This window comes from Geotrypetes seraphini, chromosome 10, assembly GCF_902459505.1.
Source record: "Geotrypetes seraphini chromosome 10, aGeoSer1.1, whole genome shotgun sequence".
Lineage (NCBI taxonomy): Eukaryota > Metazoa > Chordata > Amphibia > Gymnophiona > Dermophiidae > Geotrypetes > Geotrypetes seraphini.
The window spans coordinates 11,986,938-12,131,116 of NC_047093.1; positions in this window are offsets into that span (position 1 = coordinate 11,986,938).

Genomic DNA, 144,179 nt, shown 5'->3' on the forward strand with positions numbered 1-144,179 from the left:
GGAAGACAGGGAAACCCAATTTTCTTCTCTTGATTGAGTGTGAAATCAGGACGGCTGCTTCTGCTGAAAGATGTTATATTTTTTAGGAGTAAAACAGAAACAAAACCACATAAATCTCTCCGAACCCCATACTGAAAAATTTATAACGGGTGGCAAACCAGGCAGAACCGCCAACTCGTGCGTGCAATGATTCATTCCCCACAGCACCCCCCCGCTGACATGTATACTCAGCAACCAAAACCGTGCAAGGACCGTGGCAGCAGGTCGCACTGAGGATTGCATTGAAATAAACACAGGGCACGCTGAAGGCTTCTCGAAGCATCATGCGGACCACTCTCTGCGGGACAGGAGGAGGTGGTTAACCAAATGGTCCTACTTAATCAAAAGGAAAGTCTTCGCAGTGCACTGAAGCCGTCGCAGGCGCCGAACACTGCCTGGGGGAGGCCAGGCCTAGAATGCAAAGCTGCATCGAGGAATGTGTGAGCGGTGCGGCTGCATGGGGCACAAAAATGGGGTGCAAAATTGCCTTCCAGCCTGCCATCTCCTCTTCCTGGCAATGACAAAGTGGGTAGGATGTCTGTGGGAGAGTCCCATTGGGCACAGCTATAGTTTGCTACAGTCCAAGAAGAATCGATCCAGTATACAGAGGCCCAGACTTATCCTTTCTTGGGGTTGTTTTTTGTTTTGTTTTTTTTGCACTTATGGGGCATTTACTTAAGAAAGAAAATGGTTTCCTTAAAGGCAGATGTTTAAAAATACAAAGTAGACCACATATAACGTGGCTTTTGACATCATGCTGGATCACTTATAACACCAACAAAGGTCGGACTATGTATTGTTTTTTTAAAAAAGTATTAGACCTGATATACTATGGATACGCTTTTAGGGCCAGATTCAGTAAATGTAGGGTTACCAGATGTTCCATTTGGAAAATCCAGACCCCTAGACCCACCACCAGGCCATCCCTGCCCATGCCGGTGCTCTGGTGTAAACAAAATAAACAAAAAAAGACTTTTCCTCTCTCTGTTCGATCCTAGGTCATACTTGCTGCCTAACATCAGCTCTGGCAGGATATACATTTCAAATATGACATACTGTAATCACATAATTAAAAAAAAATTAATAAAAATTTCTACCTTTTGTTGTCTGGTCATTTTATTATTCAAATCATGTTGGTCCCAGGCTCTGTTTTCTTTTTGTCTTCTGTTAACTCCCTCGCCAGGGTCTCCTGCCCATTTGACGTTTTCTTCTTGCTCCGGGCTCACCATCCATCTTCCATCTCTGTATCTGTCCTTCCACTGCAATATTCAACATTTCTGTTTCTTTCCCACTGTCTTCCATATGTCTCTCTCCCTACTCTCTATTCTCCTTCATATAGCATCTCTCCCTTCTTCCTCTCTATTATCATATGCAACATTTGTTTCTCTCTCCCCATGCACCATCTCTCCCTGCCCTCCACCTTATGTCCAACATTTCTCCATGCATGCCTCCCTCCCCTCCATCATATGCAGGATTTCTACTTCTCACCCCTTTCTATCTCTTTGTTGCATCAACCTTCCTCTTCTGCAGCCTTTGTCCAATAATTTTTTCTTTCTTTCTCCTCTCCCCCCCCCTCATATGCAGCAGCTTTTCATCCCTCCTTCCAATCCCCGTGTAATATTTTTCCATCCCTCCTTCCCAACTGTGCAGTACTTCTGGACCCGACCGACACCCCCACTGTGAGATTTGACATTCCTTTGGGCCTCCAATGGCGGCAGCAGCGGTGGCGGTGGCTGACTATTAGAAGCAGCGCCAAACGGGCTGTTTGTGGCCTGCTCTGCAAGGGCTTCTCTCTTTCGTGTCATCAATGATGCAGCAGAGGGAAGGCCCAGGCGGCTAGGCCACAAGAAGCCTGTTCAGAATTCTGCCTCCAATGGCCGGCCACCGCAGCTGCTGCTTTAAAGAAGGCGGGCCTGGAGGCATGTGAGTTCACTCTTTGTCAGCAGCCTTAACTCGCTGCTCTGCCGGTGTCGGGACTTCCTCTCTGCAGGTCCCGCCTACTTCCTGCTTCCTAGAAGGCAGGACCCGTCAAAGAAGAAAGCCCGACACTGGCAGAGCAGCGAAGTTCCTGGACCATGACGCTGATCCCAGGAGCACCCCTTCATGGTCTGCAACCAGGGCGGACCCCCACCCCCCACTCCCCGGTACGCTATTGACAAGAACTAAGGATTTGCTGAACTGGATGTGAGAACTTGTTAACTGCCTAAAGAGTAAAGGCTGCTGAACTAAAGTGAGATATAGAATTTAAGAGCTTAATTTGCCTTAATTTGCTCAGGTCTATGAATGAATAAAGACTTTTCATTATACCTTACCAGAGTGTTCAATAGGTGTGTATGCCAGGTTTCACCCCAGGAACCTGTCTAGTCTCCTACAGCCAGCTAAAACCTGATATAAATCATAATCCCAGTATTCTATAAGTCTGCACCTATTCTCCAACCACAAAGGGTCTTTCTTACACATTATTCCTTATACGGAAAAATGACCTTCAGGCTATTATTTTTGCCATGTGGGCAGTGGGCAGCATCTGACAATGCGAGGTTGTGTAGGAACCTTCCGGTCTGCCTTGGCTGCCAAAGAAAGCCCATGGAAGCCTTAGTCTGAGTCACAGACGTGCCCCAGGCTACTCTGAACGCAGGGCTGCCGATCTGGGGGGATTTTCCACACTTTGCCAGGCCTTCGAAAGGGCCACTGCTGCGTCTGCCGATCCAGTTTGTCGCCAGATACTGAGAAACTCCTGGTCAGCAGGGGCATTAAACCACAAGGAAATGTTTATAGCGGATGTTGGTGAGTTTGCGGCTCTCGCGTGAGATTTCTGAATGATCTCTCTCTGTAAATACTGGCATTTCATCAAGATATTGAGGCTGCTACTGCTGAGTTATTTAGAAGGACACGGTTGAAAGTGGCTTTTTCGTGGACATTAGCAGATGGTGGAAGATACTCTTAAACATTCTTTTGCATCCAAAGCTCAGGAAATTGATGGATAGGTCTAAGAAATTACTGAAGGTAATTAAAATCCTGGAGCACCCATGGGGTTTGCTCATTAAGGGCTTCCTCCAGCAATACATCAAATCCAATCAGCAAAATCTTAAAGGACATATGTGTTGTCTTGTTCCACTATTTCCTGCAAGACTTTTTTTTTTCTCTTTTCTACCTACTTTGTCCAACTCTACATAAATAAACTCCGGCATGTTTTGTTTAAGATATAAACTAAACTAAATCTATGATACCAGATTAGAAGACAAATAAACTCATTTTATCTGGAAAAAAAAAAAAAAGAGGCCCTGGCCCCCTAAACAATGCGGTTTCTATGCAAGGGCCAGGCAATAATGTGAGTTTCCTGGGGATAGTCTAAACAGGTTCCAGTGGAGCTGAAGCAGGAACGGCAGAATACATGTGGTATATACAGTAAACCATTTCCTCTAAACCGGAGCGCCAGTTTGCTGCATCTCAGCAACTGTCTAGAAAAAGCAGCCCTTGCTTGTCAGCTGAATAATCTTTTCCACATTCCAGAGGATTTATCAGTGAGAATATATAGTGTTCTCATGTGCGCAAAATCATATACTTAAAAAACAACAACAACCACAAAACAATCAAAATAAAGTCTATCGGAATAGGTAAGAGCGTAGACGCTGAATAGCTCAGTATGAGTTATAACATAAGAATAGCCTTACTGGGTCAGACCAAAGGTCCATCAAGCCCAGTAGCCCATTCTCACGGTGGCCAATCCAGGTCACCAGTACCAGGCCAAAATCCAAAGAGTAGCAACATTCCATACAGAATCTCAAAGAATAGCAAGATTCCGGAATCCCAGAGAGTAACAAGATTCTAGAATCCCAAGGAGTAGCAACATTCCATACAGAATCTCAAAGAATAGCAAGATTCTGGAATCCCAGAGAGTAACAAGAGTTTAGAATCCCAAAGAGTAGCAACATTCCATACAGAATCACAAAGAATAGCAAGATTCCGGAATCCCAGAGAGTAACAAGATTCTAGAATCCCAAAGAGTAGCAACATTCCATGCAGAATCTCAAAGAATAGCAAGATTATGGAATCCCAGAGAGTAACAAGAGTTTAGAATCCCAAAGAGTAGCAACATTCCATACAGAATCTCAAAGAATAGCAAGATTCTGGAATCCCAGAGAGTAACAAGATTCTAGAATCCCAGAGTAGCAACATTCCACACAGAATCACCAAAGAATAGCAAGATTATGGAATCCCAGAGAGTAACAAGATTCTAGAACCCCAAAGAATAGCAACATTCCATACAGAATCTCAAAGAATAGCAAGATTATGGAGTCCCAGAGAGTAACAAGAGTTTAGAATCCCAAAGAGTAGCAACATTCCATACAGAATCTCAAAGAATAGCAAGATTCCGGAATCCCAGAGAGTAACAAGATTCTAGAATCCCAAAGAGTAGCAACATTCCATACAGAATCTCAAAGAATAGCAAGATTCCGGAATCCCAGAGAGTAACAAGATTCTAGAATCCCAAAGAGTAGCAACATTCCAGGCTACCGATCCAGTTGCCATGGATGTTTTTTGTTACTGGGCAACACTAAAGCAGATTTAGTGCGCTAATTGCTAACGCGTCCATAGCATAACATGCACACATTAGCGTGTAACGTGTGTTTAGCGTGTGCTAATATTTAGCATGCGTTAAAAAGCTTAGCGCACCTTTGTAATAGAGGGGGGTAAGCTGGACAGTTCACTCAGTGTGCATTCCAAATGCTAGCACACTTGCAAAATTGGTGCACTCAAAATTGACGACATGTTAAGCTAGTCAAGATTTTACAGCTGGTTGCTGGGATTTAGCCTACCAGGAAAGACGTGAAGGGAAAATGGCAGGGCAAATATAGGTTTTCAGCTATCTATCCTATCATATAGAGTCAAACCTTGGTTTGCGAGCATAATTTGTTCCAGAAGCATGCTTGTAATCCAAAGCACTTGTATATCAAAGTGAATTTCCCAATAGGAAATAATGGAAGCTCAGATGATTCATTTCATAACCCAAAAACTTTAATACTTAAAACTTTTTGATTCCTCTCTTTCCTTTAAGGCCCAAATAAATTCCTTGGTCAAGAAATGCTTCTTTAGCTTGCGAATGCTGAGGAAGGTTAGACATCTTTTTCATCACCCTCATTTTTCTATCTTAGTTCAATCAATTCTATTATCTCGTCTTGATTACTGTAACGCTATCTACCTCGGCATTACAAAAATTTGTCTTCATAGATTACAATTAATTCAGAATACTGCTGCGAAGCTGATCTTTGGAAAACGTAAATTTGACCATGTGACCCCTTTGCTTCAGAGTCTTCATTGGCTCCCGGTTTATTTTAGAATTCAATTGAAATGCGCTCGTATTTCTTTTAAAATTCTAATCCTCTTATTCCTTTATTTTGGAATGTTTACCGATTCTCCTTTGCAAAAGGTATCCAACAATTTAAACTCTCCCTTCCTTCAAAAAAGGGATTAAAGGAGTCAAGATCTTCAGTCAATCTTTAGTCTTTAAATTCTCTCAACTCTGGAATGATCTCCACTTTTTTTGAGGAGTTCCAGTTCATTTCAATTTTTCCGTAAATCTTTAAAAACGACTCTATTTGCCAAACATTTTGAAAATTAATTATTTTGCAATTTTGCTATTATCTTCTATTTATCATTTGTAAAGCATTCCCTGTTTATTTAATTGCTATAAACCGAGTCGAGCCTTATCAGAATGATAACTTGGTATACAAAGTTAAGCTTTAGTTTAGTTTTAGTTTACTAAATACTATACCTACTCATATTGCAAGACCTCGCTCATTTAGAACAGTCACTACACTCCTGCAGCGCCAGAGAGAAGAACCATCGGCTCAGTTGTGATGCGTGTATACTGTATGTACTTGTATTGCAAGACATTGCTTGTATATCAAGTTAAAATTTAATCAAATGTTTTGCTTGTCTTGCAAACCAAGTTTTTACTGTACTTGTACATGCCCTTGCCAGAAACAATTTCAGCATAAATATTTCCAGTTAATATACTATAGAAAGTTTCTTTAAAATGTATTTGAACGACATCTTAGAGAAATTCCTTCTTTCTATGTGATCCATCTTGATGAATTCAGGAATTCCATCTTTTATGTAAAAGGACCTCAGCTTTGGAATCAGCTTCCAGAGTAGATCTCACAATGTCTGTTCCTTTATACATTTTTTAGATTTTTATACATTGTTTTGATTTAAGACGATTTCTATAAGATCTGCTTATTTTATTTTTATTATACTGATGTTATCTTTAGAGAAGGAAGGGCGTGAGCGCGGCATGGGGGCCCAGAAGGTGTGAAGGGGATGTTGGCGCAGAAGGAGCGCTGGGAGTGGCGAGGAGGGCGTGAGAGGTACCACCACCCTGAATACCGCCTACCCTCGCTATGCCACTGAATGGAATACACTTCTCCCTCCGTATTCGCGGTGGATACGGACGAAACATAGCCGCGAATATGGAAAAAACGCAAATAACATTTCAACAGTTATTCGCTGTTTTTCTGTAAAAAGCCCGAAATAAAGACACAAAACCCCAAATAAAATTACCTGTGCCTGTTAAGAAAGTGCTTTGATTTCCTTTGTACGTCGCTGGGAGGATTGATTTTCTCTGTGCATCGCTGGGAGCTTCCTTTGACGTCAATTTGGGGGCGGAGCCTGCGCACGAAAAACCGCGGACAACGAAACCGCGAATACGGAGGGAGAAGTGTCTATGTTTATTAAAATTTGGTGGCCTGCAATTTACAACAGATCCCCAACAAAAGTCTTGTTAAATTTGCAGCTATCTCAAGCCACGGTTTAGCGAAGTGGTCCCCAGGCGTGCAAAGGAGAAATGGCTCTTAGCCCTGCTGATCCAACTCCCAGAGTTTTCTTCTAATCTTTTTATTTAGTCTATATAGACTCCTGACCACTACCATCAGAATGTCTTGGTTAAGCCCAGAAGGTAAATCATAATAGGACCTGACCTGCCTTTTTTTTTTTTATTATTCTCTAAGTGATGCCTAACTTCTGTGCATAAAAGAATATTTTGGTCTCCTGTTCTGTTATTCTAGCCTTTCCTCTCATTAAAAGTTTGTCTTGAATTCTGATTGGTAGAAATAGGGTCATTGACTGCCAAGAATAACCTAATATTATTTAAAAAACATTACTACTGGGGCTGACCCAGGGCAATCCGTGCTGTGAGCTGAGCTGACTAGAAATTGGAACATTCTACATTGTGGAATCAAGACGTGCGTTGATTATGTTTGTGAGGAGGGGATGGGCAAAGGCAAATGAATTTAGTTTACATTTGTTTGGGTTTTGGTTGGTTTTTTTTCAGAATTATTACTAATTTTCATGTGCTCTTTTTATGTTTGTTTCGTCCATTCATTTGAATGGCAGTTTTTAAGCGTGCAGTGTTGCATTTTAATGCTTATAAAGTCATCAGTTAGCGCACTTTAAATCAACAGCTTGCACTAAAATGTTTAAGGCACACTGAAGTAATTTACACCCACCCACCTTTTGCAAAACTGTAACGTGTTTTTTAGCGCCAGCCGTGGTGGTAGCAGCTCTAATGCTCAGAATTCTATGAGCGTCAGAGCTGTTACCACTTTGGCTAAAATCCACGCTACAGTTTTGAAAAAGGGGGAGGGGTTAGTTTGTGATGACATATTCCATACTAGGCGAAGGTGTTTTCTGTGTTCTGTGTGTTCAAAAGGCATGGCTTTCTGTTAGGATTGATCCGTACTAGTCTGGCTTGTTTAGGTTTACAATGGGTGTATTGATGTTGTACTGCTCACTGCAGTATGTAAGATGCTGCCTTTTCCTAGGTACTCATGTGTGACATGTGGCTTGTTACTAAAAATAATGTTTTTCGTACAGATGGGGGGGGGTGTCAAAAAATGATGGGCCCGGGGTGTCACACATGCCAGGTACGCCACTGGCAACATTCCATGCTATCAATCCAGGGCAAGCAGTGGCTTCTCCCATTTCTTTCTCAATAACAGACCATGGACTTTTCCTCCAGGAACTTGTCCAAACCCTTCTTAAAACCAGCTGCACTATCGCTCTTACCACAACTTCTGGCAACGTGTTCCAGAGCTTAACTATTCTCTGAGTGAAAAAAATTTCCTTCTATTTGTTTTAAAAGTATTTCCCTGTAGCTTCATCGAGTGTCCCCTAGTCTTTGCAATTTTCGACGGGGTGAAAAATCAATTTACTTGTACCCGTTCTACTCCACTCAGGATTTTGTAGATTTCAATCCTATCTCCCCTCAGCCGTTTCTTTTCCAAGCTGAAGAGCCCTAACCGTTTTAGTCTTTCCTCATACGAGAGGAGTTCCATCCCTTTTATCATCTTGGTCGCTCTTCTTTGAACCTTTTCTAATGCCGATATATCTTTCTTGAGATAAGGAGACCAGAATTGAACGCAATACTCCAGATGAGGTCGCACCATGGAGCGATACAGAGGCATTATGACATTCTTAGTCTTGTTAACCATCCCTTTTTAAATAATTCCTAGCATCTTGTTTGCTTTTTTGGCTGCCACCGCACAATGGGCGGAAAGTTTCATCGTATTGTCTACGACAGGGGTAGGGAACTCCAGTCCTCAAGAGCCATATTCCAGTCGGATTTTCAAGATTTCCCCTATGAATATGCATTGAAAGCAGTGCATACAAATAGATCTCGTGTATATTAATTGGGGAAATCCTGAAAACCCGACTAGAATACAGCTCTCGACGACCGGAGTTCCCTACCCCTGGTCTACGATGATACCCAAATCCTTTTCTTGGGCGCTAACCCCCCAAGGTGGACCCTAGCATCCGGTCACTGTGATTCAGGTTCTTCTTCCCAATGTGCATCACTTTGCATTTGTCCACATTAAATTTCATCTGCCACTTGGACGCCCAGTCTTCCAATTTCCTAAGGTCCGCCTGCAATTTTTCACAATCCGCATGCACATCGGAGCTGTTACTACCACAGCCGGTGCTAAAAACTGTGCTAAAGTTTTGTAAAAAGGGGAGGAGGGGGGTTAATCTAATCTACTTCACAATTTATGAATCGCACTGTACCAAAAAAGGTTCCAGGCAATTTACATCCAAAGAAGCCGTAAAATCTACAGGAAAATACAAAAACAATTGATTCTTAAAATATCATCATACAATAAATATTAAACCATCTATAATAATATAATGCTAAGCACGCATGTTCGCTCTTACCGCGTGTTCCCTGATCTGTAGGTCAGTGGTCGGCAGGAGTGCGCATGCGCGACATCAGGACTCCTCGTCCCGAGCCCCAGACACGCTGACCGCCTTTGGTCCCATGGGCCTCTCAAGCAGCGGCGGTGGCAGGGATGGCGTAAATGTTACTGAGGCGGCTGTCGGCTTCAGCCGCACACGGCAGCTGTCTGCGCCTGCAGGTCGCGGCGACTTGAGGTGGCTGTCGGCGGATGGCAGACGTGAATAGAGGTAAGGGGTGCTGCTGGACAGGGGAAGAGGTGCTGATGGACAGGGAGGGCAGAAAAAGGAAGGGAGGCGTACTGCTGGACATGGGGAGCAGGAAAGAGGTGATGATGGACAGGGGAAGAGGTGCTGATGGACGGGGGAGGGGGTGGTAGAAAAAGGAAGGGAGGCGTACTGCTGGGCAGGGAAAGCAGGAAAAAGGTGATGATGGACAGGGGAAGAGGTGCTGATGGATGGGGGGTGGGGCAGAAAAAGGAAGGGAGGCGTACTGCTGGACAGGGGGAGCAGGAACGAGGTGATGATGGACACGGGAAGAGGTGCTGATGGACAGGGGGCAGAAAAAGGAAGGGAGGCCTACTGCTGGACAGGGGAAGCAGGAAAGAGGTGCTGATGGACAGGGGGGCAGAAAAAGGAAGGGAGGCCTACTGCTAGACAGGGGGAGCAGGAAAGAGGTGCTGCTGGACAGGGGAAGAGGTGCTGATGGACAGGGGTGGCAGAAAAAGGAAGGGAGGCCTATTGCTGGACAGGGGAAGCAAGAAAGAGGTGCTGCTGGACAGGGGGGGAGGTAAAACAAAGGGAGAAGGGCTGATGCTGGATAAGGGGAGCAGTGAAGGGTAGTGGTGGACACAGGGGAGGTAAAAGGAAGGGAGAATAGACAGGGGGAGCAGACAAGAGGTGGTGGTGGTGGACAGCTGAGGAAAAAGAAAGACAGAAATACAGAAAGCAGCTAAGAATTGCTTTTCCTCTCTCTTTGAGGTCCTAGTTCACGCCTGCTGTCCAACACCAGCTCTGGCAGGATACACATTTCAAATCAGTCATATTGGAATCACAAAACAGAAAATAATTTTTTTTTTCTACCTTTTGTTGTCTGGTCATTATTCAAATCATGTTGTGATCTCAGGCTCTGTTTGTCTTCTCATAACTCGCATGCCAGGGTCTCCTTCTTTCTTCTTCCCTTCCCTCCCTTTCCTTTTGGCTTGAGATTTGGCCCTCTGTTCCTTCCCTCCCTCCATCCCGGCTTCCTGGTCTCACATTAAAGCAGCCTGCAGAGGATCGCCGGTCAGCTGTAGCGATCCTAGCAGGCTGCCGTTGCCCTCCGCAGCACGTTCCCTCTGTTTCGGTCCCGCCCCTCCTCTGAGTTATGGGACCGCGGCAGAAGGAATGTGCTGCTGAGGCTATGGCAGCCTGCTAGGATCGCTACAGCTGACCGGCGATCCTCTGCAGGCTGCTTTAATGTGAGACTGGGAAGCCGTGTCTGATCTAGGTGAAGAATAATGCAAATGAGAAAAAAGCAAAACCAGATTATCTGAAGAATCAGTTTGTAATATACGATAATCTATGCAAGCTGATTTAAACTTAGGGATCCTTTCAATAAAGCGCGCTAGTGCGTCTTAGCACGTGATAAATGCTAACATGTCCATTATATCCTATGGACGCATTAGCATTTATTGCGTACTAATTTTTAACGCATGCTAAGACGCACTAGCATGCCTTAGTAAAAGGACCCCTTAATTCGCCTCTCAACCGATAAGCCGTGAAGATTTTTACACTGCAATTATGCAAAGAAAATGGGGAAGATGACATTGATGGGCTATTTCTAAAATTATATTTGAAATGCTGTAACGTGAGAACGCCCGTTGCAGGTAAGTTCTTGGTCGTTCAGAACTGCTTGACTGCATGAAAAACTTCATTTCCCCCCCCCCCTCTTTGCACCTAAAGTCTTTGCCCAGGGTACAACGGTGACAAGTCAAATGCGCGCAAGACAAATGCGCGTGGACAATTGCGTGCATACAACTGAGCACAAGACAATTCAGCGCAAGAAAATTCAGCACAAGACAAGTGAGCGCAAGATAAGTGAGCGCAAGAAAATTCAGCATAAAGACAATTCAGCGTAAAGACAATTCAGCGCAATGACAATTCAGCGCAAGACAATTCAGCGCAAGAAAATTCAGCGTAAAGACAATTCAGCGCATGACAATTCAGCGCACAGTGCACAAGTGCATGGAGCGCGCCACAAAATATTAACAGCACAATCACGCGTACGTTCACGTAAAGATGTCATTATCATCATACGTGACGGTGTTTAGCAAGTGCATTTTGATCACTATGGTTACCTAGCCTCTTTGTGCTTTGAATAGAAGTCACGTGAGCGCATTTTCGTTACTATGGTTACGTTGGCTCCTTTTATATGTGCTGAGAACAGCCCGCCTTCCTTTCGCTGCCTGGCTGTGTCCGTTATAGGTAAAGGTCTTGTCTTGCACGGATTTCACTCGCCTTTGGTGAGAGCGACACTACTTCCAAACTTCTTCATTTGCAGGTATGTTCATATTTTCATTTCCTTACTTTAGTCCATGGTTTAGAGTTGAAAGCTATATAAGATGCGCTTGTCTGCGTGCTTTTGTCTTGCGCGCATTTGAATATGAACCTACTGAAAGCAGAATAAGGACCTACTATGCCCATTTACCTTACGCTATAAGATCCTACGCGCCATTGTCTTGCTAACACAATCACGCGCAAGACATTGACGTAAGGATGTAATGTACGTCTTTGTCATACGTGACTGTGTTTTGCAAGTGCATTTGTAATCACTACGGTTACCTAGCCTCTTGTCTTACGCGCTTGTCATGATATAAAGTCCTGCGCGCTATTGTCTTGCTCGTGCATTTAACTATGACCATTCGCGCTCAGTTGTCTTGCGCTCACTTGTCTTTGCGCATTTGGCCGCGTGCATTTGTCTTGCGTGCATTTGACAATGAATCGAGTACAACACAGGAGAGAGGGTGGGGGCGAAGAGTTCGGAAGGTTTGTAGTGCCGATGAAAGGAAAGCAGGTTTCCTATTTCAGCCAAAAATCAAACCTGTCTTTAGCAACTTTTGGCAACTCCACAAAGAATTATGATCTGGGAAAATCATCAGTTCATTATCCCTCTCGTTCCGTAATGCACCACCTAAAATTAAGCACTTTTACATAATATTGGCGCTTACATGTAAGATCATTAAAGTTATGCGCATAAGTGTTAGCTGCACAGTCAGCAGTATCTTATAAGTCTAATTTATGCCTGCAACAAGTCTAGCATGAAAATGCAATTCATTCCTTAATTAATTAACTCAATTAATGCAAATCAAAACAAATTGCTCCTCATCATGACAGGAGTAGCCATGTGATTGATAATGAAAATCTGGAAAAGTTGGGATAACTTAAATTATAGTTTCTGGTGGGAATCCCTAGGCCAGATTTATAAGTTTGAAAATATTAACTCTTTACAGTTGGGGCATCATAATAAATTTACGGGAATTTGGAGCCCGTTAACAAAATATTGTAAGATATGAATATTACATTACATTAGTGACTTTTATTCCGCCTGTACCTTGCAGTTCTAGGTGGATTACAAAAGAGCTAACTGGACATTTCCAGGAAAGTTACAATTTTGGGTTACAAAAGAGATGAGGTAGCTGGATATTTCCAGGAGATATTGCAAATTAGATAACAGGTACGACAACTGGGCATTTCTAGGCAATATTACAAATAAAATAACAGATAAGGTAACAAATAAGATAGCTGGACATTTCCAGGAGCATTACATTATAGGGTACTGTATTCTTGGTTGATATTTTGGAGTGGAAAAGAATACCAGAGGAGCGGTGGAATTGAGAGGAGTTTTATCAGGGAGGGGAGGGAAGATGGGTGGGGTTAAGGCGACCGGATAAATTTTTTGAATAGCAGGGTTTTGATTTCTTTTCGAAATGTTTTGAGGTCGCACGTCGCTGTCAGCAGGTTGGAGATGGAGTGGTTGAGTTTCGCTGCTTGCGTCGCAAGTAGGTTGCCAAACATCTTCTTGCGTTGAGTACCTTTGAGTGGAGGGTAGGTAAATGGGGGTCAGAAATCTTGGTCTAGTGGTACGGATCTGATTTAGGCAGTTGCTTAGGTAGGAGGGGGCAGAGCCATTTAATGCTTTGAATTATTTCCTTTTGTTTGATGAATGAACATCATACATATCCAGGTAGGAGGGGGGGGGGGGTTAGGGTGGGAAGGGGGGATAAAACAGTTTTATATTTTATTGTTGGAATAGAAACATAGAAATTGACGGCAGAAAAGGGCCACAGCCCATCGAGTCTGCCCATACCAATGACCTACTTCCTGACTTTTACTCCCCTATAGATCCCACGTGAATATCCCATTTTCTCTTAAAATCTGATACGCTGTTGGCCTCAATCACCTGCTGGGGCAGCTCGTTCCAATGATCGACCACCCTTTTGGTGAAGAAGTACTTCCTAGCATCACCCCGAAATTTCCCTCCCCTGATTTTCAGTGAGTGTCCTCTGGTTACCGAGGGTCCTGTAAGACTGAAGATATCATCTTTCACCTCTATACGCCCCGTGATATACTTAAAGGTCTCAATCATGTCTCCCCTCTCTCTTCGCTCCTCCAGTGAGTACATCCGCAGTTTTTTTAGCCTTTCTTCATACGTGAGATCCCTGAGCCCCAAGACCATCCTGGTAGCCATTCGCAATATGGTACGCTACTTGAATGTTCATGTGTTTGCACTTTGTGTTTGATATCAAAAATGAATAAAGATTTTTTTTAAAAAAAGAAAATACAAGAGGCATATACATGGGCGTGGCTTGGGTGGGTCCCACTTTTACCACGCCTCCCACCCTTTTAAAAAAGCATAGCGTGGATTTTAGGAATTCTATGAGCGTCAGAGCTCTTACTGCTGCAGCCCGCGCTAGAAACCTCTAGTGCCGTTCAGAAAAACCCGAATATTAACAAAACCCGAAAAATGGGAGCTGAGATAGACTGAAAACAAAGAAATCTCCCAAGCCCCAAGAAGGAAACTGAGATCAGGGGGAGAGACTGCCTGTAGTGACAAGGAAGAAACCACTTCACCTGGATTATATTTGTGAATTTTTTTAGAGAGCCCTCAGTCACACAGCCCTCCTCCGGACCCCCAGAGGTAACGGCTGCCACTGGCTTACACCCAGAAAGATGTCAACTGTGAAACATCCCCGGGCTCTCTGTGAATTTTAGTGCTAAATAACACAAAAGTGCTAAAGAGTGCAAACAAAATCCAAACACACTCGCTACAGGTAGTCTCTACCCCTGATCCAGGGGGGCTAACAAGAAAGTTCAAGTGTCCAATTTCGACCAAATAATGCCAAAAGAAGGTACTTAGCTTCTCTAAAAAATGCAGTCAGCAAGTCACTAAACGTCCTAAGGGACTCCGTTTCGGGGGAGCACTCCCCCTTCTTCAGGAACGACTGACGCTGAGCAGAAGCCTCGGAATCATCAGGCTACAGCAGTTTGGCAATAGTAGAAACCCAACATTAAGTTGGCTGAAGGTTATCTAGGAGTTTAAGGAAAAATATTGCTTCCTTGCCGTCAACCTCCCTTCTGCATTAGAAGATGGCTCTTGCAAGTTTATTGTGTATTCGGAGCTTCTATACCGCTCTTAATGACTGGGGAGTCAATTCAGAGCGATTTACATGAGCTTCTGTAATGGTGCTACAATCCAGAGTTAGCGTTTTCCGAAATGGAATTCAATACAGAGACATTTATACCATAATCAATCATTCTACGTATACAGTGCTCCCCCCGTGAATTCGGGGTCCGCGGTATGCAGTCCCGGTCATTCGCGGTATTTTCCGACCGCGAAGGGGAGGCAGGAGAGGGAAGCCGGAGCGCCGGCGAGTGAAAGAAATCACTCGCTGTATGCGCCAACTGCCTCTTCCTGTACCAAAGTCAGGCCTCACCAATCAGGAGCTGCGTGTCAAAGCAGCTCCTGATTGGTGAGGCCCGACTTTAGTACAGGAAGAGGTGGTCAGAGCATACAGCGAGTTATTTTCTTCACTCACCAGCACTCCGGCTGCCCTCTCCTGCCTAAAAACCATATTCGCGGTTTTTCGACATTCGTGGGGGTTCCTGGAAGGGAACCCCCCGCGAATATCGGGGGAGTATCGTGTTCTATGCTCATCTTAGATTTGCATACATCATGATAATTCAAGTTTTCCGTGCTTTGTTTATCCTATCCTCAGCAATTCTGGGTCTCTCTATCGTGTTTCTAGTGGAGACTAGCCAACTATCTCCTCTGTGTTGCATTATTCAGGTGTAGGTAAACATTTTTTTTTTTTTTTTAATCACCTGTTGTTTATTAACTTGATATTAGCAGATAGGGGATGATAGCTAGAAGTGAAAAAATTGTGCTCGGAGGGGAAAAAAAAAATCCTCTGTCATTCTTCCAATCTGGTATCTTGGCATAATTTTCTGGTAATTCTGACCTGAGTGGTTCTGGAAAAAAAATAAACATGATTAATTTCAACCTTTTGTAGAGACACAAGTGTGTTTAATAAGCTTTAATATGTTTATAACAAGGGGCATAGAGCTCTACATTAAAACTGCGTTTAAGACCCACTTTCAAATCTCAAGTTTCCTTAGCTGCTTCTTGATTTCTTTTAAGGCTCATGTATTTATTTATTTAAAACTAGTATTTTAGCCCATTACATTAACGGGTGCTAGAAGTCTGTCCGGCTCCCTTAGTCCCTTGCACCCCCCCCCTCTCCTTCCCTTCCCGCAGTCCCGACAAACCTGCCGACTCTAGTAGCGTCTGCAGCACTCTACACACGCTGCTTCGTGGCCTTCTACTGTCCTGATTTACTCTGGCAAGTCCCTGATGACATCATCAGAGACGCGGCAGAGCAAATCAGGGCAGTAGAAGGCCCCTAAGCAGCATGTGTAGAGTGCTGCAGACAGGTTTGGAGTCTGGACCACGAGAAGGGAAGGGGGGGGGGGGCGGCGGTCAGACGTCAGGAAGGGATGGGAGGGTCAGACCGCGAAAAACTTACTGTTTTTTTGCCGCGAGAGAGCATTCATATTCATAACTCTTCTTCACTTTTAAAATCAATTTTAAATTTATGTTAAAATGTATTTTGGACCCGTTAGAGATTATAGATCAACGTCAGATATTCCCCAAAGCTCTTCAACGTAAAAGAGAAAAACTCAGGTCCAGACATTTGTCTCTAGGTCTGGAGGCAATTTGAAAGTTCAGTTGAGCTTGAAATACACTTATGTGAATTTGTATTTGAAACTGAATGGTTGTTCATTCCTACCGGTGATGCAATTCCAGTTGTAAATTGTCTGTACCAGATTTTAAGGCTGTAGTTAGTTATATAGTACAAGAAGTGAATAGGAAACCAGCATCCTTACATACCCTGGTCCATTCGCTTATAATTTCGAAATTAAATCATTGTACTCATTGGCTACCGATGGGAGCACGCATAAAGTTTAAATTCGCCTGCTTCTGCTTTAAAGCGCTAAACAGACCTTTTCTCCTTCTCAGCCAACAGACAGAAGAGAAGCTCTCATTACTACTTCATTTCCCCCCCCCCCCCCGTTAGAGGTTGTAAACTGAAAAAACACCATGAACACCTTCTTTCACATCAAGCAGCATTGTGGGGTAAAGACCTAGATCAACTGCTTTCGCCCACTACTTATGAGGAATCCAGAAAACGTCTAAAAACTCAACTGTTCCTAAAGTATCGAGACAACTGACCCACTCATCGTCTTTCTCCTCCATAGCGATTCCTCTGTCCTATTAATCTCTTTAACTCTCCTCTTCCCCCCTCTTAAATTCAATCAATTTGTACCTCGCTTAATCTATTGTAAACCGCATAGAACTTAACGGTATTGCGGTATATAAACTGTTATTATTATTATTATAGAAGGGCATTGCACAGAAAGAATTAAGAAGGCTACAAATGATCGAAAACACGGCAATCAAAATCATCACAAAATCAAAAAAGGTTGATCACGTTGCGCCTCTTTTGAAAAGTGCACACTGGCTCCCAATCGCCTACAGAGTTACGTATTAAATTCTTCTAATAATCTTTAAACTTAGATCATCAAAATTGCCCGTATCTCTGGATAGGCTTCTCATCCCCTACACTCCATCCAGGAATTTGAGATCATATGAGCAACATTTTCTATCCATCCCAACCCTGAAGGTCATCAACACACGGCGTGCCGACATCTTTTCCGTTACCGCCCCCCAACTCCGGAACTCCTTACCTATCCACCTCAGGGAGGAAACAGTATTGGATAGGTTTAAAGACTCCCTGAAAAGTTTTCTCTGTAAGGATGCTTTTGAAATCTCATTACACTGCGCGAGCAGTTTCTAGCGCGGGGAGCTGTGCTGAATTGCGTCAGGAGCATTTAATAGAAGAGAGGTAAGTTTTAGGAACAGGCAATATTACAAGCTTTCTTACTCCGATACTCAGAATCTCTAACTTTTAGCTATATTCCCAGTTTTTCTTTTACCCCTCTTCCGGAGTCTGTCGTAGGGGAAAACACCCTCCAGGGATTCAAGACAATGTTGGACAAGTTCCTGCACAGCTGGAAAGTACACAGGTGAGGCTGGACTCATTTAGAGCACTGGTCTTTGACCTAGGGGCTGCTTCGTGAGCAGACTGCATGGCACGATGGACCACTGGTCTCACCCAGCAGCGGCAATTCTTATGTTCTTATGTTTGTCCATACCAGGGTACAAACTTTACAGGAGAGACAGGACACATAAAAAGGGTGGAGGAATAGCGCTGTACATAAAAGACTCCATCCCCTCAGCCAGGATGGAAACAACAGTACGGGTGGATGGCTTGGAATCACTATGGGTTAAGCTACAGGGAGGAACTAGGGCAGACATTAAATTGGGTCTGTACTACCGCCCACCTGGACAACCGGAAGAAATCGACCAGGACATGGAGGCTGAACTGAGGCAGGTATGCAGAAGCGGAAATGTGGTGGTGATGGGGGACTTCAACTATCCTGGGATAGACTGGAGTATCGGACACTCAAACTGCGCAAAGGAGACCAAATTCCTAGAGGTCAGGAGAGACTGTTTCATGGAGCAACTGGTCACGGAACCAACACGGGGCGATGCCACTCTTGACCTAATCTTCAACGGACTAGGGGGGCCAGCAAAGGAGGTGGCGGTATTAGCCCCGCTAGGTAACAGCGATCACAACACGATCAAGTGCAAACTAGAAATTGGATCATCAAAGGGGAAAAGAACCACAACGACGGCACTCAACTTCAAAAAAGGAAATTATGATGCCATAAGGAAAATGGTGGGAAAGAAACTCCAAGGCAACATAGGGAAGATGGAATCCGTAGAAAAAGCCTGGACCTTACTCAAGGGGACTGTGCACGAAGCGCAAAACCTGTACATCCTCAAGTTCAGGAAAGGGTGCAAAAAAAATAGAACAAAAAACCCAGTGTGGATAACAAATGCAGTGAAGAAGGCGATAAGCGACAAGAAAGCATCATTCAGAAAATGGAAAAAAGACCAAACAGAGGAGAACCAAAAAGTGCACAAAGAACACCAGAAGGAGTGTCACCGAGTGGTTAGAAAAGCAAAAAGGGAATACGAAGAGAGACTGGCAGAGGAAGCAACAAACTTCAAGTCTTTCTTCAGATACGTCAAGGGGAAGCAACCGGCAAGAGAAGAAGTGGGACCATTGGATGATGGAGATAGAAAGGGAGTAGTAAAAGAAGAGAAAGAGATAGCTGACAAGTTAAATGAGTTCTTCACGTCAGTCTTCACGAGGGAGAATACAACCAACATTCCGGAACCCGAGGAAATCGTAATAGGAGACCAAAATGATAAGCTGGTCAATTTAGAGGTAAGCAGATAGACAGACTAAAGAGCGACAAATCGCCAGGTCTGGACGGCATTCACCCAAGAGTACTCAAGGAACTAAAAAACGAAATAGCAGAGCCACTTCGACAAATATGCAACCTATCCCTAAAAACCAGAGAGATCCCGGAGGACTGGAAAATAGCAAATGTCACGCCCATCTTCAAGAAGGGCTCAAGGGGCGACCCAGGAAACTACAGGCCGGTGAGCCTGACCTCAGTCCCGGGAAAGATGATGGAGGCACTGATTAAGGACAGCATCTGTGAACACATCGAAAACAATGGGCAGCTAAAACCGAGTCAGCATGGCTTCTGCAAGGGTAGGTCATGCCTCACAAACTTATTGTACTTCTTTGAGGGAGTGAACAGCCAGGTGGATAAAGGGGAATCTATAGATATCATATACCTCGACTTCCAAAAAGCCTTCGACAAGGTACCACATGAGAGATTACTCAAAAAGATATGGAACTACGGGGTGCAAGGGGAGATCCATCGATGGATCAAAAACTGGCTGGCAAACAGGAAACAGAGGGTTGGCATAAAGGGCCATTACTCGGACTGGAAGGGGGTTACGAGCGGAGTTCCGCAGGGGTCGGTGCTGGGACCGCTCCTGTTCAATATCTACATAAACGACCTGGAAGTGGGAACCAAGTGTGAGGTCATTAAATTTGCAGATGACACCAAACTATACAGCAGGGCTCAAACGAGGGAAGATTGCGAAGATCTCCAAAAGGATCTAACGCAGCTGGAAAAGTGGGCCGAAAAATGGCAAATGAGCTTCAACATAGGGAAATGGAAGGTCATGCACGTGGGGAAAAAGAACCCGATGTTCACTTACAAAATGGGGGGAACACCACTAGGGGTCAGTAACCTGGAGAGAGACCTGGGAGTGATGGTAGACGCAACACTGAAGGCATCGGCGCAGTGCGCCACGGCCTCAAGGAAAGCAAACAGAATGTTGGGTATCATTAAGAAGGGTATCACGACCAGGACGAGGGAAGTCATCATGCCGCTATATCGTGCAATGGTGAGGCCGCATCTGGAGTACTGTGTCCAGTACTGGTCGCCGTACCTCAAGAAGGACATGGCGGTACTTGAGGGAGTACAGAGAAGAGCAACTAAACTGATAAAGGGAATGGAAAATCTCCCATATACCGACAGATTAAAGCAGCTAGGACTTTTCTCCCTGGAAAAGCGGAGACTTAGAGGAGACATGATAGAGACCTTCAAGATCCTGAAGGGCATAGAAAAAGTTGACAGGGACAGATTTTTCAAATTATAGGGCACCACGAGCACAAGGGGGCACTCGGAAAAATTGAAAGGGGACAGGTTTAGAACAAACGCTAGGAAGTTCTTTTTCACTCAGAGGGTGGTGGATACATGGAACGCGCTTCCAGAGGCTGTGGTAGACAGGAACACATTAAATGGTTTCAAAGAAGGTTTGGATAGATTCCTAGAAGAAAAAGGGATTGAGGGGAGATAGATATAGACCACTACTCAGGCAATGGGCTTGATGGGACACCGCGGGAGCGGACTGCTGAGCAGGATGGACCTATGGTCTGCCTCAGCGGAAGCAACTTCTTATGTTCTTATGTTTGTCCATACCTTACTCGTTCTCCTGGCCTATAATTATTCTAATTCTCCCCTCTCTCCCTGTGTTTCTGCGTTAGTCTAGTTTTGTTCGTTTATAGGAGTCCGACAACATATGTCACTATTCCCTATTTTTAATATTGTACATCGCTTAGAAATTTTAATATAAGCGACTGAATCAAATTTTAAATAAAACTTCAAACTGGATTTTTTGTTGGTTGGTTTAGTTAGGCCAGGCCCACCAGTGGACCTGCAAAGCTGCTCCTGCCTTTCTGAAAAAGTGTTGTGTGTTCATACCTCCAAAGGCAGCTCATCTTCTATAGCAGCAAATTTACTGTGGTTAAGCTAAAGAGAAAAAAAAAAAAAACTCCAGTAAACACGCCCCGAAACTGATAGCAGTATATTAGAAGTTAAGGAAATGCAGTGAACTAATAGAAACTGTCTTTGAAGTCTTCCGGAGAGATAATTGCAAGTTTCAATTCAGATCAGTGCCAGGGAATTTGTCTTTCTGGTGTCGTACGTGGGTTTCACTGAACTAACTATAAGGCACAGCTCCATGCTGCAAAGCTCAGACCTGCTACAATCTTTTCCCCGAGGCTTCCACTGCTCTAAAGAGGGGACAAAGACAGACAGTAACGCTGGCCTTGACAAACAGGAGCAGGTCGCAGCTCTTCTGACTTTGGGCTAGATTCACTAACCTTCTTTGCGTGCCCGATCCGTGCAGGCCTGACGAATTTACAAAACAAAAAAATTTAAATGAGGGCGATCGGAGGAGAACGTCTAGAGCTGTGAATTTTATTTTTTTACTTTTACTAGCCCAGCGAGCCCGTGGTTTTAACCCGCTTTAAACCCACAGGTTAAAACCACGGGCTCGCAGTGCGGGGAAGGGCAGGAGAGTCGGGGCGGCAGCAGAAATTCAGGGCAAGAGCAGGGCAGTGAGTCAGGGCGGCAGGCAGGAGAAATTCAGGGCAGAGCACGAGATCAGGGCAGGCAGGAGACAGCGGGAGATCGGGGCTAAGTAGCAGATCAAGGCAGGCAGGAGATCGGGGCAGAGAAGCAGGGCAGAGAGCAGGGCGGCAGAAGCCAGGGCTGTGGGAAAGGACCTCAGCGACTGGTCCTCGGTGACTGCCCTCGCTTCTTGTGCTGATCGGCCAGCCCAGTCGGTTTGCACGATTTCTGTAGTGAATCGCGTCCCTGCCTACTTTGCATGCCGTTCCCCTCATTTGCATGCACGGAGCGGAATCGGATCGGAGGAGAGGTAAGTGAATCGGGCAAGAGTAAAATCGAGTCGCAAAGGGGTCGCTAACCGATCGTTACATGATCAGTTTCCTTAGTGAATCTAGCCCTTTGGTTTTTTTCTTTTTAATATTGCTTACAAAAGAATTATGAAATACATCTGTGAACTCTTTCAAAGGCTCTGCTCCCTTCACCTGGATGGGCTAAAGCAGGGATCTCAAAGTCCCTCCTCGAGGGCCGCAATCCAGTTGGGTTTTCAGGATTTCCCCCATGAATATGCATTGAAAGCAGGGCATGCACATAGATCTCATGCATATTCATGGGGGAAATCCTGAAAACCCGACTGGATTCAGCCCTCGAGGAGGGACTTTGGGGACCCCTGATGTATAGGTTACGTCTCTTACATGTTCTAAATCAGGGATCTCAAAGTCCCTCCTCAAGGGCCGCAATCCAGTCGGGTTTTCAGGATTTCCCCAATGAATATACATGAGATCTATGTGCATGCACTGCTTTCAATGCATATTCATTGGGGAAATCCTGAAAACCCGACTGGATTGCAGCCCTCAAGGAGGGACTTTGAGACCCCTGGGCTAAGGATTATGATGCCTGAGTAAAAAGTATAAATTGCAGGTGGCATTCAAAAATGTGGGTTTGTTTTCAAAACTGCAAAGGGTCAGGAAGAGAAAGGCTTGGAATACCACCGTTTGACAACAGAGGCCAAGAACTTAACATTAAAGCCGATGTCAAATGCACCTTAATGCAGGTTTGAGCTACGTATCTTCCCTTTCTGCTTGTATTTATTTATTTGCAGACTGTTATAGGCCCTGATTCTATAAACTCCGCCTAAAGTTAAGCTCCAATATCGGCGCCTAACAATTGAACAATAAACTTGATTGCTGCCGATATTGGCACTCAACACCTCACAATCAGCTTTAATTACACTTAATTAGAACATAAGAATAGCCTTACTGGGTCAGACCAGTGGTCCATCAAGCCTAGTTGCCCGTTCTCATGGTGGCCAATCCAAGTCCCCAGTACCTGGCCAAAACCCAGGAGTAGCAACATTCCATACAGAATCTCAAAGAATAGCAAGTTTCCGGAATCCCAGAGAGTAACAAGATTCTAGAATTCCAAAGAGTAGCAACATTCCATACAGAAACTAAAAGAATAGCAAGATTCCGGAATCCCAGAGTAACAAAATTATAGAATTCCAAAGAGTAGCAACCTTCCAAACAGAAACTAAAAGAATAGCAAGATTCCGGAATCCCAGAGTAACAAAATTATAGAATTCCAAAGAGTAGCAACCTTCCATACAGAATCTCAAAGAATAGCAAGATTCCGGAATCCCAGAGAGTATAAAGATTCTAGAATCCCAAAGAGTAGCAACCTTCCATACAAAATCTCAAAGAATAGCAAGTTTCCGGAATCCCAGAGAGTAACAAGATTCTAGAATTCCAAAGAGTAGCAACATTCCATACAGAAACTAAAAGAATAGCAAGATTCCGGAATCCCAGAGTAACAAAATTATAGAATTCCAAAGAGTAGCAACCTTCCATACAGAAACTAAAAGAATAGCAAGATTCCGGAATCCCAGAGTAACAAAATTATAGAATTCCAAAGAGTAGCAACCTTCCATACAGAATCTCATAGACTAGCAAGATTCCGGAATCCCAGAGAGTATAAAGATTCTAGAATCCCAAAGAGTAGCAACATTCCACACAGAATCTCAAAGAATAGCAAGTTTCCGGAATCCCAGAGAGTAACAAGATTCTAGAATTCCAAAGAGTAGCAACATTCCATACAGAAACTAAAAGAATAGCAAGATTCCGGAATCCCAGAGTAACAAAATTATAGAATTCCAAAGAGTAGCAACCTTCCATACAGAAACTAAAAGAATAGCAAGATTCCGGAATCCCAGAGTAACAAAATTATAGAATTCCAAAGAGTAGCAACCTTCCATACAGAATCTCAAAGAATAGCAAGATTCCGGAATCCCAGAGAGTATAAAGATTCTAGAATCCCAAAGAGTAGCAACATTCCACACAGAATCTCAAAGAATAGCAAGTTTCCGAAATCCCAGAGAGTAACAAGATTCTAGAATTCCAAAGAGTAGCAACCTTCCATACAAAATCTCAAAGAATAGCAAGTTTCCGGAATCCCAGAGAGTAACAAGATTCTAGAATTCCAAAGAGTAGCAACATTCCATACAGAAACTAAAAGAATAGCAAGATTCCGGAATCCCAGAGTAACAAAATTATAGAATTCCAAAGAGTAGCAACCTTCCATACAGAAACTAAAAGAATAGCAAGATTCCGGAATCCCAGAGTAACAAAATTATAGAATTCCAAAGAGTAGCAACCTTCCATACAGAATCTCAAAGACTAGCAAGATTCCGGAATCCCAGAGAGTATAAAGATTCTAGAATCCCAAAGAGTAGTAACATTCCACACAGAATCTCAAAGAATAGCAAGTTTCCGGAATCCCAGAGAGTAACAAGATTCTAGAATTCCAAAGAGTAGCAACATTCCATACAGAAACTAAAAGAATAGCAAGATTCCGGAATCCCAGAGTAACAAAATTATAGAATTCCAAAGAGTAGCAACCTTCCATACAGAAACTAAAAGAATAGCAAGATTCCGGAATCCCAGAGTAACAAAATTATAGAATTCCAAAGAGTAGCACCCTTCCATACAGAATCTCAAAGAATAGCAAGATTCCGGAATCCCAGAGAGTATAAAGATTCTAGAATCCCAAAGAGTAGCAACATTCCACACAGAATCTCAAAGAATAGCAAGTTTCCGAAATCCCAGAGAGTAACAAGATTCTAGAATTCCAAAGAGTAGCAACCTTCCATACAAAATCTCAAAGAATAGCAAGTTTCCGGAATCCCAGAGAGTAACAAGATTCTAGAATTCCAAAGAGTAGCAACATTCCATACAGAAACTAAAAGAATAGCAAGATTCCGGAATCCCAGAGTAACAAAATTATAGAATTCCAAAGAGTAGCAACCTTCCATACAGAAACTAAAAGAATAGCAAGATTCCGGAATCCCAGAGTAACAAAATTATAGAATTCCAAAGAGTAGCAACCTTCCATACAGAATCTCAAAGAATAGCAAGATTCCGGAATCCCAGAGAGTATAAAGATTCTAGAATCCCAAAGAGTAGCAACATTCCACACAGAATCTCAAAGAATAGCAAGTTTCCGGAATCCCAGAGAGTAACAAGATTCTAGAATTCCAAAGAGTAGCAATATTCCATACAGAAACTAAAAGAATAGCAAGATTCCGGAATCCCAGAGAGTAACAAAATTATAGAATTCCAAAAAGTAGCAATCTTCCATACAGAATCTCAAAGAATAGCAAGTTTCCGGAATCCCAGAGAGTAACAAGATTCTAGAATCTCAAAGAGTAGCAATATTCCATACAGAATCTCAAAGAATAGCAAGATTCCAGAATCCCAGAGAGTAACAAGATTCTAGAATCCCAAAAAGTAGCAACATTCCATGCTACCGATCCAGGGCAAGCAATGCTTCCCTCATGTCTCTCTCAATAACATACTATGGACTTTTCCTCCAGGAAATTGTCCAAACTTTTAAAACCAATTGCAGGAAATTTTTTTTCCACTCAGAATAGTTAATCTCTGGAACGTGTTGCCAGAGGATGTGGTAAGAGCGGACAGAGTAGCTGGTTTTAAGATAAGTTTAGACAAGTTCCTGGAGGAAAAGTCCATACTCTGTTATTGAGAAAGACACGGGGAAAGCCCTGGATCACTAGCATGGAATATTGTTACACCATGGGTTTTGGCCAGGTACTGGCGACCTGGATTGGCCACCGTGGGAACGGGCTACTGGGCTTGATGGACCATTGGTCTGAATCAGTGAGGCTATTCTTGTGTTCTTATGTTAAACCTCCAGGACATTTCATCCAGGAAATTGTCCAAACTTATCTTTCTAATACGGCTGAAAGTATGCACCTTTTGAATACTATGTCACAATAGGGATGTTCCTCTGGCAGTATTTTGAGTGCTTTGGCTTCATTTTAGAATTTTCAGACTGGAGGCATTTTCTTTCTTCTTCCCTACCCCCTTTTTTTTTTTTTTTTTTAACAAAGCCACAGAAGCAGTTTATTGCATAGGTCAGCATGCTGAATACTCAGCCCTGATCCCTACACTCATAACTCTATGAGTTTTAGGAACAGCGCAGAGCATTCAGTGCGCCAGCCTGCGCTAAAAAACCGCTTATGCGGTTTTGTAAAAAAAAGAAATGTCTTGTGCTATTACACAGCAAAGCTCATCTCTATCTTACAGCTCCTGTGAGGAGGCGATTTTCAGACAGACCAATTTACCAATGTAAGTTGCAGTTCCAAAGTCGTGCATTCATGAGATCACAGATTTCCTGCCTTAGATGTGGAATTTGTATTTGGACGATGGATATGCTGACAATGACCAGTGGTTCTGGATTTTTAGGGCTGTCGTCCCGTTGCAAAAGATTTCCTTGTCATAGAGTGACCCTATGGCTCCAGAAAAAGGAGGACGGATTGAGACATCCGGGTTTTACTTCCATTGCTTTCATAAGAACATAAGAAGTTGCCTCCGCTGAGGCAGACCAGAGGTCCATCCCGCCCAGTGGTCCGCTCCCGCGGCGGCCCAGCAGGCCCACTGCCTGAGCAGTGGTTCCAGACTTTCCCTAAACCTACCTCTACTCCTATCTGTACCCCTCAATTCCTTTATCCTCTAGGAACCTATCCAAACCTTCTTTGAAGCCTTGTAACGTGCTCCGGCCTATCACAGCCTCCGGAAGCGCATTCCATGTATCCACCACCCTCTGGGTGAAAAAGAACTTTCTGGCATTTGTTCTAAACCTGTCCCCTTTTAATTTCTCCGAGTGCCCCCTTGTACTTGTGGTTCCCCATAATCTGAAAAATCTGTCCCTGTCTACCCTTTCTACACCCTTCAGGATCTTGAAGGTTTCTATCATGTCTCCTCTAAGTCTCTTTCAATGGAAGTAAAACCCGGATGTCTCAATCCGTCCTCCTTTATCTGCATCCATATGGTCAGTGGCACAGCGAAGATGAGAGGCGCCCCTCCCCCACCCTCTTCTCCAGGAAATTGTCCAAACCTTTCTTAAAACCAGCTACGCTATCTGCTCTTACCACAACCTCTGGGTTTTAACCCATCAGCAGTGATTTTCAGACTGCCAAACTGGGAAATGCCGGGAATTCCCCTGACTGGATTCACAGTTGCATGCTTAATGCGAGGGGGGGGGGGGACTGTTGAATCTCTGTGGGTATTATTGACTCTTCGTTTATTGACTCTCACACGCAGTGCCCCAGTAGCTGCTTAAGGGCTGAATATCGTACTTAAGTGGCTATGATGTAGACAGAGCCTAAACATTGCCCTGCATCAAATTTCCGGGCACAACGGTGGTGGTGATCAGCAAAACGCTGAATACTGTCGGTTGACTATTGATCCCATTCTTATTATTAACCCTTTAAATTAAGTAAGTTAAGTAGAAAACTTAGGGCTCCTCTTACAAAGGTGCGCTTGGGCCTTAACACGCGCGTTTCCTGAGTGCGCTAGCCACTACCGACTCCTTTTTAGGAGGCGGTAGATTTTTGGCTACCGCGCACTTTAGCGCACGGTAATTTTGTGCGTGCGCTAAAAACCCTAGCGCACCTTCGTAAAAGGAGCCCTTGGGAAACAAGTAAGGAAGTACCAGTCAGTATGCTGTATTAAAAAAAAAAGATCACAGTCCCAACGTTTTCACTGTTCGACTGACTTGGCACTAGAGATGTGAATGGAGGCATGATCTGGTCCTCAACCCTACCCCAGCCAATTCTTTTCTACCTCCACCCCATCCTCGGCATAAATGGATCGTTTGTCACCATGATTGCGCGTTCTTGTGGATTTCCCATGGTCCCCATTCCTGTGCACACCTCTAAATTGGAAGGGAGCAAAATCCTGCAACTTTTCCCCCACCAGAATCGAGACCAAAAAAGCGTGGCATGAACATAGAGGATCGCTGATCAGAATATGAATGGTCTAACTTTCACGGTCGAAATCCCACAAATGAGATGGTTTGGAAAGGCTGGAGTGAGCTTCAACGGCAACTCCAGAAGCTGGAAACTAAGGCCATTACTAGGTAGACTTCTAAGGTGTATAACCCAGAAATAACAAAGAATAAAGACATTTTAATTTAATCATGAAATTGAGATTACAGGGCAGACTGCATGGACCATTCAGGTCTTCATCTCCCAAGAAAGAGGCTTGGGAGTTCTGATCGACAAGTCGAGGAAGCCGTCCATGCAATGTGCGGTGGCGGTGAAAAGGGTGAACAGAATGCTAGCAATGATAAAGAAGGGGATCACGAACAGATCGGAGAAGGTTATCATGCTGCTGTACCGGGCCATGGTGCGCCCTCACCTGGAGAACTGTGTCCAGCACTGGTCGCCGTACATGAAGAAGGACACGGTACTACTCAAAAGAGTCCAGAGAAGAGCGACTAAAATGGTTAAGGGGCTGGAGGAGTTGCCATACTGCGAGAGATTAGAGAAACTGGGCCTCTTCTCCCTTGAAAAGAGGAGACTAAGGGGACATGATCGAAATATTCAAGATAATGAAGGGAATAGACTTAGTAGATAAAGGCAGGTTGTTCACCCTCTCCAAGGAAGGGAGAACGAGAGGGCACTCTCTAAAATTGAAAGGGGATAGATTCCGTATGAATGTAAGGAGGTTCTTCTTCACCCAGAGAGTGGTGGAAAACTGGAACGCTCTTCTGGAGTCTGTCGTAGGGGAAATCACCCTCCAGGGATTCAAGACAAAGTTGGACAAGTTCCTGCTCAACTGGAAAGTACGCAGGTGAGGCTGGGCTCATTTAGAGCACTGGGCTTTGACCTAGGGGCCACCACGTGAGCGGACTGCTGGGCACGATGGACCACTGGTCTGACCCATTAGCGGCAATTCTTATGTTCTTATTATTTACTATGTTACTATGACAGGAGGTTATTGTATCCCATGGATCAGGGACACTTATTCACAATTGGGGATTATTCCTGAAAATTGGGGACATCATGTACCCTTGAATTTTCAGGACCCTATATTACACCTAATTCCATTAATTTCATTAATTTTAGATCTTTCTGCATTTCAAAACCCACCAAAGAATTTGTTTGTAACAAACTCTTAAAATCAGTCTTTTTAAGCAGGAAAACGAACCGAGCAGAAGATGGGGGAAAAATAAAATCTATAGTTCTTAAAAACTGTTTCTAAGAAATTCTTGAAAATTGATGACTGCTCCATAAGCATTAGGATCCCGGGCCAAGTCCACTCATCAAAATCCAAAATATGTCCAGTGGAGCAGGGGGTGAGAAGTGGATGCAGTTGGTTGAAAGAGTTCACAGCAGACACATTTTTTGGCCAACAACATAGCATGGTACCTGGCAAAACCCTGAAGCAGAACTGTTATACAAAATCAAGTGAACTTTCCCAATCGCACACATTTTTTAAATAAAATCGTGTTGTTCTAAAGGAATTGATTCACTAGGATTTACAGCACTCCAGTGCATCTACTTGTGAAAATAACTAAACTAAACCTTAGTTACTATACTATACCGCGCCATCTCCACAAGCGTAGAGCTCGGCACGGTTTACAGGGTTAGGTTGAAACGGAGCTACAATGAAGGGTTATAGGAAAGGAGCTAGGAAGATAAAGAACCAAAGAGCGGGAGGTGTTAGATTTTTGAAAAGAGCCAAGTTTTCAGGTGTTTGCGGAAGGATTGGAGGGAACTTGAAACTCTGAGTGGGGAGGTGAGGTCATTCCAGAGTTCTGTGGTTCTAAAGGGGAGGGATGCTCCTAGTTTTCCTACGCGGGATATACCTTTTGCAGAGGGGAATGATAGTTTCAGTTTTTGGGAGGATCTAGTGGAATTAGGGTTAGAGGAGTTCCAGAAGAGTGGGATAACGGGAGGGAGGATGCCATGTAGGATCTTGAAAGCTAAACAGGCACATTTAAGAGGACTCTGGAGTGAACTGGGAGCCAGTGAAGTTTGGACAGGAGTGGGGAGACGTGGTCGAACTTGCCTTTTGCGAAAATAAGCTTGGCCGCGGCGTACCAAGAACACAACACATCCATTCAAACTGTTTCTCCTTAAAGAAGAATTGCACTGGACACAAACATAGTGAGCGGACGGAAGTATGACAGGGAAGAGATGAAAGCGGTGTGAGCGGACCGAAGTATGACAGGGAAGAGATGAAAGGCCAGCTCCGCTCACTCGGAAGAAAATTGAAGATCAGGGAGGTGAAGGTGGCTTTCTCTGAGATCCTCCCGGTACCAAGAGCGGATGAAAAGAGACAAGGGGAATTGCAAGTGATCAACGCCTGGATGAGACGATGGTGCAAAGAGGAAGGCTTTGATTTCGTGCGCAACAGGACGGCGTTTTGGGGAAAAAGCAAGTGCTACAGAAAGGACGGACTACACCTCAACAAGGAAGGAGCAAGAGTATTGGCAGGCAACATGAAGAGGGCCATCGAGAAGGCTTTAAACTAAAGGAAAGGGGAAAGCCGACAGTCGACCACCAGTCGATGGCCCGGGCTACAGGATGCCCCGAAGAAGGAACTACGGACAACTACTCAGACACGGGAGGGGATGACCACAAAGCAAATAAGGGAGACAACGCAGGAGCAGAAAAGGACATCGTAACAGTAGAGACAGCCAAGCGTAGAAAGTCCAAGAAGGTAACACGAAGAGAACTCAAATGTATGTATACGAATGCTAGAAGTCTGAGAAACAAAATGGGAGAATTGGAGACAATAGCAAGACACGATGAACTGGAAATCATTGGCATAACAGAAACATGGTGGAATGATGAAAACCAATGGGACACAGTACTACAGGGATACAAACTATACAGAAGAGATAGCAAGCACATGTTGGCAGGGACCCATGCATTCTTGCTGGTACTTTAGGAAAAGCTCTATGTCTGCAGGCCCTTTTCAAAATGCCTCGGTGAACTGAGCTTTAAAATCTCAATTCTGATCTCTACATGCTTTGTAAAATGGATCTCTACGCTAGTCGTTTCACCCTCTCCCTAACTCTGTCCCACCCTGGCACTATCTGGATAGTGTCATTTAAAATCTCCCAATATTGGACTTCCATGCTCAATAGTGGTCACTAAACATGCAAGAGCAAATCAAAAATTAAAGGCAATTTTAAATTACACAATAACTGGAACAGAGCTAGCAAAATGCAACATATATACTCGTACATTGCCTGTTCGATAGTTTGTCCACGCTCAGTGTGACGCTCGGCCTTTAGTCGTGTGGCAGCCATGAGGTCAGAAACATGGACGCTCAACTGCAAGATTGCACCATCGAAGAACAATGTGCAGTAATGCGCTTTCTTTGGGCAGAGGGAGTGAATCCTGTGGAAATTCACCATCGGATATTGACTCGGTACGGACATATCACCATGAACCAACAAAAGGTTTACGAGTGAGTAAAAAGGTTTTAAGTGGGAAGAACAGGTCTTAATGATGAGGGTCATTCTGTTCGCCCATCAACATCGCACACACAAGAGCACGTTGACCGGACAGATGCCTTGATTAGAAAAGTCCGCTAGATAACGATGTCTCAATTGGCTGCTGATTTGGATATCAATTATGGATCTGCATTTACCATCATGGACGAGGACTTGGGATACAGGAAAGTCTGTGCACGATGGGCTCCCAAAGAGCTTACTGATCTGCTCAAGCAATAGCGTGTTGAGGTTGCGACCCAGTTCTTGAGACGGCATGAAGAAGATTCGAGTATTCGGAAGAGAACTGTCACCGGCGACGAGACACGGGGGCATCACTGCGACCCGGACAGCAAAAGGCAAAGCATGCGCTCAAGCTGGAATCTGGAGCAGCCGAAAACATAAGAACATAAGAATCGCTGCTGCTGGGTCAGACCAGTGGTCCATCGTGCCCAGCGTCCGCTCCAGCAGCGGCCCTTAGGTCAAAAACCAGTGCCCTAACCGAGACCAACTCTACCTGCGTTCATTCTGGTTCAGCAGGAACTTGTCCAACCTTGTCTTGAATCCCTGGAGGATGTTTTCCCCTATAACAGCCTCCAGAAGAGTGTTCCAGTTTTCCACCACTCTCTGGGTGAAGGAGAACTTCCTTACGTTTGTACGGAATCGATCCCCTTTCAACTTTAGAGAGTGCCCTCTCGTTCTCCCTACCTTGGAGAGGGTAAAGAACCTGTCTTTATCTACTTTGTCTTGAATCCCTGGAGGGTGTTTTCCCTTATGACAGACTCCGGAAGAGCGTTCCAGTTTTCTACCACTCTCTGGGTGAAGAAGAACTTCCTCACATTTGGACAGAATCTATCCCCTTTTAACTTTAGAGAGTGCCCTCTCGTCCTCTCTACCTTGGAGAGGGTGAACAACCTGTCTTTATCTACTTTGTCTTGAGTCCCTGGAGGGTGTTTTCCCCTATGACAGACTCCGGAAGAGCGTTCCAGTTTTCTACCACTCTCTGGTGAAGAAGAACTTCCTTATATTTGTACGGAAACTATCCCCTTTCAACTTTAGAGAGTGCCCTCTCGTTCTCCCTGCCTTGGAGAGGGTGAACAACCTGTCTTTATCTACTTTGTCTTGAATCCCTGGAGGGTGTTTTCCCCTATGACAGATTCCGGAAGAGCGTTCCAGTTTTCTACCACTCTCTGGGTGAAGAAGACCTTCCTTACGTTTGTACGGAATCTTTCCCCTTTCAACTTTAGAGAGTGCCCTCTCGTTCTCCCTACCTTGGAGAGGGTGAACAACCTGCCCTTATCTACCAAGTCTATTTCCTTTCAGTACCTTGAACGTTTTGATCATGTCCCCTCTCAATCTCCTCTGTTTGAGGGGGAAAAGGCCCAGTTTCTGTAATCTCTCACTGTACGGCAACTCCTCCAGCCCCTTAACCATCTTAGTTGTTCTTCTCTGGACCCTTTCGAGTACCTTCTTCTCTGCAGGAATGTAGAAGCTAGTTGAACGATACAACAAATGCGTCGGCTTGCGTGGGGACTATGTGGGAAAGCAATATATTTAATTGCTCACAGTTACTTCTATTAAAACCGTTAAATGTATTTTGCTTTACTTTTCCATTTACCCTCATATATCTATTTTAATATCAGGCTCTTTGCATTTGAATCCATGGTCTCACAAAACATTTAAACACTTGGAAACAGATACTATCCTATGGCCTAACTATGTCATTCTTTTTTTCCTCAACATGCTCTCAGCTGAACACTGTAACACAGCCAAATATCACTTTAAAAAAAAAAAAAATCAACTAAATAGACGTGGGCTGCTCTCTATTTTGCTGGTTAAACTCCTGGAAGACATAACACGCTTTTCTGGATCCTAAAGGAAATGTTCTCTCTCTGACTTACTGCCATATCTGAACCTTGCCCACATTTCCAGCAGTTACAATGTGAAAACAGCTGAAAAGAAAACTCATTGCTATCAACCCGAGACAGTGACGGGGGCCGCTGAATATTCCTGATGAGGAAATAGTAGATTTGCAAATTGTGCCACTAAAATATCCGTATTCCTTTAACAAATGTCTGCCTCATTTGCCCTCCCAGTTCACAGGTCAGCAGACGTGCTAAATCAGGTGCCATGTTCCTTAAGGACATAAGCAGTGCCTCTGCAGGGTCAGACCAGAGGTCCACCGTGCCCAGCAGTCCGTTCACGCCGCAGCCCATCAGGTCCAGGACCTGTATAGTAATCCTCTATGTGTACCCTTCTAGCCCCTTTTTCTTCAGGAAATCGTCTAATCCCTTCTTGAACCCCAAAACTCTGTCCTATCACACCCTCTGGAAGCACATCCCAGGCATCCACCACCCTTTGGGTGAAGAAGAACTTCTTAGCATTAGTTCTGAATCTGTCCCCTCTCAATTTTTCCGAATGCCCTCTCATTCTTGTATTTATCGAAAGTTTGAAGAATCTGTCCCTCTCCACTTTCTCTATGCCTTGCATGATCTTGTAAGTCTCTATCATGTCCCCTCTAAGTCTCCGCTTTTCCAGGAAAAAGAGCCCCAGTTTCTCTAATCTTTCAGCATATGAAAGGTTTTCCATACCTTTTGTCAATTACGTCGCTCTTTTCTGGACCCTCTCGAGTATCGCCATATCCTTCTTAAGGTACGGCAACAAATACTGGACGCAGTACTCCAGCTGCCTGATACAACGGCAGGATAACTTCCTTTGTTCTGGTTGTAATACCTTTCTTGATAGTACCCAGCATTCTATTCACCTTCTTAGAGGCCGCTGCGCACTGTGCCGATGGCTTCATTGTCCTGCCACCATCACCCACAAGTCCTTTTCTTGGGTCCTTTCACCCATTACCAGCCCTCCCATCATATAGCTGTACTTCGGGTTTCTGTTTCCTACATGCAAGACTTTACGTTTCTCTAATAATAATAACAACTTTATTTTTCTATACCGCCATAATCAAACGACTTCTAGGCGGTTCACATTGAAAGAAGGCTGGACAATCAGCGAATTACAGAATGCATTAAGAGGAAAAGTTACATAAGAGATTGAAGTTACAGAATTACAGATGCATGGATAGAAAAGTTACATAAGAGAATGGGATTATATGGGGAAGGAAAATACATTTCTCTACATTAAATTTCATCTGCCATCTCGTCGCACACTCTCCTAGTTTGTTCAGGCCCCTTGATACATCGGTCCTACTGTGACTACTGGAAATCCCAAGATGTCATTCATTAAATAGATTGAGAGATCTGTCACTGCATTACTTTGTTTTCTGTCTTCTTTTGGTGGGTGAGAGGGTGATAACTTTCTCTCTCTCTCGGAATTCTAGTAAAGCTTTTTTTTTTTTAACAAATATCCACCTCCTGGCTCACATGCAGGCTTAAAAGGTAAAGGGGATGGGGCTTGACATACCAGCCCAGAGCCACAAGGTGCTGAGTGGGAATCAAGCTTAGAACCTCTAACTATTAGGCCACGCCTCCACTCAACACCTGTATGCCAAATAATGTGCTGCTGTGGTTAGTACAACCTGCCTCATGTCCCTTGGAGCGTCTTGGAAAGTAGGTCTTGGGAGAAAATGCAAATTCACACAGCAGGGTTCAAGAAAGAATGTATTGGGTTAACATCTAAAAGTATTTATCCAGGTGTAGCACCTGCTTCCTGGATAAATGACACTGAGAGAGCTGAACTATCCGGATAGGACTGGGGTAGAGGCATAAGGTATCTGGATATCAGTGCTGTTTGGCACCACTACCGGTTTATCCGGATCACATAGGACAGCAATATAGTTCTCCTGCGTGCTAGCCGGATTTTGTCAGCAGTTCACCACTCCATCTGGATGTTCAGTAGCAGCCACTATCTGAAGACCGCTACCGAGATTTGTCCGTGGAAGCCAGTTTTAAAAAAAGAATACTGATCACTGCACTAGTAATTTTAAACAAACCAGAAAAAAACATTTCTTTACTCAATATGCACTAGTAATTAAACTCTGGAATTTGTTGCCAGAGTATGTGGTAAAAGCAGTTAGCTGAGCAGGGTTTAAAGAAGGTTTGGATAATTTCCTAAAAGTCCATAAGCCGTTATTAAGACGGACTTGGGAGTCTGGAGGGTAGAATGTCGACTATGCACGCTAGGATCGGAGCATCAATGATATCCGTGGCTGGCGTAGAACTATGGAATGCCTTGCCTGGTATCCTGCGGTGTTGTATGGGGAGGATGAATTTTAAGAAAATGCTGAAAACTCAATTATTTGCAATGCTAAGGTATATTTCAGTTGATAATTGCTTTTTAGAATTTTTTTTGACAGCAATGTATGATTTAAGGCTTGCTTGTATTTCTGAATTGATTGAATTTGCGCTCTATCTCTGTTTATAACAGGGACGATTAATGATGTTGTTTAGACATGTCTGTTATATGTGATAATCGTAGGGAATCAAGATTTTGTGCATGTGATATCCCACTATCCTTTAACTCCTCGAGTCCTGACTCCACCAGACCCACCCAAAGATATAAACTATCCTTCCCATCTCTACGCAGTATTCTCTATTCAGGTAAACTGGGAAAATCTCTTCTCTTTAAAATCACAGGTCTCTGGAACGACCTTACTATCCCGTTGCGGAACCTGGGCTCTCTCCAACTATTCCGCAAGCAACTGAAAACTTGGCTCTTCTCTAACATGTAATTCTGTTTTCCCCTTTACTCTTCTATTCTATATATAAGCTCATGTAAACCTTTTCCTTTCTCTTCTTATATTTGAAGTTCTTGTAAACCGTGCCGAGCTCCACTTCCGTGGACAGGATGCGGTATATAAACTTAAGGTTTAGTTTAGTGATATGGAAACCACATAGTTGTATGCTGTATATAAATTTTTTAATAAATAAATATTTCTAGAACAAGCAGCATAAAATTTGTCTACTCTTTCGAGACTTTGCTGAGTACTTGTGACCTGGATTGGCCAGGATACTGGACTTGATGGACTTTGCAGTATGGCAATGCTTATGTTCTTATGGAAAGGGCTTTTTAATCTGGATGCGTGGCTCCCCTATGAAAATATGGCTGGTGGGGGGACAGGGGGTACATGGTACCTATATGCCCATTACCTCCTGCCTTGTGCAAATCCAAAAATGACCAGGAAGAGAATGCATGGAGCCTTCAAAATGAAACCCTCCCGTGTAATTCCTATGCCATGTTCTATCCTGCACCATTCATGTCAGCAAAGATGGCTTTTAACAGGGTCTGTTTAAATATGGGGAAAGTTTTGAACATGATCTTTGCAAGGAAGACAGCAGGCCTGGGATGGTTTGAATTGACAGTTTTCTCTAAGGAAAAGAGGACATTAAACATTGTTGTACATGGAGTATTGTGTTCAGTTTTGGAGACCGTATCTGGCGAAAGATGTAAGAAGACTTGAGGCGGTCCAGAGGAGGGCGACAAAAATGATAGGAGGCTTACACCAGAAGACGTATGAGGAGAGACTGGAAGCCCTGAATATGTATACCCTAGAGGAAAGGAGAGACAGGGGAGATATGTTTCAGACGTTCAAATACTTAAAGGGTATTAACGTAGAACAAAATCTTTTCCAGAGAAAGGAAAATGGTAAAACCAGAGGACATAATTTGAGGTTGAGGGGTGGTAGATTCAGGGGCAATGTTAGGAAATTCTACTTTTCGGAGAGGGTGGTGGATGCCTGGAATGCGCTCCCGAGAGAGGTGGTGGAGAGTAAAACTGTGACTGAGTTCAAAGAAGCGTGGGATGAACACAGAAGATTTAGAATCAGAAAATAATATTAAATATTGAACTAAGGCCAGTTACTGGGCAGACTTGCACGGTCTGTGTCTGTGCATGGCCGTTTGGTGGGGGATGGGCAGGGGAGGGCTTCAATGGCTGGGAGGGTGTAGATGGGCTGGAGTAAGTCTTAACAGAGATTTCGGCAGTTGGAACCCAAGCACAGTACCGGGTAGAGCTTTGGATTCTTGCCCAGAAATAGCTAAGAAGAAAAAAAAAAAAAAAAAAAAATTTAAATTGAATCAGGTTGGGCAGACTGGATGGACCATTCGGGTCTTTATCTGCCGTCATCTACTATGTTACTATGTATTTATTTATTTACCACTTATAACCTAAGTGGTTTATATTCAGGTCCTCAAGCATTTTTCCAGTCTGTCCTGGTGGGTTCACACTCTATCTTATGTACCTGGGGCAACGGGGCGATTAAATGACTTGCCCAGGGTCACAAGGAGCAGCGTGGGATTTGAACCCACAACACCAGGGTGCTGAGGCTGTAGCTTTACCCACTACACTACTCTAGAAATCAGAATGCAGCAAAAGTGATCCAGGTGTAGGAGAATCCAGCCATTGTGACATCAGAACGCCTCGAGAAACTGGGACTGTTCACCCTCGAGAAGAGAAGACTGCGAGGGGATATGATAAGAGACTTTTTAAAATGTTAAAAGGATTTGACAAAATAGACCAGGAATCAGCATTACTAACATTTTCAGATGCGACACGGACAAGAGGTCATAGCCTGAAACTGAGCGGCAGCAGGTTCAGGACTAACGTCGGAAAGTTCTGTTTCGTACAACGAGTGGTGGGCACTTGGAATGCTCTCCCGGAGGAGGTTGTGATGGAGACTACTGTTCTGGGTTTCAAACGCAAGTTGGATGCATACCTTCTTGCTAATCATATTGAGGGATACGGGAAATCCGGGTCTCCATAAAGGAGTACCTAAATGGGCCTCCGAGTGTGCGGATCGCCGGACTAGATGGACCTAGGTCTGACCCGGAGAAGGCATTTGTTATGTTCTTATCACTGATGAGGTTGGCTCTTAGGCATTGGTGGAATGAGGCATTGTGACATCAATGATGAGGTTGGCTCTTAGGCATTGGTGGAATGAGGCATTATGACATCACAATCTCAGCTCTGGTTATCAGAGGCTGAAACTTTTCACTATTTATTCTCCCAGGGGAGCTCAGAACAGTTTACATGAACTTATTCAGGTACTCAAGCATTTTTCCCCTCTCACACTCTATCTTATGTACCTGGGGCAAAGGGGAGATTAAGTGACTTGCCCAGGGTCACAAGGAGCAGCGTGGGATTTGAACCCACAACCACAGGGTGCTGAGGCTGTAGCTCTAACCACTGTGCCACACCCTCCCCGCATGAAACAGCTGTCGATGGGAGCCAGGATCCGGATACATTACGATATCTACCTGCATGCAGAGCCATCTCATGGGTCGTGAAAGCGGCGTGAACGCACAGAGCGTGAGAGAAGCAAACTCAAAATAGCTCCCCATCCATTTTCTCCCCTGCGCTGGCCACGGCATAGTGGGCAGGAAGGGGTGGGGCGCTTGGGTGTGGGGGGGAGTGTCACACGGGGTGCGATTCCAACTCGGGACGCTCCTGCCTGAATGGCACAAAAATGGTTACACATCTGTGACATCATCCTTTACTCATGCCCAATACTTGTTTACAGAACATTTAATGCCTATGTAATTAACTCAAGACATATAGTTAGTTACCCAATATGGTAGCACCCAGAAAGAAAGCATCTTGTCAGCACATTGCTGGTTGCAGAGTTCACTTTTTTTGGTTTTGCCTCTTTACAAATGATGTTTGGGAAAACAAACTGCGAAGCGGTCCCTTAGTACTCTCACCCGTTACCACCGTACTTTCCCTGCAGCTGCCACCTACAAGCTCACAAGCCTCTGCACATCCAAGGGTTATGCATGGCCCTCCTGGCCGGGATGTTTTCTCAAGGCGCATCACCACCTAACTTCTCCAGAAATGGAATAATAAAGCAAGGTGCAGCTTCGTGTCTGCAGTAGTTCACTTCCAAGACAAACTGAGGTGGGAGTGAGAAAGAGGGAGAGGATGTAAACTCATTAAATTGTTCTATGGGATCGTAGCTTGGGATTTATTCCTTAGTGGAGGAGCCGTGTCGAAACATACCCTAACCTCTGTTTTGATTGTAGAAACTCCCTAGGAGCAGGCCAACTTTATCTTCAAAGAGAGTACATTAGGCAAGGTTATAAGAACACAAAAATATCTTTACTGGGTCAGATCAATGGTCCATCCAGCCCAGTCGCCCTTCCTCAATGTGGCCAATCCAGGTCACCAGTGCCTGGCAAAAACCCAAAGAGCAGCAACATTCCATACAGAATCTCAAAGAATAGCAAGATTCCGGAATCCCAGAGAGTCACAAGATTCTGGAACCCCAAAGAGTAGCAACATTCCATACAAAATCTCAAAGAATAGAAAGATTCCGGAATCCCAGATAGTAACAACATTCTAGAATCCCCAAAAGCAGCAACATTCCATATAGAATCTCAAAGAACAGCAAGATTCCGGAATCCCAGAGAGTCACAAGATTCTAGAATCCCAAAGAGTAGCAACATTCCATACAGAATCTCAAAGAATAGCAAGATTCCGGAATCCCAGAGAGTAACAAGATTCTAGAATCCCAAAGAGTAGCAACATTCCATATAGAATCTCAAAGAACAGCAAGATTCCGGAATCCCAGAGAGTCACAAGATTCTAGAATCCCAAAGAGTAGCAACATTCCATATAGAATCTCAAAGAACAGCAAGATTCCAGAATCCCAGAGAGTCACAAGATTCTAGAATCCCAAAAAGTAGCAATATTCCATGCTACTGATCCCAGGACAAGCAGTGGTGTCTGTCTCAATAGCAGACTATGGACTTTTCCACCAGGAAATTGTCCTAACCTTTCTTAACTGCCCTTTCCACAACCTCTGGCAACACGTTCCAGAGCTTAACTATTCTCTGAGTGAAAAAATATTATTACTCTGCAACTTCATCAAGTCCACTTTTTGACTACTTTAGAGAATAGCACGGGGACAAATTTGACCCCATCCTTGCCCCGTCCCTGCAAGCTCTGTCCTTATCTGCACAAGCCTCGAACACTTATGATTTTAAAGTGTTCAAGGCTTGTGCAAATGAGGACAGGACTTGCAGGGATGGGGACGGGGATATTGAGATCCCATGGGGGACGGGGACAAATTTGTCCCTGTGTCATTCTCTACGACATACTTCAACCATTTTTCCAATGATGTCCTGCATCTCTCAAATGACTAACCCACTAATTCTGTAAATCTGGGAACTGGACTCGACGCTTAAGTCCAGATTCTATAAATGGTGCAGATGCTTTGGCGGCAATAAAATTTGGCGCTCAGCGCTATGCCATAAAGCGTGCTTCAGGATGAGCGCTCTTTATAGAATAACACCGAATACTGAATTTGGGCGTAAGGACTTATGCCAGCTGGAATCTGGTGTAAATCATGGGGTGAACATTGGACGTGGCTCCCCACTGCACGCATCTTTGGCAAATACCCCTGATCTGCCCATTCCCCTCCCTTGGTCACGCCCCCCTTCTTCATTGCAAGCGATCCAATTTATTTATTTATTTAAAAACTGAATATACCTCCTGGAGTCACAGCGGTTTCCAAATAAATAATAATAATAATAACTTTATTTTTGTATACCGCCATACCCAAGGAGTTCTAGGCGGTTTACATTAGATTAACAAAAAATTACAAGTGGTTTAAAAACAATTGAACAATATTAGAGGCAAGCAATAGATAAAAAGTGGTTCGAAAACAATTGAACAATATTTGGAGCAAGGAGGTAGAATGAAGTTAGGAGAAGAGAGGGAGGTAGGTTAGGGGGGAGAGGGGGTGGGTAGGTTGGGAAAAGAGAGGTGGAAGGGGGCAGGAGGAGATTGTTGTTCATTGGAGAGGGGTGTTAGGTGTCTTGTCCATGGAATAGGTGAGTTTTGAGAGATTTTCTAAACCCAAGGTAGGTGGGGGCCTCAAGTACAATTTGGGCTAGCCATGGGTTCAGTTTGGCAGCCTGGAAGGCAAAAGTTTTATCATGGAATCTTTTGTAGTGACATAGTTTTAGGGAGGGGAAGGAGAAGAGTTGAATAAACATACATAAAGCAAAAATAGAAACAAAAACAAAAAAAATGCAAATCATTCTTCAGAATATTAACAACACATATGAAAACAAATTTACAGATTCATCAATAACATATTTTTAAAAGACGGTACAAAGTGAACAAACAATTTTAGAAATAAGCGTCTACAAACAGCTTGGCTTTTAACATCTCTTAAAGCTGCAGTGATCCGCACACAGGGCCCAATCCGGGCAGGTCCGACGAATTCACCAAACTGCAACATGCAGATGAGGGCGATCGGAGGAACGCTCCCATCTGCCAGCACGGATCGCTCTATAGCGATCCCTGCGTATGCACAGTCCATCTTGGGAGCTTTTACGTGTAGCAAAAGTGCTAAAACTCATTACAATTATATTAGGAATATTAATACACATCGAGTCTGATGCAATGCAATTTTTTTCCCTTCTAAATTTAGATAGTGATAAATGACGGTATATTTCATTCTCAGGCTTCAGGAAAACCAGGTTTTCTTCCCCCTTCTGTTAATCACAACAAACCTATAGGATGTTTAAGCCTCGCTGTACCGCAAGGTCCAGATGTTTAGAAACCCCATTACTTTGCAGTAACTCAGGAAAAAGAAGTCTATTGGTTTCTAACAAATGGAAAATCCTTTTTCCCAGAGCTAAGCAGAAATTAAAGTTTACTGGAACATTTATATGTTTAAGGTGAGGGGAAGGCTTTGCGTATCTGGGGTAATTATGGCAGACTTGGAAAGTCTCGAGTGGCTTGAAGAATCCCCAGCTTAGCACATCTGGTGAACTGAAACATTGAACACTTTGGTGCATTAACTCAGCAAATCGGAGGTTTTACTGCTCCTCCACAGCCCTCTAGAACAGTCACTTGGGATATTTCTATCTTAAATTGTTATTCTATTATTCTTTAGACTTAGGCGTGAGAGCTACGGTTGCATACACCCCTCCAATAGTTCCTCAATGAAATGCTGTCTGCATGTCTTGGATCTTAATATACTGTTGTTTAATAAAAGATGCAAATGAAATAACTGAGTTTATTACTCAGATGGAAAAGTTGACTGACACTCAACATTTATGATTTTGCAAGCAATTGGAAGACTGGACCAAGCTGGAGTTATACTGGGAAGGGATGGGAGGGGTCAGCGAAGGGGTGGTGTGGGCAGATGGAGGTGGGGGAGGGGGGGATACATTAACAGAGTTATGGTTATTTCTTTTGTGAGTGAAAACTGTGATATTTGCTACAGAGAATTAGGTGTATTTTCAGAAGACGTCCAGAACCCCCCCCCCCCCCTAAATTGGCAGTGGGTGCTTTTCTCGTCAGAATGTCCAAGTGCTGATTTTCGAAGTTGACTTTCTGGATATCTTGCTAGGCTTCTTAGCCACTGTACATCCAAAGTTTAAGGGGTATGTTGGAGGCGTGTTAAGGGCGGGCTTTGGGAATGTCTTGCAGTGATAATGGAACATTTCCCAAGATGTCCAGGATAGAACTTAGACATTCGGAGCTGGACCTGTTTTAAAAGCATCTAAATGCCAGAATGGAACCCAAATTCACCAGATGACCACTGGAGGGGCTATGTTATGACTCCCCCACACTCCCCCGATGGGCACTGACCCCCCTCCCACCCCATAAAGATCTGAATGAAATGGTATTTACCTGTTTCTAGAACAGCAGCACCTGGTATGGAAAGCCTAATAGAACAGCACACAGGTGTCTTAAGTAGCATGGTGGATTGGTTAGTGAGTCATAGAGCGGAAGACCCAGGCCCATAAGCCCCTCTAACCCCATTTATGATGGAAAGTGTGAGCCCACCAAAACCCTACTATACTGCCATATAGGTGCCACCTGCAGCCATAAAGATTATTGGGGTGGTAGACATGTGGGTATAGTAGGTTTTGGGAGAGGTTTGGAGGGCTCACCATAAATTATAAGGGGGTTATGGTGAGATGTACAGTATATCTGTCACCTTTTATGCGAAGCTCATAGCAGTGCCTTCTAAGGTGCCCCACTGCTCTGTTGGCTTGTCTGTGACGGCCAGTCCATTATAAGGCTGGCCCCTCCCATATTCAAATGGTCTTGATTTGGATGCTTTGAACTTGGACATTTTTGTGATCGAAAATGACAAAAAAAAATAGGTGTCCTAAGGTTGGACGTCCTGACGTTCAAGGCGATCAAATAGGTCATTAAAAAAAAAAAATGTAGATGTCTAGCGGTTTTGAACATGGATGTTTCCCCGTCCTGACTTCTGGATGTCTTGCAGGACATAGATGTTCTATCATAAATGCCCCTCTACAGATCATGTTGGCGTCAATAAAGTTATTCAAATGTGAGGCATCGTTGACGTTCTCTCTATTTTCCTGCAGGTAGCATGGGTAACGTTCCTCTCAAAATAAATCATCAACCTCAACACACGGGTTCCTGAAGAAGGAATTGAAGCTTTTGAAACATAACCGAAAGCAACAACAGATAAGTGACAATATTATTCAGTTTTTCTCAGGGGTTCATAATTACATAATATCATCTACAATGTGTTTTGTGGCGATTGATTGGCAATATTTCAGTTGAAGGATTCAGAGATTATCGTTATATTTAAAACAAAATTTGCACCTGGTGGAGACTTTGATCACTGATTTATATATGGTTTTCAATTATTTTGCTGCTTTATAGAGCGATGGTCAGACCACACTTGGAGTACTGTGTCCAACACTGGTCTCCCTACCTAAAGAAGGATATAGCCCTGCTGGAGAGGGTGCAGAGACGAGCCACGAAACTAATAAAAGGTGTGGAGAATTTGAGCTACAAAGAACGCCTCGAAAAATTGGGATTGTTCACCCTCCAGAAGAGAAGGCTGCGAGGGGATATGATAGAGACTTTTAAAATACTAAAAGGTTTCGACAAAATAGAGCAAGAAACTTCGTTATTCACACTGTCTAAAGTGACTCGAACAAGAGGTCATGGACTAAAACTGAGGGGCGGCAGACTCAGGACTAATGTCAGGAAGTTCTGCTTCACACAGCGAGTGGTGGACGCTTGGAATGCTCTCCCGGAGGAGGTTGTGACAGAGACCACCATTCTGGGATTTAAGGGCAAGTTGGATGCACACCTTCTTGCAAATCACATTGAGGGATACGGGTGAACAAGGTGTCCATTAGGGAACACCTAGCTTAGCGGGTCGCCGGGCAGGATGGACCTAGGGTCTGATCCGGTGAAGGCATTTCTTATATTCTTATGGCACTGTGAGAAGCCCAGAGATGTTCTAAATGACTGTACTTGTTTGGGTTGAAGTCTATAAAGCAACCCTCCATTGTGGGGATCGGTTGGGTCAACCGGTCTTATGAACTGAGGGCTCTCACTTACACTTTATAATATTTTCTATTCATACTTGGCAAGATATACAGCATATACGATAATCTCTGTCTATATATCAAAAGAATCTCTATTTGGTTTACTTGACCATCCACATACATCTCATATCAGCCTTTTCAAGTATCTTACTCGTGTAAAGAGAGAATATTCTGGAGACCAGACCACTTGCAAATTTGACAATAATTTTTTTTCCCCATCCATTTTGACCAGACTTAACACTAAAAAATAAAGACCAGCTTTATTTTGGCTCCAGCATGCTCCTTCCCTATAGGAGGTAGGGGAAATTATACTGTGTTGCTATCATTTCTGAAATAATCCATTCATCACCAGGGATCGGTCGAAAAGAAACTGTCTTCGACTGTGGGCTGAGTAATAAATACATGGATTTTCATCACTGCTGATTTATATTATGCAGTGTGCCCAGTACGGCGGCTTTCTCCAGAGGTCTCAGCAGAAACCTTTTGGGTTTCATATCTCTGGGCAGCGTCTGCTACTGACGTACGCTTTCTCATGCTGAAAGATACTTGATCTCAGCTTCCAAACTCTCCAGAAGCATATTATCAGTTGTACAAGAGGTAATGACTTATTCATGTTCAAGTAGGACTATTGTGACACCCATATGCTAAGCATTAGGGGCCAGATTCTATATATCTTGCCTAATAAATCAGCGCCAACCAGTATGGCGCTAAGCGCAAAAGTTAGGCTCACTGTATAGAATTGAATTAAGCACAGTGGTTAAAGCTACAGCCTCAGTACCCTGAGGTTGTGGGTTCAAACCCTTGCTGTTTCCTTGTGACCCTGGGCAAGTCACTTAATCCCCCCCCCCCCCCATTGCCGCAGGTACATTAGATAGATTGTGAGCCCACCAGAACAGACAGGGGAAAGTGCTTGAGTATCTGAATAAATTCATGGAAACCGTTCTGAGCACCCCAGGGAGAACGGTATAGAAAACTGAATAAATAAATAGTGTGAAAAGTTTCAGCCTCTGATCACCAGAGCTGCTATTGTGACATCATAATGCCTCAATCCACCAATAAGAGCCAACCTCATCAGTGATATCACAATGGCTGGATTGCCCTACACTTTTACCACATTTCAATTTCTAGAGTGGCGCAGTGGTTAAAGCTACAGCTTCAGCACCCTGAGGTTGTGGGTTCAAACCCCCGCTGCTCCTTGTGACCCAGGGCAAGTCACTTAATCCCCCCATTGCCCCAGGTACATTAGATAGATTGTGAGCCCACCGGGACAGATAGGGAAAAATACTTGAGTACCTGAATGTAAACCACTTAGGCTATAAGTAGCATATACCTAAATGCATAAATAAATAATCACTAGAAGGCTGATTGGGCTTGGATGGGAGAGAAAGTGATAGCATGAAAAACGACAAGAAATCGAAGCATTGCCTCCCATTTGTATGTAGCCAACTGGAAGAAGCAATGGAGAACGTGCTTTATGATCGTGAAACAAAATTGGATATGGTCTTCAACGTTACACCTCAAAACTAAGTTCCCTGAAGAATTCAAGCATTTACTGTTGATCGTCATCACCTCTCAGCCTTTTTTTTTTTGGGGGGGGGGGGGAGGAGGAGGGAAGGAGAGCAAGGGAGAAGAAGAAAAATCATGTCTTATGTTTCACTCACACTATGCTACGCTCAGGAATGAAAATTGCAAATGAGATTCCAAGCAGTTGGGTCCCTTTCTGTGGTATCCAGAACTTTCTCTCAGTAGATCAGCATGCTGTCTGATTTAATTCAGAGAGTTTTACGGGTGGTCGATTTGGTCTTCATAACTTGTTCCAATCCTTTCCCTTGCTAATTTTATTTATAAAGTGGACAGACTTGTGGATTCCAAGATGTAAGTTGTCAAAACGCTTTAGTTCTTATGACTGGAGGTTATAATATCATATAACAAGCCAACATAAATATTGTACAGACATATTATTGTATCTTAGCTTTATGAGTTAATCATACAGTCAAACTCCTTTATTGGAAGTCTCTCTGACTGGGTTAAACCTACATATGGACCAACAGATAGATGGACAGACCTTTATATCCCTCCATAAAATCCTGTCGTTATAAGAAGTTCCTCGAGAGAACCCTCTCATTTCAAGCCGCTAAATTGAATGTATGGCTTGGAAAAATTATGTTAGAGGTCTCTTCCTATCTTGATTTTAGAAAATTCTTAAAGACTCAACTCTTTGATAGGTTGGTATCTTAATGCATTCTGTTTCATTTTTTCAATCAAGTTCCTTATATTCAACTTGATGTATTTGATCTGTTCTATGTATTACTTCTTTCCCTGCATTATATTGTAAATGCTTTCTGTCTTTATCTGTTTTTAAGTCCATTATTCTAATTTGTATTTTATCTGTATCCCATGTATTAGCTCACCTTGTTGTGAACCGCCTAGAACTTTTTCGGGATGGCGGTATAGAAGAATAAAATTATTATTATTAAACATGCTATCACTTGAGCAAAATGCGCCTGCAAAACAAAATGAGATTTCTCCAAAACCAATTTGGCTGTTAGAATGGTGCATTCCAAGACGTTGTTTCAGACCTTGTAAGCCACCATACCCTAATCATTAGACTGTTCTTTACTTTCCTGCTTACACACTTCTTTACTTTCCACCCTAAATGGTGAGATCCTAGCAAGGACTGTAGCAGAATGTGACTTGGGGGTGATTATTAGTGAAGACATGAAGACTGCCAATCAAGTAGAGAAAGCTTCATCCAGGGCTAGACAAATCATGGGCTGTATCCGTAGAAGTTTCGTCAGCCGTAAGCTCGAGGTCATAATGCCGTTGTACAGATCCATGGTGAGACCCCATCTGGAATACTATGTACAATTCTGGAGGCCGCATTATCAAAAAGACGTGCGGAGAGTTGAGTCGGTTCAGCGAATGGCCACCAGGATGGTCTCAGGACTCAAGGATCTCCCGTATGAGGAACGGCTGGGTAAGTTGCAGCTGTACTCACTCGAGGAACGCAGAGAGAGGGGAGACATGATCGAGACGGTCAAATATGTCACGGGCCGTATCGAGGTGGAAGAGGATCTCTTTTTCCTTAAAGGACCCACGGCAACAAGAGGGCATCCGTTGAAAATCAGGGGTGGGAAATTTCATGGCAACACCAGAAAATATTTCTTCACCGAAAGGGTGGTTGACCGCTGGAATAATCTTCCACTACAGGTAATCGAGGCCAGCAGCGTGCCAGATTTTAAGAAAAGATGGGATTGGCATGTGGGATCTCTTCATGAAGGTAGTTAGGGGGTGGACAATTAGTGTGGGCAGACTAGATGGGCCGTGGCCCTTTTCTGCCGTCATGTTCTATGTTTCTAATACTGAAACAAAAATATACTATTAATTGGATGGGCAGTGGCTTTGTAAAGGGAGGGAGGGGGACAGTCAGCCAAAGGCACCATCTTGCTTGGGGCACTGTTATCCCTCCTCCGCCCTCCCTTCCCACTCCTCCCACTGCCGCACATGTGCCCCTTCCCTCCCCCCCCCCTGGTACCTTTTTAATTTTGGCGCGAACAGCCACCATCTTGCTGCCTGCGTCGGCTTTAGTCGAAACGCAGACCGAGTTGGGTCCTGCATCCCTAGCGGACTAGGTCCTTTTAAGGCTCTTATGTGGATTACTTTACTTTTATGTGGATGATTTTAGTGTACCTTTTGGGAACTTTGACATTTTCAAATAAAGTCCGTTAAGGAACATCTTCATTCCACAGAGTTTCTTTTGATGGCAAAAGGTGAGCCATAAGTTTTGAGATTATTTGAAAAGTCTGTGAAACAAAATGAGTTGTGTGAACTACCCTGGCACCAAAAAAAAAAAATCAAAGAAAGCTATTTGTTAAAAGTTCATTTTAGGAAAAGGAAATAAGGTTATAAACTGTTTTTGCAGTGAATTTTAGACAGAATAAGGCTCCTACTGTACAGAAATGGAGTGAAGCCATGACTAGGGAGCCAGTGTAGAACTCAAGCAAAGAGCAGACAGACATTGGAAAAGATGGGATAGGGAATAGGGTGGTTGTTCTGCCCCCATTTTATGAGGGCATTTACTCAGTTTTTTTTATAAGCTTTTATGCTCAGATGTATGAGTAAAGCGTGCTTTGTGGACTAAAATCCCCAGAGGCCTTTGCTTCTCCCAGAGAGCTAGGCTGCAATATGTAGATTAAGTCTGCCACCCCCCCTCCCCTTGTTCAGTCTGAGAGAGAACAGTTGCCAGGTTTGTATGGCTGTATGAGAACTTGAGTTTTTCTACCTTTATTTCTAACAATCTAACACAGCTTAGTTTTATATCTAAGTCTGGAGAACAGTGTTATTTCTACAAGGTGTGGACATATTCCCAGCTTCCTTTTTGGATAGGAAAAGCTGGCAGAGTGAGAAGATTCTATGACAAAGTTGAACCGCCTTAAAGTCATCAATTGTGAGTGTTTATTCTTTACTTCATGTTATTAAAGAAAGTTGTTCAAGAACTACAGAATCTGGCTGATAACAATGAGATGAAAGAAGTAAGGTTTAACTGACTAGGAGTCTCTTACAGTTGCCAATATAACTCATAGGAGTTCTTGCTTTCAGTATAAAGCCTGAGGAGACTTCAGAGTGAGGAAATCTATAAAGACTGTTCAGTAAAGCTATACATCTCAGAATAGCTCAAAATTAGTGAATCCAGAAACCCACTACTCAAACGAGTCAATATAAGCCCAGTCTTATGGATATAAGCTTATACATTCTTCATATAGAGACTTACATAGACCTCAGCGGTACCTTCTGTATGCATTAAACTTTTATCATACAGAGTATTGGCACCCAAATTCGTCATCAGTCTCAGTGTATCTTATATAAATATATACTATATCTATTTTTTAGTATTTTCAATATTTTTCAATAGGATAGAATACTCCTCTTAGTCTACGCGGTTGGGGGCAGGCACTCCAACATAGGACTATGTTTCACCCATATAGGGCTTTATCAAGGAAATCCCCCTGCAAAAATGTATATGTAATAGTCTTAGTAACGTTTATTAAATTTATTTAAGGTACTTTATCTACTTATTTATAAACTACCGTATTTTCGCGGATATAACGCGCACCATTGTAAAACGCGCACAGGGGTATAGCGCGCAGAAATCACGATGATATGTACAAAAACTTTTCTATACCGCGCTCAGGCATATAACGCGCATGCTGCCCGACTCTCCTTTCGCCCGCCCTGACTTTCCGTGCGCTGTCCCGACTCTCCGTTCACCCCCCCTGACTTCCGTGCACTGTCCTCCCTTGAAGTCCTGTCCCCCCTTGAAGGTCTGTCCCCATCCTGAAAGCCTGATGCCCCCCCCGATGTCCGATACATCCCCCCCCCCGGCAGGACCACTCGCACCCTCACCCCGAAGGACCGCCGACTCCCCAACAATATCGGGCCAGGAGGGAGCCCAAACCCTCCTGGCCACGGCGACCCCCTAACCCCACCCCGCACTACATTACGGGCAGGAGGGATCCCAGGCCCTCCTGCCCTCGACACAAACCCCCTCCCCCCAACGACCGCCCCCCCCCCAAGAACCTCCGCCCGTCCCCCAGCCGACCCGCGACCCCCCTGGCCGACCCCCACGACACCCCCACCCGCCTTCCCCGTACCTTTGTGTAGTTGGGCCAGAAGGGAGCCCAAACCCTCCTGGCCACGGCGACCCCCTAACCCCACCCCGCACTACATTACGGGCAGGAGGGATCCCAGGCCCTCCTGCCCTCGACGCAAACCCCCCTCCCCCCCAGCCGACCCGCGACCCCCCTGGCCGACCCCCACGACCCCCCACCCCCCTTCCCCGTACCTTTGGAAGTTGGCCGGACAGACGGGAGCCAAACCCGCCTGTCCGGCAGGCAGCCAACGAAGGAATGAGGCCGGATTGGCCCATCCGTCCTAAAGCTCCGCCTACTGGTGGGGCCTAAGGCGCGTGGGCCAATCAGAATAGGCCCTGGAGCCTTAGGTCCCACCTAGGGGCGCGGCCTGAGACACATGGTCGGGTTTGGCCCATGTGCCTCAGGCCGCGCCCCCAGGTGGGACCTAAGGCTCCAGGGCCTATTCTGATTGGCCCACGCGCCTTAGGCCCCACCAGTAGGCAGAGCTTTAGGACGGATGGGCCAATCCGGCCTCATTCCTTCGTTGGCTGCCTGCCGGACAGGCGGGTTTGGCTCCCGTCTGTCCGGCCAACTTCCAAAGGTACGGGGAAGGGGGGTGGGGGGGTCGTGGGGTTCGGCCAGGGGGGTCGCGGGTCGGCTGGGGGGGAGGGGGGTTTGCGTCGAGGGCAGGAGGGCCTGGGATCCCTCCTGCCCGTAATGTAGTGCGGGGTGGGGTTAGGGGGTCGCCGTGGTCAGGAGGGTTTGGGCTCCCTTCTGGCCCAACTACACAAAGGTACGGGGAAGGCGGGTGGGGGTGTCGTGGGGGTCGGCCAGGGGGGTCGCGGGTCGGCTGGGGGACGGGCGGAGGTTCTTGGGGGGGGGCGGTCGTTGGAGGGAGGGGGGTTTGCGTTGAGGGCAGGAGGGCCTGGGATCCCTCCTGCCCGTAATGTAGTGCGGGGTGGGGTTAGGGGGTCGCCGTGGCCAGGAGGGTTTGGGCTCCCTCATGGCCCGATATTGTTGGGGAGTCGGCGGTCCTTCGGGGTGAGGGTGCGAGTGGTCCTGCCGGGGGGGGGGATGTATCGGACATCGGGGAGTCGGCCGGGCAAGAGGGCTTGGGCTCCCTCTTGCTCCGATCGTGGATGCGGGTGCGGGTGGGAGCGCGTGCGAGCGGTCGTTCGGGGTGGGGGTGCGAGCGGTCCTGCTGGGGGGGTGAATCGGGTGTCGGGCGGGGTGGGAACTATGTTTAAAAACTTTTGTATACCGCGCTCAGGCATATAACGCGCGAGGGGTATGCGCGGTACGTAAAATCACGTATAACGCGCGCGTTATATCCGCGAAAATACGGTAGTCTTTAAGCCTATTACATTAACTGGTGCTAGAATAGATGTGTCTTTCTGTCTGTGCTTCTTTATCTCTCTCCTTGGCCGCTGTCTGTATCCTTCTGTCTACCCCCCCCCCCGAGCAAAGCTGTCTGCCCCCAGCACACACCTCCCCCCCAAAGCAGCCCCCTTTCCCTCTCCCTATCCATGGTCCCTTCTGTCTCCCCCAGCACACCCCTCCCCCCAAAGCAGCCCCCTTTCCCTCTCCCTGTCTCTCCATGGCCCCTTCTGTCTTCCCCCCCAGAGCAAAGCTGTCTGTCCCCAGCACACCTCCCCCCCAAAGCAGCCCCCTTTCCCTCTCTCTATCTCTTTATGGCCCCTTCTGTCTCCCCCAGCACAGCCCTCCCCCCAAAGCAGCCCCCTTTCCCTCTCCCTGTCTCTCCATGGCCCCTTCTGACTTCCCCCAGAGCAAAGCTGTCTGTCCCCAGCACACCTCCCCCCAAAGCAGCCCCCATTCCCTCTCCCTATCTCTTCATGGCCCCTTCTGTCTTCCCCCCAGAGCAAAGCTGTCTCCCCCTGCACACCCCTCCCTCCAAAGCAGCCCCCGTTCCCTTTCCCTCTCCCCCTGGCTCCCGGTATTGATCCCCTTCTTACCCTCCCTCCATCCTGGCGTCTTCTGGCCTGCTCCTCTTCAAAGCAGCCTGCGATCATGGTGGCCGGCTTTAGCGAACCTCGCAGGCCGCTCTCCAACTCGGTAGCATGTTCCCTCTGACGCGATCCCGTGCGTCAGAGGGAACATGCTACCGAGGTTGGAGAGCGGCCTGCGAGGTTCGCTAAAACCGGCCACGATCGCAGGCTGCTCTGAAGAGGAGGATCGGCGGCAGCAGCGGCGAGTGAGGGCAGGAGGTGTGCTCCCTGCCGAGGACGCGGGCAGGGAGAGAGCACAGTCGCACGCCTTCAGCCACCACACGCACCTCCAGCCCCTGCAAGCGCTGTGAGGTGTCAAATAGAATACTGCCACAGAAGTACACCTTAGGGCGCCAGGAATCACAAATTTTCAAGAGCACATGCGCGCTCTAGGGTTTTATTATTATAAATTAATTTATTTAGCAGTTCTATAGGTGACAAATAAATGGAAACCTGATTCCCAGAACCAAAGAGCAGTAGAAATGGGCAGCCAGAAAATGTGTGTGTTGTCATTTCCCCTGTTTGTAACAGGAATGTTCATATAACTATAACTATATAATATAACTATATAATATATATAATATATAACTATATAATAATTTTTGATGGGAAAATGTGTTGATCTTATTATATATTCTAAGGATTTTAAGTGATGTATAAAGTGTAAAATGTATTTTTCTTATATTCACTTAATGAAAGTATTAAAAATGAATAAAGATATTAAAAAAAAAAAAAAAAAAAAAAAGGAATGTTCATTTTTCCTGTTTATTTTCCATTCCAGGGTGAATCTGGCTGAGTGGCCACTTTTTTCCCCAATAGTGCATGCCTGTATAGGGTTACCGACAGGTCCTCTTTTTAGAAGATATGTCCGGGCGTCCGGATGACTTTTCAAAACCCGGAACTTTGTCCCGTTTCTGAAAAGCTTCCAGTCGGAACTGCATCTGCGTGTGTGCGGATGCAACGTGGTGACTTCATGCGCATGAGTGTCTGCATGTGATGTCATTGCATCACGCCGGCGTGTGCATAGATGCCCTCCTGATGAGTGAACAGGTTGAGGGGGGCGGAGCTTGGGGAGGGAGGAACAGGGCGGAACTGGGCGGGCTTGGAGGTGGGGCCATGGGTCCAGATTTTAATTCCGGAAAGTCTGATAACCCTACGCATGCATAAACCATCACACATGAACGTTTGGGAAAAGAGTGCATTCTGAAAGAGTGCACCCTGTTTTCAAATGCTATACAAGTATAAAAGTACACTTCTCCCTCCGTAGTCACCGTGATAAGGGATTAACAGACCCGCAAAGACAGAAAAACCGCAAATACCGTATTTGCCGGCGTATAAGACGACTTTTCAGTACCTTAAAATCCTCCCCAAAGTCGGGGGTCGTCTTATACGCCGGGTACTGTTTACATCACCCGGTGCCGGTCCGCAGAAAATTCCTGCCGGTCCACACAGGACCGGCGAGATGGACCCGTTAAATTTTCTGCCCCGATGGTGTTTGCAGAAATCTTCTGTTCCTCCCAGCCTCAGGCGATCAAGACAGGCGGTCATTCCCTCTGTGAGTCTCGCCTATGCGGAAACAGGAAGTTGAAACAAAATAGGCGGGACTCAGAGAGGGAAGGTCCCGACGTTTGCAGCCTGTCTTGATCGCTGCCCCTGCTGAGTCGCCGAAGAGGGCCGCGGGGAAAGTGCAGGCAGAGAGAAGATGGTCAGCGTGCGCGGGGAGGTCAGCGTGTCGATTGGGGCCATCAGCAGCGTTTGTGGTGAGTCTGCCCACGTGCAGGATGCGGCGGGTAGGGGCCTCCGATTCGTCTTGGGCGGCTGGGCCTGCGGTGCAAAGCTGTTTTTGCCGGCTTGGGGGGGGGGGGTCGCGAATCGGAAGAAGGGGTAGTCTTATACGGCGAGTATATAACAAACTCTATATTTTAACTGTAAAAGTTGGGGGGTCGTCTTATACGCCCAGTCGTCTTATACGCCGGCAAATACGGTAACTTTTTCATATGTTATTTGCTGTTTTCTATTAAAAACCATCGTGAATATGGTGAAACTGCGAATAACATGGTGGGAGACCTGGCCTGTTCCTGAAGGAGAAGCAAAACACAGTGAAGAAAGTGCTGGGAATCATCTATTTTATCTGTAAACGCTTGGAATCAGTGATTTCTCTAGGCAAGCTGATGTAATATGAGGGTGAGGAGCCAGCAAGCAAAAAACTGCAAATAACTTTTTCATATGTTATTATCATGGAAGGATTCCTATGTTAATTTTAATTATGATCTAATAAAGTTTACATTTTTGAATTTTCAACTAAAAAGTCACGGATGAGGTAACATTTCTTATATATATTTTTTTATTTTCTCTTAGCCCCCTTCCTGACGACTCTGTTGCAAAACTCGAGTCGAAGGGAGGCCATTTTCAACAGAACACGGGGGTTGTTTTAGAGCACGAATATTAACATTGGATACAGCGCTGCATGATTGCAATAACCTGCCTCCTTTGCTATTTATCAGATAAGTAACGAATGAACTGTTTATTATTTATTATCTTATAAGCTATTGTGTGAAATGGAGGGCAGAAGGAGGGACGATTCAGTGCAATGATGGTCCCTCATTACAACCGGCTCCAGTACTTTTGATGGTACTTTTGCACTTTTTGGTTGGTGACTGTGCACTTTATAAGCACTTTCAAGCACTTTAAAGCGCTAACCACATTTTTTATCACATTTTCATTTTTAATGTGCATTTTATTGAAATAAACTTGTGAAGATATTTTTATGAACCCTACTCACAGGCAATGGCATATCCTATGTCGTCGCAGATGACAGCCCATCCCTAGAGCGCAGGCAGCCATCTTTCAATTCATTGCTGAAAGGACGGGAGCCTTTTGAATTCAGCTCACATATTTTGCAGTACTTCGAGGCAAGCTACATTCAGGTTAAAGAGGTATTTTCCTGTCTTGGAGGGCTTAAAATCTAAGAGACAATGAATGGCTTATGTGACTTGCCCTAGTTCTGAGCCGACTGCTGTAAGCATTAGGCTACAGGCTGGTTTGGTGAATGTGCAAAAAAAAAAAAAAATAAGATTTAAGAAGTGATGCTTTTGAAACCCAGCCAAAGCGAGCCATCTAAATGGGACACTGTCTCTTTAAGAGCAAAGCAGCAGAAACTGAAGGAAATTAATTAAGTACTGGACGTTGGTGTGGCGCCTTGCAAGGAAAGAACACACAGTCTGGGGCCTGCTAGCCAAATCTGAAGCGAAAATGAAGCGATCCGTCATATTCTGATGTTTTTTTAAGACAGAATATATATTTTTTGAAAGTTGACTAAGCAATTACCCAAATTAAAGAAACTGGAAAAACAAACCCTGGTAAAAATGCTTTAGTGTTTTTTTTGTTTTTTTTTGTAAATTAGTTTTCTAAAGTGTGCTTTTTATTATAACGGTGCTGCAGATTTTAACCTTTAAAGTTCCAGCGTCAGTCCCCCTCTCTTTTCCCTAGCAAAGGTGAAAAAAAAAAAAGCAACTGAACGTGGCACGAATGTAAGGTCCAGGATTAACCTGCATCCTCCTCGGATAAATCTTCTGTCAGCGTCTGCCTTCCTTTCTTCCTATTCTAATCCCAACTAACTTCATCTAGAGTTATAGCCCACATTTCTAGCCCATTGAAACGGAGGCGGTGGAACTAATCTTTGGCCACGCCCCTGAACTCCCTAGTTGCTGATGCTGTATTGAACAGAAAAAGTGGCTGTGCTGTGGTCCCCGTGGCCCTCCCATTTGCTTTCTATGCTTTGAAAAGGCCCATGCAGTGTAAGAACATACGAATTGCTATACTGGAACAGATCAAAGGACCAAATAGGGCAGGGATCTCAAAGTCCCTCCTTGAGGGCCGCAATCCAGTCGGGTTTTCAGGATTTCCCCAATGAATGTGCATTGAAAGCAGTGCATGCACATAGATCTCATGCATATTCATTGGGGAAATCATGAAAACCTGACTGGATTCGGCCCTCAAGGAGGGACTTTAGGGACCCCTGATGTACAGGTTACGTCTCTTATATGTTCTATATCAGGGATCTCAAAGTCCCTCCTTGAGGGCCGCAATCCAATAGAGTTTTCAGGATTTTCCCAATGAATGTGCATTGAAAGCAGTGCATGCACATAGATCTCATGCATATTCATTGGGGAAATCTTGAAAACCCGACTGGATTGCGGCCCTCAAGGAGGGACTTTAGGGACCCCTGATCTAGGGTTACCAGATATGTGAATTTCCCTGGCCATATTCTCTTTTTGAGCCATATGCTAGCCCTGATCACAGGCAATGCCATATCTTTTTCAGGACATGTCTGGGGGTCTGGATGGCTTTTTAAAACCTGGCAATTTGTCCGGGTTTTGAAAATAAATCGCATCGGGAAGGGGCATCCATGCAGGCGCGGATGCAATGTGGTGATGTCATGTGCATGTGCATGATGTCATCACATCACATCACATCTGCGCATGAGCAGATGCCTTCCTGCCCGATGAACAGGCAGCAGGTGTTTGGGGCTGTGGGTGAAGCTAAGGATGGAGCTGAGGTGTAACAGGGTGGAATAGGCAGGCCTGGGGGCGAGTCTAGGGGGTACGGATTTTACTGAAGAAAAATCTGGTAACTTTAGGTCCATCAAACTCAGTATCCTATTACCACACGAGTAGCCACACGAGATCCCAAGTCCCTCACAGAAACCCAAAGAGTAGCAACATTCTAGAGCTGAGACTGTGATGTCATAATGCCTCATTCCACCAATGCCTAAGAGCCAACCACATCAGTGATGTCACAGTGGCTTGATTGTCCTATACTTGGCTCACATAAGAACATAAGAATTGCTGTACTGGGACAGACTGAAGGTCCATCAAGCCCAGTCTCCTGTTTCCAACAGTGGCCAACCCAGGTCCCAAGTACCTGACAGAAACCCAAAGAGTAGCAACATTCCAGAGCTGAGACTGTGATGTCATAATGCCTCATTCCACCAATGCCTAAGAGCCAACCTCATCAGTGATGTCACAATGGCTTGATTGTCCTATACTTGGTCACATAAGAATTGCTGAACTGGAACAGATCAAAGATACATCAAGCCTAGTAATCTGTTTCCAACGGTGGCCAACCCATGTTCCAAGTACCTGGCAGAAACCCAAAGAGTAAAACAAGGACGTACGCTGATAGGGCTAGTCTCAGTTAGGGCGCTGGTCTTTGACCAGAGAGCCACCGCGTGAGCAGACTGTTGGGCATGATGGACCACTGGTCTGAACCAGCAGCAGCAATTCTTATGTAAAACAGATTTTATGTTGCTTATCCCACCATCAGGGCCAGCTCAAGGGCGCCAACTTTTGCACTGGCACTAACACCACTGCAAACTGGTATCTCTCTCTTTGCCCCCACCCATCCCAAACTCTGCGAGCCAATATCTTCCCCTCTGTCTCTCAAGTCTTCCTGTCCTGCTTGACCAGGTGAGGCACTGGCTTATTGCACTGATCACAAGAAGTGCCAAAATCCCAGCCCAGCATCTATCCCTCTAGAAGTTTAAAGGTAGATTAGGCTGGGATTTTGGTACCCTTTTAGCACTGTCACCCTGGGTCAGGGCCTCACCTGGTCCACCATCCTCATCCTTTGCTGCACCAAGACCCTATGCCTGAAATTGCCTAAACAACAGCTCAATGAAATCTTAGTGAATGGAACAAACAAAATGCTACCAGGATGACTTTAATGTTCAATAATTTTTATTGAGTTTAAAAAATAAAATATACGTAACAAAAATCTTACAAAGAATCTCATCTCAACTCAGTTAATACATTGTAGATCTATAATTCAAAGAAATTAACAATCAATTATCATCACAATACAGACACGATAAAATATCTCCCAACGCTTCTTCCCCCCCTTCCCATCCCCTCTTCCCCCCTCCACCCATCCCATTCCCAAATATTTCTAATAAATAGTGCTTCGCTTTCTGATTACAAATGTAATGGGTTCACTCCAAAACTGCGTCCTCTGACTGATAATTGCTGTATATAAGGTTCCCGGGTCATCCCAAATTTACTCTGTTTTTTATAAGATGGGGGGAGGGTCGCCCTAGCTTCCAGAATCATAAGAGCATGAAACGCTGCCCCCCAATGCCAAAATGAGGGTGGACGTTCTTCCAACCAATGTGGTAAAATACATTTTTGACCTACAATAAAAGATTTATGAAATAATTCCCTAACCCCTTTCTTAAAAATTCTGTCCCATTGAAGAAATAATACCATCTGCGGGGAAGGAACCACAATCCTAGAAATAAATAATCCAAGAAAAACACAACCAGCATTCCAAAATTTCTGAATTCTGGGACATAACCAAAAAGCATGACCCAATGTATATCCATTTTTTTACATTTTAGGCATATTCTTGTCTCAACACAACCAAAATGTACCAGGATGACTTTAAAAAATCAACCCCGTGATCTTGACCTTTCTGGAAATGTAACCCTTCTGCTTAGCTTTCAGATACTGGGTCGACAATAACAGTGCAAGCTAACCTAATGTGCAACTAAAGATCATTCTATTATTTTCTTCCCCTATCTTTCTCTCTCTCTCTCTTTCCATCTCTTTATATTATGCATTGAAAATTAGAAAATTGGAAAACTTGTGTGTGTTTTTTTAACATTTGGGGGAAAAAAATGGCAATTTACATTTTGAAGTTCCTATAAATTGTCCTGCCGGTGTCCTCTTAGTGCATCTAGACCCTTGTTGTCAACCTTGAGGATAAGTTGAAACTCTCAGCTCAGTGTGCAGCAGTGGCTAAGAAAGAAAATAGAATTTTAGGAATTAGCAGGAAAGGAGTGGGAAATAGAGATGAGAATATTAAATTTGCCCTTGTATCGCTCTGTGGTACGGCCGAACCTCAAATACTGTGTGCAGGTCTGGTCACCATGTCTCAAAAAAGATATAGCAGAATTAGAAAAGGTACAGAGAAGGGCGACCAAAATGATAAAAAGGGACGGGACGACTTCCCTAAGAGGAAAGGCTAAAGAGGCTTTCTCAGCCTGGAGAAAATATGCCTTAGGAGAGACATGATAGAGGTCTATAAAATCTGAGTGAGGTGAAATGGGTAGATGTGAATTGCCTGTTTATTCTTTCCAAGAATATTAGTACTAGGGGGACATGAATGAAGCTACTGAATAATAGATTTAAAACAAATCAGAGAAAATATGCCTTCTACAAACAGAGTCCCGATGGTAGGCAGTGGTAGGGCATCCTACTGCCATCTCACTAGCCAATTGGGATGCATGATTTAAAAAAAATGAATGCAACGAATGACGCCTATAGTGTAGGTACCTGTCTCATGCCTAAGGAGATGCATAGGGACACTTATGGACGTCCAAGGCTGGCATGGGTTTGTTTTCTACTGGAAGTGGCTTTGGGCGTCTGTAAGCATCCCTATGCATCTCCGTAGGCGCGAGACAGATGCCTTAAAAGTAGGCCTGTAAAATGCTGGCCTACATTTTAGGCGTCTGTTAGAGAAAAAAAAAAAAAAAAAAAGACGCGATTCTCTAAAGGACGCTAATGTGTGATTGACACTAGAGAATGACACGGTGATAAAATTCATCACCGTTCCCGTCCCCGCGGATAACCGCGGGAAATGAACCCGTGTCATTTTCTAGTGTCTATTTCATCCTCTGTTCTTCTACATCAGCATTATTTAAAGCAAAGCTTGCGGGAAAGTGGTTGTGGCCATTCATACTCGGATTCTTCCCTCTTTCCCTAAAGAATGACATGAAGATGGTTTCCCGCGGTTATCCTCGGGGACGGGAACGATGATGAATTTTGTCACCATGTCATTCTCTAATTGACACCCAAACAGTTGAATTCATTGCCAGAGAATATGGTGAAAGCAGTTAGCTGAGCAGGGTTTAAAAAAAAAGGTTTGGATAATTTCCTAAAATGAAGGTTCAAAAGGCACTATTAATTTATGATATGTCCATCACAGTTTTCTTTAAATACTTAAATACTCAATAAGGATCATGACTTAATTTTAATCATATTTTGAACATTTATGATAATATTTTGATTTAGATTCATTACATTAGACGCTATAGTGGCTTTTATTTTAGTTTTGAATAGTGCTAGTTTTGATTACTTCATATATTTAATAAATTATCTTCCCTCTATCTATTTTGTTTACATTTATAGGGTTGATATATGGTTAAGGCCTTTCTATATAAAATACTCTTTGGGTTTCTGCCAGGTACTTAGGACCTGGGTTGACCAATCTTGGGAACAAGATACTGGGCTTGATGGACCTTCGCTCTGTCCAAGTATGGCAACTCTTATGTGAGCCAAGTATAGGACAATCAAGTCATTGTGACATCACTGATGAGTTTGGCTCAGGCATTGGTGGAATGAGGCATTATGACATCACAATCTCAGCTGTGGAATGTTGCTACTCTTTGGGTTTCTGCCAGGAACTTGAGACCTGGGTTGGCCATTGTTGAAAACAGGAGACTGAGCTTGATGGACCTTTGATCTGTCCCAGTAGGGCAATCCTTATGTTCTTATATTCAAATGCCTCTGGATTTCAATCCATTCTGTTATTTTGAACCATCACCTCATCTCCTCCCCCCCAGATATCATATTTTAGCATAAACATTCTTACCCCCTCCACCTCCAACTCTTTAACAAGGTTCGTCTTTCATTTCCTGATCACTATCCTAGCTGCAAATCCTGCACTAAGCTTCCAATACATTAAAATTTATATATTTATTGGAATTTATTAATTGCCTTTATGAACAGATTCACCTATGGCCATCCTATCGTTCTCTCTGCTAGAAACTGCCCAACCCCTATATGTCCTGTCTGTCTGTCCAAATTAGATTGTAAGCTCTTCTGAGCATATATTGTTTATGACATGTTAAATGTGCAGCGCTGCGTATGCCTTTCAGTGCTATAGAAATGAAAAATAATAATAGTAAGGTGGTATGCTGCAGATATAATTCAACATAAAACTTACAATTTTGATAAGAGCATAACAGTAGTTAAAAAGACCAACTATAAACATAAAACTAATGAATGAAGTAAAGTCAAAATCAATAAATTGAAACGTAATAATAGGACTACCATGAAACATAGAAACACGATGGCAGATAAAGGCCAAATGGCCCATCCGCAGCATCCACTATCTCCTCCTCTCCCTATTGGCTAAGGCTCTTAACATTTGCATCTCCTCTTCCTATAGGCTAAGGCTCTTTACACCTGCATTGTGAGGTCATAGAGCTTTATGGTTATAGAAACATGATGGCAGATAAAGGCCAAATGGCTCATCCGCAGCATCCACTATCTCCTCTTCTCCCTATTGGCTAAGGCTCTTAACATTTGCATCTCCTCTTCCTATAGGCTAAGGCTCTTTACACTTGCATTGTGAGGTCATAGAGCTTTATGGTTATAGAAACATGATGGAAGATAGAGGCCAAATGGCCCATCCGCAGCATCCACTATCTCCTCCTCTCCCTATTGGCTAAGGCTCTTAACATTTGCATCTCCTCTTCCTATAGGCTAAGGCTCTTTACACCTGCATTGTGAGGTCATAGAGCTTTATGGTTATAGAAACATGATGGAAGATAGAGGCCAAATGGCCCATCCGCAGCATCCACTATCTCCTCCTCTCCCTATTGGCTAAGGCTCTTAACATTTGCATCTCCTCTTCCTATAGGCTAAGGCTCTTTACACCTGCATTGTGAGGTCATAGAGCTTTATGGTTATAGAAACATGATGGCAGATAAAGGCCAAATGGCTCATCCGCAGCATCCACTATCTCCTCTTCTCCCTATTGGCTAAGGCTCTTAACATTTGCATCTCCTCTTCCTATAGGCTAAGGCTCTTTACACTTGCATTGTGAGGTCATAGAGCTTTATGGTTATAGAAACATGATGGAAGATAGAGGCCAAATGGCCCATCCGCAGCATCCACTATCTCCTCCTCTCCCTATTGGCTAAGGCTCTTAACATTTGCATCTCCTCTTCCTATAGGCTAAGGCTCTTTCCACCTGCATTGTGAGGTCATAGAGCTTTATGGTTATAGAAACATGATGGAAGATAGAGGCCAAATGGCCCATCCGCAGCATCCACTATCTCCTCCTCTCCCTATTGGCTAAGGCTCTTAACATTTGCATCTCCTCTTCCTATAGGCTAAGGCTCTTTACACCTGCATTGTGAGGTCATAGAGCTTTATGGTTATAGAAACATGATGGAAGATAGAGGCCAAATGGCCCATCCGCAGCATCCACTATCTCCTCCTCTCCCTATTGGCTAAGGCTCTTAACATTTGCATCTCCTCTTCCTATTGGCTAAGGCTCTTTACACCTGTATTGTGATCTCATAGAGCTTTATGGTTATAGAAATATAGAATCTCACTACACTTTCGAAAGTGTAGTGAGATTATATTGTTTGGTTTTTCGAGGGGCTTGTGTTGTGTTTCCTATAGAAATATAGAAACATGATGACAGATAATGGTCGGCCCATCCAGTCAGCCCATCCGCAGTAACCATTATCTCTTTCTGTCTCTAACAAACAGTTAAAAAAATATTAAGAGTACTGAAATAAAAATGAGAGATTTAATACGTATTAAAAGAGAGAGAATACTTATAAAGCATCTAATCAGCAGAAACCAGATTGAATTATTTTTTTCTGACTGTCGATTGAATGTTGAGGTAGCTGTGAATTAAAGCCCCAACCTCTGCTGTTAGCTGCTCCTGCTCTCGGGTTTCAAACTTGTGCTAAAATCAACCCATTTTCTGTGCGTCGTGTCAGCTGCAAAGGTTAATTGTTGTAGGAACTAATAAATGAAGCGAGGTCAGAGCGGTGGGATCTGCCCACTGTCTAGAAGATTGGAAGTGATAGCTCATCGTGGCACCCTCCATACTATCGGAGTGATCAACGGGGACCGCACGCCATGGCCTTGATTAGTTCCTGACATCAAAGTCATCAGCAACTTCTGACAATTAGAAACCCGTTTCCCTGCCAGGAACATTCTTCTCTCTGAGTAATACGGACCTCGAGGTAATCGATCAGGCACTGGCAGAGAGCGTTAGACATTATGGACGAGAAATGTGCAGAAAGTGTGTGGCTGAAAATTCGAAACAGATGAATTTCAGCCCGATTCCACTTGCACGGACTCGTAAGTCTGCATCACAACTTTGTGGTCAAGGTTTCTTTTCAACACCGACTGCGATGTTTAAACATAAACCTCAATATTTAGGACTGGCTTCTATTCAGTGTTACGTGGAAGGGCAATTTCGATACGATGTCCACATAGGGTTGGAAGAAGGAAGGAAGGAAAGCAAACAGGAGTTTCTTGTAATACTTTTTAAGAGTTACCCATATTTTTATATGCAGATGCTTAAATATGGACGTTCGTTTTAAACTAGCTGATTACCCGGCGTTGCCTGGGTGTTTATTTATCCCAATCTTCTGGTATCGATAGACTTGTATTCAGTGATTACGCCTGGAACTTGGATTTAAACGGCATTGGGAGTGTCAGTATTCATCTGAGCGAGCCCGAAAACTATGGATTAAACCAGTGTTTTTCAACCTTTTTACACCTATGGACAGGCAGAAATAAAAGAATTATTCTGTGGAACGGCATCGGTCCGTGGACCGGCGGTTGAAGAACACAGGGCTAAGTTGTGGGGCAGACCCCGCCCATCTCTACCCAATCTCCACCCCAGACCCCACCCCCATAATAGTACTAATTGCACCTTGCACGTGCCGTGCCTCATCTGGAAGCCTTCCCTCTGACGTTGCCCAACGTCAGAGAGAAGGCTTCCGGTTCAGGCGCAGGATGCCCGTAAATGCCACTGCCCGTGGCTTTGTGCACTGAATCAGTGAGGAAGAGGGAGCTGGCTCGAAGATAACGCTGCATCGATCGCACCGTGGACCGGTGGTTGAAGAACACTGTTTTGGGCCTGATGCATGTGCTGGCCCTGTGGACCGGCAGGAAATTGCTGTGGACTGGCACTGGTCCATGGACCGGTGGTTGAAGAACACTGGATTAGACACTAATATCACCCACTTCTCAACCCCAAAGTATTTTTCCCCACATAGTAAGTCATATGTATACCAAGTTGGGTTGAAATCCGTCCATGCGTTTATGGATTAGACACTAATATCTGTTGTTTTTGATGTCACCCCCTTCCCCCCACCCACATGTCAACCCCTCCCCCAGTATTTGTTCCCAGATAGTAAATCATATGTTTACCAAGTTTCCCCCACAGTTCTTTCCCCCAGATAGTAAGACATATGTATGCCAAGTTTGGTTCAAATCTGTCCGTGCATTTCCGAGTTATGCTACGAAAACTATGGATAATTTTTACGTCACCCCCTATTTTTTACATGTCACCCCCTTTCCACCCCCACAGTATTTTTTCCCAGATAGTAAGTAATATGTATGCCTAGTTTGGTTGAAATTGCTCCTTGCGTTTCAGAGTTATGCTGGAACATAAACACAACATAAATTCTCAATGTCACTTATATTCTTAATATTGATAGATAAGATTACTTCAGGGCCTCAGATTTGCCATTAGGTGCCAGAGATTTCTATGGTCACCATTTCACTTTGGCTTATGGCCTCCTCACTAGCCCCATCATACTTTTTTTCATGGTTTTTTATATGTATATAAAGTGCTCAGTGCAGTATAAAAATTTAAATATGTTATTTCTTAATATAAAAATCTTGCAGTAATTCAACAACTTATCTTGAATCTTTCCTGTTAGTAACATCGGGAAGGGACCTGTCATTCGACATGTTTCGCCCTCAGGCTGTTTCAAGAACAGTCGCCCCTTTTCAAATTTTCTCGCACCATCCCGATCTGCATAAGAGTTCTAACATCCCTTCCCGATGTTACTAATAGGAAAGATTCAAGATAAGTTGTTGAATTACTGCAAGATTTTTATATCTATAATAATAAAATGCTAGCCGCGTGTTCCCTGAGATCTGATCTGTTGTGCTAGGCGAGAGTGCGCATGCGCGTTGTACATCACCAGCCGACGATCGCCTCCACAAGCTGGGACTGGGGCACAAAGAGTACCTCCTTCCCCCCCTCCCCCCCCCGGGACAAACCGAAAAACGGAGCCGAGAGGAGTCCAGCAACTTTCTGAACCGGCTCTTGCGATGACCCTGCCGCCCGGGACCCGAGTCCTTTGCCGCCCCACCCTTCCCTTCCCTTCCTACAGACCCGACTACGAACCTGGCGATTCCAGCGTGTGCAGCAGTCTTCACACGCTGATTCGGGCCCTTCTATTGCCCTGATTTGCTCTGCCGCGTCTCTGATGATGTCATCAGAGACGTGCCAGAGTAAATCAGGGCAGTAAAAGGACCTGAAGCAGCGTGTGAAGACTGCTACACACGCTGGAATCGCCAGGTTCGTAGTCGGGACCACGGGAAGGGAAAGGGGGGGTAGAGGAAACGCTAATGCTGCTGCACAGGGAAGTGGTGTGGGGGGAGGGAAATGGAGGGGGAGGGAATGCTGCTTTGGACAGACAGAGGGAGGAAGGGAGACAGAAAGAAAAGAAGAAAGACACAGGGGCAGGGAGATACACAGAAAGACAGACAGACAAAGGGGGCCAGGGACAGAGACAGACAGAAAGAAAGACAGCGGGAGGAAGAGAGAGTCAGAAATAAAGACAGACAGACAGACATATATTCTAGCACCCGTTAATGTAACGGGCTAAAATACTAGTTAAGAAATAACATATTAAAATTTTTGATACAGATAGAGGTAGAGATAGGTTTTAGATAGAGTATGGATAGAAGGATAAAAGGGATCAAAGGGCTTAGAGAAGGATCACATTACAGATCATGGGCCTGATGGGCCGCCGTGGGTGCCTACTGCTGGGCACGATGGACCTCTGGTCTGACCCAGGGGAGGCAACTTCTTATGTTCTTATATACATATAAAAAAAGTATGATGGGGCTAGTGAGGAGGCCATAAACCAAAGTGAAATGGTGACTATAGAAATCTCTGTCACCTAACGGCAAATCTGAGGCCCTGAAGTAATCTTATCTATCAATATTAAGAATATAAGTGACATCCTTGCCTAAATTTAGGTGCGGGAATTTGGCACCCCATTTTCACTGGCGCAAAGGCCGCACCTACAGCTAGGCATGGCTCCCAGGCCTAAGCGCTATTCTCGTATCAAGTGCGCCTACGTTGAACTAGAATGGGGCTTTCTCAGCGCCGATCTTGAAGGTGCCATTTAGAGAATTTACCCTTCTGAACCGTGGGCCATGTGCTGTTTAAGTAAGCGAGGCAAAGAGCGAGAGTCTCCGGTCTCTCTGGCCTGCGGCAGGAATGTTAACGGTACTGGGCTGCAATGAGCCATGTCTGACTTACTGTTTTCCGACCCTCTGTTTATTTTATTTCTTTATTGCAATGAATTTCAGATGGACAATGTTTACACTTGTCTTGGGCTGTGTTGGGGAACGGGGCAGCTCGTGTTGGAACCATTCTAATTAGCAGCGCGTGCTTTGTGTTTTTTTTCTTTCTTTAATTAGTGCAGAGGAAAGAACTAATTATCTATTAACTGCCCGAAACTGAAGCCCTCATTAATTTTCATGATGGCTAGGAAAAGCTCACCTAATGTTTCCCAGAACAGCTTCACCCTACACATCGAATACGATGGCTTCATGATTTCTCCTTGTCGGAATCCCTGTAAAACCAAATTGTTTGGATTAGTCATTTGAATAAGTGTTTCTAAAGTGCCGCTGTACCGGGCCATGGTGCGCCCTCACCTCATTGGCTGGAGTACTGCGTATAATACTGGTTGCCGTACATGAAGAAGGACACGGTACTACTCGAAAGGGTCCAGAGAAGAGCGACTAAGTTGGTTAAGGGGCTGGAGGAGTTGCCGTACAGAGAGAGATTGGAGAAACTAGGGTGAGTACCTGATTGTAAAACCGCTTAGATAACCTTGATAGGCGGTATATAAAATCCTAATAAAACTTGAAAAAAACTTGAAACTTGCCTCTTCTCCCATAATCGAAATGTTCAAAGATAATGAAGGGAATAGACGTAGTAGATAAAGACAGGTTGTTAACCCTCTCCAAGGTAGAGAGAACGAGAGGGCACTCTCTAAAGTTAAAAGGGGACAGATTCCGTACAAACGTAAGGAAGTTCTTCTTCACCCAGAGAGTGGTAGAAAACTGGAACGCTCTTCCAGAGTCTGTCATAGGGGAAAACACCCTCCAGGGATTCAAATAGGGGGAAACACCCTCCAGGGATTCAAGACAAAGTTAGACAAGTTCCTGCTGAACCGGAATGTATGCAGGTGAGGCTGAACTCATTTAGAGCACTGGTCTTTGACCTGGTGGCCGCCGCGGGAGCGGTCTGCTGGGCAGGATGGACCACTGGTCTGACCCAGCAGCAGCAATTCTTATGTTCTTATGCTTTAAGACAAACAGGTGGGGAAGTTTATTAGAATCCCTCCTTAGATTTATACACTGTAGATTTCAGGTTACCTAGTACCCTGTTGATGACACAAAGTGGTTAAATCGTAAGACGATTGTGAAATATTGCAGGAGGACCTTGTGAGACTGGGCGTCACAATGGCAGATGACTTTTAATGTGAGCAAGTGCAAAGTGATGCATGTGGGAAAGAGGAACCCGAACTAAACCTACGTGACGCCGGGTTCAGTGTTAGGAGTCACTACCAAGGAAAAGGATCTAGGTGTCACGGTTGAGGATACGTTGAAACCCTCAGCTCGATGTGCGACTAAGAAAGCAAATAGAATGTTAGGAATTAGGAAAGGAATGGAAAACAAAGATGAAAATGTTATAATGCCCTTATATTGCTCTATGGCAACTTGAATACTGTGTGTAGTTCTGGTCGCTGTATCTCAAAAAAGATACAGTGGAATTAAAAAAGGTACAAAGAGCGACAAAAACGATAAAAGGTTTGGGATGACTTCCCTATGAGGAAAGGCTAAAGCAGCCAGGGCTCTTCAGCTTGGAGAAGAGACGGCTCAGGGGTGATAGGATAGAGGTCTATAAAATAATGAACGGAGTGGAAAGGGTAGATGTGAATCGCTTGTTCGCTCGTTCCAAAAATACCAGGACTAGGGGGCATGTGATGAAGGTACAAAGTAGTAGATTTAAAACAAACCAGAGAAAATATCTCTTCACACAACGTGCAATTAAACTCTGGAATTCGTTGCCGGAGGATGTGGTGAGAAATCAGTTAGCTTAGCAGGTTTTCTAAAAAGGCTTGGATAATTTCGTAAAAAAGAAATCCATAGGCTATTATTGAGATGGCTTGGGGAAATCCACTGTTTATTCCTAGGATAAGCAACATAAAATCTGTTTATTTATTTTTATTTTATTTATTTATTTATTCGATTTTTTTTTTGCCCGTCCTCCCAAAAGAGCCCAGAACGGGTTACAAAGAATATATTGGTGCATTAAAATTATAAGTAAGATAGGTACTTAGAAATTCCCTTACTGTCCCGAAGGCTCACAATCTAACTAAAGTACCAGAAAAATGACAATTAGAAGAGTAATAAAGAAAGAAAATAGAGATAGAGGAGAAAATAAACATACTAATAAGATTACAATGATCTAAAGGAATTTGAAAGGTTAAAAAGAGGGGAGATAAGAATAGATGCAGAAGGGAGAACCGTTGAAGCAATAGAATTCTGGGGAAATTTAAATGAAATTTGAATGATAAAATAAAACAATAAGTGAGATTAAAAAATATATCATAAACTAAAAAGAAGTGAAAATAAAATCAAAACAGTCAAAACTGAAGTCCAGCTTGAACTTGTTTCCTACTTGGGATCCAGCTTGGTACTTGGGACCTGGGTTGGCCACAGTTGGAAACAGGAAACTGGGCTAGATGAACCTTCAGTCTGTCCCTGTTTGACAATTCTTATGTCAATCAAGCCATTGTGACATCACTGATGAGGTTGGCTCTTAGGCATTGGTGGAATGAGGCATTATGACATCACAATCTCAGCTCTGGAATATTGCTTCTCTTTGGGTTTCTACCAGGTACTTGGGACCTCGGTTGGCCACTGTCAGAAACAGGATATTGGGCTTGACGGACCTTCGGTCTGTTCCAGTATGACAACTGTTATGTTCTTTTGTGAGCCAAATATAAGACACTGAAGCCATTGTGACATCACTGATGAGGTTGGCTCTTAGGCATTGGTGGAATGAGGCATTATGACATCACAATCTCAGCTCTGGAATGTTGCTACTCTTTGGGTTTCTGCCAGGTACTTGAGACCTGGGTTGGCCACTATTGGACTGGGCTTGATGGACCTTTGGTCTGTCCCAGTATGGCAATTCTTATGGTCTTATGATTACTGTTTGGTCTGAGAATCAGGAGAACTGTGTTTGATTTCCACTGCTGCATTTTTTTGTGTGTTTTTTCATCATCAACCTATATTTGCCAGAGGAGGAATTCAATATAAGGACTTGTTTTTCAGTCCAGTAAGAGATAAGAAATATTGTCATTTCCCCAAGTCTTGAGGGAGCACATTTTGCTTCTAACTAAAGTCTTGTGAGTTTGATCATTAATTCTCAAGATTTATTCAAAGTCCCCTGGAAAACTGTTGCTTTATGCAAAGCTCGTGATGTTGATCTGTAGAAAGTGCTCCATCCTGGCTGGCGGTGTGTTGAGCATTCATTTAGGATCACATCTGGTAAATGGTGAAGGTGAATTGACGTTTGTCGCCTTTTAGTGGAAGAATCCCTTCGTGTTTACTTCTATTTGCTAATTGCAACATGTTGCGCAAACATTATCGTTTGTTCCTTGGCAGCTAAACGAAAGGTGATTATTACCATTAAATTGAATCCTATTTTTGTATGCACTGTTTTTCAAAAATCCTGTGTTTGGTTTTCTTGTTTGACACCGATTTATTTTCCCCAAGTATTGCATGAAAAAAAAAAAAATAGTTTCTTTGAGGTGTTGCTGAATTTTCCTGATCCCTTCCAAAAGGTTCTCTTGAGCAATGGTTGACTGGTGGTGGGGGCAATATTTTCCAGAAACTAATATGTCAGAGGAAAAGCTGGCTCAGTCAGATCAGAATTGTACTCAAAGAGTTAACTCCAGAAGGAAAACAAACCTTAGTTGAGCCAAATGAATGAGAATTTATGTGGCCGTGGAACATTGAAATCAGAGACTGAAAAACTGCATTGTCCATTCTCAACATAAGAACATAAGAATAGCCTTACTGGGTCAGACCAACGGTAGCCTGTTCTCACGATGGCCAATCCAGGTCCCTAGTATCTGGCCAAAACCCAAGGAGTAGCAACATCCATACAGAATCCTAAAGAATAGCAAGATTCCGTAATCCCAGACAATAGCAAAATTCTAGAATCCCAAAGAGTAACAACATTCCATACAGAATCTCAAAGAATAGCAAGATTCCGGAATCCCAGAGCGTGACAAGATTCTAGAATCCCAAAGAGTAGCAACATTCCATACAGAATCTCAAAAAATAGCAAGATTCCGGAATCCCAGAGAGTAACAAAATTCCAGAATCCCAAAGAGTAACAACATTCCATACAGAATCTGAAAGAATAGCAAGATTCCGGAATCCCAGAGCGTGACAAGATTCTAGAATCCCAAAGAGTAGCAACATTCCATGCTACCGATCCAGGGCAAGCAGAGGCTTCCCCCATGTCTTTCTCAATAACAGACTATGGACTTTTCCTCCAGGAACTTGTCCAAACCTTTCTTAAAACCAGCTACGCTATCTGCTTTTACCACGCTGGGTATTAATTTTGGTGGTGGGGGAGGGGAAGTTATCATTATGTACTACACAAATAGTTATTAGTAACTAGGTCTCATTGCATAAAATGTGATCTGGGCTAAATTAGCATGTAAAATGGCACATCTTAAAAGTAGCCCAAGGTTAATATGTTCCCCCCACACACACTTTAGTGTGAAGACTTTCAGTCTCTGGCAACCAGAGCTGATACTGTGATGTCATAATGCTTCATTCCACCAATAAGAGCCAACCTCATCAGTGATGCCACAATGGCTTGACTGACCTACACTTTTATTGCATACTAGCTGATCACCCGGCGTTGCCCGGATATAAATTCCCTTCAGGAACATTCACCTGAGGAATAACATCACACAAATTTTCAGTTTCGGCTTCACCACACCACACCACAGCGGCACTTCCTTATATACTGTTGACTGTGACATCATTCTGACTGTGTGACATCATTCCCCAAGCTTCACACCACTGGTCAAAGCAATATCTGTCTTTTTCGATGAGTCTTTACATGTCATCCCCTTCCCACCCCCACAGTATTTTGTTCCCAGATAGCAATTGATATGTATACCAAGTTTGGTTGAAATCTGTCCATGCGTTTCGGAGTTATGCTGGAACATACATACATACATCCGATTTTATATATATATAGCTGATGCCCCGGCGTTGCACGGGTATTTAATTATAGCAATAACACTGTAAATGGATTCAAATAAAGATACTTTATAGTGGTGAATGAAATTATTTTTTTACAGCTTAATAAAAAGTACAATATTAAAATTATAATGTGAAATATTTGACAAAATGAATACAATACAACTAACGCAAAACGTGATTATAAAGAACATTTTTAGTTTAACCTCCAGGAGCAAGAACATATAAATTCTTGGGTGAACCCACCCTTGAGCAAGCAACATAGAGTTGTGGGCCTCGAGACCCCCAGAACATATCACCCCAGGTAGTGAGGGATCTGCATACCAAGTTTCGTTCAAATCGGTCAAGCCGTTTTTGAATTACAGTAAGAATGGCAGCTTTTTACATTTTTTCCATTGACATGAATGGGTGAAATATGATTTTCTGTTTGTAGCTCCGCCCACGTGTGCAGGTGGGCCGCGAGACCCCCAGAACATATCAGCCCAGGTAGTGAGGGATCTGCATACCAAGTTTCGTTCAAATCGGTCAAGCCGTTTTTGAATTACTGTGAGAATGGCAGCTTTTTACATTTTTTCCATTAACATGAATGGGTGAAATATGATTTTATGTTTGTAGCTCCGCCCACGTGTGCAGGTGGACCGCGAGACCCCCAGAACATATCACCCCAGGTAGTTGGAATTACTGTGAGAATGGCAGCTTTTTACATTTTTTCCATTGACATGAATGGGTGAAATCTGATGTTCTGTTTGTAGCTCCGCCCACGTGTGCAGGTGGGCCGCAAGACCCCCAGAACATATCACCCCAGGTAGTTGGAATTACTGTGAGAATGGCAGCTTTTTACATTTTTTTCCATTGACATGAATGGGTGAACTCTGATGTTCTGTTTGTAGCTCCGCCCACTTGTGCAGGTGGGCCGCGAGACCCCCAGAACATATCACCCCAGGTAGTGAGGGATCTGCATACCAAGGTAGGTTCAAATCGGTCAAGCCGTTTTTGAATTACTGTGAGAATGGCAGCTTTTTACATTTTTTCCATTGACATGAATGGGTGAAATCTGATGTTCTGTTTGTAGCTCCGCCCACGTGTGCAGGTGGGCCGCGAGACCCCCAGAACATATCACCCCAGGTAGTGAGGGATCTGCATACCAAGGTAGGTTCAAATCGGTCAAGCCGTTTTTGAATTACTGTGAGAATGGCAGCTTTTTACATTTTTTCCATTGACATGAATGGGTGAAATCTCATGTTCTGTTTGTACCTCCGCCCACGTGTGCAGGTGGGCCGCGAGACCCCCAGAATATATCACCCCAGGTAGTGAGGGATCTGCATACCAAGTTTCGTCCAAATTGGTCACAGTGAGAATGGCAGCTTTTTACATTTTTTCCATTAACATGAATGGGTGAAATCTGATGTTCTGTTTGTACCTCCGCCCACGTGTGCAGGTGGGCCGCGAGACCCCCAGAACATATCACCCCAGGTAGTGAGGGATCTGCATACCAAGTTTCGTCCAAATTGGTCACAGTGAGAATGGCAGCTTTTTACATTTTTTCCATTGACATGAATGGGTGAAATCTGATTTTCTGTTTGTAGCTCCGCCCACGTGTGCAGGAGGGCCGCGAGACCCCCAGAACATATCACCCCAGGTAGTGAGGGATCTGCATACCAAGTTTCATTCACATCGGTCAAGCCGTTTTTGAATTACTGTGAGAATGGCAGCTTTTTACATTTTTTCCATTGACATGAATGGGTGAAATCTGATTTTATGTTTGTAGCTCCGTCCACGTGTGCAGCTGGGCTGCGAGACCCCCAGAACATATCATCCCAGGTAGTGAGGGATCTGCATACCAAGTTTCGTTCAAATCGGTCAAGCCGTTTTTGCGTGATCGCGGCACATACCTCCGATTTTATATATATAGATAGCAGTGATTTCAAGCTCTAGAGCCATTTCTTTTTTTTTTTCTTTAATTAAGGGGAGAAGTTATCAATGTGAATTACTGTTAAATCATGTTATTTTACTGTTAACCCAGTAATTAGTTACTAGGTCTCACTGAGTAAAATTAGACCTATGCTAAAATAGCACAAATTTGTGATAAAATAACACATCTTAATGGTATCTTGCGTTGATAACTTTTGAGAAGAACTTTTCCCCACCCTTTTTCTTTTTTTTTATTAAAGTCAAGTTATAAAAAGATCTTTTCATGTAAATGTAGCAAATGTGGTGAAAGTTTTCCACTTCACTGTTTTCGATGGACGACTTAGATTTAAGAAAGATATCTACTTGCAGTTCCCCGTCTTTTTGTTCTTCTCCTTAAGTGTCCTCTTTCTTTCTATCAATTGTAGTTCCAACCCCTTCTTCCCTTTTGTTCCCGTTCATCTTTGTTCTTAAAATTGTCTTTTCCCTCAGTTTGTTTTTATTATATTGCATTTTAATTGGCATATTGTTATGACATTTTTATACACCGCCTAGAAGGCTCGAGTGGGCGGTATAATAAATTTTAAATAAACTTGAAACTTTTGCTTCAATTGTCTCAAGTTGGTCCTCTTGTGAGGCAGTCTTTGACCAAATTTCGTGGTTGAAATGTGTTTCTCCATTGTAGTATGGTGACAGTCGTCCATCGGCTGATAGGTACAACTGGGATCTAGCTAAGTACTTGGGATTTGGGTTGGCCACTGTTGGAAACAGGGCTTGATGTATCTTTGATCTGTTCCAGTTCAGCAATTCTTATGTGACCAAGTATAGGACAATCAAGCCATTGTGACATCACTGATGAGGTTGGCTCTTAGGCATTGGTGGAATGAGGCATTATGACATCACAATCTCAGCTCTGGAATGTTGCTACTCTTTGGGTTTCTGCCAGGTACTTGGGACCTGCATTGGCCACTGTTGGAAACAGGATACTGGGCTTGATGGACCTTCAGTCTGTCCCTGTTTGGAAATTCTTATTTTCTTAAGTGAGCCAAGTATAGGGCAATCAAGCCATTGTGACATCACTGATCAGGTTGGCTCTTATTGGTGAAATGAGGCATTATGACATCACAAGTCTCAGCTCTGGAATGTTGCTGCTCTCTGGGTCTCTGTCAGGTACTTGTGACCTGGGTTGGCCACTGTTGGAAACAGGAGACTGGGCTCGATTGACCTTTGCTCTGTCCCTGTATGTCAATTCTTATGTTCTTATATAAAAAAAACCTATACCTTTTTCCTTTATTGTGGATAGTTTTGGGCCCTCTTTTACTAAGGTGCGCTAAGCGTTGTAGAAATCAACGCGTGCTCTAACCGCTAAAGTGTCCATAGGATAACAAGCATGCATTAGCGTTTAGCTAATATTTATCGCGCGCTAAAAAGCACAGCTCACCTTCGTGAAAGAGGGGGTTAGTCTCTGGTAAGCAGAGCTGATATTGAGATGTCATAATGCCGTATTCCATCAGCTGTGATAGCCTGTGCGGGCTTTGGCAAATTTAAAATTGGAAAGTGTGCACTTCTGCATTGAGAATATTCCTACGTGCCTACAGCAGAATTTTCTTCTCCAAAGCCAATGTCAAGAAGATTTCTGCTTAGGCTGGACAAAGTTCCATACGCAGTGCAATTTTTATAAAAGTCCGCTTCTGCACATAAAATACTAATTTTTAAAAATGATTCATTTCACCACTGACCCTATCAATAATAATAATAATAATAATAATTTTATTCTTATATACCGCCATACCCATCGAGTTCTAGGCGGTTCACAACAATTACATTAGGATCCGCATTGACATGCCGATTTACAAACAATATATTGGATTTACAACACCTTCAGCCGAACATGGCTGAAGAAGCGGAAGTGGGAAGGAGAGAAGGAAGAAAGCAATCAATAGAGGGGGGGGGAAGGGCCGAACAGGCCGAATTGGTCGATTTACCACAATTTATTGGATTTACAACAACTTTAGCCAAACTTGGCTGATGAAGAAGGAAGAGGGTAGGGGAGCAGGAAGAAAGCGATCAATAATGGGGGGGGGAATGGGTCGAACGTGTGGCCAGGTAATTCCGGAAAGGGGGCGTTACGGGGCTTGTTTGTTGATTAGGTAAGTTTGAAAGAGGTAAGTTTGAAATCAAACCTAGGGAACAAACTAGGGAATACGCAAACATTTTTCTTCATTTTCAGTTCATTTGGAGATTTTACACCCAAATTTTCAATTTGTTTCACGTTTGTTATAATAAAAACAGCTCTATATGGGCATTCCAAATTTTTAACAATTACTAAAGGTTGGATTCTGAAAGAAGTCGCTGAAAGTTAGACGCTGGCAGGTGCCTAGATCGCGCCTAACGTGTTTTAGTTGGTTTTAAATGGTGCGATAATTGGTCATGCCATTAAAAACCAATTAAACACTCATTTAAAAAAAAAAAGTACTAGTGACCTGGATTGGTCACTGTGAGGACAGGCTACATGGACCATTGATATGACCCAGTAAGGCTATTTTTATGTTTTTAGGAGTGGGGAAAGCAGTCAGCAACTGGAGGACTTTTTAATTTTTCTTGTGAGTTCGGGCACAGTTGACCATTGAGATTTACGCCTATAATCACAGTGAACATAAGAACTGCCGCTGCTGGGTCAGACCAGTGGTCCATCTTGCCCAGCAGTCCGCTCACGCTGCAGTCCTCTGGTCAAAGACCAGCGCCCTAACTGAGACTAGCCCATCCTGAGTTCGTTCCGGTTCAGCAGGAACTTGTCCAACTTTGTCTTGAGTCCCCGGAGGGTGTTTTTCCCTATGACAGGCTCCGGAAGAGCGTTCAAGGTTTCTACTACTCTCTGGCTGAAGAAGAACTTCCTTATGTTCGTATGGAATCTATCCCCTTTCAATTTTAGAGTGCCCTCTTGTTCTCCCTACCTTGGAGAGGGTGAACAACCTGTCCTTATCTAGATATAAGCAAAAAACAAAAGGAATTGACCCCAAAATATCCGCAAAGAAGAAAATCCAGAGAAAACCAAAAAAACTCTGTGGAGTGACAATGTTCCCAAATGGACTTTATTTGAAAGTATCAAAGTTCCAAAGGTACACTAAAATCATCCACTTAAAATAATTCCATCCACATAAAAGTAAATCATCCACATAAGAGCCTTAAAGGACCTGGTCCGCTAGGGATACAGGACCCAACACGGTCCGTGTTTCGACAAAAAGTCTTCTTCAGGGGTCCCTGGGGGTCCTATAAAGGTGAGTACGTGGGAAACAATTGTGTGGTGAGCCGGAAGTGAGACACTGCTTGCGTTTGCAATAGAAAGGGCAAGCAGTGTCTCACTTCCGGCTCACCACACAATTGTTTCCCACGTACTCACCTTTATAGGACCCCTGAAGAAGACTTTTTGTCGAAACGTGGCCCGTGTTGGGTCCTGTATCCCTAGCGGACTAGGTCCTTTAAGGCTCTTATGTGGATGATTTACTTTTATGTGGATGATTTTAGTGTACCTTTATTTGATACTTTCAAATAAAGTCCATTTGGGAACTTCGTCACTCCACAGAGATTTTTTGGTTTTCTCTTATCTAGATATAGCCAGCCAAGTTAAGAATCTAGCTATGAAGGTCATCGCAACTATTGGATACATATTCAACGTGAATATTCTAAAAACCTAAGGATTGAATTAAGAATCCCTGGTGTAGCATAAAAGTACAGTATAGATTTGTGCTGCGTCTGTTAGCAAGTGCGATGCAGCTGCTTAAAAGTAGACCACTTTTCACAGCACTTCGCATTTCAGCAGCTTCAAAGCCCCTGTGAAAATGTATTCAAGGAAAACGGTGCATTGCATTAACGGTGTTTTGCATCCCTTCTGCGTGTTTTTGCTTAAACATTATTTAAGACTCTAAGGGAGGGGTGTCAAAGTCCCTCCTCCAGGGCCGCAATCCAGTCGGGTTTTCAGGATTCCCCCAATAAATATGCATGAGATCTATTAGCATACAATGAAAGCAGCGCATGGCAAATAGATCTCATGCATATTCATTGGGGGGAATCCTGAAAACCTGATTGGATTGCGGTCTTCTTTTACTAAGCCTTGTTAGGGCATTAATGCGCGGAATAGCGCTTGCTGAATTGCGTGTGCGCTAGATGCTAATGCCAGAATTGCTGCGTGCGCTAAAAACGCTAACGCAGCTTAGTCAAAGGAGCACTAAGTCACTCTAAAAGCCCTGCAAAATCTTGATTGTGATTATTTTGATATGTATCATATGTTGCTGCATGAGCGAAATAGCCAACCACAACGCCAGATTGGATTGCTTGGTCAAATGCCAAGAATGTTTTTTTTGGAAAAGTGTGGCTACAGATAATACAAAATACAGTGGTGCCTCGCACAGCGGACGCTGCACACAACGAACTTCATGTCATGATTCATACAACGAACTTCGTTTCACACAACGAAGTCGCCCGAGCTTCCACGATCGCTGCCGATGTATTGCATCCTTCCGCGCAGGCGCTGCAGGCAGTCGTTAGTCACTGCGCTTAACGCGTTTCACATAACGAACTTTTCGCATAACAAAGTTGCTCCTGGAACGAATTAAGTTCGTTGTGTGAGGCACCACTGTACAGCAATAAAAATGATTACTAATTCCAAAAAATATGACCACGTTACACCACTTCTATAAGTAGCACATTGGTTACCAATCACACATAGAATAACTTTTAAAATTCAACAATCACATGCGCCGATATTTCTGGATCGTCTTTTGATACCGTATTCTCTATTTAGGGCACTCAGATCAACACCACAACATTTATTAACTATTCCTTCTCTAAAAATAATAGGAACCAGGAGATCTACCATTTTCTCGGTTATAGCACCCCAGCTTTGGAATGAACCTTCCTTAGAAAAATTCAAGCGTTCCTTAAAAAGTTTTCTTTATAAGGACGCATTTGAAACATAGACAGCATAACTTACCAATCACTAAATCTTTTAGACCTTAATCAATCAGGTCGCAAAATTATTTATTTTCTTTTTTTCTTATGTGTTTCCACCAAATGTGTTCTTCCCTAAATGTTTCTTCTCTTTCTTTAAAGATTGTAGTTCATCCCCCTCGCCTTCTGTACCAGTTATGTATTAGAACGTACAGTGGTGCCTCACACAACGAACTTAATTCGTTCCAGGAGCAAGTTTGTTATGCGAAAAGTTCGTTATGTGAAACGCGTTTTCCCATAACAATACATGTTAAAAAAAATAATTCGTTCTGTAGCATAAAATATGCTAAGATGACATAAAAAAATATAAATTTTTGGTTATTATTTTTATTTAGATACATCTAAAAACATAATTGTTTTTTAAAACAACACACATTTTTTAAATTTAAAGACAGACTAAGTAGAGTCTAATTTTACAGTGAGAGAGGGCAGAGTCTCAGCGGCAAAAACTGGGACTTAACTGTTCATTTTTTTTTTTTTTCTAGCATCGGGGAAGCGGCAAGAGTAGCTCCGCCCCCCCAACGCATCAGCAGTAGGCGCCGGGCCCCTGCGAGCCGACGGTCCGCCACTGCACAGGGAGCCAGGCGGAGAGAGGGCAGTTAAGCGCAGTGCCTGCGCGGAAGGATGCAGCTCGGGCGACTTCATTGTGTGAAACGAAGTTCGTTGTAGGAAGCAAGACATGAAGTTCGTTGTGCGCAGCGTTCGCTGTGCGAGGCACCACTGTATATAATTTGTATTCAATGTTTTGTTTTGTCTTTCTCTTTTTTAAAAATGTTATACGCATTGAAATATACGATATTGCGTAGATAACAAATCTTGATAAAACTTGAAACTTTTGCAATGCTGTGTTGTCGTGTCTCAGAAAGACTGGAAATTCATTAGGAAGTGAGAGAAAAACATCCATACTGTGATGTGGAAAAAACAGTCATTGTTGAAATGGAAAATTCGTTGGCGTCAACGATGTTAGAAAAAAAAGGAAAGTCAGAGGAAAACTGTGGAAATGGGTAATCGTGCTGATTCAAAACAAGTTATGTCACATGCTACAGGATTCGGTTAATTAAGGATGGTGGAGAATTTGGGAGGAGGAGTTGTTAAGATTTGTAAGTTAATTTGAAATCTATGGTATTCAATGGAGAAGGGCAGGGCTGAGGGTAAAATGTAATTAAAAGCACGGTAAAAGTCCCTAACTAAGAGGGCAATTCTGTAAACAGATGCCTACATTTACGTGCCTAGAAGGTGTCAATATAGATTTATTCTATAAGAAAAAAATGCACATTTTTCCTTTATAGTCTCCTTGCATAGTTACCATAGGTCCACCTTGGGGGTTAGCACCCAAGAGAAAGATCTGGGTGTCATTGTAGACAATGCGCTAAAACCTTCTGCCCAATGTGCGGCAGCGGCCAAAAAAAGCAAACAAGATACTTTGTGTGACCATTTATTTTTTTCCCTCAAAATGGGACAGGACCTCCCCCCACCCCGGATCCTCCCCTGGATCCTCGCCCTGCCCCCAGATCCCCCCTGGACCCTCTCCCTCCCCCCGGAACCCATTAAATATAGTGTAATGTATAGATAGCAGATATAAATTTTCAAAACTGACACATTTTGATCACTAAATTGAAAATAAAATCATTTTTCCTACCTTTGTTGTCTGGTGATTTAATGAGTGACCTGGTTGCACTTCCTTCTGACTGTGCATCCTTTCTTTCTTTCATTTCTTTCTCCCTGCCCCCTTTCTTTCTTTCTGTCTCCCCTCCCCCAAGCCACTGCCGCCATGGACTTCTCCAAGCCACCGCCACCACAGCAGCAACAGGCCAGGTGCGTGCAACAACTGCACAAGCCTTCCCCTCCCCCAACGTCAATTTTGACATCAGGGGGGAAGGCTTGTACAGTCGCTGCACGCACCTGATCTGTTGCTGCATCGGCATTGGGGAAGCAGGGAGAAATCCCGGGCTCCGCGATTGCCTGTCCCGTTGTCCCCACGCACAGCTTCGGGACGCTCTTTCTAAAAAAAAAGGGACATTTCGGCATCCAGAAGCTGTGCGTGGGGACAACGGGACAGGCGATCTAAAAACGGGACGGTCCCATTCAAATCGGGACGTACGGTCGCATTAGGAATACTGTCAGGGCAATGGAATTAGGCAGAGGAGATTGGATGGGGCATGGGGTTACTGACTGGGTGGGGGTGGGAGGGAATCAGGTCAGGCATCAGGATGGGACAGGTGGGGGAGTAATTGATTGCATCACCATAGCAGTTGCGTTTGTAGGTTTTTCTTCTGTTTGGGTTTTTTCTTGCAACACATTTTAAATGCCTTGGCAGAAATTGCGGGTACAGTTGTGCTATCTGCCATTGCATGGTGCCTGTGTTGTAAGTATCTACCCTATGCAATAAATGCAGGACCCGTCCCTTGCATTTCCTGCATACAGGCTTTGCATTTCCCGCAGTTTAACTGTTGCTGTTAACTTTGCCACTCGTTCGCCGACTATTTGCAGTCACCAGAAATATGACAGAGAAATTTCTAAACGCAGGCTGGTAAAAACCTGGGACATTTGACTTTGCAAACGTTCACACCAAATGGACTCTGATAACCGTGCAATTAGATGTCGGTGTTCTCTCAAAACTATTTGTAAAGTCCAATTAACCCCGCCTACACTGCAAAAGAGATCTGGCACTTATGTGATCTGAAACAACTACTTACGCTTGCCAATACATATAGGGAATTTAGGAGACAAATGAAAACATACCTGTAGGAAACTGATTCGCACAATCTCTCTCTCAATACCAGCCTTCTAGAACTGCTAAATAAAAAAGGCCACACAGTTAATCTGGGTGGCCAATAACAGTGGGCGATATCAAAGGCCTAAACAGTTAAAGAAAAGGGTGGATTAGGGGTTGGAATGAAGAGCAAAGGGTTAGCAACAAGGAAGATAATTTTGATTGGTGGGTGATAAAAGCAGGGGATTGGAGGAAAAAGGAAAAAGGGTGTAGCTGGGGATGAGGAGAGTAGGAAAGAAATTGGCGGGCTAAATTGGAAACACGGAGGAAAGAGCTAGGGAGGAGAGGAAAGGGTTTTTAGTTTCCCTCCCTCCCACCGCTTTGGGTGTATTAAGAGAGTGAAGGGTGAATGATGGGGATGAAGGTAGGGAATTGGGGGTGGGGGGGTGGGGAGGTCGCAGCTAATATGTTGGTAGGCCTATGACCTGAGCCTTATGATAGGCAGATAAAATTTGAAGTACTATGAATAGTAAATATGTCCTCGTGTGCGACACTGCCACGAGGTGAGGTGACTTGACGACACCGTAAGTCACCGAGAGATTAGGGAAAGTTTGGATAAGAGAGCTAGTGTCGATACCGAATAGCTCTTGGAAGGAAATCATAAATTGTTAAGAGTTAAGTTTGGTATATTTTCAAAAGTTTGAAAATTAATGTTTAAATAATATGAAATAAAGCTGCGGCCAATATTTGCCCAATAGAACATTGTAAGAGTTATTATTGGAAATGGTGATGTAGTTCAGAATGGCTGATGTATGAGTCCCAATGTTATAGATAATAATAATAATAATAAATACTTCTCATTTATAATCTTAATGTATATTTTCTTCAAACCGCTTAGAACCTAACGGATGTAGCGGTATATAAGAAATAAATTACATTACATTACATTACATATTAACTATGTCGATTCTCTTCAATTTGTAACATTGTTCTATAATCATTGTAAACCGCATAGAACTTCACGGTCCTGCGGTATATAAACCATTATTATTATTATTATTATTAATCAATTTCCCTAGCTTACGTCATGTCTGACAGCGTTGTCTGTGTAAAACTCTTAGCAGCATGAAGCTCTTCCAGGACTTCCTTGAAACATATGTGAATAGTTGTAAGTTCAGCCTTTTTTTTTTTCCTTTTGACACGACCCTTTGGAAGATCATTACCGTGAATGGCAGCAGGAACAACTCAGTTCTTTGCTTTCATTTTCTGCACGTGGAAGGCATTTTCCATCCCAATCTCGAAATCTAGATCAGAAGGAACCTAGACAGTTCACGTGGAGGAAATAATCAGCTGATATTTGATAGCGGTCATTATATGATGATGGCATTTATTGCCAAGTGGAAACGAAGAATATGTCACTTGTCAGGTCAAGCAGTGACTCCGTATGGCCAACTTCAACAAGCTTCAGGTCGGTTAGAGCACTTCTAGACAGACCAAATCCACAACCTGACATCTGCTTATGAAAAATCCAGGGCTCAAACAACAGGGATTATTTCTAAGACCAATTTGAAGACAGCTTATACAACCAATAATGTCATAGTTTTGGATGATTTCAGGGCTATAATTGACCAGTAACTACCTTAACCAGTATCCACAGCAAACGGTTTTTGGTCCATTATAGTGATCTGGAAAATGACATCACTTCCTGTAATTGTATCTAGGCTGTAATCCAAAGAAGACAGGACTTAAAAACTGTTGTTAGGGTTATTTTATAAAATATGCTTTTGTAATCATTTTAATTACTGTTTTATATCAATCATGAATAAAACTGAAAAGATGACATCATTAACAAAATTAGATTAGAAGATGAACGATGACATATTTCTATGGAAAAAGACAAGAAAAGTCTAGATTAGACGTCCCAGAAAAATACATAAAGGTCAATATTCATAAGTGGTTTTAAAAAAAGGTGAATTAAATATACAATTTTGAACATTTAAGTTGTTATATGGCCAAAATTGTCCACCTAGAAAAGACATGGGGTTTGGGGGCAAAGCAGTGATATTCAGCCATGTGGAGGTCAGTTTTAAGAAGGGGGGGTCCTATTTGAAGCCTGTGCTATAAAGGATACCGTACACTTTGGCCCGGATTCTATAAACGGTGCTGTGATCGGCAGCTGCCCCCAAAACTGGTGCCGGTCGCATGTCGATCACACGACGGTACCATTTATAGAATCGCGGCTACGTCACAGGTGCCGGAAATGTAGGCCAGGGGTTTCAAGGCCTATTTGTGATGAGAATCGCAACTACAGAGGTGCCTACTGACGCCTCAGGGTACTTCCAGCATTAAACACGCCTATTTTACCCTAAGGCACCTCCATAGTCATGGTTCCGGCGCCATTTCTGGAGGTGCCATGTTTTTTTTTGTTTTGTTTTTTTCCCAAATTATTTATTTTATTAAACATTATCAAGAATAACTTCTTGTACAGAATATGATCAAGACAATCAGCCCTATTACAAAAAAGAAACTACATTACATTACATTAGTGACTTCTATTCCGCCTATACTTTGCAGTTCAAGGCGGATTACAAAAGAGCTAACTGGACATTTCCAGTAATGTTACAAGTGTTTTTTGGTTACAAAAGAGGTAAGATAGCTGGATAATTTCCAGGAGAACTTGCAAATTGGATTGTAAGATGACTGGACATTTCTAGGTAATATTACAAATAGGTTACAAATAAGATTACATTACATTTTAGGGATCTGTATTCTTGGTTGGTATTTTGAGGAGGAAGAGATTACCAGAGTGGAGGCTTTGGGAGGGGAATTTACCAGGGAGGAGAGGGAAGAGGGGGAGGGTTAAGGTATCTGGATAAATTTTTTGAATAGCAGGGTTTTGATTTCTTTTCGAAATGTTTTGAGATCTCCCATTGCCATCAGCAGATTGGAGATGGAGTGGTCAAGTTTCGCTGCTTGCGTCGCAAGTAGGTGGTCAAACGTCTTCTTGCGCTGAGTGCCTTTGAGCGGAGGGTAGGCAAATGGGGTCAGGGTTCTTCTTTGTTTTGTGGTGAGGATCTGATTTAGGCAGTTGTTTAGGTAGGAGGGGGCAGAGCCGTTTAATGCTTTGAATAATAGACAGTAGAATTTGAATTGAATTTGTGCTTGTATTGGTAGCCAGTGAGAGTCTAGGAAGGCAGTGGTGATGTGATCATATTTTCTCAGAGAGTAGATCAGTCTGAGAGCGGTGTTTTGTATTGACTGGAGTTGTTTTAGCATGTTGGCAGGGCAAGGTAGATAGAGGGAGTTGCAGTAGTCCAGTAGACCTAAGACTAGGTATTGGACAATGAGCTTGAATTGCTCTGGGACGAAGAATTTTCTTATTTTCGTAGATTTCTCATAATTAAAAAAGCTTTATGGGTTGTCTTATTGATTTGGGCCTGCATTGTGCAGCATCTGTCTATCGTTACTCCTAGGAGTTTAAGTTCTGGCTGTATTGGGTATTTGGTGTTCTTAATTTCCAGTTCTATGATGGTGGGGGTTTTGGCCTTTTCGAGCAGAAGGATTTTTGTTTTATCTGAGTTTAGTTTCAGTTTGTGGTCTACCATCCATTTTTCCACTGCGTCTAGTGTTTTTTCCAGTTTTACTGTTGAGGTGAGCTCTGGTGGGTCAAAGGGGAGGAGTATGATGATGTCATCTGCGTAGCTGAAGGATGTAACATTTAAATTGTCTAAAGTGGTTCCAAGGGAAGAGATAAAGAGGTTGAAGAGCGTAGGTGATAGTGGTGATCCTTGTGGAACTCCGCAGGGGTTGGACCATGGTTCTGATTTGGTATCGTTGGATTTTACTCTGTAGGTTCTTGATTTGAGGAATCCTTGGAACCAATTGTAAACCTTGCCTGAGATCCCAATGGTATCAAGTATCTGTAGCAGTATGGAGTGGTCGAATAATTCATTTGCTTAATCAAATTTTAGAGTCCCATATTAAGGATCCAAAAAGGTAAAGCTGAGTGAAAATAAAAACTAAGTATGAATATTTTATCAATCAGGCGGATAGCTGAGAGTAATTCACAGGATTAAACTAATTAACTAAATTGTTACTAATTCCCCTTCAAGACGTTTCATGGAAAGAAAGCCCATTAGTGTGAAGGTTCAAAAAATACATAATTACAAGATTTATACTTGCATGGATACCGTAACAAGAATAAGGCACCCATCGCAGTAACCCCTGGTTTGAGAAGCAAGAACTGTTTTCTACGTTTCTGGGTTTCTTTTGTCACATCAGGAAATATTTGAACTCTCTGTCCCATAAATTCTTTATGTCTGTTTTTGAAGTATAACTTTAATATCCAGTTCTTATCGGGTAGCAGGACTAGTAAAGTTGCTGGCCTAGCTACCTCTTTCCTAGAGGTTTCCAGGATCGTGGTTAAGTCCATCTGTTCACCCTCTACTGGACGTGGCTCCTCTACAGTTTTTGTAGGAAGATAATATATTTTTGAAAAGGGAGGAAAAGCATCTTCTGGAACATTAAGTACTTCCAAAAAATATTTCTTTAAAGCTTCTTTGGCAGACAATAAAGGTACCTTTGGAAAATTCAGTATTCTAAGATTATTCATTCTATTATTATTTTCCAAGATTTCCATCTTTCTTCTTAAATTAAGATTATCTCTAATTAAAGTTGTTTGTACCTCCTTTACTTCCAAAATCTCTCAACTTTTTCTACCTTATTTTTAACAACCATTATATCTTGTTTAAATCCATTAATTCCTCCCTTTGTTCAAAAAGTTTATTTTCTAAGTCCTTTATTTGTGGTGACAAAGTCTGTCCCAACGCAGCTACCAATTCCCATATCTAGAGTAACATTAATAGGTTTAGGCATTGAAAATATACTTGCAGCCGTTGATCCAGCTTGGGCTATTCCCAGTATCTTTCCCCCATGTAGGTCTTGTCTTTCTTCTTGGCCCTTCGGTGATTTATCCACAGCAATGTTCTTATCCAGTGCTTCACTCAATTCAGCCTCCTGGGAAATGGAGTCTGCCTCTTCGGACTGGCTGCTTTCCCGTGGTGAGCTAGCACTCTGTGGATGAGGGGGCGGGGTTCTGGCGTCGGGGCTCAGCGTCGATTCCAGCCCAAGGAAACTCGCTGCAGCCTCACTCACAGCCCGCGGTTCCAGCAGGCAATTCCCCGACTGTGTCGGCTCCTGGTTAAGACGTCTCAAGAAGTCGTCCATTGTCACCTGTGGAGGGGTCTCAAAGCATCTCGAGACTCCAGAGACGCTTTTCCCTCTCCTCTTCGGCATCAGCTATTATTGATAAAGAAAAATGGCTGACAAATTCCTGTGAGCGTCTCATTTGCACTCAGCGACTCGCAGCCATCTTAGATCCGCCATCTTTTTTTTTTTTTTTATGACAGTCCAATTGCTTTTAAATGACATGATCAATTAGCACTTTGATTAAAGGCAATTAAACCAATTAAGTTAGGCAGTGGAGGGGCAGTAACCGCCGCCTATCTTTCAGCAGCTGTTGTAGAATCCAATTCTTTCTTTCCTTTTTAGAATACTACTGTAACCGGATATATACCTATCTATGTGGTGAAATCAGTTAGCAAAGCAGGGTTTAAAAAAGGTTTAGCTAATTTCCAAAAAGAGAAGTCCATAGACCATTATTGAGAGGGTTTGGTGAAATCCACTGCTTATTCCTAGGATAAGCAGCATAAAATCTGATTTACTCCTTGGGATCTGCTTGGTGGACCTTTGGTTTGTCCCAGTATGGCAATTCTTATGTGAGCCAAGTATAGAATAGTCAAGCCATTGTGACATCACTGCTGAGATTGGCTCTTAGGCATTGGTGGAATGAGGCATTATGACATCACAATCTCAGCTCTGGAATGTTGCTACTCTTTGGGTTTTTGCCAGGTACTTGGGACCTGAGTTAGCCATTGTTGGAAATAGGATGCTGGACATTGCTGCTTATTTACACCAACCGTTTGGCGCCCCAAAGTAGGATGACACTAATATTCCATTATGCACTAGACCAGTGGTCTCAGACTCGCGGTCCGCCAGGTCCTATTTTGAGGCCCTCGGTATGTTTATCATAGTCATAAAAGTAAAATAAAACAGTTTCTCGATCATACGTCTCTTTAGCTATAAATGACAATGTTATTATTAAGACTTAGCCAAAACTATAAAGTGTTTTACCTCATGCAAAATTGTCATTTCTTTAATAAGACATTAACTATTTTTTTTCTGAGGCCCTCCAAGTACCCACAAATCCAAAATGTGGCCCTGCAAAGGGTTTGAGTTGGACACCACTGCACTAGACGTATCTAAGTTCCTTTTTTACACTAGAACTGGCGCATTGTGGTGCCTACTTGCTGGTGCCAAGTTATGCAACGGCCCCCTACACTTTTCCTGGTGTATCCAAGGGAAACTACCCAATTAACTCAGTAGTTAGCTGAACAAATAGCATTGGAAATCGTTCTTTTTGTGCTTCTTACAGGTTCTAAACTGTTACCCAGGTATGTGTAGGAGGGCACGGGCGTGGGGGTTTGTTTGTTTTTTTTCTGTAGGATTTTGGCCCATTTTCTAGCTAGATAAAAACGTTCCATAAGTTATTGTTGCCAGGATTAGTGAGAGCAAATCCACCCCATTTCGTTAGCACTGGAAACCGTCCAGCTGTGGTTCTAACTGTTCCAGTGCTGGGTACTGTACAGCGTATTACCCGACACCTCATTAGAGAAACCAGATGCACGCTGGTAGTTTCTCAAAGCCACAAGGAAGGAACAGACGGGCTTTATACACAGTCCAATTTCAGGGCCAAACTATAGTTTTCAGCAGACTTTGTAGTGTTCGTACATGTTTTCTGTGTTCGTATGCATCGTGTCTGCATAGACACGACATATGGTTTTCATGGGAAGACAATACATGATTAGGTTTTCTTTCCAAAAGGCGAGTTAAATAATGGTTAGGACATGTAGAACCTGAGGCCTGTGCTCTATTCTGCCTCATGAGAGAAAATTGCACCTATTTCCAAAACAAACCCCAGAAATTAACTCTTCCACCACTGAATCCTCCAAGAAACTCACTTTCATACTCTCCTTCGATATTTGCCTGTTTTTGTGAAGAAACATAGAAACATAGAAATAGACGGCAGATAAGGGCCCACGGCCCATCTAGTCTGCCCACCTTAATGTCCCTCTCCTACCTTTGCCCTGTGAATAGATCCTATGTGCCGATCCCATTTGGCCTTAAAATCAGGCACGCTGCTGGCCTCAATCACCTGTAGTTGAAGACTATTCCAGCGATCAACCACTCTTTCAGTGAAAAAGAATTTCCTGGTGTCACCTCGTAGTTTCCTGCCCCTGATTTTCAACGGATGCCCTCTTGTTGTCGTGGGACCCTTGAAAAAGAAGATATCTTCCTCCGCCTCGATGCGGCCCGTAAGATACTTGAACGTCTCGATCATGTCCCCCCTCTCTCTGCGCTCCTCGAGCGAGTATAGCTGTAATTTGTCAAGCCGTTTTTCGTATGGTAGATCCTTGAGTCCCGAGACCATCCGGGTGGCCATTCCTTGCACCGACTCCAGTCTCAGCACATCCTTGCGATAATGCGGCCTCCAGAATTGCACACAGTATTCCAGGTAGGGCCTCACCATAGATCTATACAAAGGCATAATGACTTCCGCCTTACGACTGACGAAACCCCTTCGTATGCAGCCCATGATTTGTCTTGCCTTGGACGAAGCCTGCTCCACTTGATTGGCAGACTTCATGTCCTCACTGACGATTACCCCCAAGTCTCGTTCTGCTACCGTTTTTGCTAGGATCTCGCCATTAAGGGTATAAGACTTGCATGGATTCTGGCTGCCCAGGTGCATAACTTTGCATTTTTTGGCATTGAAGTTGAGTTGCCATGTCCTAGACCATCGCTCCAGTAGGAGTAGGTCGTGCATCATGTTGTCGGGCACTGAATCTTCGTCTGTTGTGCATTTGCCCACTACATTACTCAGTTTGGCGTCATCGGCGAATAATGTTATTTTACCTCGAAGCCCTTCTGCCAAGTCTCTTATAAAGATGTTGAATAGGATTGGGCCCAAGACTGAGCCCTGTGGTACTCCACTAATCACCTCCGTCATTTCGGAGGGGGTGCCGTTCACCACCACCCTTTGGAGCCTACCTCCAAGCCAGCTCCCAACCCATTTCGTCAATGTGTCACCTAATCCTATAGAACTCATCTTGCTCAGTAACCTGCGGTGTGGTACGCTATCGAATGCTTTGCTAAAGTCCAGGTACACGATGTCCAGGGACTCCCCAATATCCAGCTTCCCCGTTACCCAGTCAAAGAAGCTGATCAGGTTGGATTGGCAGGATCTCCCCTTAGTAAATCCATGTTGTCGGGGATCCCGTAGATTCTCCTCATCCAGGATCTTATCTAATTGGTGTTTGATTAGAGTTTCCATTAGTTTGCTCACTATCGATGTTAGACTCACTGGTCTGTAGTTTGCTGTCTCCATCTTTGAGCCTTTCTTGTGGAGTGGAATGACGTTAGCCGTCCTCCAGTCCAACGGGACGCTGCCTGTACTAAGGGAGAGGTTGAAGAGCGCGGACATTGGCTCCGCCAAGACATCACTCAGCTCCCTAAGCACCCTGGGGTGCAGGTTGTCCGGCCCCATTGCCTTGCTAACCTTGAGCCTTGACAGCTCACCGTAGACACTGCTGGGCGTAAACTCAAAGTTACTAAACGGGTCAACTGAGCCAACCCTTGTCTGTAGCTGAGGGCCGAGCCCTGGCGCTTCTCGGGTGAAGACTGAGCAGAAGTATTCATTTAATAGTTGGGCTTTTTTCCGAATCCTTTTCCACATAGTCTCCGTCTGGTTTCCTAAGACGTACAATCCCGCCTGAGTTTTTTCTTCTATCACTGATATATCTGAAGAAGGATTTATCTCCCTTCTGGATGTTCTTTGCTAGAGACTCCTCCATGAGGAATTTAGCCTCCCTGACTGCTGTTTTGACGGCTTTTGATTTGGCCAGGTAGTCTGCTCTAGAGTCCTGCTTCCCTGATTGTTTGTAAGAGATGAATGCTTTTTTCTTCTCCTTGATCAGGTCTGAGATCTCCGCAGTAAACCACTGTGGCTTATTGTTCCTTCGCCGTTTACTTACTGATTTTACATAGCGGTTTGTTGCTTCTTGTATGGTTGCTTTCAAAGTCGACCACATGTCTTCCACGTTATCGGTTTCTTCTTGGCTTTGTAGCGCCTGGTGAACGAAGTCTCCCATTTCTTTGAAATTTGTGTCCTTGAATTTGAGGACTTTGGTTAGTGTAGTAGATTTAGTGAAACCTTTCCTGATATTGAACCATACCATGTTGTGGTCACTGGAGGCCAATGTGTCGCCCACCGAGACCTCTGTGACACTTTCTCCATTGGTAAGTATCAGGTCCAGTATTGCCTGATCCCTTGTCGGTTCCAACACCAGTTGCCTGAGGCTTGCTCCTTTCATAGAGTTTAATAGAACATTAAGACGTATTTTAAATTACACCTTCTAAGTGAAAATATAAACAGATTTGCAAAGACTTACACTCCTTAGAACCGGAGCACACAATTGTTAACATGCTTTGTTTGGAAATCTATTATATCCGCACAAAGGTGATATTTTGGTTCTGCATACTATACCAGATACTTCACTCGAGCTCAGCGCACACAATCACTCATAAGAAAATTGGGTCATTAGGGCATAGACAGGGATTGGGTAAGCAGAGTGGGCAGACTTGATGGGCTGTAGCCCTTTTCTGCCGTCATCTTCTATGTTTCTATCTATCTCTTCTCCGAACTCCAGTTCACATCTGCAAGAATCTTCAACACTTCCAAGATGATTCTTCCCCTCTCTAAAAGGTGAGAGCGTGGCACAGTGGTTAAAGCTACAGCCTCAGCACCCTGGGGTTGTGAGTTCAAACCCACACTGCTCCTTGTGACCCTGGGCAAGTCACTGAATCCCCCCATTGCCCCAGGTACATTAGACAGATTGTGAGAGGGGAAATGCTAGAGTACCTGAATAAATTAATGTAAACCGTTCTGAGCTCCCCTGGAAGAACGGTATGGAAAACGGAGTAAATTAAATAGAGATACAAAGACATATTCAACACTTGTTCACCTAAGTCGCAATAAAAAAAACTGGAACAGCCTCCCCGCATCTCCCAACTCCACTCCAACCTAAAGTACTCTCCAACTGAAGCTGAACACACCCTTCGGACAAACTGATAAGTACTTTGCATGGTTATTCTTTGCATGGTCATTCTAATACCTACTCGAGTCAAAACTTTCCTAATCTCCGTAGTCTCCCTCACTGCAGGATGGCTTCCATGCACAACTACCTCACCTTATTCCTCATGTTCTACTGGACCTATTACAAATGCTGGTTTACCGAGGCTCTTTTCGCCTCCCAGATTCCAATCCTCATAAGACCTCGCCTCACCAACCCAGACCCCATTAGGCCAATCCAATGCTTCATTCTTAACTGTTCTGATCATGGCCCGTTCCAAATCCCGGTCGTTCCCCCCTCAAGCAAAACAAAGAAACCTCCCAGAAAAAAAACGCCGGTTATTAAAGAAAATCTCCCTTTCCTCCCTCATCGACGCCCCTCTGCACAAAAAGGTGCAAGGTTTCTATTTAAACATCTGATCTATCAGGAACAAAACCCAGCTGGTTAAAGATTGGCTAGAAGAGACTAACCCCGACTTTGTCCTCCTAATTGAAACGTGGTTGATCTCCGACACCGATATCATAATTCACGAGTGTCTTCCACCTGGGTTTAAAATTATATCTCTACCCAGATCCTGGGGTAGAGGAGGAGGACTAGCCATCATAGTAAGAGACCCATTCAAGTCCACCATCTTAGCCTCGAAATCCTCCACAGACCTCGAAATTCTCTCTTGTAAACTCCAATCCGACTAACTAGAAGATGGCTTAATTCTTACCCTATTCTACATCCCTCCCAAGAAATGGCCCACTGCTAAAGACAACTTTTCAGAATTCCTCCTCACCAACTCAATTACAGGTCCCTACAACCTACTGATCGGGAATCTGAACATCCACCTAGAACAGGTTGAACAGAATGACACAAAAGACCTACTATCCCTCATCTCCTCTCTTGACTTTTTCACTCCGACTCCTGTAAAAACCCACCACAAAGGTCACCATCTAGATCTAGTAACCTTTTCCTCCAAAGAACAATTCCATCCCAAGATTCTTTGGGAACAAGCTACCTGGACAGATTCCCTATGGTCAGACCACAGATTATGCAATTTCCACCTCAACTGGCAAACAAGACGCCACCTACCCAACCCAAAGACGGCAAAAAGACCTAAGAGGCTTAATTAACCCAGTGGAATTCTGGTCTCACTATGACATCTCTTCCAACCTGGACCCCGACTCCTTTAAGGTTGACGCCTGGACAAACACAAGCATATAGATCCTAAACACAATGGCCCCCTATAAAACAAATAAAATGAGAAACAAAATTCTGGACAGCTGGTTTGATGCTGAACTTGGATTATAAAATGGGAACTTCGAAAATTGGAAAGACTTTGGCTGAAATCCAATGACAGCAAAGACAGAGCCAACTGGAGAATAAAACTAAAAGATTACAAACATCTAATAATCACCAAACACACTAACTTCTACACCCAGAACCCACCTGTTTAGCTATCCTACTCTAAAGGCCTGCCGTTACAAAAGATATCTAAATAAAACTCTTGCCTTCCAAGCAGGTCAGCTCAACAACTGGCTGGCCCACATCATCTCACGCGCTTCATCCTACCTAAACTTCAGGAAACTACTAAAAACTAATCTATTCACCCGATTTACAACCCAAGACCTCTATGCCCTACCCATGGCCCCTCTTATCTCACCATGTCCTGCTCCCCATTAAACTGCATTTTCATCTGCTGATTTTACCCTCTGTTCTTTTTTTTACCTATATGCCTACATCCACTGTATCCCTTTGTTATATTTACATTCTTGGATCGAACCTTTACTCAGATTGTCCTGACCTTCTTCTCTGTACCTTTTTTGCTCTGATTGTACCTATTTTCTCTGATTGCACCATTTTCGCTGATTGTACCATTTTCGCTGATTGTTCCTATTTTCTCTGTTTGTACCATTTTCGCTGATTGTACCATTTTCGCTGATTGTTCCTATTTTTCTCTGTTTGTACCATTTTCGCTGATTGTTCCTATTTTCTCTGTTTGTACCATTTTCGCTGATTGTTCCTATTTTTCTCTGTTTGTACCATTTTCGCTGATTGTTCCTATTTTTCTCTGTTTGTACCATTTTCGCTGATTGTTCCTATTTTCTCTGTTTGTACCATTTTCGCTGATTGTTCCTATTTTTCTCTGTTTGTACCATTTTCGCTGATTGTTCCTATTTTCTCTGTTTGTACCATTTTCGCTGATTGTACCATTTTCGCTGATTGTTCCTATTTTTCTCTGTTTGTACCATTTTCGCTGATTGTTCCTATTTTCTCTGTTTGTACCATTTTCGCTGATTGTTCCTATTTTTCTCTGTTTGTACGATTTTCGCTGATTGTTCCTATTTTTCTCTGTTTGTACCATTTTCACTGATTGTTCCTATTTTCTCTGTTTGTACCATTTTCTCTGGTACCTATTTTCTCTGATTGTACCATTGTACCATTTTCGCTGATTGTCCAGTCCTTCTTCGTTGTAAACCGCCTCGAACTACTATGGCTTTGGTGGGATATAAAAAATAAAATTATTATTATTATTTACAAAGGTGCATTAGGGCTTTAACCCGTGGAATAGCGCACACTAGACTTTAATGCCAGCATTGAGCTGGCGTTAGTTCTAGCCGCCTAGCGTGGGTGTAGCGCGTGCTAAAATCCTGCGTGTGCTTCAAAACGCTAGCGCACCTTAGTAAAAGGAGCCCTAGATCTAAACCTAACTACACGAGTTTTAGAAGGAAATTGAAAACATTTCTCTCCTAAAGATGCCTATCGGCAGGAAAATCCTCACAGACTTCCCAGACCTAACCAAGCTCTTCCTGCCATAAACGTACCGACATCGACTGTTTTGTATCATCTCCATGTAGTTTCTGCTGGTTGCCGCAATGTCTGCTTTGTAAGCGCCCCTCGTCTTTATCAACTCTTCTTTTGTACGCTTTCTTCGTCATTGTAATCCACTGCTGTGATTCTTCTGCACGCTCCCTATGTTTGTAGGGGCTCTTGTGCAATTGTAAATCGCCTTGAACCTTTTATTGGCATAAGCGATCCAAAAATCCTAGATCCGATTAGATTCTGTTTTGCAGGTACACGGGAACAAGGGGATAGCATTTTTCTCCACGTAACCTTACGCTGTGAGAGGGAGAATGTGGCACAGTGGTTAACGCTACAGCCTCAGCACCCTGAGGTCGTGGGTTCAAACCCACGCTGCTCCTGGTGACCCTGGGCAAGTCACTTAATCCCCCCATTGTCCCAGGTACCTTAGAAAGGTTGTGAGCCCACTGGGACAGACAAGGAAAAATGCTTGAGAACCTGAATAAATTCAGGTAAACTATTCTGAGTTTCCCTGGGAAAACAATATAGAAAATTGAATAAATAAATATAGATGCTCCCCCTAAAATTCAGCAGGACTTAGCTAGCCGGGCTAATTTTTGGGCTTCCTGGCTAGCTCGGTGACCAGCTATGTCACATGACATAACTGGTCACCACTGATTTTCATTGACTGACCGGCTAAGGCAGGTCTATCTTTGGCTGTTTTGCCTTAGCCGGCTAGTCGAGGAAAATCAGCTTAGCTGCTACGCACGAGCCGCTGAACTTTGCCCTAGATATTTGATGACGGGGACGGATACAGCCCCTGCGCTGAATTTCTAGGATTTCCGCCGCCTGCGGGAGGTAGCTCGGCTGCCTCCCACGGGCTGACTATTGGGCCCGCTCACGTCTCAGGGAAACATGATCCAGTTAGTAGCACTGAACATCCCGCACATCGACTCCGATCCACGTAGGAGCTTCTCCAACCTGAATAAGTGCCTTTGAATGTTGACATCGAGGTCTTCAGATAGATAGATAGAGCGTGAGCCCTCTGGGGACAGCGAAATACATAATGTGCCTGAATGTGACTCCTTGAGCTTCTGCTAAAAAGGTTGTGAGCAATATCTATAATAATAAAATGCTAAGCGCGCATGCGCACTCTTATCCCATGTTCCCTGAGTCCTGATCTGTCGGGATGTGGCCACAAGAGTGCGCATGCACGCTTACAAGGATCTGTAGTCCTTCCCGGCAAAAAGTGGAGCGAGCGAGGAAGGGGGAGCAGCGAATGGAGGGTTAAAATCTGCCCCTTCTACCGACCGGACAAGTCTCCCCGCTGCATCTCTTCCCAGGGCTCAAAGGACGCCTCTGAGGGTGGTCGGGGCCCGGGCTGCTCAGTCCATGCGTCCGGCTGGCTCTCCCACCAAAGCCCCCCACGGTGGCTGCTCCTCCCGCATCCGGCCCCGCATCCAAAGCCTCCCCGAAGGCTGGCTCCCATGAAAATGCTACCCTTCCGTTCAAAGCCGCGGTGGCAGCCCCCCCAAGAGCCGCGTCGGAAACCCTTCCGACGTCACAACGTCAGAGACAAGGCTTCCGACGCCGGTGCGCCTCCGGAGAGAAGCCGCCGCCGTGGCCCCGAACAGCAACACAACATTTTCATGGGAGCCAGCCCTCGGAGAAGCCCAAGAGGGGACAACACCAGCAAGGGAGCCAACCAGACCGCGAGTGCGGGGCCGCTGTAAGAGGGGATCTGGTGAGGAGCCGCCGCTGCCTGCGGCTTTGAAATTTGGCAAGGGAGCTGGCCAGAATGGGGTGGGGGACTTCTAAAATGTAAGGCTGCATGGTTTACAGATAAAGGAGAAGGGTTCCTAATGGACAGAGGGGAACGTACACGGGAGAAGGGCTACTTCTGGACAGGGGAAGCAGGGAATGGGGGGATGCTGGACAGGGGGAGATAAAAGGAGAAGGGCTACTGCTATATAGGGGGAGCAGGGAATAGGAGGGGTGCTGCTGGACAGGGAGGAGGTAAAAGTAAGGGAGAAGGGCTGCTAGCACCCCGTTAATGTAACGGGCTAAACAACTAGTCTATAAATAACATAGAGAAAGTCATTTTGGTAGAGGGTCAAAGATCCTGTCCATCCACTGTTGTGCCATTCGCTTTAATAGCCCTGACCATGGGTTTCCTTTGCACCATGTGATTTATCTTTAGAAAGCTGCTGATTATTACCAGCTTTGGCAGCTGAACGAAAGATTGAAGCTCTTTCAAGTGAAAACACTCGTCCAATTTTGTTGTCAGTCTGGATGATGGTAATGTCCTCAGAACTACTAACAAATTTTACAGGTGCAGTTCAAAATTAAGAAAGCCAGTAATGTTTTCTGAGCATATGACATCATTTTCTGTTCACTGTGCTTACTTACGGTCTATCGATCATGGCAAGTGCACTGGAACAGTTTACGGGATAATGGGCGCAGCCATGAGCTGAAACTATCCACAATATTCGCATCTCATTATAGCATGTACTGTAACTGTATTATGTATGTTAACCTATAACCTGTTCTGAGTTCATTGGGGGTCAACGGGATGGAAAACGAATGAATGAATGAAATAAATAAATAAAATATGAAAAGCAAGCACGTATTTAATGAAGACATCCCAAAATATAGCCTATTAGGAACCAAGAGCAGTGGAATTTGTAATGATGTGTTAGGACCAAGATTATTTGCCGAAACTGTGACAGTCCTGGGGATTCTGTCCAACGCGGTTTGTTCTTTTTAAAGAGCTCATTTATTTAATGCCCAATATATGCTAACTGCGTCAGCGCTGCTTTCTCTGCTGGGTGATCCGATTGAAGTCTGCATAATCCTGAGTGGAGTAGAACGAGTACAAGTGGATCGATTTTTCACTCCGTCAACAATGACAAAGACTAAGGGACACAGTATTTGCACAAACTCTTTGCATAGAGGGCATGCTCTATTGAAAGATCGAGCACCCTTAATGACGTTATCCCTGAAATCACCGCCTACTCATCGATAAGCTGTCCTCACTTGGCTTTCAGGGCTCTGTTATCGCATGGTTTTCTTCTTATCTTTCCCAAAGCACCTTTAGCATATGTCGGTCGATGCACCTCAGGGCTGTAGCCTGGAACCTCTTCTTTTTTCCATCTACACTTTTTCCCTTGGTGCTCTAATTTCCTCCCGTGGCTTTCAATATCACCTTTATGCCAACGACTCACATATCTCTCTCTCTACACCTGAAATCTCGACAGACATTCAGCCTGCTTGTCTGACATCACTATCTGGATGGCTCATCGCCATATAAACTTAAACATGGCCAAGACTGAGCTCCTCATCTTTCCACCTAATCCTGTCTCTCCTCTTTCCCCCTTCTCTATTTCTGTGAACAACACCTTCATCCTCCCTGTCTCGTCGGCCATCAACCTTGGGGTAATCTTTGACTCATCTCTCTCCTTCTCTTCACACCTCCAACAGACGGCCAAAACCTGTTGTTTCTTTCTCGACAATATCACTGAAATCAGACCCTTCCTTTCTTAGCACACTGCCAAGACCCTCATCCATACCCTCATCACATCTCGCCTAGACTATTGCAACCTGCTTCTCACTGGCGTTCCACTAATCCATCTCTCTCCCCTTCAATCATGCCTCATATTTTACCAATGTCTCTATGGCCACATTATCCCTCTCCTCAAGTCACTTCATTGGCTCCTTATTTGTTTCTATGTACTGTACAGTTCAAATTCCTCCACAATTGCATTCGCTCCACAGCTCCTCAGTATCTTTCCTCTCTCTCCCCCTCCTCCCCCCCCAGGCACTCTGCTCATCGGATAAGTCTTTCTTATCTGTACCATAATCCTTTACAGCCAATTCCAGACTCTAACCCTTATACTTTGCTGCGCTATATGTCTGGAAGAAACTTCCTGACTCGATACTTCAGGCTCCGTCTCTGGCAGTCTTCAAATCCAGACTCAAAGCCCACTTTGGAGCTGCTACTTGTCCAGTTTGATGCACCTTCTTGTCCAGTTTGTCTGTCTTGACTAGATTGTAAGCTCTTCTGAGCAGGGACTGTCTCTTCTGTGTTTGGATGTCTAGTAGCGCTATAGAAATGATTAGTAGTAGCATGGAATGTTGCTGCTCTTTGGGGTTCCAAGTAATAGCAACATTCCAGAACCTTCCAGAATCCTGACTCGATACCCCAGGCTCCATCTCTGGCAGTATTTCGATCCAGACTCAAAGCCCACTTCTTTGAAGCTGCTTCAATTCCAAACTCCAGCCCACCAACATCTGTCTTATCATTCCTCTGTCATTCCCCATCCAGTGGCGTAGTAAGGGGGGGATAGGGGGCGGACTGCCCTGGACGCCATCTTGCTGGGGGCACCGGCACCCATCCTCCTCTCTGCCCCTCCCCCGCTTCTTCCCACACCTCCCCTGCCATGTGCGCACCTTCAATTCCTTTCCCCCCCACACTGTACCTCTAGCTCTTTGACGGCACGGGCAGCAACTCCAAGCTGCTGCTCATACCAGTGTCGGCTCTCTCTCTGACATCACTGCCTAGGAAGTCAAATGGAGAGCTGACGCGGCGGCAAGTTGGCGATGATGCTTGTGCCGGGAAAGTTAAAGAGGGATGGAGAAGGGAAGGGGCACATGCATGTGCGGCAGGGGGGCGAGGAAGAAGCAGGAGGTGGCCCACCTACCTGGGCGCCTCTCACCCTCGCTATGCCACTGCCCCAACCTGAGCACAATGAATTGATGTACTGCCTTGTCCAGTTTGTCTGTCTTGACTTGTAAGCTCCTTAGAGCAGGGACTGTCTCTTCTGTGTTTTGATATACAGCACTGCGTGTGTCTAGTAGCACTATACAAATGATTACTAGTAGTAAAGGCTGTCTGAACGCTCAGTGACATCACAATGCCTCTGGGTCATACCCAGAATTCTTGATGACATCATAATGCAGCTGTATATGGTTCCCCACATGAACGCAGTGTATTAATGTACCTTCTTGCTCAATTTGTCTTTCTTGACTAGATTGTAAGCTCCTGCGTGTGTCTAGTAGCACTATAGAAATGATTACTAGTAGTAAAGGCTGTCTGAATACTCAGTGACATCACAATGAATTCTTGATGACATCATAATGCAGCTGTATATGGTTCCCCCACATGAGCGCAGTGTATTGATGCACCTTCTTGTCCAGTTTGTCTTTCTTGACTAGATTGTAAGCTCTTTGGAGCAGGGACTGCCTCTTCTGTGTTTTGATGAACAGCGCTGTGTATGTCTCGTAGCGCTATAGAAATGAATATGAAGACTATTCACACCAAACCGCAACAAACAATGCTGCAACTGACATGGGAAATGAAACAAAAAGTGTAGTTACTTACCTTTAACGTAGGTTCTCCGTGGACAGCAGGATAGTCAGCCTCACTTCTCTTCATGAAGTCTCTCAGTGCCCTCTTCCTTAGCTTGCGTGCACGTGGAGACATGTGCGCACGATGCAAGCAACACGGAAACCTCGAGCGCCGAATCCAGTCAGTGGGCGCACAATTCATGAGGATCCAGTGTTTTCATCCTTCTCCTGCATCCCAGTCGTTTCTTTAGAAGATTCAGGCATCTTCAAGGTGATGAGTAGAAAAGTTGTAATGGAGAGCTGTAGAAAATCCGACCGATGGGAACGGGCGGAAACTAAAGACTGGGGATTAGGGGGAAGCAGGGGGAAATGGTTAGGGCTTGGGCATGCCCAGTGGGGGCCGGGCACTGCACGTGCTCAGAGAGAGAGAGAGAGAGAGAGAAAAAAAAAATCTCTCTGAGCTATTGGAGAGCTTATCCGCAAATTGGGAGCTGTTGGGACAACACCCATATGTGGCTGACTCATCCTGCTTGTCCTAAGAGAATGAACATTTAGGGGCTACCCAGTGCTATAACAGATAGGTTTGTACGAAAAATGGTAACTTGCCCCCTCTTTTACAAAGGTGCGCTAAGGTTTTTAGTGCACGCTAAATATTAACGCGCGCTAGATGCTAACGTGCGCATGTTATCCTATGGACGTGTTAGCGGTTAGCACACGCGTTGATTCTGCGCGCGCTAAATCCGCGCTACAACGCTTAGCGCACCTTCGTAAAAGAGGGCCGTAGGGTTTAAAAAAAAACCAACAACTTTCAGCTTATCTCATTTATCTGTTGCAACCTTATTGGTCTTAACTGGACAGACAGCGGTTGCATTTTCTGCATAAGGTTGTCCCTGTTTTGTCTTCAATAGTCTCTTACAAAGGATTTTCGCAAAACATTTCTTCTCTTTTGAGCAGATCCATTTTCCAATGGTTTGTGAGATTTTTCTTAGTGGTCAAATAGCAGCTGCCCCCCCCCTCCCCCCTTGACGTTCTGCTCGTTTTCTCTGTCTTGGCTCCTGCACTTTGTATCAGGCATGTCACTGACTCTGAAATGAAATTAGAGATCTTCCCAACATTTCCTATTTCTTTTTGGCCCCCTTTTATCAAAACGGTTTAGGCCGCAGCAGTAAAAACTCCAACGCTCACAGAATTCCTATGAGCGTCGGCGCTTTTGCCGCAGCGGCTGGCAATAAAAAAAACCCCTAATGCGTTTTGATAAAAGAGGGCCTCTGGTTTTTAAAGAAATTAAAGGATTTTTGGTTCATTTTCCATTCCATTTCCATCCTGACCTGATCTAGCCTGCTGAAAAAAAAATACTGCGCCATGAAAATTTATAAAGGCGGGTCCCACCTTTGTAACTAAGGGGCAGGGTTTAATTTAATATAATTTCCATATTTATATCCTGCTTAACCATAGAGATCCAAGCAGGTCACAGTAACAAAAGGTGTACAACTGATTATTCCATCAACAGTTAACATACACTTTACAATATTACCACAACATCCACCCTATTCAGTTAAAGAGATTTCTAGAGTAACCATGTTTTTATTGCCTCCTATATTAGATAAGTTTCTTATTTCACTGGGTAATGTATTCCAGAACTCGGCAGCTCTGCCCAAGAGCATTCTCTTTCTAGAAGAAATACTTTTAAAACCAATAGGAGGAAATAATTTTTTCACTCAGGAAGATCAGATACCTTTTTCATCAACACCATTTTTCCATCTTGGTTCAGTCGATTATTTTATCTCACCTTGACTATTGTAATGCCCTTTACCTCACTATTACAAAAACCTGTCTTTCTAGATTACAATTGGTCCAGAATACAGCTGCTAGATTGATTTTCGGGAAATGCAAGTTTGATCATGTGACCCCACTGCTTTATAATCTCCACTAGCTCCCTGCATATTTTAGAATCCAGTTTAAATGTGCCTGCGTCACTTTTAAAATCCTCTGTGGTATTTTTACTCCCCTGGTTCCTTTATCTTGGAACTCTTTTAGATTCTCTTTTGCAAGGGGTGATCAACAATTCAAGCTGTCCTGTCCATCTAGTAAAGATATTAAAAGATTCAAGACTCTTGGTCAATCTCTGTCTTTTAAGTTTACTCGACTTTGGAACGACCTTCCACTTCGCTTAAGAAGTTCTGGTTCCCTTCCCTTTTTTCGTAAGTCTCCATTCTGTTTACTAAACATTTTGGAAACTAATCTTTCTTGATAATTCTCTGTATGCCCTTCAGGGCCGGATTTAGATGAAAAGAGGCCCTAGGCTATTCCACTTATGAGGCCCTTTCACCTCCCATTTTTAAGTTTGTAAATTACATGAGAGATAATAAAATACATCATTACTGTGATATATATCAATATGTTAAATGAAACATGTTGTTATTGGTACTAACCTTTATAAAAAATGTGACACGGATAATAAATAAAAAAAAGTCGAGAACACTTATTTGGACATTTATTCTCAGCACCATATATAGTACTTGTAACAATAACTAATCAAACATAACACACAACATTGCCCCTTCCTATGTCCATAGTGCCCCCAGTGCGTCCTTCCTCACCTCACCCCCCCTCCGATGCTCGCCTGCCTCCCATCCCCCTTCCATTGAACACCCCCTCATGCCATCCTGCCTGCCTTCCACTGAAACCCCCCCCCCAATGCCAGTCTGGGCCGCCCTGTCCTGACGGATCCACGTTTTGCCTCTCTCCCCGCAGGGCTGGGCTTTGCCCAGCTGTTTCCGGACTGACGTCTTTCCCTCCCCGATCCTCCTCCCAGGGCAAGAAAAAGAAAGGGAGAAGCCGAATCGGCGCCCCGTTGCGGCCGGAGCCGGTTCCGATCCCGAAGCGTAGAATTTCTCCTTATTTTCGGTTCAGTGTTTTAGTGTTCACTGTTTTTAGAATAGTGTAATTTTAATTTTGCTAACAATTTGAATGTAGGCCCCTCTTGATCTTGAGGCTCTAGGCTGAAGCCTAGTTAGCCTATAGGAAAATCCGGCCCTGATGCCCTTATTGCCCTAACCCAGTGGTGTCCAATGTCGGTCCTCGAGGGCCGCAATCCAGTGGGTTTTCAGGATTTCCCCAATGAATATGCATGAGATCTATGTGCATGCACTGCTTTCAATGCATATTCATTGGGGAAATCCTGAAAACCTGACTGGATTGCGGCCCTCGAGGACCGACATTGGACACCCCTGCCCTAACCTAATCATTGTAAACCGAGTCGAGCTTTCCTGGATTGAAGTCTCGGTATACAAAACTAAGCATTAGATTAGATTAAGCTCTGGAACGCATTGCTGAGGTTGTGGTAAGAACGGATAGCGTAGCTAGTTTTAAGAAAAGTTTGGACAAGTTCCTGGAGGAAAAGTTCATAGTCTATTATTGAGAAGGACATGGGGGAAGCCACTGCTTGCCCTGGATGGGTAGCATGGAATGCTGCTACTCTTTGGGGTTCTAGAATCTTGTTACTCTCTGGGATTCCAAAATTTTGCTATTCTTTGAGATTCTGTATGGAATGTTGCTACTCCTTGGGTTTTGTCCATTGTGAGAACGGGCTACTGGGCTTGATGGACCATTAATCTAACCCAGTAAGGTTATTCTTATGTTCTTACAATCTTTGCATGATGGCATTTCCAGCCACAGTTCTCGGACTGGTAAATACCTGTATTTGCTCTTGACTCTTTGGTGCTGTCCTACTTGATGCTATTTTAAGAAAGCTTCCTGAGAAAGCTTTTAAAGAGAGCTGGAGAACATTTCTCAACCTCTGTTACTAATTTCTACTATGTAGTCTTAATAGATCTTGGTCTGACTTCAATATTCCCTCAAAGGTAGGTGTCCCTCTGGCTGGACTTCCTGAATAAGGTAGAAAGGAGCAAGGGTGGGGGTGGGGGTTGTCGAGGTCACGGTGGAGTTGTAGGGGGGGAAGGTTGGATGACGGCAGGAGAGAGTAGGCATCTCTTCCACTGTAGAGTGTGTGTTTGTGTAGAGTTGGGTGCATGGGGGGAGTTGTCAGAGGGATTGGGTGATGGTGGGAGAGAGTAGGCATCTCTCCCACTGTGGGGGGGACTGTAGAGTTGGAGGCATGGGGGGAGTTGTCAGGGGGGTTGGGCGATGGTGGGAGAAAGTGGGCATCTCTCCAACTGCAGGGGGCGATAACAGTGTCAGGTGGTTATGCGATGCAGCAGAAGAGAGTGGGTATCTCTCCTGCCGATTTTCAATTTGGGGTTTTGTTTGTTTTTTATTTTAATTTGCATGGGGGGGCTGTCAAGTCTTACTTTCCTGTCAGTGCCTGAGCCAATCAGAAAATAAGGCTACGACAGCTCAGACCTGTCGGCAAATTTTGGCACAACGGGATGGTGCAGCAATAGTGCAGATCCATTTGTGCGGGGCAGACAGATTCCCTGGAAAGTCTTGGCACTTGCCTCATCCATGTGATTGAAAGCATGAGGTTACTGCATTGCGTTTCATGGTAGAACATGAACGGTGGACTCCTCTGTATCTTAAAGGCGATGCCGTTTGATGTGAGATCGGCTTTTCATGGTGCAAGTAAAAACCTTGAAGATATCCATTTCGGAGCCCAATAGTTACTTTTAATGGAGATTGCTAGTGAACGGCAGCTGTCGAAATGGGAATGGGAACGCATCAAAATGTTCCTGGAGTCACCGTGTCTGCTGCTTTTCTCTGCTTTGAGATGTCAAGAAGGACATGGAGGTACTTGAGAGGGTCCAGAGAAGAGCAACTAAGCTAATAAAGGGCATGGAGGACCTCTCATATACTGACAGACTGAAAAAGCTAGGGCTTTTCTCCCTGGAAAAGCGGAGACTTAGAGGAGACATGATAGAAACCTTCAAGATCATGAAGGGCATAGAAAAAATAGACAGGGACAGATTTTTCAAATTAAGGGGATCAATAAGTACAAGGGGGCACTCAGAGAACTTGAAAGGGGAGAAGTTTAGAACAAACGCCAGGAAGTTCTTTTTCACACAGAGGGTGGTGGATACATGGAACGCGCTACCGGAGGATGTGATAAACAGGAGCACGCTACAGGGGTTCAAAGAAGCTTTGGATAGGTACTTGGAAGACAAAGGGATTGAGGGGTACAGATAAGAGTAAAGGTAGATTATAGGGATGGGATTAGAGGTAAGTTACAAAATTAATCAGGGACCACTGTTCAGGCACTAGGCCTGATGGGCCACCGCGGGAGCGGACCGCTGAGCAAGATGGACCTCTGGTCTGACTCAGCGGGGGCAACTTCTTATGTTCTTATGACTTGTCTACCATAACCTGAGGGAGGGGAAAAAGCTGTCATTAGGTCTCGGTGACCAGTTTCCAAAAAGAAAAACATGGGATTCATAAATACGAGATGAAGTAGGAATGAATCCAGACTGACACATGAGCTGTGACATCGAGAAGCAAGTGAGATGGCAAGTCTGGATACAAACACATTGACATTGATATCATAGTCGTGGTTCCTACCAGGGGTCAACCGCGGTTAGGCAAAGTTCTCGGAAACCATTCCTAGCGTAGAGAGATCTGGTTAGTATTTGATTGTAATCTACAATTTTTAAATCATCTATTCCTTTAGGAAAATGTTTCCTGTTTGAAGAACAGTTGGCACTAAGCATTCCCTTTATTACATCACTTCCTCTGTCAGGCCCAACTAGCTATCGAAATGCATTACCGTATTGATAATCTCCATTGCAATGCTTTCCTTAAAAGTCTGGGCAGAATTCCAGTCATATGGATCAATTTAGCCGTATAAGAACAGTGCCAAACTTTTTTTTTTTTAATATTTCTAAACTTTATTTGAATGACATTTATGACTGAGGAGTGGAAGTGCTCTGTTCAAAGAAGTAGAAATGAGAATTATAGCTTATCCACAGGGCCAGCTTAAGCAGAGAGGCAACCGAAATGGCCACACACAGGGGCCCCATGCTTAACTGAGTTAGTTTGGCAACTGTTTCCATCTCCACCTCCCTCTCTGTCTCTTTTCTTGCTCCCTCCCACTTTCCCTTGGCAATTTCGCTCCTCAGAATTGGCGATCTATACTCCTCCCAGGCACCATAAGTCAGCTCTTCCATCTCGTCCCTCTCCCCCTCGCCTTTTGGTTTTGCACTTCTAAGAGGGATAACCCCATTTCATTGACTTTTTTTTTTTGCTATACTTCCTTACAGGGCCAGCTTTAAATTTTTTTTTAAAAAAACAACAACCATAAATCCCTGGAAAAACTTGCAACAAATATTGCAAAAATGAGAACTGATTTAAAAAAAGTGTGGGATAAAAATAGAGGATCTCTAATTAGAAAACAAAGGATGTAGAGTAAAGAATTAAATACAGTTTTGGACAGATTTGCACGGTCTGTGCCCCATATATGGCGTTTCGGTTTAGGGTGGGCTGGGGTGGGCATCAATGGGAACTCCACTAATATGGAACAGGAGGATGTTACTGGCCAGACTTTACGGTAGATGTCCTGCAAACAACGGCTGGAGTGGGCTTGGATGACAACTTCAGCATTTGGAACCTAGGACAAGACCTACAGTCTACGGCCCAGAAATATCAAAGAAGAGACAAGTTAATCTAATCATGTATTTTTTAATGGGTATAACTTATGGGCAGACTGGATGGACCGTTCAGGTCTTTATCTGCCATCATTTACTATGTTACTATGATTTGCATATATGCCAATAAGATAAATGGAAGTTGTTATCATTAAGTTGCTTCTTAGAGCTTTCCAGACTTCCACTGTGAATATTTGTGCTAATCAATCCCACACATTTTCATTGTGGAAACCTTGAAAAAACCAACTCGGTTGTGGCCTTCACTGGCCAAGGTTGCCCACCTCTGAATGCAAAATAATCAACACTGAATTCTGTTCCTAGTTAGTACTAATACTCTGATGCTGCCCAATATTTCAACTTGGCTTGGAGAATCACAATCAGCTGGATACGTAAGGAGCCAAATAAGCTGGTGGAAGGAGTAAAGATTGAGCTCTGTTATGTCTTAGCTCAAGACTGGCAGTAAGCTAAACATTTCTAATATTTTCAAAATTAACAAGCTATGATTTTTCATAATTTGTAAACAGGCTGGAAAAGTCTATTAGACGTGCTGATCAGTCATAAAAGCATGTCTTACATAATCCAAACTGACTCAGGAGAGCTGGGCTACTGAAACAACCACTTCTGTCACTCTCGTAATAGTTCTCCTGTGTGTTACGTCTTAGGTTTTTCTCATCTGTAGATAATCCAGAGTTCGGAGGAGTCAGTGCTCATATTTGAGTCCATTTCGTTAGCACACATCTTCTAAGTAAGCAAACCTCCACCAAAGGACTCCATGTTTCCATAGTGATGCCCACCTTTATTTCTCCCTTGATGTTATGGAACATTAAGAACATGAGAATAGTCTTACTGGGCCAGACCAATGGTTCATCAAGTCCCTAGTCCCTAGTACCTGGCCAAAACCCAAGGAGTAGCAACATTCCATACAGAATCTCAAAGAATAGCAAGATTCCGGAATCCCAGAGAGTAACAAGATTCTAGAATCCCAAAGAGTAGCAACATTCCATACAGAATCTCAAAGAATAGCAAGATTCCGGAATCCCAGAGAGTAACAAGATTCTAGAATCCCAAAGAGTAGCAAGATTCCATACAGAATCTCAAAGAATAGCAAGATTCCGGAATCCCAGAGTAACAAGATTCTAGAATCCCATAGAGTAGCAACATTTCATACAGAATCTCAAAGAATAGCAAGATTCCAGAATCCCAGAGAGTAACAAGATTCTAGAATCCCAAAGAGTAGCAACATTCCATACAGAATCTCAAAGAATAGCAAGATTCCGGAATCCCAGAGAGTAGCAACATTCCATACAGAATCTCAAAGAATAGCAAGATTCCGGAATCCCAGAGAGTAACAAGATTCTAGAATCCCAAAGAGTAGCAACATTCCATACAGAATATCAAAGAATAGCAAAATTCCAGAATCCCAGAAAGTAACAAGATTCTAGAATCCCAAAGAGTAGCAAGATTCCATACAGAATCTCAAAGAATAGCAAGGTTCCGGAATCCCAGAGAGTAACAAGATTCTAGAATCCCAAAGAGTAGCCCCATTCCATGCTACCGATCCAGGGCAAGCAGTGGACAGAAGAGATGGTAGCCAGATTAATAAATCAAAGATGGGTCTTCATGAGGGCAATGTCTCCAAATGGGTTACTTTGGCATATACCATGACAGTAACGACTCACTCCTAAGCCTGGGCGTATGGAGTATGAGCTCAGACTTTCAGATTTACTGTTAACACTTGCAGTAGTGCAGGCATCATGCCAAAGAAAGTTTCCTTCTAGAGCCGATTGGATGCAACATGTACATAAGAACATAAGAACATAAGAACTGCCATCTCCGGATCAGACCTTCGGTCCATCAAGTCCGGCGATCCGCACACGCGGAGGCCCCGCCAGGTGTACACCTGGCGTAATTTATAGTCCACCATATCTTTATATGCCTCTCTTAAGGAGATATGCATCTAGTTTGCTCTTGAAGCCTAGGACGGTCGATTCCGCAATAATCTCCTCTGGGAGGGCATTCCAGGTGTCAACCACTCTCTGAGTGAAGCAGAACTTCCTGACATTAGTCCTGAACCTGTCCCCCCTTAGCTTCATTCCATGTCCTCTAGTCCGTGTCAAATTGGACAGTGTAAATAATCTTCTCTGCTCTATTTTGTCGATTCCTTTCAGTATTTTGAAGGTCTCGATCATATCCCCACGCATTCTCCTTTTCTCAAGGGAGAACAATCCTAGTGTTATAAGTCTATCCTCATATTCCAGTCTCTCCATACCCTTCACCAGTTTTGTTGCTCGTCTCTGCACCCTCTCCAGTAGTTTTATATCCTTCTTTAGGTAGGGAGACCAATGTTGGACGCAGTATTCCAAGTGTGGTCTGACCATTGCCCTATAAAGCGGCATTATAACTTTCTCCGATCTACTCGAGATTCCTTTCTTTATCATGCCCAACATTCTATTTGCCTTCTTTGCCGCTGCCGCGCATTGTGCCGACGGCTTCAGGGTCCTATCTATCAGTACACCCAGGTCCCTTTCTTGTTCACTCTTCCCCAGAGTTGCACCTGACATTGTATACTCGTATTCCTTATTTTTATTGCCTAAATGCATTACCTTGCATTTCTCCACATTGAACTTCATCTGCCATTTCTCCGCCCATGTTTCTAACCGACACAAGTCGCTCTGGAGTTTCTCTCTATCCTCCTGCGATCTGATTGCCCGGCATAGTTTTGTATCGTCTGCAAACTTGATGATCTCACTGGATATTCCTTCCTCCAGGTCATTGATATAAATATTAAAAAGGATCGGCCCAAGTACCGAGCCCTGGGGTACACCACTAGTCACTTTCTCCCAGTCGGAGAACTTCCCATTTATGCCCACTCTCTGCTTTCGGTTTTCCAGCCATTTGCCTATCCATCTTTGTATATCTCCCTCTATGCCATGGCTTTGTAGTTTCCTGAGAAGTCTTTCGTGTGGAACTTTGTCGAACGCTTTCTGGAAGTCCAAGTATATTATGTCCACAGGCTTCCCACTATCAATTTGCTCGTTTACGGTCTCAAAAAATTGGAGTAAATTCGTCAAACATGATTTCCCTTTCCTGAATCCATGTTGACTGGGTTTCATCAAGTCGTGTGCGTCCAAGTGCCGGACTATGCTATCCTTGATCAGTGCTTCAACCATCTTGCCGGGAACCGACGTAAGACTCACAGGCCTATAGTTGCCCGGTTCCCCTCTCGATCCTTTTTTGAAAATTGGCGTGACGTTCGCTATCCTCCAGTCGTCCGGTATCTGTCCAGTTCTGATTGTCAGGTTTGCAAGTTTGTGCAATAACTCTCCGATTTCAACCTTCAATTCCTTTAAGACTCTCGGGTGAATTCCATCCGGTCCAGGGGATTTGTCACTTTTAAGTTTGTCGATCTGATAGTATATCTGGTCTAAGTCCACTTCAACTGTGGTGAGGCTGTCCTCTATTTCTCCTGGAAACACTTTCTCCGCTTCAGGTATTGTTGAGGTGTCTTCCTTCGTAAAGACAGACGCAAAGAAGGAATTTAGTTTGTCTGCGATTTGTTTATCTTCCTTGATGTACCCTTTTCTTCCTTGGTCGTCCAGGGGTCCCACTGCCTCTTTTGCAGGTTTTTTCCCTTTCACGTATAGGCGGCTTATCAAAATGTGTGCTTGAAAACTGCTTTTAAGCCAACAGAGTCTTCAATTTTTTTTTCTTACGTACGCAGATTTCATGGTGAGATCTGAGGCAAAGCTATAGAAAAATGTTCAGAGGAAATGTTCTCTCTTTCCCATTCCTCATTATAAAAGGTAATGGAATACAGACGCACTTTATTTTCCTGAAGGCTCATTACTGCTTCACTCATCATGAAAAAATTCATTTTGGCAAAAATATGATACATGTTTTCTGTCTGTCCTTCAAACTGTGTCTGGGCTTATGTTTTAATGTTAGATAAATGACAGATAATGACTCAGTTGATTACCAACCAGCCTTACTAAAGCCCCTTCAGTTGAGGGTTATTTCAAAAGAATTTAAGGTACACTGAACTGAGGAAAGACTTGTCAGGAGGAATTGAGAACAAAGGCGTCCTACAATCCCATAACTGCTTTTCTTCAGCTTAGTAAGCTGTGGTTTCCTTTCCCTGTTCTTCAGTCCCTCTGTTAAGGTACCTGTGCAAAAGAAGGCCAGTGATCGAGAGAGCTTATATTTATTGTGTACCTATGTTTCGTTTGTTGACCACAACTCTGGGCTTGTTGACTAGAGGTAATTGTTAGGCCATTCATCCAGGACTGACTAGCAGGATGTATGTTTGTTCAGTTACCTAGAGAAAAGCCTTCTCTTTTAGAAAGGTCTTGACAGCTCGTCCATCATCTACATGCCATTTTTGATACGTAGGCTAGTGACTATGGTATGGCTCTTGTCTCTGTGCTCACTTTGTCTCTATACTTCACCCATGATTCCAGAACTATTTACATTTGTACTCTGGACTATCCCTTCTTTTTTTCCCTTTTGATATGCCTCTATCATAGAAACATCATGGCAGATAAAGGCCAAATGGCTCATCCAGTCTGCCCATCCACTATCTCCTCCTCTTCCTATAGGCTAAGGCGTTTTACTCCTGCATTGTGAAGTCATAGAGCTTTATGGTTATAGAAACATAGAAACATGATGGCAGATCCAAAGAGTGGATATCTCCCTATTGGCTAAGGCTCTTAACATTTGCATCTCCTCTTGCTATAGGCTAAGGCTCTTTACACCTGCATTGTGAGGTCAGAGAGCTTTATGGTTATAGAAACATGATGGCAGATAAAGGCCAAATGGTCCATCCACAGCGTCCATTATGTCCTCTTCTCCCTATTGGCTAAGGCTCTTAACATTTGCATCTCCTCTTGCTATAGGCTAAGGCTCTTTACACCTGCATTGTGAGGTCATAGAGCTTTATGGTTATAGAAACATAGAAAGATCTAATCTAATCTAATCTTTGGTTTATATACCGGGTCATCTCCCAGTGGAGCTCGACTCGGTTCACATGTGATTAAGACTAGAGTACATAGCAGAAAACATAAGAGAAGGAAGAACGAATTAAAAATGAAAGTACATAAGAAAAGCATAAGAAAAAGAACTATAATATTATCATTTCATTGAGACTGTAGTTAAACCATTTAAAAATTACGAGAGCAAAGTTTTCAGGAATTTACGAAATGATTGCAGTTGGCCTAAAAGCCTAATGGAGTCGGGAAGTTCATTCCAGATCTCTACAAACTTGAAAACAAAAGATCGACTGAGCTTCTCAGCAGATTTAATTCCTTTAAAAGAAGGGAAGGCTAACTTATATCTTTGTGTGTTTCTCAAATGGCAAAGTCTAAGGGTATTCCAATATAAGGGGACAAAAGGATCAAATATTCCATAGAGAAGCTTGAAGATTATGCATGCGCATTTAAACTGGATCCTAAAGCGAACTGGGAGCTTTATCAACAAAGGGGAAACATGATCATACTTTTGTTTCCCAAAAATGAGCTTAGCTGCAGATGATGGCAGATAAAGGCCAAATGGCCCATCCAGTCTACCCATCCTCAATAATCATTGTATTAGGAAGCCAACGTGCTGCTTTGTCATCAAGCTCATGATAGCTCAGTTTTCAGTCAAATGTTTTCTAGACGAATGGAACCATCTTGTGTGGCTTAGATAAAATGATTATTGAATCGATTATAGGAAGATGCAAGTCTTGCTGTGGTTGATTTTCTTTTCTTTTATGAGCATGAAATGCTGACTGGCCAAGCAAAGCAGTCAATTGGTTGACCATTCCATTCAACGCAATATTTCCCCAGTAGTCGGCACATTCCACAGCACAAAATTCTACCGATGGCTTTGAAACAGTTCACATCTAGAAATGAATTGGGCAAGACTGGATGGACCCTACAGTCTCCAACAGCTGTCACATTCAGGGTTGCATTTACCAAGATTTCATTAACCATTCTGGGCTTTTCGATCCCATTTTCCTCACATGTAAAAAAATAATGGTTCCATCGTTATTGAGAACCTCAGCCACAATCTAGCCGGTGACAGTAAGCCTTAAGAAAAAAAAAAATGACCGCCATTGGCTGAATATCAGCCAGAATGAACATATATTCACAAGAAACATATCTGATATTTGCTGAACCTCTGTATTTCTACCGGTACTTAGAATAACTTTATTTTCTATACCACCATAATTTTGCGAGAATGGAGTATAGGGATGAGAAGTCTAAAAACTGTGAATATTTGTGAGTTCATCCTACTGTTTTAGAACAAATGGTAGAATCTTAATTTAAAGAAAACCAAGTTCCTCATTTTTCATTGGAATTTGGCCTCTAATACTACTTATTATTTCTATTGTGATACTAGACATACGCAGTGCTGTACACTAGACACATAAGATTAAGGGCTCCTTTTACAAAGATGCGCTAGTGTTTTTAGCGCACGCACCGGATTAGCGCAAGCTATAGCGCGTTCTAGCTGAAAAACTACCACCTGATCAAGAGGAGGCGGTAAGCGGCTAGCGCGCGCAGCATTATAGCGCACGTGGAATTTTAGCGTGCCCTATTCCACGCGTTAAGGCCCTAACGCACCTTTGGAAAAGGAGCCCTAAGTTCTCAACAGAGTGTACAATCTAATTAAAATAGACAAACAGAGGAAAGTGTAATTTTTCCCTGTTTTAAGGAAAAATTACAGTTTCCCCTCTAAGTGTGTGTGGGGGGGGATTCCCCCTACCCTACGCCAACGGCAGCACCAACATTTCTAAGTAAACTGGGGGGTTCCCACCCACCCACACACACCCTCGGAGCGCTTTAAATTTAACTTTTAATCTGGCGTGCTGACATCCTGCGTGCATTTGTCTGAGCTCCTTTGTCCGTACGCTTTAGTCTAGAGTTGGCAGTGGAGGAGGAGGAGGAGACTTATCTGATGAATGAAATGTAGGGAGAGATAAGAGAGGAGAGATACTGAGGGGCTGCAGTTTAAATGCACTTGTAAGTCAATAAGAGGCGTTTGCGGAAAAGTGCTACTTGATACACTCAGTGCTGTACATTAAACACACACGAGACGGTCCCTGCTTTAAAGAGCTTACAATCTAATTATCACAGGACAAAGGGTGAATCAATATATGCTGCTTATGGAGGGGAATGGAAAGAGGTGAAAGAGGTAGAGAGGGTAGGGGGGCTACAGAGGGAACGAGAAGCAGATCTAGTGTATTAGAAGCTGGAAATGATTAGGACCTAAATGCAGCTTCAAAAAAGTGGGCCTTGAGCCTGGGTTTGAATACCGCCAGAGATGGAGCCTGGCGGACTGAGTTAGGCAGGTTGTTCCAGGCATACTGCGCGGCAAAGGAGACGGGGCGGAGTTGGCAGTAGAGGAGAAGGGTACAGACAACAGAAACTTAGCTGAAGAACAGAGTTCCTGGGGTGGGGTATAAAGAGAGATAAGAGAGGAGAGAGATGAACTTGAGGAGAGGAGCAACATGGGCATAACGACACTGGCAGAATATGAGGTGTGCAGCAGGTGAACAGATTGAAGGGGGGGGGAGGAGATGGGTTTTAGTGGGAGACCCACGATCTGCACGAGGGCATGGATAATGGTCTTGGCAGCATGCTCAGAAAGAAAACTCTGGATTTTAACGATATTGTATAAAAGAAGCGACAAGTTTTGGTGATTTGTTGGATATGTGAAGAGAAGGACAGAGAAAAGTCAAAGATGACTCTCGAGGTGGCGAGCCGATGAGACAGGGAGGATAAAAGCATTATCCACTGAAACAGAGAATGTAAGGAGAGAAGAAGGTTTAGGAGGAAGGAAAAGGAGTTCAGTCTTAGCCATGTTTAACTTTAGACGGCGGCGAGACATCCGTGTAGCGATGTCAGACAGGCAGAACGAGACTTGGACCTAAATTGCCGTAGAAATTTGGGGCATAGAGAAGTAGATTTGTGAGTCATCATCATAGAGATGGTACCGGAAGCCATGGGAGGAGATTACAGCATCAAGTGAAGAAGTGTAGATGGAGAAAAGAAGTCCCAGGACAGAGCCTTGAAGTAGACTGATCAATAGCAGAACGGGAGCAGAGGAGGATCCTCCAAGGCATATGCTAAAAGTGCAATGGGAAGGTATGAAGAAAACCATGAGGTAAGAGAGCACTGAGATCCAAGCGAGGACAGCGTATCAATGAGTAGGCGTCAAATACTGCAGATAGATCAAGGCGGATAAGGACCAAGTAGTGGCATTTGGATTTGGCCAGGAGCAGGTCATTGAAGACTCTAGCAAGGGCAGTTTCTGTAGAATGGAGAGGGCAAAAGCCCGATTGAAGGGGAGTTAAGAATAGCTTAGATGAAAGAAAGTCAAGACAATGGCGGAGAACAGTATGTTCAAGTAGCTTGGATAAGAAGCGGAGGAGGGAGGCTGGGCGATAATTGGAGGGGAGGCCTTCAATATGCTCAAGGAATAGGATTATTGATAATTGGAAAAACCTGATTAAGGGTAAGATTCAATACTTGGGAGTCCCTCTACATTGCTCTTTGTCCATTAACTCCCAAATAAAACAAGCCGTAGAATGTGCATTCTTTAATAATGAGCAGATTAAACTTTGCCTTCATCCTGCTGATTTTTGAACTCTGATGCCACAACTTGAATTAATTCTTGCGGATTATTGTAGTACCGTGCATTTGGGCTTCTCAGGGCTTTGCAGCTCAACCAGAATGTGCCCACCGCTCCGTTCACCAGTACAAGATTTCACCAGTATTATTTTCTTTGCGTTAGCTTCCGGGGGAATTGGCTGATCTTCAGAACCCCGCAGAGGTTGGTTCCTCTTTGTTTGAACTCTCCATTGCAGTTGTGGTCACTGCACCTCCCAAAAAACTACAGCAGAACTGGAAGGGTGCCGATCCAGAAGAGAGGCAAGAAGACGGTCCCAGTGATCAAGCAATCGCCTGGTCTGGAGAGCCCAACAGAATTAAGGAATCAGAAGGGCATCAGTAGAAGTTTATTCTTTTAATTATGTTTATTTTAGCTCTTTGCATTTTTATCTACACAGTCTGCTCTTTACTCTCACGCATTTTTGAAATGTTTGTATTATCTCCTTGTATTTTGCCAGAATACTTTTTATGGAATTGTATGTATTGTTTTATGTGCTATGAGCCGCTTAGAACCTCCCTGGTATGGCAGCATATAAATAAATAATAATTATTATTATTCTTCATCAAAAACTGAAAGCTGACATGGCTGTGTTGTAGCATCTACGTATATCAGAGGTATATATATCAGATATATTAGTAAGTGTATTTGCTAAGAGCTATTGTTACAACACTTTGATTGAGTGGAGGAGTGGCCTAGTGGTTCTAGCTACAGTCTCAGCACCCTGAGGTTGTGGGTTTGAGCCCCCATGCTGCTCCTTGTGACCCATTAGACCAGTGATTCCCAACCCTGTCCTGGAGGAACACCAGGCCAATTGGGTTTTCAGGCTAGCCCTAATGAATATGCATGAAGCAAATTTGCATGCCTATCACTTCCATCATATGCAAATCTCTCTCATACATATTCATTAGGGCTAGCCTGAAAACCCGATTGGCCTGGTGTTCCTCCAGGACAGGGTTGGGAATCACTGGCTTAGACTACCTTCACTGATAGGTAGTGAATAAATCAATATTTGGAGATTCTGTTTTATAGAAAAATAACAGGTTCTTTTTGACTCCTGACCGATACAAGCACTGGTTCCTTCTGATTCATTGGATTTGCTAGCATTTTCCTGGGTTCTCTAGCCCAAGTAATAGCTTTATTATGTAGGTGCAGGCCATGCTTTCATTTCAGCATATTTACAGGGAAGGAGTAAAACGCGGACCTGACGGACCTCGCGGATCTAAACCCGCACGGCCTTAAAAATCTGAGATCCGTGTCTGTGCCACTTGTAGTTTCTGTCTCTGACAGACCTCGATGAGGTCTTGAGGCCTCCAAGAAAGGCAGAGCAGAGGGGTACATCGAGCAATTCAGAAGAAGGAAAGCAGCCGAGGCTCTGCTTCATGCCTACGATCCTCAGACTGAACCCCGGCAGCACCCAGCAATGTTTGGAGACTTCTGTTCCATAACGCACGTCCGAAACCTATGTCCCCGCTCTCTTGGCTTCTGCTCTGCCGCTCCAGCACTAGTCTCTGGCTCTGACAGACCTCGATGAGATTTTAGCGCTGACGGATCCTAATACTTTTCCCTCCCTATGCTTAGACGGATCCGTCAGCGCTAAAATCTCATCGAGGTCTGTCAGAGACAGAAACTACAAGTGGCACGGACACGGACCTCAGATTTTTAAGGCCGTGCGGGTTTAGATCCGCGAGGTCCGTCAGGTCTGTGAGGTCCGCGTTTTACCCCTTCCCTTGTTTACACCCCAAAGAGCTGTATCAGCAACTGACCTCATCCAACCACAACCTAAAGAATAGTAACATTTAAAAAAAAAAAATTTGGCCCATCTCCTGGATACATATCTGCGTCGGTGATTGAGAATGTGTGCTTATGAAATATATTCCTGAGAAGTAAACAGAACAGGAACCAGGTCTTTATATAAACAATGCCTATAGTTATCAACCCTCGCTGTAAAAGGTAAATATACCTGTGGAATTTAAATAGCTCTGCTAAGCCTGCAGGTTTTGGTTGGTTTTTTTTTTTTTTTTCCAAGCGCGGAAGTGAAGCTATTTTTTTTTTCATTATTTGATGTTTGTTAAGTCCACAGAGTAATTTGCAGCGACAAAGCCCAGCAGAGGAAACGTGCTGACAGCGCATGAAAAGAGCAGGGAGCCGCCTTAATCTCCCTTCCATTTTCTCAATACTTTGGAGTCGAGAGCAAATAGCCATGGCCACTTGGCACGCATGCTGACTGATGGGCATGCTCTAGGTGGCCAGATCTCCCTCGGCCAATCGGTGCCGAGGGATCGGAGCCACACCTCTGAATTCTAAGCAACCTTGGCCAAGAGGACTTGATAATGATTCGAATCAACTGGGTAGAAAATATTGTCGAGGAAATGTTTGAGGCTTGTATCCGGTGTAAGGCATTACAGTGTAAACAGTTCAGTCCTTTCAAACCACCATTCTTCCTTGTAAAATACCAGCTCTTTTCACTGCTTAGAGTAGATGCATTCAGATTTAAGCCTTTATTCACCGCTGCTTTCATTTTTAAATCTTTCATAAGCCCCAGATACTGTGAATAATTTGAGGGTTATTTTGCCATGCTTAAAAGCACATGTTAGAAAATTTAAAAAATGCCTTTTTGTGGGCAGTGCTGGATTATTTTTTTTGGGTGGGGTCCAGAGGAAGGACAAATGCCTGTGGCCTCAGTACCAGAAGAGGCTCCTTGACAAATCAGAGCGATTTCACCTTGGCAGAGCTTCAAATCACCCGGTACTGGCTGGGCCAACACCTTAGTTTATAACCTTAGGTTTCAGTGTATCTAACACCAACCTTATTTCTGGGGTGGGGGTGGAGGGACATGTTCTTGGGGGAAGGAAGGGGGTCAGGCATGAAACTCTTATCAGTGGCGTGCGTGTCCACAGATCCTGGTTCAGCATTTAAAGGAGGAGACGTGGATCGTGGCACGGAATCAGGTGACCTCTCTTCCAGAAATGAATCTGAGGACACCATCCCTCAAATTCTATATATGGTGCTCAAAATTGGTGCATGCATCCAATATGCACATGAGATTCAGTTGAATAACAAGTAAATTACTGCCCCCAAATCTTTGTCGTTTTGAAAGACTAAAGCAATTCACGTCTATCATATCTCCCCTCACCCATCTCTTCTCCAAGCTGAAGAGCTTAAGAGGGGCATTTTCAATAGGACATTTAAGTCTGAGTTTGGACGTTTTGGAAAAGACGTCAAAAAATTCAGTTGAGAAAATGTTCTTTTTTTTTTTAAATAAGTCTTTATTAATTTTCAAATGTTAACAGTACCATACAATCAGGGCCAGATTTAGATGAAAAGAGGCCCTAGGCTATTCCACTTATGAGGCCCTTTCACCTCCCATTTTTAAGTTTGTAAATTACATGAGAGATAATAAAATGCATCATTACTGTGATATATATCAATATGTTAAATGAAACATGTTGTTATTGGTACTAACCTTTATAAAAAATGTGACACGGATAATAAATAAAAAAAAGTCGAGAACACTTATTTGGACATTTATTCTCAGCACCATATATAGTACTTGTAACAATAACTAATCAAACATAACACACAACATTGCCCCTTCCTATGTCCATAGTGCCCCCAGTGCATCCTTCCTCACCTCACCCCCCCTCCGATGCCCGCCTGCCTCCCATCCCCCTTCCATTGAACACCCCCTCATGCCATCCTGCCTGCCTGCCTGCCTTCCACTGAAACCCCCCCCCCGATGCCAGTCTGGGCCACCCTGTCCTGACGGATCCACGTTTTGCCTCTCTCCCCGCAGGGCTGGGCTTTGCCCAGCTGTTTCCGGACTGACGTCTTTCCCTCCCCGATCCTCCTCCTCCCAGGGCGAGAAAAAGAAAGGGAGAAGCCGAGTCGGCGCCCTGTTGCGGCCGGAGCTAGTTCCGATCCCGAAGGGTAGAATTTCTCCTTATTTTCGGTTCAGTGTTTTAGTGTTCACTGTTTTTAGAATAGTGTAATTTTAATTTTGCTAACCATTTGAATGTAGGCCCCTCTTGATCTTGAGGCCCTAGGCTGAAGCCTAGTTAGCCTATAGGAAAATCCGGCCCTGCATACAATGAATTTAAACATAAACACTACACAGAACATACTTTAAATACACAAATAATTCAAAAAAACAATCATTTTCTCCCCCCTCCTCCCCATAATTAATAGAAGAACTACATATTTAATTTCAATAATATATATATAATAATAATTATTATTCATTTTCAAAACTGCAAGATGTCAATATATATTTTGTTATTGTTTGAAAATGACTCATCTAGATGTTATGGTCCTTAGTGCATATATCTTCATTGGCCAGTCTCAAATATAAAGACGTTTATATGAAAAATGCATACAAAGCAAGTTTTTGCATTCTTAGCAAACTGTTCAGACAGCCGAGCATAGCTGAGGGGCTCCTCTAAGAAGTACTGTAGTTGATTTCAAATGAAAAGTCCCTGAAGACACTGAGATCCTTTTTCTGGTCAATGACTCCTAATGTGGTTACCAGATGTCGGGAAAAATCCGAACATGTCCTCTTTTTAGAGGACTATCATGGCCCATGAAGCCCAGTAGCCCGTTCTTATGGTGGCCAATCCAGGTCCCTAGTATCTGGCCCAAAACTCAAAGAGTAGCAACATTCCATGCTACCGATCCAGGGCAAGCAGTGGCTTCTCCCATGTCTTTCTCAATAACAAATTATAGACTTTTCCTCCAGGAAATTGTCCAAACCTTTCTTAAAACCAGTTACACTATCTGCTCTTACCACAACCTCTGGCAATGCGTTGCAGAGCTTACTGAAAATTTTTTTCCTCCTATTGTTGTTAAAAGTATTTCCCTGTAACTTCATCGAGTGTCCCCTAGTCTTTGTCATTTTTGACGGCGCGAAAAATCGAGCCACTTGTACCCGTTCTACTCCACTCAGGATTTTATAAACTTCAGTCATATCTCCCCTCAACCGTCTCTTTTCCAAGCTGAAGAGCCCTAACCTTTTTAGTCTTTCCTCATACAAGAGGAGTTCCATCCCCTTTACCATCTTGGTCGCTCTTCTTTGAACCTTTTCTAGTGCTGCTATATCTTTCTTAAGATAAGGAGACCAGAATTGAACGCTATACTCCAGGTGAGGTCGCATCATGGACAGTGCTCCCTCTAAGCGGGCGGGTGGTGTGAGCAAAATTTTTTCCCCGTGCGCTAAAAATATCGGGCGCCAGCGCCAACTCGCCCGATTCTCCTCTCGCCGCGGCCTGCCATCTCCGTACGCCGTGCGCTGTGACGTGACATTGTGCGCTGCGAGGCAATATTTTGTGCGCCAGCGCACGCCAGCGCAGCTTAGAGGGAACACTGATCATGGAGCAATACAGAGGCATTATGACATTCTTAGACTTGTTAACCATCTCATTTTTTAATAATTCCTAGCATCCCGTTTGCTTTTTTTGGCCGCAGCCACACATTGGGTGGAAGGTTTCATCGTATTGTCTACAGCAGGGTTAGGGAACTCCAGTCCTCGAGAGCTGTATTCCGGTCAGGTTTTCAGGATTTCCCCCATTAATATGCATGAGATCTATTTGCATGCACTGCCTTCAATGCATATTCATTGGGGAAATCCTGAAAACCCGACTGGAGTATGGCTCTCGAGGACTGGAGTTCCCTACCCCTGGTCTACAGTGACACCCAGATTCTTTTCTCGAGCGCTTACCTCAAAGGTGGATCCTAGCATATGGCAACTGTGATTTGGGTTCTTCTTCCCAACGTGCATCACTTTGCATTTGTCCACATTAAATTTCATCTGCCACTTGGACGCCCAGTCTTCCAATTTCCAGGTTCCTGGATGGACTTTCCAAAACCTGGCAGTTTGTCTGGATTTTGGAAAACCCCCGACGAGCTCCGGCCGCATCTGGAGGGCCTCTGAGCATGCGCTGATGACTTCACACACATCTGCGCATGCTCGAGGCCCTCCAGATGCGGCCCAAGCTAGTCAGAAAAGAAAATGAGGCTTTGAGGGGGCGGGGCTTCCTTTTCATTCCTTCTCTCAAAGATTTCTACTACACCCGAAAAACTAATTTTGCAGTAACCGCTCCTACACTATGGAACTCTCTTCCACAATACCTTCGGGACGAACAAAATCTAATTAATTTCAAGACTGGCTTAAAGACTTTCTTATTCCAAGACGCTTATGACCGTCCCTAGATCCCTTTCTTTCTTTTTTACTTCGTTTTTTTAATACGAGTAAGTAATCGCTCCAACAATGCTACCATACCCTATTTGTTCAACCCTTCCCCCACCCTTTCCTATCTTAACTAATATATGTAACTTCTCCCTTCCTTCCCCTCCTATCCTCACTTTCCAGTCAGTCTAGTTAATGTCATTTTCGTTCACTTCATTGTATTTAATTATTATTTACTTTTACTATATTTTGTAAACCGGCCAGATATTCATTTGATGGTCGGGATATCAAAAAATTAATAAACTTGGAAACTTGGAATGGGGAGGGACTTGAGCCAGAACTTGGTGGGGCTGGAGGTGGTACAAGGCAGGGATTGGGGCGGAATAGGGTGGATTTGTAAGGCCCCAAATATGGTAACACTAACCTTGCATCATGTGGGACTCTGGAACCCTGCACATACTTTAGGCTGAACTGAGTGAGTGCAATTTTCAGCCAGACCTATTTCCCTGGGTAAATAACTTTGGAAATTGACCTCATATTTTTTTTTTTCCATGTGTGGGAGACTAGCTTGGTTTGGCTGGCTATCCTGGCTTGCCCAGAGAAGTCTGCACATACTGCATATAGCCAAGACATAATTGCATATAAAGAGAATTTTATTTGTTAATTTTTGCCTCACATATAATAAAATGAATTTGGCTTACCTCAGCCAAACTCCTGCAGGAATCAGTCTGTTTTCCCAAGGCCTGCTTCTGCCTATCTCTAAGGAAAACTTGAGAACTCCTCTTTCTCCCTCTGGGACCTCCCTAGAATAAACCCAGCCTCTCCCCTGTGAGTTCTGCCCCTGTGACTCAATACTGAGCCCCATAGCCCAGTGCATGCTGGGACCTGTAGTTCCACATTTGATTAGCACCTCCTGCTGCCCGGGAATATAATATTTGCATGGGGGAGGGAAAACCCCTTAATATGTTAAACCATGTAACTGATATAAGAACATATAGAAGAACATATAAGAATTGTCCCTGTCGGGTCAGATCGGAGGTTCATCGTGCCCGGCAGTCCGCTCATGCGTCGGCTCCTCAGGTCCAGGACCTGATAGTGCTCATACCCTAAAACTGTCATACGCTTTTCACTTATGTCCTGTAGAGTAAGCTTCTATCTATACCTTGTAATCCCCTTTGCTTCCAGGAAGTCATCCAGTCCCATTTTGAAACCCAGTATTGTACTCTGTCCTATTACCTCATTTGGAAGCGTGTTCCAGGTGTCCACCACCCTCTGAGTGAAGAAAAACTTCCTTGCATTCGTTTTATATCTGTCCCCCCTCAGTTTTTCTGAATGACCTCTTGTTTTTGTTGTTCCCGCAAGTATGTCTTAATTGGGCTACAAGAAGATATGTGTGATGCCACATCTTACATATAACTTGGTCTAATCCTGATTTCAACATTTTTTGCCATTAAAATAATTACATTGTGCAAGACAGCACATAAGGATCAGCTGGTTCAAGAAGCCTACTGAAACAAAGCACATGACATGACAGAAAATTCCAAGGGGGGGGGGGTGGCAATGTTGCCTAAAACGCGTAGGGGTCCTTTTACTAAGCTACGGTAAGCACTAACTCATGCGTACCAAAGGCGCAAAAGGCATTACCACAGGACGCGCTCAGAAGTCCCGCAGTAGTTTTGGGGTTGGTATGCGCTTCCCACACGGTAAAAGTAGACTTTGTGTAGCGTAGGAGGTAATGTTTGGGGCTGGAGAGTTAACGAGGGAAGTGGTGCATGCATGCAGTAGTGAGGGGCGGAGAAGGAGTGCGGTTCATAGAGGACGGGCGCTGGCGGCCCCATGAAGATGGCACCCGTGGCGAACCCCTCCCCCCCCCCTTTCTACCCCACTTGTCAGGGGTTCTCAAATCCAGTCCTCGAGGTCCACAAAACAGCCTGGTTTTCAGGATTTCCAACAATGAATAGGCTTGAGATCATTTGCAGTGAATGCAAATAGATTTCATGCATATCATTATAGAAATCTTGACAACCAGGCTGGGTTATGGGCCTCGAGGACTGGATTTGAAGACCTCTGATTTAGCATACTTAGTAGAAAGGCCTCATGCTATAGAAAGCATTACAAAAGGTCTGCTTAACAATCAAATGATCTTTTCTTCTATGTTCTGTGCATGACTTTCTGCCCCTGAGTCACCGTCTTTCTTCCTGTTGTGAAGGTGAAAATCATTGGAAGGAATTACAGTGATTTATTGTTCTGATAACCTGCTACGCACCACTTTGATCTTGCAGGTGCACATGGTTGATTGCCAGTTTATTGCAGCATCCCATTCTCTCTTATTTCGTAGAGCATTTATAGGGCACCCCCGTCCAACTGCTTAATCAATTTACAAGTCTTTGATATAGTAATATCCACAGTGCAATGCTGGGTTTATTGAGTTTTAATTGCGTCCCATTCCGGAAAGTCATTTCACAAGCAGGATCTAGTTTTGGCTTGAGGTTAACAAATAATATTCCAAACAAACAAACAAAAAAAAAATCCTACATACTGTCACAGTTCAGTAAAGCCATCCTTGAATTTAAGGGCGCACGAGTTTCTGGAAGATAGTGGTGAGGAAATTAGTGTGAAATAAGATCTGTTTATGGAAAAAGTCATGAGATCGGGGGCAATTCCCTGTTGGAGACTAGAAACTGGCTTTAAAAGAACAGGAGATAGAGTAGGTCTAATTGCCAGTTTCCATTTGGAAAAGGGTCAATAGTGGAGTGCCCCAAGGGTCTATAAGGGGACCTGTGCTGTTTAATATATTCAGTGAATGAAGTAATCACATTTACAGATTCTACAAAATTATTCAGTCATTACAATAACAGGATTGTGATTGTGAAGAACTGCAGAAGTTGATGTCTCAAACTGGCCAAACAGGTTGAAAAGGTGACTGCGAAAGCTAGAAGGATGCTAGGTTGCATAGGTGCGTGGTCTTCATCATAAGGCATATGGACAGATTTAAAGATCTCAATCTGTATAGTTTGGAGGATAAGCGGGAAAGGGGAGCTATGATAGAGACATTTAAATACCTATGGAATGTAAATGTGCATAAGTCGAGTCTCTTTCATTAGAAAGGAAGCTCTAGAATGAGAAGGCATAGGACGAAGTTAAAAGGCGATAGGCTCAGGAGTAATCTATGGAAATACTATTTTACAGAAAAGGTGGTAGATGCATGGAACAGTCTCCCGGAAGAGGTGGTGGAGACAGAGTCTGATTTCAAGATAGGCATGTGGGATCTCTTAGAGAGAGGAAGAGATAATGGTTTCTGTGGATGGGCAGACTGGATGGGCCATTTGGCCTTTATCTGCCATCATGTTTCTATAACCATAAAGCTCTATGACCTCACAATGCAGGTGTAAAGAGCCTTAGCCTATAGGAAGAGGAGATGCAAATGTTAAGAGCCTTAGCCAATAGGGAGCTGAGGAGATAGTGGATGCTGCAGATGGACCATTTGGCCTTTATCTGCCATCATGTTTCTATGTTTCTATAACCATAAAGCTCTATGACTTCACAATGCAGGTGTAAAGAGCCTTAGCCTATAGGAAGAGGAGATGCAAATGTTAAGAGCCTTAGCCAATAGGGAGAGGAGGAGATAGTGGATGGGCCATTTGGCCTTTATCTGCCATCATGTTTCTATAACCGTAAAGCTCTATGACCTCACAATGCAGGTGTAAAGAGCCTTAGCCAATAGGGAGAGGAGGAGGTAGTGGATGCTGTGGATGGGCCATTTGGCCTTTATCTGCCATCATGTTTCTATAACCATAAAGCTCTATGACCTCACAATGCAGGTGTAAAGAGCCTTAGCCTATAGGAAGAGGAGATGCAAATGTTAAGAGCCTTAGCCAATAGGGAGAGGAGGAGGTAGTGGATGCTGTGGATGGGCCATTTGGCCTTTATCTGCCATCATGTTTCTATGTTTCTATAACCATAAAGCTCTATGACTTCACAATGCAGGTGTAAAGAGCCTTAGCCTATAGGAAGAGGAGATGCAAATGTTAAGAGCCTTAGCCAATAGGGAGAGGAGGAGGTAGTGGATGCTGTGGATGGGCCATTTGGCCTTTATCTGCCATCATGTTTCTATAACCGTAAAGCTCTATGACCTCACAATGCAGGTGTAAAGAGCCTTAGCCTATAGGAAGAGGAGATGCAAATGTTAAGAGCCTTAGCCAATAGGGAGAGGAGGAAATAGTGAATGCTGCGGATGGGCCATTTGGCCTTTGTCTGCCATCATGTTTCTATGTTTCAATAACCATAAAGATCTATGACATCACAATGCAGGTGTAAAGAGCCTTAGCCAATAGCGAGAGGAGATGCAAATGTTAAGAGCCTTAGCCAATAGGGAGAAGAGGAGATAGTGGATGGGCCATTTGGCCTTTATCTGCCATCAGGTTTCTATGACCTCACAATGCAGGTGTAAAGAGCCTTAGCCTATAGGAAGAGGCGATACAAATGTTAAGAGCCTTAGCCAATAGGGAGAGGAGGAGATAGTGGATGCTGCGGTTGGGCCATTTGGCCTTTATCTGCCATCATGTTTCTCTGTTTTTCAAAGTGAAAGTGACTGCCGACATTTTTCCCTATGTACTATTTGGATTGTGTGTCTGTTTGATATGTCAGCTTTTATAAGCCCCATTAGTTTCTGTTTAATTGAGGTGATTTCCAATAGATTGTGATCCCTTGATAGAGCCTGCTCTGGCAAAACTTGGCCACGTTCTTCCTATGTTTACCTCTCCATTTGGGCTCTTGTTGGTCCTGTAGCATTTGCTTCCTTTTTTCGGTGACCTCGATAAAGACGCCAGTAGCGTAATAAGGGGTGGAGCGTCTTAGGTGCCATATTGGTGGGGGCGCCGGCACCTCTCTGCTCCTCACGCCACGCTCATTCCATCCCTTTCCACCTCCCACCCCCCCTCCCCCCCGATAGCTTTTTAAATCTTTGCCAGCACAAACAATTTCTCCGGCCTGCTGCTCGCATTGGCATGGCTCCTCTCTCAAATCACTTTTGGGTTGCGATCTAAGTGACCGTGCAGATAATGGACTTTAATCCTGTTGAAAGAGCATATCCTCTACTACCGTATTTTCACTCATATACCGTGCACCCGTGTAAAACGCGCCCACGGGTATAGCGTGCGGGGAACAGACATTTATGTAATAAAATTTTAATATAGCGTGCACATGTGTACACCGCGCATGCTAAAACCTCCTCCCGCCTACTCCGAACCGGCATCCTCCCCCCCCGCTTGCGTCATCCCCCCCTCCCCCGCTATCCTACATCACCCCCAGCACCGCAAAGACAACTCTTACCCGATTGGGCACCGGCACTGACACCAGCACCAATGCACAGGATGTGCCAGTGCCCGAAGATCCTCCCTCGTTGGGTTGGGCTGGGCTGGGCCGGGCGGTGCGAGAGAGATCCTCCTTCTTCCTGTGCCTAGTCCTGTGTGGACTAGGCTTTGAGCATTTGCGCATGCTCAAAGCCTTCTGGTCTCGCTCTCTATGGCACAGGAAGAAGGAGGATCTCTCTCGCACCGCCCGGCCCAGCCCAGCCCAACCCAACGAGGGAGGATCTTCGGGCACTGGCACTGGCACATCCTGTGCATTGGTGCTGGTGCCAGTGCCGGTGCCCAATCGGGTAAGAGTTGTCTTTGCGGTGCTGGGGGGGATGTAGGATCGCGGGGGAGGGGGTGACGCGAGCGGGGGGGGGAGGATGCCAGTTCGCAGGGGGAATGCCGGATCAGAATGAAAAAAAAAATTTGTACAACGTGCTCACACATATAACGCGCATGGTTATGCACGGTTTGTAAAATCGTGTATAACGCGCGCGTTATATGCGTGAAAATACGGTAATTATGTGTAGTTGGCTGCCTTCTTGTTGCCGAGAAAGTTTTTCACAACAAGAACGAGCGAAGACCAGGCACATGATTCGATTTCATTCATTGATTCAACCACGTCTGGGTCATTTATACGTTGTCTGATCTGTGGACCATCGAAAATTCCTGCCTAGTAAGTCCAGGTAACATATGCGCTCTGTATTCAATGCATGAACCGTCTTAATTCAAAGCCTTTACAAATTGTTTCATCAGGCCTAGCTTTATTTTATTTATTGATTGATTTCTTCTTTTTGGGCGTCGCACATTCCTATACAAGCTCTAGGCGACATTACAGAGGAAGGGGTTAGAAGAGGGTAGGGAGGACCATGGAGGGCAAGAAGGAGTGGAGAGGAGAGAAGCGTGTGGGAATATTTCATAGAAATTCCTAACTTTACAGATAGGAGCACCATCTATGTAAATGATATCGAAATGAATTAAAGGAATATGTAAAAAAGAATAGAAGGGAGGAGCCGTTAAATAATAGAATCCAATATAATAAAACCCTTAGCGCGCATAAGCACATAAGCACGTAAGCACATAAGCAATGCCTCTGCTGGGTCAGGCCTGAGGTCCATCATGCCCAGCAGTCCGCTCATGTGGCGGCCCAACAGGTCCAGGACCTGTGCAGTAATCCTCTACCTATACCTATACAAGCTCTAGGCGACATTACAGAGGAAGGGATTAGAAGAGGGTAGGGAGGACCATGGAGGGCAGGAAGGAGTGGAGAGGAGAGAAGCGTGTGGGAATATTTCATAGAAATTCCTAACTTTACAGATAGGAGCACCATCTATGTAAATGATATCGAAATGAATTAAAGGAATATGTAAAAAAGAATAGAATGGAGGAGCCATTAAATAATAGAATCCAATATAATAAAACCCTTAGCGTGCATGCGCAGTTGAAACTACTTGTGGCCGTGCTTTGTGATCCATGATCTGTGTCGCCGCATGCGCAGTAGAGTAGAACTCTGCCTGTGGTGGTTTCCCCATCGCCCTCCCTCGGCGACGCTGCAAGCATCATGCCGCCAACCGCATGGGTCCCTGCCCCACCCCTGAAAAGGCCCACCGAAGCACCTGCGCACGCGAGAGAGTAGCCGGAAGCGGTCAAAGGCCACGGCGCTATCCTGTCGGCTCCCAGACACAACCCACTTCTCCCACGGCCTGGAACACCTACCTGACAACCCCGGACACTGAGCTCCACAGACACACAGTGTGGGCAAACCAGCTCCCCGCGGCCCGGCAGAGGCCCTGCACCAGAGTGCGTCGGCACTCGATGCACAAGTCAACTCCCTCGGAACCCGAATCCCACCAGTGCCAGATGAAAATAGGGAAGGTAAAAGGGGAAATGGGAGCCTGAATATGGGTAGGTAAAAGGAAGGGAGAAGGGCTACTGCTGGACAGGGGGAGCAGGGAAAGGGTGCTACTGGACAGGGGGGAGGTAAAAGGAAGGGAGAAGGGCTACTGCTGGACAGGGGGAGCAGGGAAAGGGCACTACTGGACAGGGGGGAGGTAAAAGGAAGGGAGAAGGACTGCTGCCCGGACAGGGGGAGCAGGTCTAGGGTACTACTGGACAGGGGGAGCAGGGAAAGGGTGCTACTGGACAGGTGGGAGGTAAAATGAAGGGAGAAGGGCTACTGCTGGACAGGGGGAAGGTAAAAGGAAGGAAGAAGGGCTACTGCTGGACAAGGGGGAGCAGGGAAGAGGTGCTGCTGGACAGGGGGAAGGTAAAAGGAAGGGAGAAGGGCTACTGCTGGACAGGGGGGAGCAGGGAAGAGGTGCTTCTGGCAGTGGGAAGGTCAAAGGAAAGGATAAGGGCTATTGCTGGACAGGAGAAGCAGGGAAGAAAGAAAGAAAGACCTAAGTCTACACATCTATTCTACCACCCGTTAATGTAACGGGCTAAAAAACTAGTTTAGTTAATAAAATAAAAACAATAGAGGTAAAAACAATGGAATAAAATTTAAAATAATTCATAAACTGGGAAAAAAATAAAATGAAGTAAGTCAGGCAGAAGTCCAATTTCCTGAAGCAGCTCTGTTGGCTCAGCATATTTTAAATAATCCCAACGGCCAAAGTCCAGACGGGACAGATATCAGCTTGGGCTTTCCAGCTGCTACAGCTTCATATGTGGTGGGGGCTTTGGGATTCCATTTTGTCCTCCAACCCAATCTTCATGTTTGGCGTTACTATTAATAAATTCAACCATATCTAAGACACTAGAGCTGATACGGTCTATCCAATGCCATTTTCTGAGCCAGCACCCCAAATAACCCCAAGAACAGATCAAAAAACCCAAGGCACCGAGACATTTTTGCTGTTGTTGGTCGATGTAGCAGAGAATGACACAGGGACAAATTTGTCTCCGTCCCTGCAGGAACTCAATTTCCCCTTCCCGTCCCCATGAGTTTTGTTGCCGTCACTATCCCAGCCCCTTTCCTGTGAGCTCTGCCTTATCCATACAAGCCTCAAACAGTTATGATTTTAAAGTGGTTGTGGCTTGTGTAGATGAGGATACAGCTTGCAGAAACGGGGCAGGGACAGGAAAAGAACTGACAGGGACGGAAAAATGAATTCCCGTTGGAAAGGGGAAAAATTTGTTCTTTTGTCATTTTCTACATGGGAGAACAGTATAGAAAACGAAATAAATAAATAGTGTGAAAAGTTTCAGCCTCTGATAACCAGAGCTGATATTGTGACATCATAATGCCTCATTCCACCAATAAGAGTCAACCTCATCAGTGATGTCACAATGGCTGGATTGTCCTTTACTTGGTTCACTTTTACTACATTTTGATTTCTAGAGTTGTGCAGTGTAGAGAATGGCATGGGGACATATTTATCTCTGTCCCTGCAGCAAATCATTTTCCTGTCCCGTCCCCGCGAGTTCTTTTCCTGCCCCTGCCCCATTCCTATAATCTCCACCTTAACCGTACAAGCCTTAAAGTGTTTGAGGCTTGTGCAGCTGAGGACGGAGCTTAGGCATTGGTGGAATAAGGCATTATGACATCACAATCTAAGCTTTAGAATGTTGCTACTTAGGATTTTAAAGTGTTTGTGATTTGGGCAGATGAGGACGGAGCTCAGGCATTGGTGGAATGAGGCATTATGACATCACAATCTGAGCTCTAGAATGTGGCTACTTATGATTTTAAAGTGTTTGAGGCTTGAGCGAATGAGGATGGAGCTTAGGCATTGGTGGAATGAGGCATTATGACATCACAATCTGAGCTCTATAATGTTGCTACTTAGGATTTTAAAGTGTTTGAGGCTTGTGCAGATGAGGACGGAGCTTAGGCATTGGGGAATGAGGCATTATGACATCACAATCTGAGCTCTAGATTGTTGCTACTTAGGATTTTAAAGTGTTTGAGGCTTGTGCAGATGAGGACGGAGCTTAGGTATTGGTGGAATGAGGCATTATGACATCACAATCTGAGCTCTAGAATGTTGCCACTTAGGATTTTTAGTGTTTGAGGCTTGTGCAGATGAGGACGGAGCTTAGACATTGGTGGAATGAGGCATTATGACATCACAATCTGAGCTCTAGATTGTTGCTACTTAGGATTTTAAAGTGTTTGAGGCTTGTGCAGATGAGGACGGAGCTTAGGTATTGGTGGAATGAGGCATTATGACATCACAATCTGAGCTCTAGAATGTTGCTACTTAGGATTTTCAAGTGTTTGAGGCTTGTGCAGATGAGGACGGTGCTTGCAGGAACTGGGCAAGGACAGGAAAAGAACTTGCGGGGACGAGACGGGAAAATGAGTTTCTGTGGGGACGGGAAAAAATTTGTCCCCGTGTCATTCTCTACTGTGCAGTCCATCATTTCGATGCCTCTTCTAGGATAACACATCTGCTGCTTAAGTCCTGTGGCTGCCTGAGACCAGCAGAAAGTCACCGTTAAGCCAGTTTCTAAGAGAAAGATGTTTAAAAGCATAACTTGTTCTTTAAATCCTTGAATAACTTGCGTCGCTTGTTTCCCTCACGCTCTGAGTCACCTTTGCTCAGTAAATCCAATGAGTTCAGCTCAAGGATCTCTACCTGCCAGTAGTTTTATGGGTCTTGAGCTGTGCTATTCTGCATCTTTATCTGGACTGTCTCACTGTGTGGATCTGCTGACATCTGTGGTAGCCTCATTACTCCAGCAAACATATTATTGGAAACATCTGTAACATGTACAGTACTTACCAGCATACTCTACCTCTTGCATTGAAGCCAGATGAAAGGTAGCTGGGTTCCTTGGATTTCTGGGCAGATGGTAGTTTATTGCAGCACTGGAGATAAGTGTGTGTGTGTGTGTGTGGGGGGGGGGGGGGAAGGGGGTTAGAACATGACACAGGAGGACTGTAAGGTGTATACAAGATCTTTATCATAATCAGGCAGCTGCTTATTTTCACAGAGGGCAATTTTCAAAACCATTAACCTTGATGAATTGGTCATCTGAGAAACATCTTTCCTTCGTTTGGCTCCACTGCATGTATACTTTTAACTGAATCAAGGGGAGGCATTTTTGCGCACGTGATTAAGGCAGGATCATTTATTGATTTAAAACATTTTAAATCCGCCTTTATTTCAGGATTTGCACAACATAAAGATCCTCAGCATCACAAAAATCGTAAGATTATACCATCTCAAGCTATAAATGACACGTCGACCGTTCATGTACTACATTACTTCAATCAAGCAGCATAAATCTAATAACCTGCAGAAAAGAGGCTATTCAGAAAGTAAAATATTAACTCAAGAAGCAAAATATTAGCTTAAAAAATCTTGAACAAACAAATGAGTCTTGAGCGACTTTCTAAATTGCAATGGATTTCTACAATGCATTCCATGTAAATGGTCCAGCGATAGAGAAACATGACTTTTTGGTCCATCCATATAGTAAAATATTCCCCTTTGATGTGTCTAGCGACCAACAATTCTGTGACCTCAGCGTCCTTGACAGAGTATATAACATTAGACATTGTGCCAAATAATTCGGCAGGATGTCATGAACACCTTTTTGGATCAGAAAATAGCATGCAGTTTGCACTTTCAAATCTACTGCATTTGCTTTCTGTTCCATAGAAATTTTACCTGCTGGAAAAGTAGGTGCTTTGAACCCACGGCCAGGGCTGGATTTTCCTATAGGCTAACTAGGCTTCAGCCTAGGGCTTCAAGATCAAGAGGGGCCTACATTCAAATTGTTAGCAAAATTAAAATTACACTATTCTAAAAACAGTGAACACTAAAACACTGAACCGAAAATAAGGAGAAATTCTACGCTTTGGGATCGGAATCGGCTCTGGCCGCAACGGGGCGCCGACTCGGCTTTTCCCTTTCTTTTTCTCGCCCTGGGAGGAGGATCGGGGAGGGAAAGACGTCAGACTGGAAACAGCTGGGCAAAGCCCAGCCCCGCGGGGAGAGAGGCAAAACGTGGATCCGTCAGGACAGGGCGGCCCAGACTGGCATCGGAGGGGGGGTGGGGGGGTTTAATGGAAGGCAGGCAGGCAGGATGGCATGGGGGGGTGTTCAATGGAAGGGGGATGGGAGGCAGGCGGGCATCGGAAGGGGGGTGAGTTGAGGAAGGACGCACTGGGGGCACTATGGACATAGGAAGGGGCAATGTTGTGTGTTATGTTTGATTAGTTATTGTTACAAGTACTATATATGGTGCTGAGAATAAATGTCCAAATAAGTGTTCTCGACGTTTTTTTTATTTGTTATCCGTGTCATATTTTTTATAAAGGTTAGTACCAATAACAACATGTTTCATTTAACATATTGATATATATCACAGTAATGATGTATTTTATTATCTCTCATGTAATTTACAAACTTAAAAATGGGAGGTGAAAGGGCCTCATAAGTGGAATAGCCTAGGGCCTCTTTTCATCTAAATCCGGCCCTGCCCACAGCAGTCTTTGAAGCGAAGGTGTGCATGCATGTTTCTTTCAAAATAAAATACAAGGTCCATGCTTAGGAATTACCCTCTGACTTTGCACCTATGCAAATAGTTTGAACGTTTCCCCTTAATATTCTGACTGCTGACAGCACACGCTTTCACTTAGAAGTGGAGAAAATGTGCTTTTGGGTACATTACTGGCTGAATACAGCTTTCTGGGAGACTACAGCAGTCACAAAATATGAGGTAGGCGTCAATACTACTGCATATTCCATAAAGGTTTTCTTAAAATTCATAACTACGTGGTCTCAGTCACAGAGACCTCTGGCACAATTTCCCTACAAATTGTGGGATGATGCAAAATATTAACAGCTAAAGCACCAATATTCCTAGAAAGGCGCCTAATCCTATATTTAAAAACCCTAGAGCGCGCATGCGCACTTGAAAAATCGTGATCCCTTCGGCCGTGTTTTCTGATCCATGGCCGCGTTCCATTTTAGAACGCGGCCAGGGATCACTCTGGCCACTCCCCTCCTCACTCACCAACCCGAAGCAAGCACCTCACCTCTCGCCCTCGCTCACCGCTGCTGCTGCCGCTGATCCTTCTCTTCGGGGCAGCCTGCGATCGTGGCTGGCTTTGGCGGGCCTTGCGGGCCGCTTTCCGGCCTCGGTGGCACGTTCACTCTGACGCATGGGATCACGTCGGGAGGGAGCGTGCTTCCAGATTGGGGAGCAGCCTGTGAAGTTCACTGGGGCCGGACACCCCGATCGCGGCCTGGAGCAGGCCAGAAGATGCAGGGATGCAGGGAGGATAAGCAGGGGAATCAATACAGGGGGCCAGAGGGAGAGGGAAAGGGGACTGCTTTGGGGGGAGCGGTGTGCTGAGGGGAGACAGAAGGGGCCATGGAGAGACAGGGAGAGGGAAAGGGGACTGCTTTGGGGGGGGAGGTGTGCTGGGGACAGACAGTTTTGCTCTGGGGGAACACAGAATGGACCATGGAGAGACAGGGAGAGGGAAAGGGGGCTGCTTTGGGGGGAGGGGTGTGCTGGGGGCAGACAGCTTTGCTCGGGGGGGGGGGGGGAGGCAGAAGGACACAGACAGCGGCCAAGGAGAGAGAGATAAAGAAACACAGACAAACAGACACACATATATTCTAGCACCCGTTAATATAACGGGCTTAACGACTAGTAACATAAATTCCCATAAGAACTTTAAGATCAGAGGACAAAAATCTTCTTTCTATTCCGTCTTTGAGAATCATTTATACAAGACGGGATACTATCTTTTCGGTCACAGCTCCGCAAATATGGAACTCTTTACCAGGTTATATTAGGGATGAAAAGATTCTTAACAAATTCAAGGGAGCATTACACTTCCCCCCTCCCAATTCGCGGTTTTAGGACTTGCAATTTCAATTATTCGCAATTTCCTTAAACTGGAATCACCCCTACCTCCCTCCCGCTTCCCGGACCTCACCTGGTGGTCTAGCGGTCTTTCCAGGCAGGAGCGATCTTTCTACGCTCCTGCCCCGTGCAGATCACTCATTAGAAAGGGCTGCCGTGAGTTCCCGTCGTAGTAGGAAGATCGCTCCTGCCCCGAAAGACCGCTAGACCACCAGGTAAGGTCCGGGATGCCGGGGGGAAGGTGGGGGTGGGTCAGGGTCAGCCCCAAAGTTATTCGCCAATTTTTAATATTCGTGAGCCGGCTCTGCCTCTAACCCCGCGAATATTGAGGGAGAGTATAAAGTGTGGCTCTAGAAAGATGCATTCGAAGCTTGAATTCTCAACAAGGCGCTCTTAATCTTATTTTTAATGGACGAAGTTACCCCTTCCCTCTTTGTTTTAATATTTCTTCTCTCTCTTTTCTTTAATTCATTTGTAGTTCCACCCTTTCCCCCTTTTCGCACTTGTATGTTTGGTAAACGTCTTATTGTAATACATGCAGTCCGTCTTCCCTATTTTCATACTGTACATCGCTTTCAAATATGAAGCTGCGATTTAATCAAACTTTTAATTAAACTTGAAACTTGCTGCCAGATTCACCATTTTTAAGTACCGTTGGCAAATACAGTGGTGCCTCACACAACGAGCTTAATTGGTTCCAGGAGCAAGTTTGTTATGCGAAAAGTTTGTTATGTGAAACGCGTTTTCCCATAACAATACATGTTAAAAAAAATAATTCGTTCTGTAGCATAAAATATGCTAAGATGACATAAAAAAAGATAAATTTTTTGTTATTATTTTTATTTAGATACATCTAAAAACATAATTGTTTTTTAAAACAACACACATTTTTTAAATTTAAAGACAGACTAAGTAGAGTCTAATTTTACAGTGAGAGAGGGCAGAGTCTCAGCGGCAAAAACTGGGACTTAACTGTTCATTTTTTTTTTTTTTCTAGCATCGGGGAAGCGGCGAGAGTAGCTCCGCCCCACCCCCAACGCATCAGCAGTAGGCGCCGGGCCCCTGCGAGCCGACGGTCCGCCACTGCACAGGGAGCCAGGCGGAGAGAGGGCAGTTAAGCGCAGTGCCTGCGCGGAAGGATGCAGCTCGGGCGACTTCGTTGTGTGAAACGAAGTTCGTTGTAGGAAGCAAGACATGAAGTTCGTTGTGCGCAGCGTTCGCTGTGCGAGGCGTTCGTTATGCGAGGCACCACTGTACTGTATTTACTTGTTGGATCCCTTTATCTTCATATTTACAGATTTCTAACAGTTGACTATGCCCAAATTTAAAGTGTGTCTTTCTCTGAAATTTTATTTACTGACTTGTGTACTTTTACTAACATGCCTCTGTATGCACTAATGTTCTAATTTTTCTGTTATTGTTCGTTTTTTGAAAAAATAATAAACTTTCATGGAAAAAAAAAAAAAACAAGAAAGCTAGAGCATTTTCACGATGGGATTTTTTTAATTTTTTAAACATGCATTTTGCAAACCCGAGGGAAACGCATGGAAGATTCAATGCAAAGTTTGCCCGCATTTCTTCAGGCTCTTAAAAACACACCCATCTCTAGTTTTTTCCGAGCATGGGCAGTTTAAGCCTTAAACCAACAATATTGCTCCTGAGTTAAAAGATAATCCTGTACTTTTACACTAGCACGGGTCACACGTGATCAAACATATAATCCCCCATTTTGTTTTGGTTACAAGAGGCACCAAATATCAACAGCTAACTTTATTTGGACTTTATAGAATCAGGGCCTTAGTGCTTAGAAAAGTCTGTCAAGCAATAGTGCATTTAACGGCATGTAAATGGTGCGTACCTCTAGAAAGCCAGATTATAGCATGACCTTCTTAACCACTGTTCCCTCTAATCTCTGTGGGAGTCCTCCACAAAAAAGGCAGTATAGCAAGATATGCAGCTGATTTTAAAAAGGGTTTGGACAAGTTCCTGGAGTAAAAGTCCATAAACTGCTATTGAGACAGACATAGGAGAGGCCACTGCTTGCCCTTGATCAGAAAAATGCTGAAGACCTCCCAAAACCCCAAGAGTATAAATAGGTAAGGGCATGATCAGAGGCATGGAATGCTGCTACTAATTGTTTTTTTGCCAGGTACTTGTGACTTGGATTGGCCTCCATGAAGATGGGATACTGGGCTGATGGACCACTGGTCTGACCCAGTAAGGCTATTCTTATGTTCTTATGTGAGCCAAGTATAGGACAATCAAGCCATTGTAACATCACTGATGAGGTTGGCTCTTAGGCATTGGTGGAATGAGGCATTATGACATCACAAGCTCAGCTCTGGAATGTTGCTACTTTATGGGGTTTTGCCAGGTACTTGGGACCTGGATTGGCCTCCGTGATGACAGGATGCTGGGCTGGATGGACCATTGGTCTGATCCAGTCAGGCTATTCTTCTGCTCATAATCTATTAAACATATTTTTGTATCATAATCTATTAAACATATTTTTGTATCAGCTTATTGTCATCATCACTCTCAAATACGCCTACTGCTAGAGACTTGGAATACTTCAGACTCCTAGTTTTCAGAGATTTATTCTCTAGCTCCACACGCCTCCACACACTATGGGTGGTTCTGTCAGTTTATCACAGTGCCAGACAGCGAAGTTGTTTAACTAGGCACAAGCTAGACTGAGCCATAGCATCCCACCTCTTGTAAAAGTCTCCCACAAACTGCCAATCTATCGCTCCCTGCAATTGCTGGCATGGGTCTTGGTATGGAAAAAAAAAAAGCTCAGAGATAACACCGTGGTTCCGTTCGTGACCAATTCAAGCCACTGTAAAGAAATTCCCCTGCTCACCGATGCTGGTATTTTGCAATAAATAGAGCGGTTAACCTGGAAGGAAAGTCATTTATCTTTCTCTGGAGCGCTCGTTGCTGATTCTGCAATTCATATGGCCATTCAGAGCTCCTGCAATTAGGAATACGTCCAATTTTTCTTGACATGACAAAAGTTGAGTCAGATCTCAGGGTTCTGTCAAAGTAATGCCCTGGTTGACAGCGGAGTTAAGAAAGTTTCCTTAAGGTCTTAAGCAAGGCTGTCCGTGATGAATGCTCCCCGTTCAAGCTGCCACCTGAACCTTATAAAAGCCCTCCATAAGCCTTTGTATAAAAGAACACATTTTATTTTTAAAAAAAAGTTATTAGAGTTCCTCTTTGTCATCCATTTCCTCTTGCTGGCTCAAATATTTCTTCTAATTGTTTCTTAATGAAAAAAAAAAAAAAGTGCACAAGGGAATTAATGTGAGGAAATAAAGTGGCCTTTGAATGTTGGGTTCTGAAGCCAAGCCCCTCCCCACCCCCCCCCCCACCCCGAGATTTTAATTAGAAAATGAATCAGGGCATTTCGTATTGAATTTTAAGTTCTGATACTCATACACCGGGGTGTTTATGACTGCCTGCCGTACTATTAAAAAAAAAAAAAAAAAAAAAAAAAAAGCTTGACGTTCGTTCCACCGCGGAAGCTGAGATCTGAGAATCACAGGTGGTTGGACAGTCACATACCCTCTCTTTTACTAAGGTGCGCTAATTGAATTAGTGCGTGCTAAATGCTAACGCGTCCATAGATTAACACGAAACATAGAAACATAGAAAAATAACGGCAGAAAAGGGCCACAGCCCATCAAGTCTGCCCACTCTAATGACCCACCCCCCCTGACTTTACCCCCCTAGAGATCCCACATGCGTATCCCATTTACTTTTAAAATCTGGCACGCTACTGGCCTCAATCACCTGCAGTGGAAGTTCATTCCAACGATCGACCACCCTTTCGGTGAAGAAATACTTCCTGGTGTCGCCATGAAATTTCCCGCCCCTGATTTTCAGCAGATGCCCTCTTGTGGCCGTGGATCCTTTAAGAAAAAAGATATCATCTTCCACCTCGATACGGCCCGTGATATATTTAAACGTCTCAATCATGTCTCCTCTCTCTCTACGTTCTTCGAGTGAGTATAGCTGCAATTTATTCAGCCTTTCCTCATACGGGAGATCCTTGAGCCCCGTGACCATCCTGGTGGCCATTCGTTGAACCGACTCAATTCTTCGCACATCTTTTTGGTAATGTGGTCTCCAGAATTGTACATAACATTCCAGATGAGGTCTCAACATGGATCTGTACAACGGCATTATGACTTAGGGCTTTCGGCTGACAAAACCTCTGCGGATACAACCCATCATTTGTCTAGTCTTGGATGAAGCCTTCTCCACTTGATTGCCAGTTTTCATGTCTTCACTAATGATCACTCCTTAGTGAAGACATGAAAACTGCACGCTAATCGGTTGGCGCACCTTAGTTAAAGAGGGCCACAAAGAGAGAATAATACTCATTATGTACGAACAAAGAGTTCCTGTTCCTCTGTAGCTGGACCATCGATGTGGAACACTTTGTCTTAATCTTCTGCAATTCAGGGATTTGAACCCACAACCTCCGGGCGCTGAGCCTGCAGCTCTAACCACTGTGCCACGCACTCCCCTTAGGCCCAGATTCCCCCAAATTCTATACGGTACGCATCGTTAGTTAACGCTTTTGATCCGCCCATGCCCAAGCTTCCCTCTGAGTTGCATACGCTAAAAGATTTGCAAGGTGGGTGTGGCAAATCGGAATTGCAGCCCCGTTAACTCTTGCTGGTTATTGACTCATCACTCGATGGACATGTGCGTACAAGTTAAGCATGCGCACAGATTTGAACGTGCAATTTTGAGTTCCATATTCACATGGGAGGGGCATGGGGGCAGGACTTCCAATGAATGCACATATTTGCTCCCTTGCCTCATTTAGGCGACTACAGTTATGCCAGATGACTGCAGGTACCTCAATTTTAAGTGCGCCAAAGCTGAGTTACGCTTGTATTCTGTAATGGAATCTGGGTGCCCAGATGTTGTTATGTAATAGGAACCACAAGGGAAGGGAGAAACTCCATGGAAATGGACAAATAAAAAAGAAGGGTAAAGACAATGCTTGATATTTCGGGCCAGATTCCTTAAGTAGCCAATTAAATATTGGTGGCGTCTAAAAAAAATGGCCGCCGGCTGCTTGTCAATCACCCTTAGGTGCTGTTAACAGTATCATGCCCTCCATCCAGCCAGCTTGGATTGTTCTCCTTCATGTTTTTGATGCTTTCAGCTCTTCAATCCTAATGGGTTCCTGATGAAGGGACACCTTGTCGCCGAAACCGGGCTTGGTTGAACCCTGCCTAAAGAATAACGTTTTGAATCAGTCATTCTTTGGACTTTCCGCTATTGGGAGGATTTTGTCCACTCTTCAATCCAAGCTAAGTTTGAGTTTATTTTCTTCTGGAGTTGGCTGGGGAGTTCTCAGAGTGGTATTTTGGCTTTAATTGACTTATTTGTGTGACTTATTAATTCATGCACTATTTTTCACTAATTTTGGTTAGGCACACGTGAGACATCCAATGATGGTGTGCAGGTAGGGGCTTTCTGCCTCTGCCCTAGTGTGTTAAGCGCTGGAGGTTCTCCTCCCTTCGCTAATCCTTCACACTGAGGATATCCCCTTTCACAGTTATAATATTTGATTTATATATATATTCATTGAGGGTTTGTTACCCTGTTCACACATCTTTTTGCCAGAATACCACTCTCCGAACTCGTTGACTTTACTGCCTTTAGTTTGTCTCTTTTGTAAGTTCATCTGGCAGTTCTCTTTTTGAGGTTCTATTTTGTTCTAAGAAAAAACATAGACACTTGCAATGCAGGCTAGCATTTTACTAACCAACGTTGCAAAGATCTAAGTTCTATAGTGAATCGCGCCTAAGACCTGCTCCACTCCTAAGCACGCCCATTCAGACATAAGACACCATTAGATATGTCCCGGGGCCTTTTTGTTAAATGAGCATTTAAACGGTTTGAAATCACATGTTCAATTACCGCACCAATTAGAGCCAATTAAAACAAGTTAGTCAGATGCACGGTGCCCACCACCGCCTAACTTGCAGCGCCAGTTATAAAATATGTCCCTTTATGTTTATTTGGATATATTATAACTTCTTTGTATGTTCAGTAACAAAATTATATTTTATTTTTGCGTCATATAGATACTCTTGACTCCTGAGGCAATCACTTCGTTGCCGAAACACGGCATGTGTTGAGTCATTTTGAGTCATGTTTGTAAATTTTATTGAACAGTCACCTCAAGTCATTTGTTCATACAATAGGCTCTAATTGCACGGCAGCGGACATCTAAAAGGAGGCACCGTCAGTGGCGTACGGGCAGTAAGCCCTGTGTGCCATCTTGGGGGGGGGATCGCCGGCCCCGCCCTCCGCTCCTTTCCAACCCCCCTTCACTCGTACCTCTTTAATTTTCCCAGCACGAGCAGGATCATGAACCTGCTGCCTGCGTGAGTGTTGGCTCTCTCTGACATCACTTCTGGGTTCCGTGCCTAAGAAGTGATGTCAGAGGGAGAGCTGACACGACACGGGCAGCAAGTTCGTGACGCTGCTCATGCTGGGAAAATGAAAGAGGTGCAGGGGAAGGGAAGGGGGCGCACATGCAGAGAATAGTTAAGCTCTGGAATGTGTTGCCAGAGGATGTGGTAAGAGCGGATAGCATAGCTGGTTTTAAGAAAGGTTTGTACAAGTTCCTGGAGGAAAAGTCCATAGGCTGTTATTGAGAAAGACACGGGGGAAGCCACTGCTCGCCCTGGATCGGTAGCATGGAATGTTGCTACTCTTTGGATTCTAGAATCTTGTTACTCTCTGGGATTCTAAAATCTTGCTATTCTTTGAGATTCTATGTGGAATGTTGCTACTCTTTGGGATTCTAGAATCTTGTTACTCTCTGGGATTTTGAAATCTTGCTATTCTTTGAGATTCTGTGTGGAATTTTGCTGCTCTTTGGGATTCTAGAATCTTGTTAGTCTCTTGGATTCCGGAATCTTGCTATTCTTTCAGATTCTGTATAGAATTTTGCTGCTCTTTGGGATTCTAGAATCTTGTTACTCTCTGGGATTCCGGAATCTTGCTATTGTTTGAGATTCTGAATGGAATGTTGCTACTTTGGGGTTCTAGAATCTTGTTACTCTCTGGGATTCTGAAATCTTGATATTCTTTGAGATTCTGTATGGAATTTTGCTGCTCTTTGGGACTCTAGAATCTTGTTACTCTCTGGGATTCCGGAATCTTACTATTGTTTGAGATTCTGTATGGAATTTTGCTGCTCTTTGGGATTCTAGAATCTTGTTACTCTGGAATTCCAGTATGTTGCTACTCTCTGGGATTCTAGAATCTTGTTACTCTCTGGGATTCCGGAATCTTGCTATTCTTTGAGATTCTGTATGGAATGTTGCTACTCCTTGGGTTTTGGCCAGGCACTATGGACTTGGATTGACCACCGTGAGAACGAGCTACTGGGCTTGATGGACCATTGGTCTAACCCAGGAAGTCTATTCTCGTGTTCTTATGTTCTTATCACTACAGCTACAACCAAGGCAGCATATCACAGGGTATTTAATGCTTCTCTAATCCTCTGTATTCATTTTGCAGTACTACGGTCTCCGATCACTCAAATCCTTGCCAAGGACAACAGATTTGATTTATCCCACCACACTGTATCGCCAAGGGATTGCTCTAGTCTCCCCTTCAAGCCTGGTAGCCCGATAGTTTCTTACCCTTCCAGTATATAAAAACCGATAATTATTCCCAACAGAGAGCAGTCAAGAACAAAACCTTCCTGTATGGATTTTTTTCTCTCCTAGTAGGGGTTTCCCTCAAAAAGCAATAATAACATCTTACTTACTAAAAGACAGAGTGTTAGACTGGAAGGACCCTGAAATGTGACAGACTGGAAAAATATATATTTTTTTGCAAGTTCATTTCTTTCTTATATGTATTTATTTATGCAGGGATATGTTTTGGTACCTTTCTAGGCTGACAATAATTGGCGTAAGATAAACAGAAGCACACAATAATGACACTATGACCATGAAAAAGAGCTCTTTGAATGATGGGAGCAATTAATCATATATGTTCTAATTTCTCTTGCTGATATAACCCTCGTTACCACTGGAGTGTTCATTGAAATGAGCAGTGATAGCTTAAAGAGGTTTCTGTTAACTGGGCCAAGGTCCAGTGACCAAGTGAGAATTTAAACTGTGTAAGAGAGACTCCAATAGCTTTTAGAAGCGTCTGGCCTCTGTAATAAAGGGATGCCATGGTATAGCTGGAAGTTATGAATTATAAATATAATACTACAAATGACTCATATATAACATAAGCTTCAAAAAAACAATTTTTTTTTTTACCAATACACGAAAAGTTTCTGCTAGAAAAAGTGGTAAATCTCTCCCCTTGACCCCAAGATAGGATGACTATTGCACTAAATTTTTCACAATTAAATAAATAAAGGGATTTCAGTACGGGCTCAATTATCCCTATGAGTGATCAAAAAAGCCCCGGGCAGGAATTCATAGATCAATAGCAGCAGATCAACGGTCTAAATAAACCCTGCCCAGTACATCATATTACCCTCATTTGAAACATTCAGTCCAAAATATAAATAATTATAAATATAAAGTGCAAGCATGCATTCAATCAAGGAATAAAAGGAGAGGAAGAAGTGTTTGAAAACCGCACAAAAATATCCCCAAATCATTAAAAATCAATACGATAATTGCATAAATAGTAAGCTAATAGTTTTTGAAGTTTATAAGTTCATAAATTCATCAATTCAAAAGAATCAAAATAGTTCATATTATAATGCAAGGTCATGCATGCATGTAGGGAAAAAGAACCCGATGTTCAGCTACAAAATGGGGGAATCATTGCTAGGGGTAAGTAACCTTGAAAGAGACCTGGGTGTGTTGGTGGATACAACAATGAAAGCATCGGCACAATGTGCGACAGTCTCAAAGAAAGCAAACAGAATGTTGGGTATCATCAAGAAGGGTATCACGACCAGGACGAAGGAAGTCATCGTGCCGCTGTATCGTGCAATGGTGCACCCGAATCTGGAGTACTGCGTCCAGTACTGGTCGCCATACCTCAAAAAGGACATGGCGATTCTTGAGGGAGTCCAGAGAAGAGCAACTAAATTGGTAAGAGGTATGGAAAACTTTTCGTACGCTGACAGGTTGGAAAAGCTGGGGCTCTTCTCCCTGGAAAAGCGGAGACTTAGAGGAGACATGATAGAAACCTTCAAAATCCTGAAAGGCATAGAGAAAGTAGACAGGGACAGATTCTTCAGACTGTGGGGAACCGCAAGTACAAGGGGGCACTCGGAGAAATTGAAACGGGACAGGTTTAGAACAAATGCTAGGAAGTTCTTCTTTACTCAGAGGGTGGTGGACACATGGAACGCGCTCCTGGAGGTTGTGATAGGGCAGAGCACGTTACGGGGGTTCAAGGAAGGTTTAGATAAATTCCTGAAGGATAAGGGGATTGAGGGGTAGAAGTAGAAGATACAGATAGAAGTAGAGATAGGTTATAGGAAAAGTCAGGGACCACCTAACAGGTCATGGACCTGATGGGCCGCCGCGCATGCGGACTGCTGGGCATGATGGATCTCTGGTCTGACCCAGCGGAGGCAACTTCTTATGTTCTTATAACACCGTTGTGTCTCCGTACTTCAATAAATAAAGAATTAAATAGTAAAAATCATGAAAAAGCACTCCGGGATTACTTTAGT